Source organism: Podarcis pityusensis (assembly GCF_964106645.2).
Source record: "Podarcis pityusensis genome assembly, chromosome: 10".
NCBI lineage: Eukaryota > Metazoa > Chordata > Lepidosauria > Squamata > Lacertidae > Podarcis > Podarcis pityusensis.
This window is the reverse complement of record NC_138035.1, coordinates 50,934,086-51,078,264: the sequence shown is the minus strand read 5'-3', so window position 1 is coordinate 51,078,264 and position 144,179 is coordinate 50,934,086. Positions and strand designations below refer to the sequence as shown.

Sequence of the window (144,179 nt, the reverse complement as noted above, 5' to 3'; positions counted from 1 at the left end):
TACCTCGGGTTAAGTACTTAATTCATTCCCGAGGTCCATTCTTAACCTGGAACTGTTCTTAACCTGAAGCACCACTTTAGCTAATGTGGCCTCCTGCTGCTGCCGCGCCGCCGGAGCACGATTTCTGTTCTCATCCTGAAGCAAAGTTCTTAACCCGAGGTAATATTTCTGGGTTAGCAGAGTACCTGAAGCGTATACCTGAAGCGTATGTAACCTGAGGTACCACTGTATCTATTTTGGGGTATCTATTTCAAGTAGCATGTCTCCAAAAACCTCTCTCAGCACCCAAGTGCATGTTCAGAGAGTCTGTTCCCAGTAAGACTGCATACACACCATACATGTAAAGCATGTTTAAAGCACATGACTTCCCCAAAGAATCACGGGAACTGCAGTTTGCCACTCACAGAACTAGGATTCCCAGCACTCTTAACAGGTTGCAGTTCCCAAGATTCTTTGGGAGGAAGCCACATGCTTTAAATGTGTTATAAATGTATGATATGTGCACAGCCAAAAGCAAATTTAAGTCATGCCACTACAGTAAAAAGGTAAAGAGTCCCTGACAGTTAAGTCCAGTCACAGACGACTCTGGGGCTGCGGCACTCATCTCGCTTTACAGGCCGAGGGAGCTGGATTTGTCCACAGACAGTTTTTCTGGGTCATGTGGCTAGCATGACTTAGCCGCTTCTGGTGCAACGGAACACCGAAACCAGAGCAGCACACAGAAATGCCGTTTACCTTCCCGCTGGAGTGGTACCTATTTATCTACTTGCACTTTTTGGCGTGCTTTCAAACTGCTAGGTTGGCAGGAGCTGGGACCGAGCAACAGGAGCTCACCCTGTTGTGGGGATTTGAACTCCCGACCTTCTGATCAGTAAGCCTAAGAGGCTCAGTGGTTTAGACCACAGCGCCACCCATGTCCCATTACAGTAGCCACTACAGTAGTGATGTGCTACTTCAGGAATATTGCCAGAACCAGGAGCTTTGAAGATGCCCAGGCTAACTTTGATCCTAGATATTGTTGTTGTTGTTTAGTCGTTTAGTCGTGGCCGACTCTTCGTGACCCCCTGGCCCAGAGCACGCCAGGCACTCCTGTCTTCCACTGCCTCCCGCAGTTTGGTCAAACTCATGCTGGTAGCTTTGAGAACACTATCCAACCATCTCGTCCTCTGTCGTCCTCTTCTCCTTGTGCCCTCCATCTTTCCCAACATCAGGGTCTTTTCCAGGGAGTCTTCTCTTCTCATGAGGTGGCCAAAGTATTGGCGCCTCAGCTTCAGGATCTGTCCTTCCAGTGAGCACTCAGGGCTGATTTCCTTCAGAATGGAGAGGTTTGATCTTCTTGCAGTCCATGGGACTCTCAAGAGTCTCCTCCAGCACCATAATTCAAAAGCATCAATTCTTCGGCAATCAGCCTTCTTTATGGTCCAGCTCTCACTTCCATGCATCACTACTGGGAAAACCATAGCTTTTACTATACGGACCATTGTTGGCAACGTGATGTCTCTACTTTTTAAGATGCTGTCTAGGTTTGTCGTTGCTTTTCTCCCAAGAAGCAGGCGTCTTTTAATTTTGTGGCTGCTGTCACCATCTGCAGTGATCATGGAGCCCAAGAAAGTAAAATCTCTCACTGCCTCCATTTTTTCCCCTTCTATTTGCCAGGAGGTGATGGGACCAGTGGCCATGATCTTCGTTTTTTTGATGTTGAGCTTCAGACCATACTTTGCGCTCTCCTCTTTCACCCTCATTAAAAGGTTCTTTAATTCCTCCTCACTTTCTGCCATCAGGGTTGTGTCATCCTAGATATTAGTGTCATGCTTAAGTCTCTCTTCCAAAACCTGTGAAGAAACCTCACCCATTTTTGCCCTCCGAAAGCATCGCTGTTACTTCTGCCAACTCATCCTTAATTCCACTATTTTATATTTTTTTTAAAGCTCCCTAACTTTCAGATCCAGTTTCTTTTTACACAGACTTTCCATCTTAAAGCGACCAGCCAATTTGTCTCTTTTAGATTTTCAAAGAGATGTTGTTTTATTTATTTATCTTTCCTGGATAAGGAAGATATCAGATGCATGCCTGGAGAAAATGGGTTGCAAGCTGTGAAATCCCTATTTCACACGCTTGATAGGCAAATGTGACAAAGTTTCATGAGAGTCAGTAAAACAGTTACAGATAAGCTAATTTCCTCCTCCTCTTCTCCTCATCTGGAGAGCTGTTAAAGTCATCATACTGAAACACTGCACTCTGAGGTCTTTTTCAATAAATAGTTTTATATTAATGCTCCAGACAGAATTTAGCATGCCATTTTAAAACCGTCTGTCCAAAACTCTCTTTCTTGTGTTAAGGGCTTTTATTTGGTAGTTTGTCTGCAGCAGACCCAGTAGGGCTGTATAAATCAAAGACGAATAATAATAGACAGCCGATGCAAACTCTCGTAGCCTGATTGTCCACCTTCTTCCTGTGCTAGTCTTGTAAAGGGAGTATGGAGATTCTCTGACTCTGCTGGGCTCTCTTGCTACTTTGGCCTTGAAGCAACTGCAAACGGTTTAAGGGAAATAATTGAAACTCAGGCTATGTACACATTGGTGGCTTAAAACACAGCATTTCACATCCACCCTGCTGCACTTCAAGTCACATTTTCACCTGTTTGGTCTCCCTACCCACAAAATGACACACGTTTGTTGTTGTTGTTTAGTCACTTAGTCGTGTCCGACTCTTTGTGACCCCATGGACCAGAGCACGCCAGGCACTCCTGTCTTCCACTGCCTCCCGCAGTTTGGTCAAACTCATGCTGGTAGCTTCGAGAACACTGTCCAACCATCTCGTCCTCTGTCGTCTCCTTCTCCTTGCGTCTTTCCCAACATCTGGGTCTTTTCCAGGGAGTCTTCTCTTCTCATGAGGTGGCCAAAGTACTGGAGCCTCAGCTTCAGGATCTGTCCTTCCAGTGAGCACTTGGGGCTGATTTCCTTAAGAATGGATAGGTTTGACTCTCAAGAGTCTCCTCCAGCACCATAATTCAAAAGCATCAATTCTTCGGCGATCAGCCTTCTTTATGGTCCAGCTCTCACTTCCATACATCACTACTGGGAAAACCATAGCTTTAACTATACGGACCTTTGTTGGCAAGGTGATATCTCCTTTTTAAGATGCTTAGCTTGCCTCAATTTGAATGTGGCTTAAGTTTTCCTTTTGGATTGAAGCAGGTTTGAGGGAAGATGCATGAAACAGCAGCAGTTCTCAAGAAACTACAGAATCCCTCTGCATTGTGGGTAATGTCAAGTGTACATGGATTCAAAAGCCAGCATTGGGAGCACACTAGAGCCAGAATAATGTGTTTACAAGCTTAGAAAGCATGCAGATTTCTTGGCACAATGTCACCTCTTCCTTTTCCCCAACCCTTTGAACCTGCCCCCACCGCCATACACACCCTGACAAACACACAAATCAGCTCTTTTCAAACACATTGTGGTGATCAGTTGTTAGAAGCATTCCTTCTTTGAACTTTTGGGAATACGTCAGCATGTCAGCAACCTGTTTTACATAACAAAACCAGTCAGGACTTGTAGGTCTCTCAAGGTGTATTTAGATGGAGATTTTCTCAAAAGGAAACAATAGGTTGGCTAAATCAAAGCAGTGTGTGTTCCACATTTGTAATCCCCTGACCCCATACATTGTGTGGGTAGTTTTTGCTCAAGTAATGGTTTAATGTCATCATAGTTTTGTGTGGTCTGCCTATTTCAGAAGTGTTACCTTGCAGATTTGGGGCAGTCAGTGCATATTGGTGCCACTGGTTTCTAGCACTGCTAAGAACCCACTGGGTGCTTGGCACTTGATCTGAAGTATGGGTGATCAAAGGCAACTGAAGAATTATGGTCTTGCCAAAGCTGAAGGCAAGTAACATATGAGAAATCCCAAGGGCATAGCAAGAGTTGCTCCTTTTTAAGGATTTGCACTCTGCCAAACTGTGTATTATGTTTCCATAATTTCCTTGCATTGTGCCTTTTGCTTTCTCCAGTGAGAATCTTGAGAGTTGCTCTTTGGGTTGTTGGTAAGTTAACGATTAAGCCAGGGATAGCCACTGTGGTGGTCTCCAAAAGTCGTTGGGACTACAGCTCCCATCAGCCTAAGTCAGCATGGCAAGTGGACAGGGGTGTTGGGAATTGTAGTCCAACATCTGGAAGCTCCCACTTTGGCTCTTCCTGATTTAGATCATCCTCAGCGATATTTACAGGGTATGAGTGTGGCATGCGCTTCAGGTTATTTTGGCAGCAGATTTAGAAGAAATGACTAGTCTGTCTTGAGTCCAGAGGAGTCACCACAAACATATGTGTTTGGGTGAATAACAACACTGCCTTATGTATGCACAGAACTCTGGACTTAAAGGGCTGAAAGATTCAAACCATTTATGAAGGGATATTTGCCTCATGGGGCTGAATTGCTACTTGTTTTAAAAGTTATTAATTTCACTATGTGCAAAGTGGCTTAGCTGGTGTAATCCCAATGTTAAAAAGTGTTTCTGCTGTTTCAGTAAATTAATGTTTAAAATACTTGACCATGATTTGATAATTGTCTAAGTGAAACTATTCATCTAGAGAAATACTATCTACAGAAAATACTTATCTAGACCAGTGGTTCTCAAAGGGTGTGGGGTGCCACACTGGTGTGGCAGGAAAGGATAAGTGTGATGGGAAGTTCCAAGAACAATCAAAGAAACAGTTAAATATTTCTGTGTAGTATAATATAGTATGGCATAAAAATATTTTTTTTATTATTTGCAGAATATGGATGGATATCCTTTCAGAATGAGAGCAAGAGCACCAAGTGATATGGAGACAATTCTAGTTGTGATCTAGAATTGTTGTTCAAACAGAGTGCTGGAGAAGGTTCATTTATAATTATATTTTGGGAATGATCCGTATTTTTATGTAAATGCATTGTTTTATACTGTTCTGTGATCGTATTATAAAGTTGTTGGTGTCCTGTGTTATAAATCAAGCCCTCCTAAGGGCTTTTTCCAATGTAGCTCTTATCAATTAAAAAAAAAAAAAAGGTATGTCATGAGTAATTTTTTATTCTGTGTAGCCCAGAGGAAAAAGTTTGAGAACCATTGATCTATTCTGCACAGTTGGCAGAGAGTTTTTTGTTTTTTTTTAAGGCTAACTCTATCTCAAATCAAGTGTAGGTCAACAAATGACATGTCTGTGCTGCAGCTTTTTGAAGACACCTGAAGGCAACCCTATATCAGGAAGTTTTTTATGTTTGATGTCTCACTGAGTTTTAAAATTATGTTGGAAGCTGCCCAGAGAGGCTGGGCAACCCAGTCAGATAGCCGAGGTATTATTATTTTTATCCCTCAAATATATTTTTCATTCTAGTTATCAGTCATAATGTCAAGCATCTTAATGCTGTCCCTCATGTATTAAGTAACTGGAAGGCCTCTTTCCTTAAGAAGTAGAAAGTAAATATGGCAGGTCATTTTGTTTCCAGCTTGAATCCAAAAGAAGAGAGATAATTGACCATAATATTTAAGTGGCTATTTAGACATATTATCATTTTGTGCCTCAAGACTGAATTTACAAGGGGATGGTCATTCAATAGATTTCCAGTCATATTAACAACGCTTCAACTAGAAATTTATTATCATTACCCACAAGGGTCTTTCGCAAAGGACTGGGAGCTCATGTCTATGAAAGATGCAGCTGCATTAAATAACATTTTTCTTCTCCATTAACTTAACAACCATAATGTGGTTTCCTGCCATATGAAATTATCTGGCTAAGCATAAACAGCAGCAAAAGGAGTGTTGGGGGATTTACTCTTCGTCTTGTTACAGCGCTGGCCATTTTTATAATTCATCTGATAAAAAGTAATGAGTTTGTAAAGGTGCTGACATGGATAATCCAGATCACCATTGCTCCCTAAAATGGAGACGCTGGTTTTCGTGCTTGCGATGGAATAGGTACCATGCACTTATACTTTAATTTTGAATCATTGATCAGAGCTCTTCTGGATAATTACTCAGAGCGCGACTGCAAGACAAAACATCATGTCCTTCTGCATAATTCTGAGGGTGATTTATCCCCAATTTTTGAATCTTCTTGCAGACTTTTATCCAATAGTATTGAATAATAATTTGTAAATTCTCTCTCTCTCTCTCTCTCTCTCTCACACACACACACACACACACATTTAGGGAAAGTCTGAAGAGCTCAAATTGCTTACTGGTTCCCATTTTCTTATTCAACCCAGAGGTTCAGATGCAGCTGAAATAAAGAACTTCGTACATTCTCTGCTCCCCCAAAATACCCCGTTTCACCTTGCAAAGGTCTGAGCCAGTTGCAATGCCAAAGGAGGAATATCCCAGAAACAGGGATGTATGACCCGGGCTAACACAAAGTTAAATTAGTAGCAAAGCCTCAGAGTCCTTATTTGTGGATATAGTGGCAAGAGTGAGGATGTTGTTCTTTTAAGCATCTGGCCCATAAGTAATGCTTTGGACCTGATATTATGTTAGGACATCACAAAAGAAACTATTTCCCAGTGGCAGGAGTTTAATGTTTTGGGGTGGCCGAATCCTGAGTTTCCTATTGATAGGTATATGCTTGCCATCAGGGCATTATGCTTCCTGCTTCCTGTATGAAAATGACATTTTGGACCAGACACAATGCTGGATCATCTCACAGGAGAGAGTTTCCCTATAGCAGTGTTGTGACTATGGAGTCCCTCAAAGGTTATTTTGGGAAACAAAGGGATGTATCAGAATGTTCTTTATTCAAATTGCTGGTGTGTAGAATAAAGGAACTGGAAATGAGGAGCAACCTTTGCCTTTGAAGTCTTTGAATGTTTAAACCTCCCTTCAAATTATTACCTGTAGAATGAATGAACACAGGGGGCAGTCTTTCTAGCTTGCCCAGAAATTATTAGAATTAATTATATCAGCATATTCTCCTTCTCTGTATAGCATATAATTTTATTTTCACTTTCCAGTCCATGGCGGAATTATTTTTCATGCAACTCATGTGCTTAGTTTCTTCAAGTTTGGGTCAATTTAGGAAACAGTTTGACATAGCATTTTTTTTAGTAATTTACTTGGAGTGGATGGATGGGAAGCCTACTCTCTGTGTTGCTGTCATAGTGCCTCCATCATCATAATGTTAAGTATCATACAGTGGAGTGGAACAAACAATTAGAGCACACTCCACAAAGTGCCGACTCATCACGAGCTGTTTTGAAATGGGAGTTGCACGCAGTTATACTCTGAAGCGAGAGCCTACACAAATGAAAACCCGATAAGATAACTGTTATGATGAAAAGTGCACACAGAACAAAGGCACATAAAGGATGAGAGCATCGGTCTTCCCACTAGGGCAAGAATGACTCAGCTAAGATGATAGGCCTTGCGTGACTTGCTCAAGATAAAACAGAGGAAGATTTGGGTTCATATTTGCATGTTATCAGTGCTATCAAGATAATGGCCGAGTGATGCTGATCTCGGGTGCAATGGAAAGTTAAGCCATTTTAGCAAGATCAGCAACACTGGGCTATCTAGCCTTACAGGCTGGTTTTGCTTATGGTAGAACAACCAACCATTTGCCCTAAATCAGGTAAAGCAGGTCTCCTTTACTTGCAATAATTTCTGCTTTCTTTCTTTCTTTACTTTTAAAAAAATAAATAATAATAATTAAGTATTTGCGTGTCGAGGTCCCCAGGGCCACCCCAATAACTCACACATCACACAGAATTTTTGTTTAAGATTTTTGGCATAATTTTGGCCACAACTTTATTAAAATACAAATTTGTGAGTGGTTGCTTAGGCATTGGTTGCAACTATCTGCCCCCACCATGGGGGACAGACTGACATTCCGCACGATGCGAAAGTCAGAATAGGGGAATACACTTGGGGGTTACGCGGAGCAGGGAACCTGCCCTCACCCCAAATGCAACAAGGAGCTCATTGCTATGGCCCGAGCCCCCTTGACAGAGTGGACAAGCAATAGTTAGCCCCCAATTCCTTTAACGGAATCCCTTGCAGCAGCAGCATTAGAGGGGCAGGCACAGCCAATCCATGCCCCTCAACCAACCAAACCATAAACCAATGCCTAACCGCGAACCTTACAAGTTGTGACGATTTGCTACGCAGTAGGCAAAAACCAAATGGCCCCAGCCAATCAGCCGGATGGATAAAATTCCTACCAGGCCCCTGCTCCAAAGCAGACGACCCCATGACAGGCATAGCAAGGTCAAAGCGAACAACCCTATTCTAGGGAGGGAGGGACGGGCAATCCGATCCACGGGCGAAAAGAGGAAGCCCTAGCCTCGTGCAAGGAGTTTTAGCATTTCTGGCTGTCAATCAACAAATGGCAACATTAACTTCTTCCCAACAACAAGGGAAGCCCCAATCGCATCAGTGGCCAACGACCAATTAGCCCGCCCCCAACTTTGGAGTGTCCTGGCGGCTCCCACCGCAACACATGCTCTCCATGAAGGAGAACACGCTTTACCTGGAAGGTCCAGGCCCTTAGCTAATCAAACCCTTATAAAATATACCATAATTCCCTTCCCTGATATAATTGGGTTGCTCAGAGTTAGAAGAGGATTTATCAGCACAGCAGTATCTGCGGCAATGGAGTTGTCAGCTGCCGTAGATCTTAAATGTCCAGGGTGGAATCTACATCTATATTAAAAAAACACACTGTGAAAATGCTTTTAAAATAAATGCTTTTAAAAATATATTGAATTTGCCATTAGCTCACCATTGCCATCTAGTGTCACATTTTTATAATGCACTTAAAACATTATATCTGCAGCTGTACAATCCCAGGGCTGGCCCAATACATTTTGCTGCCTGAGGCAAAGGACAAGACTGTTCCCAATGGTGTGGCAGCACACCTGATGGTAGTAGGCTCACACAGGGAGTAGGGGTGTGCTGTGTGTACCCCGCATTGTGAGGCAAAGCTGGGTAATTTAGGCAAGGTTGTCATATTTCCAAGTATGAAAGGTGACGTTCTGCTTATTCCAGAAAAAAAGGCAACAACACAAAACCAACCACGAGGAGCCATAAAGCACAACCCAAGCAATTTCTGGTCCTATTGAATTCAATGGCATTTACTGCCAAGTAAGTGTGGCTAGGATTTCAGGCTGAAATATTGTAGCAGCTTCCACATTGATTTTGAGGGGTCCTAAGTGTAACTTCGGGACGCGGGTGGTGCTGTGGGTTAAACCACTGAGCCTAGGGCTTGCCTGTCAGAAGGTCGGTGGTTCGAATCCCCGCCACAGGGTGAGCTCCCGTTGCTCGGTCCCTGCTCCTGCCAACCTAGCAGTTCAAAAGCACGAAGTGCAAGTAGATAAACAGGTACCGCTCCGGCGGGAAGGTAAACGGCGTTTCCGTGCGCTGCTCTGGTTCGCCAGAAGCGGCTTAGTCATGCTGGCCACATGACCCGGAAGCTGTATGCCGGCTCCCTCGGCCAGTAAAGTAAGATGAGCGCCACAACCCCAGAGTCGTCTGCAACTTGACCTAATGGTCAGGGGTCACTTTACCTTTACCTTAAGTGTAACTTCATGGGTGTCAGGGACCCAACTGTCACCAATATTTCACGGCATGGATTTCTGAAGGATTCATGAGATAGAGAAAATGAAGAAGTTAAGAGTAGGGAATGATGGTGTGATAAAGTACTTCAAAAAGAACTCCAGTAGTAAAAAAATACTTCCAAAGGGCATCCAAGAGTGGGAAGTACTTCAAACAGGGATAGAAAGAGGGGAGGGGGAACCACCCTCCCTCAAGAGATTATTGAAAATTACCCTGTAGCACAACTTCTCTCAGTTCGTTATAATTAGTATTACTTTTATAGTTCTGCTTTTAGAACACCCGGCAGTGTAATAGGGTGCAGAAGTCCTCATGTCATACTGAGGAAATACATACTCCAGAAGGGAGCTGTGTTGGCTGCAGCAGCAGCAACAACAACAAAGAGTCTTGTTGAGTAAGGGCAGATGTTTTGTGAACTCTAATGCATCTATACCAGGGGTAGGCAACCTAAGGCTTTTGGGCTGGATGTGGCCCAATCGCCTTTGAAATCCAGCCTGCGGACGGTCCGGGAATCAGCGTGTTTTTACATGAGTAGAATGCGTGCTTTTATTTAAAATGCATCTCTGGGTTATTTGTAGGGCATAGGAATTTGTTCATTTCCCCCAGAAAAATATAGTCCGCCCACCACAGGTCTGAGGGACGGTGGACTGGCCCACGGCTGAAAAAGGTTGCTGACCCCTGATCTATACTGTAGAGCAAGTCTCACCAAGTTCAATGGGGCTTATTCCTAGGCAACCATGTGATCCCTGCGTATCCTTCCTGGGCCAAAAAATGGCATTCTCAGAAGCTCCTGTGTGTTCTCTCTTGCTACAGATACTCTACTTTGCGGCATGTTAAGACATTCAGTGACATGGCTCATGTGGGGCAAACTACACATTATATTTAATGCATGATGCTTAATTTATTTTTTTTAATTGCAGGTACAGAGGTAATTGCTATCATTGTCACAATGTGTAGGGAGGAGATGTGTAAAGGTAACAATAAAAGACCCCTGGACGGTTAAGTCCAGTCAAATTTGACTATGGAGTTGCAGCATTCATCTTGCTTCAGGCCGAGGGAGCTAGCGTTTGTTTGCAGACAGCTTTCTGGGTCATGTGGCCAGCATGACTAAACCGCTTCTGGCACATGGAGCACCATGACAAATGCCAGAGAGCATGGAAATGGCGTTTACCTTCCTGCCACAGTGTTACCTATTTATCTACTCACACTGGTATGCTTTCGAACTCCTAGTAGCTGGGCAGGAGCAATGGGAGCTCGCTCTACCATGGGGATTCGAACCGCCAACCTTCCGATTCGCAAGCCCAAGAGGCTCAGTGGTTTAGACCACAGCGCCACTCACTCCTAGGTGATGTGCACCCCTCCCTATTCCTCATAGTTAAATGGGTTATGCCAATGGGAGTCTTTTTCTAATCCTCATATCCACAATTTTGACCCGGATGGCAAGGGAGGAGGGAAGGGATATATTCCTCTTCCAGTCCCAGTCCTAATAACATTTCTAATAAAATTTGCCTATTATTAAATAAAGGAGGGGAACTAGAAATGTACCTGTGTAGTACCCGTTAAACGTGACATGCAATTTGATCCTAACATTTCTTGACTGTGGAAAGATGCAGAATGGGAGCGAATCTAGGTGACTTTGGGCAGATCCACACCATACATTTGAAGCATGTCCAATGCACATTTAAAGCACATGACTTCTCCCAAAGAATCCTGGGAACTGTAATTTGCTAAGGGCACTGGGAATTGTAGTTCTGGGGGGGGGGGAGTCACAATACCCATTATTCTTTGGGAGAAGCCATCTGTTTTAACAAACCTAGACAACATCTTAAAAAGTAGAGACATCACCTTGCCAACAAAGGTCCGTATAGTAAAAGCTATGGTTTTCCCAGTAGTGATCTATGGAAGTGAAAGCTGGACCATAAAGAAGGCTGATCGCCGAAGAATTGACGCTTTTGAATGATCTTGAGAGTCCCATGGACTGCAAGAAGATCAAACCTATTCATTCTTAAGGAAATCAGCCCTGAGTGCTCACTGGAAGGACAGATCCTGAAGCTGAGTCTCCAATACTTTAGCCACCTCATGAGAAGAGAAGACTCCCTGGAAAAGACCCTGATGTTGGGAATGATGGAGGGCACAAGGAGAAGGGGACAACAGAGGATGAGATGGTTGGAGAGTGTTCTCAAAGCTACCAGCATGAGTTTGACCAAACTGCGGGAGGCAGTGGAAGACAGAAGTGCCTGGCGTGCTCTGGTCCATGGGGTCACGAAGAGTCGGACACGACTAAATGACTAAACAACAACAACAGATGTGTTTTAAAAGTGCATTGAATATGCTTCAAATGTATGATGTGGATGCATACTGCGTCTGCTTCAAAAACAGGCTCAGACACTGTTTCTCTTCTAAGCAATGGTCCTCTGAGCCTGCTGTCCAGAACACAACTTGTCTTTCCCCATGGAAGAAGACACTTCTGGAGAAGCTTTGTGCCAGGGAGTGTCAGGGGGTGGGCTTTAGCAATTAAGGCATTTCCACATTTCTCCATTATCTTAGAGTTGAATATGTCTTGTCTCGGCCTAAAGAAGCAGCCACACCCACCCACAACACAACCATCCATTTTCATGCAGCATAAATTCTGTCCAGACCCAAAGCCAGATATCGCAGCTTAATCCAGCCAAAGCCTTTCGAGAAGCACCACTTCACTCTTCTACCAATGAACTATGTCACTTGCAAAAGATCAAACAGAGCATCAGGAAAGCTATGCACATGTCTAGACTTGTCTCACCAAACTTCAGTCAGTGTGCTTTAATGCCATCTTTTCCTCTTGAAGCTTTCTGTCGCCTGCATTTCTTGATAATCTAACAGCATAAGATATTTGCCAAGTATATAACGTCTACAAGGGTTTGTAATATGATGGGGGTTGGGGTGGGGAGAGATAGCATTTTAATTGCCAATCATTGCACATGGATTGTTTGTGGCTCATGGGCACCTGGCGTCATGTGGGGGGGAAGTGCTGTATGACCCAGAAATGCTCAAAGGTGTACCTACTCCTGCAATAGCAAGGAGCTCCCAAAAAGTCTGTTATGAGTTGTGGGGGGGAGAGAAGCAGGCTGTATGAGAGACTGTTCTAATCCCTGGATTCAGGAAATGTTAAAATAGAAGCCAGGGTAGCTTCCTGATGAGGTGATCGCCTGGCCATTAAGAGAACAAAGGAAATGGGTTCTGTGTGAGATGACAAATGGGTATCCCCCACTGTTTCTGGTTGGTAAGAAGGATGAATCCAGAATTTAGAGCTGTTGCTATGGGCTGTGTGAATAAACATTTTATTTGTCTGTCCTTTAGGGACGCGGGTGGCGCTGTGGGTTAAACCACAGAGCCTAGGACTTGCCGATCAGAAGGTTGGTGGTTCGAATCTCCGAGACGGGGTGAGCTCCCGTTGCTCGGTCCCTGCTCCTGCAAACCTAGCAGTCTGAAAGCACGTCAAAGTGCAAGTAGATAAATAGGTACCACTCCGGCGGGAAGGTAAACGGTGTTTCCGTGCACTGCTCTGGTTCACCAGAAGCGGCTTAGTCATGCTGGCCACATGACCCGGAAGCTGTACGTTGGCTCCCTCGGCCAATAAAGCGAGATGAGCGCCGCAACCCCAGAGTCGGTCACGACTGGACCTAATGGTCAGGGGTCCCTTTACCTTTTGTCTGTCCTTTATCTTCCAACACTCAGTTTCATTGAATGTACCCAGGTTCTAGTATTATGTGGGGGAGGAGAAAGCTTTTTGGTGTCCACTTTCTATATACATAATTTTGTGCACTTCTACTATGATGCCTTTTCTCTGAACTAAAAATAATCAAATGCTGTAGCCTCCATTCCCCTTGATGACTTTGGTTGCCTTTCCCTGAACCTTTTCCTGCTGCAGTACAATATTCTTTTTGGAGCGAGAGACAGCCAGAATGGTGCACAGTATTTCTAGAGAGGTTGAAAGATTTGTAAGTCTCTTGAAGGAATTGCATTTGAAACTGTATATTGTAATGTGTATAACATGAAATGGGTTGTGCTTAAATTGAGCTAGTGAAACGGAATGCTGGAAAAGGGACATGTCTTTTTCCCTGACCTTGCAGTTGGCTACAATAATCTTTCAGCCCAATAATACTGATTCAGTTCAGGACAGCCTGAAAATTATTGCCGCACTCTTCAGGAGTGTGGAGAAACACAATAATACAGTCCGAATAACCCTGGTTCTGAAGTATCAATGCTTACTTTATTTCACAAAATTTATGTACCACTTAATAAAACAAAAACAAAAAAAATCTCTAAGTGGTTTACATAAAACAATGTAAAATATTTCAAAATAGTTGACAACAAAAACAGTAAAAAGACTAAAATTATAAAAATATAGATAAAATCGGCAGTTTTAAAAGCAAATATACCCAAAAACATTGTGTTTTAATTGTAATAATGATGATGATGATGTCTGGTGAACTTGCTCAAACAAGAAAGCTTTTAGCTGGCACCTGAAATAATTCAACACTAAAAGACTGGTTTCTTGCAAGTGCAAAACAAACGTCATGTGGAAGTTGTAAAAATGCCAGTTTTTGTAGTTCAAAGTGGTTGAGAGAGTGGGTAGGCAAATAAGGGAGTAAGAGACACAAGTTTCAGAGTGGTCTAACAGTCAATTACACTTCCCAGGGAACTCTGGGAACTGTAGTTCTGAGAGAAGAATAGTGCCGTAACACCTTTCAGCACCCTTAACAAACTGCAGCTTCCTGAATTCTCTGAGGGAAGCATTGGCTGTTTAAAGTAGTATCATAATGCCTTAAATGTATGGTGTGGATGTGGCTTAAACAACAATGGCTCTTAGAACAAATAGCCCTACATTCTAGGTGAAAAAACCTAGTTGCACACCCTGGATAGAACTGTACAATATTGTTACAGGCCACTCCAATCTCCAAGTGGTGTGAGATTCCAGGAATTCCAGGATCCATGTTTCCTTTTGGAAAATGAGGCACAGCGGAGACTGTGGTGTCTTTATGATATATGGTTTGTTTACACATATGTACAACCTGAGCATATGTGTAAGGGGTTCCTAGCGTCACACTCCAGGAGGGTCTTTCTTACTCCATAAGCACAGCCTTGTATTCCAGCCAGCCATTGCTCTGCCTCCTGCTTTTCACTTCTCACGGAACACAACTCCTCTCAGCTTCTAACCCATGTTGCTTTATCTGTGGAGTAAAAGGGGCCCTATCCCTTTGCCGTTTCACACAGAGTTCCCTTTGAAGTTTTGTTGTCCTAATGGGTCCTTACCCCCAGGCTGACACCTCACGCAAGAAGCTAGTCCTGGCTGAATTAGCTTTTGACACATGTTGATTACAGGATTTAGAAGTGTCCAATACACAGCTTACATACACACAGGTTTGGCCTAATACACACGAGTCTAGCTATGTTTTAACACTCCTAGCCTTAATTAACTTCTATCACCCACTGGACCCGGGAATTTAAAGGTGTTCTGCAGCTGCAAGTCATAACAATATTGTATTACATCGATACATGCTGAAAGTAAAGACCGGCAGGCTATGATTTAATATTGGACCCAATGGTCTTGCTATTTGTCTATGTAAGCTCTAATGTCCTTCCTGAAGACAGAGCAATGGTAATTCATTTATTAATGGCAGAAAGAATGGTCATAGGGAATAAGTGTAAAAAAAATAAATGAATTCACTTTTTATCTGTGATGGGTGGTTAAGAGCCTGAAATATGTTACAAATATGCTTAGAACCGAGACACTAGTGCAATTGACTTCAGCAGGATAAAGATGATTTAAATGCATTGACTTAAATTTAAGCATTTTGGTCAGGCTACATGGTTATGCTGATTAACCCGGGAACCCATTCAAATGATGCTTTACACAAAGGCAGCAATTTCCAGATCTAAATCCTGCACATATCTATGCAGAAGGAAGTGTACTTGAGCTGCAATCCATGCCCTCTTACCTAGGAGTAAACCCCACTGAGGTCAGTGGGACTTACCTCTGAGTAGATGTGTATAGTAGGATTGCATTTTATAGTTTCTCTCTTTTCAATAGATCTTCTTTTCCTGGCATCAAAGGAAGGGATTTAAAAACGCCAAATTGCACTATCCAGACTTTGAAGAGTAGCTTTCTGGTCAAATATGCTTGTAAGATTTATGTCACCGAATACATAAAGACAGAGCTTGAGGCAAGAAGCTGATGAGCTTTAGGAAAGGGCTTGTTGCAAGAAAGTGTTAACACATTTATTGTCACTCTAGGGGAAGGTGTATTTTACAGTCTTATTAGAGCAGCTGCTAAACTATAAAGACACCGAGCTTTGCATCTGGTTTTGAACATCAGACGTGGACACATGATTGACATCCAGCGCCGAGCTGATCAGATCTATTTATTAACTCTTGTTACATTAGACCTTAAAGCGAGAAACCTGACCAGTGTGGCCTACATGCAGCAGTGGAAGTTTCTGTCTGTATTAATTTTGTTGTCAAAGATACAGCTGTTATAGGAAATATTTTGAATTTTTAGTACCATCTGGCATGTCGAAAGCGGCGGCAGCGGTACGTCAAATGTTGGCAGATTTCCATTTTTTAAGTGGGTAATATTGGTGCTTTGAAAAGGGGGCTGTCGGAACACGGGCTGAGAGGAGTCATTAATCTGGGCTGTTTTCATCTTTCAGTCGTGCTACAAATCCTACCATGCCTCAATTACAGCAAACATGTTTATGACTGTATAGGAGTCAACAGGCAATGGTTCATTTCTAAAGCTATTTGCATTATCAGACACTGCTCCCCTGCAACTGCCCAAAGTTCAACAGTAAGGAAGAATGGTTGACTCACAAAGAATTGGGCAAACATCAGGAAAATGCTCACCTTGTGGCCAGGTAATGAAAGTACATCATTAGGTGGGTGAATATACTTTCTTAATGACTATCATAGCATTTCATCTGCCTCAATAATCTTCTTTGCTTGTTCTCATCTCTTGCTATTCACATCATTTTTCCTTTCCTTTTTATTTTACAGATGGCTTATTTTAATGTTAAATATGTTTAGTTGGAAAAAAATTTAAAAAGAAAACTATTGGGTTGTATCCAACGTTAACCCTATCCAGATTAGAGTAGTCTCAAGTGGTTCAGCCCATTCTGAAGTGTGAATAATTGTGAAGGTCTGAATAGATTACTTTGAAGAAATCTTGGAAAAGGCAAAAAGAACACCTGCAATTTGTATATAGGGTTTTGAGATCCCCCACATCCTCTCCCCACTGAAATTTATAGCCGCTTTCCATGGTTTCCCTACCCAGCCTCCCATGTTACCGAGAGTCTTGTTGCATTCAATAAGCAGAGCCTGTTGTGAGCCATTGTGTGCCTTCAAGAAAGCTAGATTGTGAAAACAACTGCAACCTCAATCCATAAACTAGTGGTAAAGAATACAGCACCGTTCCCAGCTTTCCATGGAGAATGAAAATAATGGCTCCTAGCCACAGTGCAGAGGTGGGCTGCACTGAGGAAGAATAGTGGGAGCTGCCACCCCCCTCCTGATCCTGAATCTTGCCAGGAGCAGGAGGACATTATAGATTTGGAACAGTGGTTTGCAGAGGGGCATAGTTCAGAAGGCAGAAGCTGGGAAATACTGGATGGGGAACAGCTAGCAGAAGAAACACTAGAAGAGAGAGACTTAACAGATCCACAGTCTCTGGAGAGTATCCACCCCACTTCCCCAAAGTCCCAGAGAGCTCAGAAAGCTCTGAACTGGATGGGCCCTGGTCTAATCCTGCAGGACTCATGTTTTTATGTTATGAACTGCTATAGAAGGGAGTGAACCTTCAAGGATAAGTGAGAAGGAGCGCTTAGAGTGTGAGCCCCAGAATTCCTTCATAAATCTCTCTTACCCTTTCAAGGATTCTATCCAGATTATTTTCAGGTCAAACTTCAAATTGCCCTCTATTGACTGTCGTTTGCTCAGCTCTGCCTGCTTTTATTAGGATTAAGGGATTTCTTGTTGGCAAAAACAACAGCCTTTGCTTTGGAATTTTAAATACTGCCAGATACATTTGTTACTACTCTGTGACTTTCTTGAAGTGGGAAGAAAAATCACACTATAGAGAGATATGTTAAACTACAGATTCACAGTGAATCGCAGAAATATAGCCAGGAGTAGAAAGGTGGCGGGAGAGCAATCTGCATGTGCATCTATCAGCGGGCAGAGCATTTATATTTAGTTCAGAGAGTTTCTATCTTCAATTTTGTAGCAAGAGCATCCTAGGCAGGGCCAAGGTTTCCATAAGCAGCAGCTGAATCAAGCTCTAAACTAATCAGGTCCCTTATAATGTTAAATAAGAAGAGGCTTGATGAGGCGCAGCTGCACCCAATCCTCATAAAACCTTCCGAAAAAGAAAAGAAAAAAAGAAATTAAGGGAAAGAAGGAACATCATAATCATGGGATGGTCTCCTGCTGTCACAAAACCCCACAGCCCTGTGCGTGACACTTCTTTTCAATGGGAGAGGGATAATTACCTCATCAATGTCTCCCACTCTCCGTTATTGTGCTTGATTTCTGCTATTCTAAGGGCTGGTTCACATTTTGTTTGTTATCTTCCCTGCAATGGCTCCACATCAATTCCAGCTTCTGGATCCCATTGAGTGGTTTCAGGTATTTTTCCAACCCTAAATCAGCTTTCCACATTTCCGCAGCACATTTTGGCAGATCCTCGTGAAAATTCATCAACACCTTAGCGCAAATTTCTCACAGTAAAACACATTTTTGTATCCTGTTTTGACCAGTGCACATTCCCCCTACTATAATGGATGTGAGGGTGATACTGGCTGCAACATCTGCCACTCCATTGATCACTAGGATTGATTCAGCTGATCGGGCTAGCTTGTCGGGTGTCCCTCACCGCTCCATGTCCATCCTTCCCTACTATAATACATTTTTTTAATGTTATGTTCACTAATACATTGATTTTTCATGCATGCTTTTTCTAACATATGCGCTTTTATAAGCACTGTTCAGTTGGAGAACTGCATCACAAAATTCAGATAAGAGCGAATTTTGAAAGATGACTACATTTCTGTTCTTGTATTGCTTTGGAAAGGACAAATTGGATAGACTCTGCTTGGAATGTGAACTGAATTGTCTCTCTCCCCATCCCCAGTAGTAGTCAAGCAGCACCTCAGGAACAGACAGGTAAAAGAAGGATCTCTTCTTTGGTGTGACTCATCTTACCTCTACGACAAAAATGTAGCCCATTTCTCACCTTGTGAAGTGGCAAACTTAGGTCTCCCATTATATGCGCACTCAACTGAAAATACTGGATAGCTACTGTGCAGACAGTACTGAGCTAGATTGATAAATAGTCTGAGTGGCATAAGACAGCTTCCAATGGTCCCCTTAGCCACACACCAAAACAATAAACTGGATAAAATGAGACTGTGTTCGTTTCTACTCATTCAAAGTATCTTGGCAGTGACAAACAAGTTTCCATCAAAGCATTGCTGGCTTGCACAGAGTTGTAATGCCCACCCAGTGAATTGTTCAACACTGGATTGTAACACATTGGAACAATAGAAATGGAGGCAGAACTGTCCTTCCTTCTAACAGAAAACACAAGTGTTTGAGCACCAACGGCAAACCAAAGGGTGACATCAACAAAGTATGCAAGAATCATAGAATCATAGAATTCTATGATTCTTAGAATCATAGAATCATAGAATCATAGAATTGGAAGAGACCACAAGGGCCATTGAGTCCAACCCCCTGCCAAGCAGGAAGCACCATCAGAGCACTCCTGACATATGGTTGTCAAGTCTCTGCTTAAAGACCTCCAAAGAAGGAGACTCCACCACACTCCTTGGCAGCAAATTCCACTGTCGAACAGCTCTTACTGTCAGGAAGTTCTTCCTAATGTTTAGGTGGAATCTTCTTTCTTGTAGTTTGGATCCATTGCTCCGTGTCCGCTTCTCTGGAGCAGCAGAAAACAACCTTTCTCCCTCCTCTATGTGGCATCCTTTTATATAAGACTACATTTTTCTATCTAAAGAGGGCAACCGCTAAACTGGAAAAGAAAATTGGAAGAAGCTGGATTGCCATCTGGAATCCTATAATACCCTAGAAATGGGCATGGGTCACTGGTACCCTGAAGAAGAGCTCTCCTGGTAGGGGATGAAGATATACTGCACTATTTTGTTGTAGGTCCTGGTTGTGACTGCACCAATGGAAAATCCTCCAGCATATCACAATAGGTGTATGCATTTTTTTCATTCCCTCACCCCCAAGTCACACTCTACTCATCACCCTCGGGGCCAGACCCACACCTCCCAAAACTACTTAAAACATTTATGGCTCTCCCCAACTCAACCACTAGCCCTGGGGAACACACAGGTGTCTGAATTTCCCATTTCTTAAGTGCATCCAGCTGGACCTTTTGACAAGGGGGGGGGCGAACTGGTGGAGCTGAACAAATCATCTGAGAAATTCCACAGAACTAACCGAATGCCTCCAATATAGCATCTTCTGCCATAGCATATTTACTGTTGCTTCTTTCAACACCTTTATCATCAATCTCTATGCATAGGAATGCAGAGCAAGTTAGAATTAAACCTTGAAAAACCACAACAATAGGATGGGTTAGAAGACCAACAAAGCAAGTTTGTGTTCCTCCCTCTCTCTCTCTTTTACAACAGGGTCTATAAATTCTTCTTGGGAAAACTAACACAGATTTGCACCTGGTCTCGACTGCAGCACTTTTCTCTCTTGAAATCTTTAGAAACTGCATTCTTTGAGCCCGTTGGACAGCAATCTTGTGCACACTAAATTGGGGAGAAAAGCCCACGGAACTCAGATTTATTTGTGGGTAAACTTGCACATGAGGGTCATGAACTGATTTGAGGGTGAAGCATACCCACCAACAAAGAATACAGACTCTTCTCCTGTGACCAGGTCCTGCTCCCAACTTAATAATAATAATAATAATAATAATAATAATAATAATGGAGGGAAGCCTAGTAGTGTGATTATTTATGATGCACATGTTTGTAGCACTGGGATACAGTTTCAATGGTGATTTCCACACAGCTGTGAAACTACCTTAAAATGGAGCGATTCAAGGTTGCTGGAGAAAAAAGCAAGAACAGCCAGAAGTCTTTTGCGATTCTGCTTAATGAAAGTGGAATTTTTGCACCGTGTTCCAAACGTCTTGGCAGATCCCTTTGGCAAATATGGCATGCTGTATACGCAAAATGGCCTTTTTCAATTAAAAAAATTAACCCATTCTAAATGCATAGCAGATGAAAGCAGTGAGGTGGGTTGTTGTTTTTACAACTGACAATAGCTATGGGGCATAGGAGGCATCATGACAATTTTGAAAATAGTAACATGCCAGGCCTGTTGTTGTTGCTTGATAGATATCAATTAATCTCTGAGATACCACATCTGGGACAGAGGACAGACTCTGCCAATTAACAGTCCACATTCCTTCTATTCTATGAGCTTTCACCTGAGAGCTTCCCCTTCTTTCACCAGCCTCCTGGGAGATCCTCTCTAGCCTGCTCCTCTCGCAAGGTCCTCCTTCTTCCATCCATTCCAGTGAGCATTTTCATTAATCCAACATAGGGAACTTCAAAATGCACTCATGCCACTCATGCAACAGGTTATCACAGGCTTCCTCAACCTCAGCCCTCCAGATGTTTTGAGACTACCATTCCCATCATCCCTGACCGCTGGTCCTGCTAGCTAGAGATCATGGGAGTTGTAGGCCAAAAACATCTGGGGGGCCAAGGTTGAGGAAGCCTGGGTTATCAGCTCATCCTGTCAGCTCTATATTCTGGTTTTAATTCTGCCCACTCTAAAATATTCTAGATTAAATTTGGCTTCATGGGTCTCTCCCCCCCCCCCAACCTGCAACTTTTATCTGCAGGTGGTTGAAGAAGAACTATGTAAGGAAATACATGAGTGCCCCCACGAGTCCGAAACATGATAAAACAAATTAGTGATTTTACCAAAGATGGAAAATAATCCAAACTGGTTTTCTTATATCCCTTTAAAAATAATCATCCCAACTTGCTTCCAGGCTGAAATCAATCAAGTTTGCCCAAATTAAGTAGCATGTGATTACAGATGAAAAACATAGATGCACATAGTATGGTAAGAATCCCATCATTTCTTCATATCTCTGTAAAAGAACAAGAAAAAAAATGCGAATTCTTTGATCAAAAAGACATGCCTAATCAGTAATTCATTTTTTTTTAGATTAAATAAAAGCCCCACACCCCTCAGCATGATGATAAACGAGATCCAATATTTCCCTGAAAGGGGATTATGAAAATGATTCTGCTGTGTTATTAAGAGCTCTGATTTCTTAGATAACCACTCATAAATATTAATAGACGTTTCAGCCCCTCTGGAATATTGAGAGACTATCAGCTGCTCTTACAAAGCTATTGAGATGAAGACCTCTAGATGCAAATAGTTGCTGGATGCTTCACAAAGGAAGGACACTAGCAGTAAACTGTTGGATGCAAGTGGATCACCATAATAACTGTGGCAGTACTGTCATCTTCAGGATGCTTGCAAAATAGGCAGGAATGTTTTGCAGCTTATTGTAGACCTTATAGGTAGGAGGAGGAGTCTCATTTGAATTTTTCATGCTTTCTTTACAATTTACTTTTGCATAATTTTCTAGGTGAACTGTCAGAACAACAACAACACTGCCAAGGTGACCTAAGTAAAAACATGCATAAAACCACAATGGATAGTTTCCATAAAATACAATGAACAGCAGCTAAAAAGATCCCAAAGTCCCACTCAGAAGCAAACAAAACGAATTAAGCCACTAGGAAAACTTAAAGCCATTGGTGAAATTGGCCAGAAATCAGCCCCAGTGAGCAACTAGATAACTATTTGGCTATGAATAAAATAAAAAATAAAAATCAGAGGTGGGGGAATAGAACATCTTTTGTGCTACCTGGAGCTCCTGAAGGAAAGGTGGGATATAAATGTAATTATAAATAAGTGTGAGGGCGCCCTAAATTAGAGGATTGATTGGGTCTTTCTTGAGATGCCCACATTAATGGTATGAGAATCACAGCCTCTTAAAGACTTGTCTCTTTCCAAAATGGACTCATCTTCAAAACTTTAGTTTAGAGCAGTTATGGGGAACTGTGGCTCTTCAGATGTTGTTGGACTCCATCAGCCTCAGTCAACGAGGTCCCTCGTCAGGGATTATGGGAGTTGGAGTCTAGAGGGCCACCGGATTTCTCAACCCTGTTTTAGAGAATCCAACTTTGGTTTCTTTTTATAATATATTTCCCTTTTCTTTGCCCTTCTTTCCTCTATTAAAAAGGGGTTTAAATGGATATTTGATTTGAACGTTATCTGATAAGAGGCACTATATAATTGATAAAAGCAACAGCAACTATTAATATAATTCCATGGGTTTATCCTGAATCTGCTGGAAGCTTTGCTTAGTTTTCTCGGCAAAGGAATTGAGTAATTCTCTTTAATCCCTTAAAATGATATTAAACAGAAAATGAGCTCACTGGGCTTTCATGTGGGAGAAACATATCATTCCACGTGGGCTTTATTTCAATTTGGCACCTACTTAAATCTGCTTTTTTGACATTTCGGCTGGAAAATGAACATATCCCAGTGGTTCTCACAAGAGTCTCATTTAGTAATCTTACATCTTCAGTATATTTCCAAACACACGTGCACACAAAAGTCAGTGGAATGAAAAAACAAGTAAAACTGAACACAGACACTAATGTTTTATGTATGTGAGGGCTCTTTGCTGAGTGCAGCAATGTTGTTCTTACCACTATAGAACAGATTGTCTGCCTCTAGTTCATTTCCCATCCATAGCAGGCAGGCCTGCTTCAGTAAAGTCACGCATCCTCTTTTGCGGTTCCTTCTAACAAATAGCTCTCGAAGTAGAAAGTGGAAGCTCCTCCCTGATCTTTCCCCCCATTTCTTTATCCATTCTTGAGCCAGAATTACAAATTTAACTTTTGGTGAATTACAAAAGCACATGATATGTGCTTCTCTTTCAAGAATTCTCCTTCTCCTCCAAGGTATTAAGAAGCCTACCACTGTGACATGCTCAGTGATAGCAAAGGAGGGTCTCTTCCTCCTTTGATTGCCTGGCCTGTTCCTCCAGCCATCTTTTTTTACCTTCCAGCTGATACAGTGGCGTTGCATGGGGGACCCCACCAGGGTGGTCACCCCGGGCGCAAAATTGTTAGGGGTGCAAAATTTCAACACCTGGTGCTGCCTCAATACAGTTGCATGTTTCTGTCGCTGGGCTCTATTAAAAACAGCTTCTCCATGTGTTATGTACTGAGTTGAATAGGATCCAAAATGCAGCAGTCTGATTGCTCCTAGAACAAATGCAGCAGTATGATTGGTCTGCAGGAGCCACCCAATCCAGCTCCAGATGGAAGTGAATCCACAACCTGATTGGCCTACAGGAGAATTCCGGAATTAGCCAATCACGTGCAGCCCATTGTGTAAATAATGTATACAAAGCAGATACTTTGGGGAAACTTTCATTCCTCCTCACCACGATGAGCTGAATAAAGAGCATGAAATCCACTCTCAACTCCGAGTATATTTCACCATGAGAACCAGGAAGTGACCTCTCCAGACAATGGAACAATTCTTCTTTTCTGATCTCTGTGGCTGTGATCTCCTGGGTGATGCGGATGCCATTATGCATGCATACTTCATCTGTTTCCCACCCTCCCACCCACCCTTCTCATGGCCCTGGGCGCTGGCAACTCACGCTACACCACTGCTGCATGGGCCATGACCAGTCTTCCCCTTCAAAGGCAAAATAGAGTCACAATAGTCCTCTGGGGGCTGAAACTAGAAACTCTGTCTTTCTCTGAGCCCAGCTGGTGGTAGCCTTGAACGGTTGCTTCCCCCTTCCTTTTGTTTGCTTCAATAGTTTTCTGGCACTCCAAGAAGTTCCTTCTCCCCTCAGTTAGTCTTCTGGTAGACACTTTATCAACTGCTTCCTATGTAGCCCATCTCTGGATTGTTCCTAAACTATGACAGGAGAGTTCAAAATGGTGCTCAAGAAAATAAGGATGGGCTTACACACCCGATCCTGTTATTTGCTCCTCTCCGTGACTACTGAATCTCCTAGCTTGCTGCCTTGCCCTCCTCTGACAATAGAATATGGTGATATGAAGTCTCTGTTAAAAGAGGGATCACATCTCACTGAAATTATAAGGCTGAGAGCTTGAGTGGAGCAGCTGGGGTAAGCGCAATTTTAACTTCAGAATCCTTTAATTTCCCATAGACATAAGGTATACTACTGATAGTACATCAGGGTGGATTGTTTTCAGCTTAAATTGTTAAGAAAAAAAATACTAATTCAAAGCCGTATGTTTCAAATTTTGAAATTTAAATATTTCCTGAACAAGCAAGCTTCGTACCCGGTTGCTATATCAACTGAAACATATTGGTTTGCAACTGAATAAAGCCTTTATGCAACTCAGGAGCAAACTTTTGGCCACACAGCCCCGAAGGGGAGAGCTGGCATGGCAGAAAGAGGTGTAATAAATGGGGATTGTTCCTTGTTTTAGGGGTACAGAAATTCTGTGGTCAAATCTTGGGATATTTTAAATAAGGACAAAGCAGAATGGTCAACTATATTGATTGTTAAGAATATGAAATGGTAAGTTTCTGTACAGTTGGGATAAACTCTTGGGATAAACTTTGAAACCCACAATGTCTGCTAACTAGCTTCTCAATGATATAATTATGTCTCTTGATGAGAAAGGCGTCAAATAGATCTTGCTAAGTGGAACAAATTGAAGTACTTTTGCTTTGCATGGAGTTCTGCAATTAAGATGTCAGTTTGGGCTATAGTTAGAGATAATATAGATAAACCTGTGGAATCCAATTATTAAAAATTATATGGAGAAATTAAGAAATTTGGTCAAGGGTACAAGCTGTTTGGATTTCAAATGTAACTTTTTAATTTTTTGCCCAATCTTTCATTCTTACTGCACAAAAATCCATTGTCAATTTTTTTCAAATTCTAAAAACAGAAAAATAGCCCAATTTGATGTGATGTTAAATATGTCATTAGAAACATTTAGCTTTTTTAAATAATAAAAAAGTAGCAGGAATAAAGCAAGGAGGGGCCAATTAAGATCACAGCACACGGGAAAGAATATTTCATCATTTTTCTTCTCAGGCATGGTCTCACTAAACAGCACCGAGGTAAATGGAAGGTTCTCTTTTTTAAAAAAGCTCATAACTTTGTGTGTTGGTTGGCATCCATTTGTCTCAGGAGACAATGTGCCTTCAGTGGGGAGTCAAACCATTGGAAATTGATACAGGAGAGACATGTGTTGTTGCAACTGGGGCAGATGAAGGTGTCTAGGCTGCTAACTAGGGCAAGACTGTTTGAGCATATTACACCAATCCTAGCCCAAGTGCACTGGCTGCCAATTAGTTTCTGGGCCCAATTCAAAGTGTTGGTATTGACCTATAAAGCCTTAAACTGCTCAGGACTGCAATACCTCAAGGACTGCCTCTCCCCAGATGAACTGCCTTGAACTCTGCCATTGTCATCTGAGGACCTTTCTGGTGGTGGCTCCCCGCTTGTGGAATGCTCTCCCCAGGAAGGCTCACCTGGCACCATCATTATATATCTTTAGGTGCCAGGCAAATCTTTCTTCTATATCTATACCTTTGGCCTTTAACTATATGTGGCCTTTTAGAAGTGAATGGGATGTTTTCAATGAATTCCACCCCACCCCACCCCCGGTTTAAATGTATCTGTGTGGTGGTTTTGTTTGTTTGTTTGATGTTTGATTGTTGCTTTGGGTTGCCTTGGGCAAGAAAAAGCAACCAATAAATTTAATTAATCATCATCATCATCATCATTATCATCAACATTAGACATTGTTATTACTTTCAATAGGTTTACTCTGAGTAAACATTAGCTGACTACAGGATCCTGCCTCAATAACTTGGCAGATCAAGCCTTTTTTCCCGAGTGCTAAAATTGTAAAAACAATTGTAAAAAAACAATAATTAATACCATCTCTGGTAAAGCTTCAACTCATTAAAAGTCTTGTTACACGGATGGCTTGACAGGAAGCGATATGTTCCTCTTCCTCAGCTGACTGTAAGCAGTGACACTTGTTCTAAGAAGGTATAAAATGATTTGTGCCACTTTGTCGGGCAAAGTTTGGTTTTGTCTATGGTGTTGGGCTATTTTCATTCACACTTCAGTTCTTTGGAGTGATAGAGCTGCTCGGCTGCTCAGCTATTCACTTGCTGTTTGGTGGACAATGTCTCCGGCTCTTCCCAAATCATCGCCTTGGCAAAGAAGCCCTTATTAACAGCCAGGATGGTGGGCTTCTTGATAAATGCAGTGATTTAGAACAAAGCCATCATTCTTCTGAGCAGTTTAATGTACCATAATGAACTAAAATAAAGCAGAATGGAAGGGGAGGGAGATACAAGCACTCTGCTGGAAAGCAAAGTCATTAAAAATAATGAGCAGCCTTTCACTTCCTTCTTTTTATTAACTTTCTGCAAAAGACAGCCCAACACTTTATTTTTAACGCAGTCGCCATGTTTCTAATATCCGTCAGACTGACGGCTAAAAAAAGTTTCCACAGTACAGTTCATGATATTCACAAACAACAACAACAACTCACAAGAATTGCTCTGCTTTTTTCTCTCCCCCACCCCCCATTTTATTTCTGGGCTGTTATGCCTTCCTCATTATTTTAAATGAATCTTTTATTTTATTGTTCTCATAAACAGGGAGAACAAACAACCAGTATGAAATTGCAAAGCTTGGAGTTTTAAGTTCTCCGTGATTCTGGGGTAGACTTCTAGAAATAGACTATTACCGAGATATAAAAGGAAACAGTGAAATAAAGCCCATTGCCAAACTCCAGCTAGTATTTCAAAAGTTGGCATCCTCAAGAATGTAAGAAAAGCCCTGCTAGATCAGGCGAGAAGCCCATCTGGTCCATTTTCCTGTTCTTACCAGGGCCAACCAGATTCAACAGCACTCTCCTCACTTGTGACTCCTGACGGCTGGTGCCTTTTCCGAATACCTTCTCCTCCAGAAGATTTGCAAATTTTGCTAGAAGTGTTGGATGAATCCCTACACCAATACAGCTTCACGACACAGCCTTGTATAATAAATATTGTAATGGGGAAACAAAGTTTGGGCTGCAAATACAGTGGTACCTCAGGTTAAGTACTTAATTTGTTCTGGAGGTCCGTACTTAACCTGAAACCGTTCTTAACCTGAAGCACCACTTTAGCTAATGGGGCCTCCTGCTGCTGCCGTGCCGTTGGAGCCCGATTTCTGTTCTCATCCTGAAGCAAAGTTCTTAACCTGAAGCACTATTTCTGGGTTAGCAGAGTCTTTAACCTGAAGCGTATGTAACCTGAAGTGTATGTAACCTGAGGTACCACTGTAGTGCAATAGTGAAACCAGGCCTAAAAGGATTTAGTTCCATAGCCGATTTCGGGAGACAGTTCTCTGCATGAGGCAGAACAGCAAGTGAGCTTCCCTGCCCACTGCAAACTGGACGAGGTGTAGAACCATTTTGACACCTGAGGCAGGAAACCCCACAAAATAGCTCTTCCCCTTCATGGCAGTGGGGGGAAAAATACAACAGCAGGAGACTGAATAATTAACAAGTCACTGCCTTTCGTGACTCTTAAAATCAGCTGCCTGAGATAGCTGGCTCATTTTGCCTAATGCAGAGGTGGAGACCCTCAGGTCTAAAAGCCAAATGTGTCCCCCTCAGACTCCTTCAGCCGCTCCTTGGGACTCTTCCCAGGCTACATCCCCTTCCCAGTGTGGTGTAGTTGTTAAGAGTGGTAGACTCGTAATCTGGTGAACCGGGTTCGCGTCTCTGCTCCTCCACGTGCAGCTGCTGGGTGACCTTGGGCTAGTCACACTTCTCTGAAGTCTCTGAAGTCTCTCAGCCCAACTCACCTCACAGAGTGTTTGTTGTGGGGGAAGAAGGGAAAGGAGAATGTTAGCCGCTTTGAGACTCCTTCGGGTAGTGATAAAGCGGGATATCAAATCCAAACTCTTCCTCTTCTTCTTCCCAACCACACCCCTTTTCTGCAGGCTGCACCTCTCAGCGATCTCCCTCCTTGAATGTTCTTGCTTGGCTGACATGTATCCTTGGACCCAGATAATAACTCTCGCTTGCCTGGTTTGAGGACAGAGAGGTGTATATGTAGAAACGGTAAAATTTATATTCATTGTCCACTTTTGCCTCTGGTCCCTCCCATTCTTAGCATCCCCTCAAGAAGGTTGCCATAATGGAATGTGGCCATCAGACTGAAAAGGGTTCTTCAGCCCTGAGTGAGCCCTGTATACAGTTACTCAGGCAAACTCTTCCAGTCCTGCTGTTCTTCTCCCTCACTTTGCCAGTAATGAGCCAGCAGTGAATCACACCGAGCAAGTAGAGTTAACTCTTTATTAGTAAAACACAGGATCAGCACAGGAGTGTGAGGCCTAATGAGCATAGCAACTGATCTCCGGTAGGTCTTGCCCTCATGAAGCAGTTGCCAAGACTGAAGGTCCCTGTTTTCCCACAGCTGCCTCTTCAGGGTTTCCCCCAAGCAATCTGAGACTGCATCTGCACACCTGTCTTTGCTCTTCCTGCTTCATGCCTCTTCTGATTCTGGTGAACCAGTGGGGAGGGGAGCTTGTTGCAGCAGGAGTGAGAGATACCTATGACTCTTCACTAGCCTGACTTAGTGTTGGTGCTGACCTTTAAAGCCCTATTTGGCCTCAGCTCAGTATACCTGAAGGAGCATCTACACCCCCATTCAGCCCGGACACTGACGTCCAGCTCCGAGGGCCTTCTGGCAGTTCCCTCCCTGCAAGAAGTGAAGTTACAGGGGACCAGGCAGAGGGCCTTCTTGGTGGTGACGCCCGCCCTGTGGAATGCCCTCCCATCGGATGTCAAAGAAATAAACAACTATCTGACTTTTAGAAGACATCTGAAGGCAGTCCTGTTTAGGGAAGTTTTTAATGTTTGATGTTTTATTGTGTTTTTAATATTCTGTTGGAAATGATTCTGTTGGCTGGGGAAATTGTTGTTGTTGTTCTTACAGTGGTACCTCGGGTTAAGTACTTAATTCGTTCCGGAGGTCCATACTTAACCTGAAACTGTTCTTAACCTGAAGCACCACTTTAGCTAATGGAGCCTCCCGCTGCCGCCGCGCCGCCAGAGCACGATTTCTGTTCTCATCCTGAAGCAAAGTTCTTAACCTGAAGCACTATTTCTGGGTTAGCGGAGTCTGTAACCTGAAGCGTATGTAACCTGAGGTACCACTGTACCTCGGGTTAAGCACTTTGCTTCAGGATAAGAACAGAAATTGCGCCACAGCGGGGCAGCGGCAGCAGGAGGCCCCATTAGCTAAAGTGGTACCTCAGGTTAAGAACAGTTTCAGGTTAAGAACGGACCTCCAGAACAAATTAAGTTCTTCACCCAAGGTACCACTGTATTGCCTGCCTCATCTCTGCCTCTTGGCCTCCTTCCTCTCCTGCTTCAGCTTCTGCCTCTGCTTCTGGACTTCTCTCTGCCACAGACTCTCCCCACTCATTTAGCCCTGTTACCCCTTCTGCTTCTGATACCTCCTCTTCCCAGTCTTCTCCCTCTGACCACTTGTCATTGTCCCACCATTCATATGCGCCCAACCAGTCCCTGACAAGCAAGCTAAGAAACTAGTTGCTTTCAACTGAACGCTTTTAGGTAACCAAAAGGTCATAGAGTGAGATGAGACATAAAACGAGTTTGGTGGGTGCTTCATTTCTATCACTTCTGACACAAAGATCCAAATATGTAGTCTAGCATAACAAAATAGCTTTTGTGTCGTGACTGAGCAATGGGCCACTTTGATAGAAGATTCTTATTCATTATTTATTTCATTGATTACCGCTACTTATTATTGATCAACGCTTGGCATTAAATGTAAGCAATAGAGCTTTCTGATGAAGTGCTGTGCTTTGGTTAGACACTCCATAGCTCTTCACTGTTCCAGTTGGAATACACACACACACACATACACAGTGGGTTCTTTTATTTAAAAAATGTTAGGGGTACTCTCATTTTCCTACTCATATTGAAATACTGCCCCTCAATGAGGCCAAACTTAGACTGACAAAATGTTTACGCATATGCGTCCCCCTTTGTCCCCCCAGAAAAATGCAATATATAATCACAATCCAGTGATGGATATATGTTCATCCATCACTGGATTGTGAAACCAATGGATTCCCGAAGAGCATTGTCATTCTATATAAAGAGCACTGGAGCCCATCCAAGTGCTTGCGTTAGTGATTCAGCTATTATTGTCTACTAAATTCAGACTGAAAGGTTTGCAGTTTTAATGGAAGACTGCTAATCACTTTACTGACACAAGAGTAATAAAGAAATCGAAGGCAGACTTATGAGAGAACGTCTCAGGAGAATCACAGTGCATATGTGTGTGTGTGTGTGTGTGTGTGTGTGTGTGTACACATATATATATATACATATATATATTGTTGATCTTGACAACTTCTCAACACATTTCCCGACTGAGCCGACTACTGGGTTTAGTCATGCAACAATAAACAGTTTTTCCTGTCTTGCGATTTTTGCGCAAACACCTTTTGAAAGTGGGAGGGCCGCCATTTTGTGAAAATGTGGAAGGACTGTTGGGTGACTAATGCGAATTCTAGAGTGTATGGATGGAGCAGAAATTTGACCCAGTTTGCATTTAAAAGCAAGCCTACTAAATTTGCACCTTCTGAAACAATACGCGAACCAAATCACAGCCATCCATTGAAATTCACATTTTTTTGAATTTTGCGATCCAGTTGATCTGCCAAATAATGTGTACAAAAATGAATATATTTGGGTAAAGTGTGCCTATAAATGCATATAATTACTGAGAATAGCATATAAAAATGCATTGTATTAGAGGAAATTGCTCACAAAATGTGTAGATCAGTCAAAACTGCATAAAAATGTGTTTATTGGGAGAAACACACTAAAATTGCTGATGAATTTGCATAAGGATTTGTATTTTGAGGGAGCGGGATGCAAATAGCTGCAAAAATGTGAAGAACTGAATTGGGAAAATGAGAAACTGAGAGGAGAAAATTAGAAACCAGAGTGTGAACACTGGAGAAGGACTCACAGGACATATAGCGTCCATTGCTACCACAAGACACGATACTGACCAATGGGCCACTGACCTGATGCAGCAGGCTCTCCTTATGTTCTTATTTTAAAAACTACATTGAGATTGAAAGACTACTTAGCATTTGAAGACTTAGGGAGTTTAGGGCAAGGGGGAGAATCTCAGGCCTAGGGTGGGGTGTTGGCAAATGCAGACCTCCAGGCCTCTTTCCTCAAGCTATGCACCTCAAAAGCCCTGCTCCACGCCCTCCTCATATGTTTTTGCCTGGCTGGAATGTGTCTTTGAACTGCAATAATGTCTTTTGCTGGCCTGGATGGAGAATGGAGAGATAGATGTGGGGTACATAGAAACCACTGGCTTTGTAAGAGCTATGCATGCTGCTCCAGCCCCCTGTTGCCACTGGCCTCTGGCCTTGGAAGGTTCCTGTGAGGTAATGCTTCCCTCACAGTCTGAAAGGGTCTCGCCATCCCTGGGCAAAGAGGTGAGTACAAGCCAAATGCATGTATGAAAATGATTGTGGCTATAATTCTTTGTTTGTGGCTAGAGACATCACTGAATTGTATCGCTATTTGAACATCTCATTGCTAATTGCAGGACCTAATGCTCCGAAGGGAGAGTATGTGGCTTTTTTTCCTGAGGGTACGCAGGGGTATGCATACCCCTAAACATTTTGTGACTCTAATGGGAGAAGAAACTAAAAAAATACATTAAATTTTTAGTTTCTTCTCTAGCACGGTGAATCATCAGTTCTATTGCTTCCCACGATGGAAGCCTCATTTTCTGTCACAGGGTTTCCTTATTCTCATACGGAAGCGAGCGTTTAATGCATGAAGCAATGTGGATGTGTGGTGTTTAAATGATGAAAGTTTGGCCTCGTTGAGGAGCAGTATTTCAATATGAGTAGGAAAATTATTAACCTCATGCCAATGTGGAAGTTACTGTGAGCTGCCAGCTATGTAATATGAGGCAGTGCATGCTCTTCGTACTTTTGTCCATTTACTGTATTTATTTTCCCCGATTTGAACTATAAAATGGTGATTTTCTTGAGTCAAAATGAGAGTACCCCTAAACAGGGCCAGATTTAGATTTGACGAGGCCCTAAGCTACTGAAGTAATGGGGCCCTTTATATGTCCAGCTGTCCTTTGCCAACAACAAATTGACACTTTTTTGTGTTAATATATGCTATATGGTAATTTATGGACCTAATAGGTATCTAAAGCCATTTGCACACTGTTGCTGTATGTAGGTTTTATTTTATTTGTTTTTTATCTTATATTTTGGAAATGTACATCCAGTTCCCCCCCCCTTTATTTTTTGGGGGGAGCCCCAAGAGAGTGGGGCCCTAAGCTATAGCATGTTTAGCTTATACATGAATCCAGCACTGCCCCTAAACATTTGTTTTAGGGGGGAAAGCAGTTTCTACATATTCCAGTTGACTTCATTAGTGATTTCATCTTGTTTTTTAATTGGAGATTAGGGACTAAAAGAAAAGGATTGTAAATCCATTGTCACCATCGTAAAATGAAAAGGGGAAAAAACAGCAGACGATTTTCGATATCCTCAAGTTTATAAGGACTGATCTAATCAGATCGGATGTTCTCACCTAGCACATAAGGCTGTGTGCCTTGGAATATGAGTTGCTGAGAAATGCAGGTGTGCAGAGTGCTGATGCCCTAGTGCGCTGCTTTCAGGCTTCCCACAGGCATCTGGTTGGCCAGGATGCTGGCCTGGGTGGGTCATTGACCCAATCAAGCAGACTGTTCTTGTGTCCTTGTGGTGTAGTGGTTAAAAGCAGTTGACTGGTAATCTGGTGAACCGGGTTCGCTTCCCCGCTCCTCCACATGCAGCTGCTGACCTTGGGCTAGTCACACTTCTTTGAAGTCTCTCAGCCCCATTCACCTCACAGAGTGTTTGTTGTGGGGGAGAAAGGGAAAATGAGATTGTTAGCCGCTTTGAAACTCCTTAGAGTAGTGATAAAGTGGGATATCAAATCCAAACTCCCCTTCTTCTTCTTCTTCTTCTTCTTCTTCTTCTTCTTCTTCTTGGCTTTCCTCCTAATTTCACAGCTACAGATTCAGCATTTTTCTCTCAGAGAAAAAAAGGTTACTGTCTATAATACCGTGAAAAGAATGAAATGAACAAAGCAAACCTGGAAGTCCAATCCCCCTGCCACAAATAAGGTAAGATCAACCCACAGAGACCAGATTCTGAACTCTTTGGTGTGTTGTGGAGGGCGCTGGAGAGCAAGGAGCTATAGGTGACTCGAAACATGTGGGAAACGATTTCCTAGCCAATATTGCACCTTTGTTCAACCCAAGGCCAAGAAAGCATGTTAAAAACTAAAGTAAATCTGCAGAAACGGTACAACGGAGGTTTACTCACTGGCCATGTGGTGCATTTGAGCAGCCTTGGCAAGGAGCCCGTGTGTCTAGGAATGGGATACATTTTCCTCGCTTCCTTTAGAATAGCTGCTAGGCAGCAGCTGTCCGATGCACAGCTTGTCAGTATCATAGGCATGTGCTGTGTTTATAAGAGGCTGTGTTTAGTGTAAAAATGACAACTGAGTTCTACCAGCGATGAAAGGTTTCCTTGCAGGTACTTTGGGGACTAAACTCTAAGGCCAATAGCTAGCTTGTCTTTCCATTGTTATCAATAAACTTTGAAGCGCACACACACTCACCCCAGACAAATCGAATGGCATTCCCACTGCAACTTACATTTCCTGGAGAGATGCTTGATTCCAGGATGAAATAAGAGCAGCGTTCATAGTCGTCTCCTGAATTTATTTCACTGGGAACATGCGCATGGGTTCACCCCCATGATAATATTCTTGCTTTAATGAGAATTGGTCAGCCTCTGAGTCAGCGGAAGGGACCCTCTGGTCTGCGGTCTCCTAGTTTGGCCTGGGAAGTGGTTTTCCACAAGCCATGCCCACCACTAAGCAAAGAGGTGAGTCCTTGAGACAGCTCATTGGTGCTTGCAGAAGCTCAGGACTTTGCAACCCCTGCTGGTTGCCAGCACTTGCAAAGACCTGTTTCTTTGCCCATGTAGCTTCATTTCAGGCAAAGGATAGTGCTTGTCAGGTGACTGACAAGTGGCTAGCCATGCCCACCTGTCAAAATGATCCACAAGGGGGAAGGAGGTCAGGATCCAGATTGCAAGCTTCACCTTCCCCTGGCTTGTTTTAATTGGCACTACCTTTCAAACTATTTTTATTTGACTTTCTTTCTTTCTTTTTCCCCTGCGGAATTAGAGATATTATCCCTGAGGCCACTTCCTCGTTCTGATCCAGCAAGTATGTTTGAATTAGCACCAATCAAATTGGATACAGGGTTAGCCGACATGATACCACCCCGAAGGAAAATAATAATGCTGCGGACTACAGATCCCATGAGCATCAGTCAACACAGACAATGGACATGGATGATGGGAGTTTCAGTCCACAACATCTGGAGGGTTTCTGATTGGTTCAGGGTGAAGGTTATTGGCCTTCAAGTGAAATCTAGGTCCCATCTGCACTGTACATCTAGCAGGCATGTCCAAAGCCTAACCCAGCCCCCTGGTTGATTTAATCTGGTTCCTGTGGCCAGTCAGTCCTAAAAAAAGCTCATCAACTTTTGGGGAAAATCCTAAAAAAAGCAAAGCTCAACAACTTTGGTTGGCCCTCACTCATGTTCACTTCATCAAATCTGGCCCTCTTTGAAAAAAGTTTGGGCACCCCTGAAGCATTATGAGATCACTTTAAACTTTTATGGTTTTCCCCCAAAATATTGGGAGCTGCAGTTTGTTAAGGGTGCTGAGAGTTGTTAGGAGACCCCTACCCCCCATTCCCCTCACATGCTGCAACACAAAAAGTCTGGCTTCTTGCAAGTACAGAACAAACATTATGTGGAACTTGTAAAAGTGCTTGTTTCCGTAGATCAAAGTGGCCGGATAGGGACACAGGGGGCAAGCGCTATAATTCTCAGAGTGGTTTAACAGTCAATTCCTTTTCCCAAGTAACTCTGGGAACTGTAGATCTGTGAGGGGAACAGAGGTCTCCTAGCAACTCTCTGTACCCTTAACAAACGAAATCTCTCAGAATTTAAAGTGGCTGAATACTATTTAAAGTGGTATAGTAGTGCTTTAAATGTACAGTGGTACCTTGGGTTAAGTACTTAATTCGTTCCGGAGGTCCATTCTTAACCTGAAACTGTTCTTAACCTGAAGCACCACTTTAGCTAATGGGGCCTCCTGCTGCTGCCGCGCTGCCAGAGCACGATTTCTGTTCTTATCCTGAAGCAAAGTTCTTAACCTCAAGCACGATTTCTGGGTTAGCAGAGTCTGTAACCTGAAGCGTATGTAAACTGAAGCGTATGTAACCCGAGGTACCACTGTATAGTAAAGATGGTTGTGGGTGCCCAACACTGGCACCTGGGCACTGCTTCAAGCAACCACTGTGGTTCTGCACATACTGCTCCCCTACAAAAAAAAGCCACTGTGCTTGCTTCAAGCAGCCTGGAACTGGAAATTCTGGCCACGTAGAGTCATGTAGATTAGACCAAAGGATATGGCCTTTCCTAGGCCCCTGTAATCTTTTCTAAACACAAACAAACCATTGCCAGCCAAAAATAGCCAAGCAGCAAAAAGAACTCTGGGTTTTCTCTTCAGGATCTAGGGTGGCTTGGAGTCCAGTGGCTAAATTCCCATTAAATTAAAAGAAACCAGATTTGCAACTTAATCTATTAGGCCATTAGGGATAATTCAGTCTCTCCTCACACTCTTTTTAAGTTCTAAGTGTTCATTTATTTGCACTCATTTACAATTCTTATTACATTGGCATTTCAGGAACCTCAGCTATATGCTTGAGTTTTCTCAGCTGTGTGTTTTAACGTCTTGGAAGCCACCCTGAATGGTTAAAGAAGCAAGGATATGTATGTGTGTGCTGCATCAAAATATCCGAAAGTGGCCACAGACTCCCAGAACCTTAAATGTGTCATTTAAAAGGCGTCCTAGGATCCTTGGGGCAGTCAGACTGATTGGGGGTGAAGGAAGCCCTCTTCCGTGTGCTTTCTGCCAAATCTCCACAGCCTTCGACATCTGCACGAGGGTCTCTGTTCATCATTTCTGTTTATGAATGCTTGGCAGAAACATCTTGCCTTGGATCCAGACAAGAAAGTTGTGGGCTGTACACATTTGGACTGCGAGGCGAGTTTCTGTCTCTGTTAATAAAACATCTCTTGGAATTAACGCAGAAAAGAGTGGGCGCCACTTGAAGTCATGCAAAGCCACAAGTTTCCTCTGCTTTAAAATTCTGCCAGAGATACTACATCCTTCGGGAAACTGCAACTAGAAGGAGTACATCTGGCAGAAACACGGCATCTTCAAAACTCAAAACAAACTAAATCGAACATGGATGTTCCCGAGTTTTTTTATATCCACCAAAGTGCATATTCTTTGCTGGGAGTTGGTACTGAACCATATGTTATTTACATGTATGGGGAAAGGCCTTCAGATGCAAGACTGGTATCCATAGATGGACAAGTTTTTCCTAGACCTGGTTCTCCTCTTCACTGTCTCAACCTATATTTCCGTCTGCCTCTCCCTCTGATCATAAGTGGCTCACCCAGGGGCATAGCATGGGGAGGCAGTAACCCTGAGAACACAATTTGGGGGGACTGAACCAGGTGCCCCCATGCAGAGATCCTTGTCCTGCCCTGCCTGCTGCCAGGGGTCTCTGGGCCCTGGAGCCCGGCCTTGCCTTGCTGCTGCACCCATGGTCCCCTCACTGAATGGCTGCCCAGCCAGCATTTGTGGCATATGCCTGCCAAGAACTGTGTCGGTCAGCCAGGCTCTCCCCTGCGTTGGTGGGCAGGCTGGTGGTACAACACAGCCCCCTGAAACCTCTTTGTCCCGTGCCCATCCAGCAGCAGCAGTGAGGGCCAGACTGCGGGGGGGGGGGTATTTATTCTCTGCACCCAGCCCCCAGTCTTGCCTGGTGTAATTGAACTACAGTGGTACCTCGGGTTACATACGCTTCAAGTTACAGACTCCGCTAACCCAGAAATAGTACCTAGGGTTAAGAACTTTGTTTCGGGATGAGAACAGAAATTGTGCAGCAGCAGCGCGGTGGCAGCAGAGGGAGGCCCCATTAGCTAAAGTGCTGCTTCAGGTTAAAAACAGTTTCAGGTTAAGAACGGACATCTAGAACTAATTAAGTTCTTAACCCGACCACTGTATATCCTTTATAACCAGTTTGGATATGATGCAGTAAGTCTCACTGATTCAGTAGGACTGCCTTCTGAATGAGCATGATCAGGACTGTTGTTTGGTATTTAGTTGAGGTCAATTTGGTTTTCTTCCCTAGAACGGCTAGTAGGTCTGTTAGTGGCATTGCTGCCAATTTGCCGGTGACTTTCTTTGCTGTATTATGTTTTCTTAAAAAGAGAAAAGTCCTTTGCCTAACTGAATAATTATTCATGTTGATTTTAGATTTATAGATGTGTGGGATTTATAGAGTATCCCAAACCTATTAGGAACTACAGCAGAGATATAAGTAAGAAAGACCCCTGACCTAAAAAGTTTGTAATCTTTTTTTTTTAAAAAAAAGATGCTTACAATCTAAAATGTAAGCTCTCAGTTTATTATTTGCAGAATTTCCTATTGTGTTGCTCCCTTCATATTCAGATATATTCCATTCACCGATGTGCAACTGCTGTCATCCACGTGAAATGTCTGGATTGATGTGTGCAAGAGAGTGATTTATTCTAGTCTCCTGATGAAAGGCAGCAGCATTATTCTTCCTTGGCGGGCCTTCAAACCTCTTTGGCCATTTTGGCAATGGCCTTTCAGATGTAGGAATACTGACCCGGAGTGGCTAGACTAAGGTATTGCATGCAACAGTATTACTTAGTACCACCACAGTACCACCATAAACTACTTCATGTTGTAAACCCCTAATTGCATTTATTTGGAAATTACTCCTACTGATGTTATTGGATGCTACAGCCAATAAAGTATGCACATGATCACTTCCACACTGGCTTATCTACTTACACTCTTCTCGGAGAACTGAAATACAAATTTGCCTACTGAGAGAAATTGAAATGGATAGCTATGCCATCCCTAATGTGCAGAAGCTGACTTCCATAAGCAATCCCAAGATAAATCCACATTGGGTCTGGAAGCGAACATAGACTCATAGAGCTGTAGACTTGTAAGGGACCACGAGGGTCATCTAGGACAAACCCCTGCCCGCAATGCAGAAATCTCAACATGAGGTCGCCCATCCCATTTGAAACCATACCAGACTCCGCTTAGCTTTACAAATGTGGCACTATGAGGCCAACACTCATCAATATCTATCATCTATCTATCATCTATCTATCTATCTATCTATCTATCTATCTATCTATCTATCTACCTATCTCATCTCCTGCTCATCTCTAAAGTCCTATTTGGGAGTGGGAGCAGAGGCTATGCAGTGTTTCTCAAACTTGGGTCTCCAGCTGTTGTCGGACTACAACTCCCATCATCCTTAGCTAGCAGGACCAGTGGTCAGGGAGGATGGGAGTTGTAGTCCAACAACAGTTGGAGACCCATGTTTGAGAAATACTGATTAGAGTAAGACAGCCTAAGGCAGGGTGCAGAACCTGTGACCCTGCAGGTGGTGTTCAGCTCCAACTTCCATCAGCCCCAATGAGCAAGGCTGACAGAAAATGGATGATGGGAGATATAGTCCAGAAGTGTCCGGGCTGGAAAACCACAGGATCAAACTCAATGGAGCTTATTTTTGGATAGACGTGTATATGATTGCATTGCTAATTTATTATTTTCTTTGCAAGTCATGGCCTTCAAGTTTCAGATAAGCTGCAGAGATACCTAGCTGATGGGCCAAGTTAAAACCATTTGCTTTTTTGTGTTTTTCTCCCAAACTCCTTTTAACTATTTTTAAAGCTCTTAGCCCTATCATCAAATCCCTATCCTTTCCTGTTCCAAGTTTTCAAGATCCTAAAGAGAGAGATTTTTTATAAATGCACATGCCAATTGTATGTTGTATAATTACAGCTTGAATTATTTAACTGTACAAAAAGCATTATATCCCTCTTGGCAAATGGAATGTCCCGTGAATTAAACTTGTTTTGCTCCTGTATCAAAATTGATGTTCCTTTTCAGATTGGAATGACTTCAGATTAGCATTTCTCCTGCTGCACAAGGCCATCTGCATTAAATTGCAAGAGGGAAGACCTATATGAGGACCTTGTAAAGGGATTTATAATGTGATAAACTGTGCAGGAACTGTTCTTTTGGCTATTTGCTTGCTTAAAGAATGGTTGTCATGAAGGTCATTGTGGAGCAGACATTTTCAGACAACCTCCTTTCATTGAGGATTCTACTTGAGGTGGCCATAAAAGTTACCATAGGTAAAGGAACCCCTGACTATTAGGTCCAGTCGCGAACGACTCTGGAGTTGCGGCACTCATCTCGCTTTATTGGCCGAGGGAGCCGGCGTACAGCTTCCGGGTCATATGGCCAGCATGACTAAGCTGCTTCTGGCGAACCAGAGCAGCGCACAGAAATGCCGTTTACCTTCCCGCTGGAGCAGTACCTATTTATCTACTTGCACTTTGATGTGCTTTCGAACTGCTAGGCTGGCAGGAGCAGGGACCGAGCAACGGGAGCTCACCCCGTCACGGGGATTCGAACCGCTGACCTTCTGATCAGCAAGCACTAGGCTCTGTGGTTTAACCCACAGCGCCACCCGCGTCCCCAAAAGTTACCATACAATGAGGATAACTGGCCTCTAATTTCTGCATAGTCCTCTTCAGGAGCTCATTTTGAACACTCAAAGGGTAAATGAGAGTGTACAGGATACAGCCCACCTCCTAAATGAACCTGTGTACGTCAAGGTCTAATTCCTCTGTTGCAAAACCTATGTGTAAGTGTGACACAACAGACAAAGGAATGGAAAACCAGCTGCAAGATGGGGAAAACCTTCCCACCTCTCCCTATCCAGAGAGGAAGCACATTTAAAAACAAAAAGCCAGAAATATCTGCTCCCAAACTATCAGCAAATACCACAGCTACAAATGTATAACAATTGTCTCCTATTACAGCCTTTGGGTTTTACCAGGTTTTACTCAGAGTTGACCCATTGAAATGAATGAACCTAAGTTAGACATCCCCCTTAATTTCAAAGAGTATGGTTAACATTGGATACAACCTGGTATCTTGTTCCATCTTTACAAAATAAATAAAAATACAGATAATATTGGAAAAATATGTGTAGGCTAGGAAATCATATTGCAATAATGTAGACATAATCCCCAATAAACTTTTTCGAAAAGGGTTTCTTGGATGTAGTGGAGAATCGGCCGTGCGCCAGATCAATGTGTGCACAGCTGTTGATGTTTAAGGACAGACTACAGACATAAATATAATATAGCCAGAGATGCCTGTCTTGTGCTATGGTATTTTTCTTCAGCAAAGCATATTCAAAGGGAGATCTGTCATAACTGAACTCGAGGGGAAACTTATCAGAAAACAGAGCACAGAATCTTTTCCTACAGCCAGAATAAACACACCCAGTACCTATGAAGCTGAGGCCTTGTAAAAAGAACCGCCACAAACCGTAAAAGAAAACCTTTATGTGTTAAAAAGGGATCTGAAGCCAAACAAGCCATTCCTCTATGGGCTTAAGTATAAAAAAGGCCCAAGGATGCGGAGATTATGTACTTGATATTCTCAAAATTATTGCCATCTTTCCCCACCGAAAAGAAAATCCTAATATTTGTGTTAAACTGTAAGCTATGTAAGAACAAGGGAGACTTTACAAAGCAGTCAGAAAGCTCAATTCTTCTTGCTTAGGATAGCACACTCGCTTAGGATGGTACACACAGTGGAAGCTAGTTCATTAGGGCATGTGAGGCAATGGGCCACAAAATCCACGCCATGCTCAGTCAGTCCCACCTGCCATAGGGGGACACCAGCTGTCCGCCTGCTTACCCTTAGTCTCAGTGTTGCCCTTATAAAAATGCAGCAGTTGTCTCCACCTACCACTGGCTCTAGCACTATCGGCCATTTGCTCTAGCGACCCCTACTGTTGTCCTCCCTAACTTCTACCTAGCAGTATCCATTAATATCAGCCTCAAATGGTGGCACATCCTATCACATTCGATTTTGTGAAAACCACATCTAGTGTCGAACACATTGATCTCCAGCCAACCAGGAACGATTGCATTGCTTAATCTGAATAACGTAGAAGAACTAACTCTTCTTCTAAGGGGAAAAGGACAAAAGAGCGCACAGATCTGTGTTAAAACGTTCCTACTTGCAAATGACTTTAATGTAAACAGGAACACAATGTATCTCGCTATAGGAGGAAAGACTGCAGCAAGGTAATCTGTGCGCCTCGTCATTAATTTGATGGAAGTCGCCCAGAGTGGCTGAGGTAACCAACTGCGGCTAGCAAAATTCTTGCAAGGATCTGAGCAAACCACCTCCTAACTATATCTGAGGCTACCCTTCCTGAATCCCAAAATAGTTTTCGACCTTCTAGGCGGACAGTGGACATGGTTTTCTCTGCTCGACAGCCTCAATAAAAATGCAGAGAGCAAAACCAACACCTGTATACAGCATTTATTGACCTGACTAAGGCTTTCGGCGCTGTAAATTGTAATGCCTGTGGACTGTCCTTCTGAAAACTGGCTGCCCAGATAAATTTGTGGACATCCTTTGGCTCCTCCATGATAACATGACAGCAACAATCACAGATAACAATGACTCTCAAAATGAACCTTTCACAGTGGGATCAGGTGTTAAACAGGGTTGTCTTACCGCCCCAACTCTATTTCTTATTTTCACTGCCATGATTCTACACATTGTCAAAGGGAAACTCCCCTCCGGAGCAGAAATCATATTTTGAACAGATGGAAAGCTCTTTAACTTGAGTAGGCTGAAAGCAAAGAGTAAGGTTACCATAACTTCCACCATAGAGCTTCAGTATGCTGATGACAACATAGCGTGTGCACACTCAGAGGATGACCTCCAAACCATCCTAAATATCTTCGCAGAAGCTTATGAAAAGCTTCAACATGATACAGAAGGCCAGCAACATTAACCCCACCACATGGGAATCCCTTGGAGACGATCGCAGTGCCTGGAAACAATCAGGTTGTGTATCCACAGCAGTGACCAGAGGAGAGCAGAGAGAAGAATCACCATGGTACACCTGTAGCAGCAAAAATGGAGGCCTTCATCTGCCTCACCTGCAATGAAACATGTCTCTTCTGTTTTGGTCTCTATAGCCACAGCAGGCTTTGTAACTTTCCTTGACTTTACCCCCAAAAGGCACACTCTTCCATCATCTCCCGAGACAGACAAATGCCAACAACTGCCTCAAAACTGCACTTTTCCAGCAAAGCATTTTATGCTTGTTTATAGGTCGCTGGGCTTAACATCTGTGCATTAAATTGTAAGGATGGTTATTTTGAATCAGTGTAGTTTATAACAATGTTAAGCATAGCCACTAGATGGGGCTGTGCACATTATTCTACACACACACATACCAAAAAAAGAAATAAGAATAAAATAAAGAGTGCTCTGTAAGTTTTCTGTCATTTCACTTAAGTAATGGAATGGAAATTCAACATGAACATGATATCACTGAAGCTTTCGTTTCAATATTCCACATTTCAACCCAGCAGCAAGTATGTTCAATCATATCAGATTGTCAGATTTGATATAGATGTTATAGACATATGGTCTTGCCAGACTTCAGAAGCTGACCACTCCTGATTTTTTTTTAATCAAATATAAAAAGTGATGACTTTCTCCTTCCCATTCTGAATCCTAAAGCTTAGGATGTCCTGATGTAGGTCACAACAGTGAAATAGACTCCCTTGAAAGTACTGAAAATTAAAGATCTAGGCGAAAAACTTGGCATTCATTTCTTGCTTTGTTCAAGCTCCATCTTTCCTTCTGTAGTTGTGAACTCAGAAATTCATCTAAAAACTTCTGACTTTTTTCTCAGGGCATGGCCTGCAAGCTGAACAATGCCTCCCTTTGTATAAGCACCCTGTGAACTAATGCTGATTACCTTAACATCTCAGTCTGAAGAAGAAATTGTCTAGCGGAATATTATATATGCACTAAAATATGAATCCCCCGAGCCTGAGCCCCTACCAAGGTTGGATAAGCATGTTTGCATTTTCACTGGTTTTCCTTGGCAAAGGAGCTGGCCTCCACATCCCTCCCCACACTTTCCCATCTTCCATGCAGATGTCATTGCGACTTTCAAGTACAAAGAAAGTCATTTGCCAACGCCTCAGATCTTTTCTGTGGTGAACAACAAAACTGAGGCGCAATCCCAGCTGAGGCCACACTAATAATAATAATAATAATAATAATAATAATAATAATAATACAGTGGTACCTCGGATTACATACGCTTCAGGTTACATATGCTTCAGGTTACATATGCTTCAGGTTACAGACTCCACTAACCCAGAAATATTACCTCGGGTTAAGAACTTTGCTTCAGGATAAGAACTGAAATTGTGCAGCAGCGGCGCAGCGGCAGCAGAAGGCCCCATTAGCTAAAGTGGTGCTTCAGGTTAAGGACGGGCCTCCAGAACAAATTAAGTTCTTAACCTGAGGTACCACTGTAATTTATTTCTACCCCGCCCATCTGGCTGGGTTTCCCCAGCCACTCTGGGCAGCTTCCAACAAAAGATTAAAAATACATTAAAACACCAGTCATTAAAAACTTCCCTAAACAGGGATGACTTCAGATGTCTTCTAAAAGTCAGATAGTTGTTTATTTCCTTGACATCTGATGGGAGGGCATTCCACAGGGCGGGCGCCACTACTGAGAAGGCCCTCTGCCTGGTTCCCTGTAACCTCACATCTTGCAGTGAGGGAACCGCCAGAAGGCCCTTGGCGCTGGACCTCAGTGTCTGGGTTGAACAATGGGGGTGGAGACGCTCCTTCAGGTATACTGGGCCGAGGCCGTTTAGGGCTTTAAAGGTGAGCACCAACACTTTGAATTAGGGCTTTAAAGGTGAGCACCAACACTTTGAACTGTGCTCAGAAACGTACTGGGAGCCAATGTAGATCCCAGACTGTAAACATTTCTTCACAATATAGACTTAACTGGATTCCACCAGCAATTTTTTAAACATAGCAATGCGCCAGCAAGACAGAATGAAAGCTGTGAATTTGGATGTGGTTTCCAATAACTTTCAAGGAAATCTCGAAGGAACACGATGACATGGATACGATGTCTGGCTGTGATAATTAGCTAGAGGAGAGCTCAGAGCCAGACAAGACTGGAAAAGAAAGCCCTGGTCTTAGGGCATTACAGTGATACCTCAGGTTACCACTGTAATGCCCTAAGACCAGGGCTTTCTTTTCCAGTTGTGCGTCATTTGCAGACCGACAGTAACAAAAACAGTGAATGCTGATCATATTCCCTTGATGGATTTCTATTTCAGATCAGATGCGGGAGGAATAAGTGAACTCCAGCAATTTCTGCTCCCATTTCTGTGTTCATCGGAATTATCTGATATCGCTACTCTCAGGTAGGTATACAGTGGTACCTCGGTCTACGAACAGCCCTGTTCATGAACGATTCGGACAACAAACTCTGCAAAACCGGAAGTAGGTGTTCTGGTTAGTTAGCGAACTTTGCCCCAGAAGCCAAACGGAAGCCAAACAGTGGAAGGGTACCGGTGGCGAGAGGCCTCAGTAGGGAAAGTGTGCCTCAGTTTAAGAACGGTTTCGATTTAAGAACGGACTTCCAGAATGGATTAAGTTCGTAAACCGAGGTGCCACTGTACAGAGGACTGCAGTCTTAATAAATTAAGTTGCACAGGCTCTTTCTTCCTGATGTAGAGAAAAATGTCAAAGGTTGAAGAGACGCTGAATGATTTGCACAAACCATCCCATAAGTGATTTGCTGACACATCAGCACTGTATTTAAGCAGTGTATTTAAGCAGTGATCACATGGCATATTTATTACATAAAGGTTTTTTTTATAATTTATAACATAGGTATTGTAAATGTAAACATTTCTAGGAAAATAATGTTACAGTTTTCATGTTTACAAGTAGAATAAGGCACATAGTGCAAAAAAATACTTTTCTGATACAGAGGTCACAAAATAGTTATCTATATGTGTTAGCTGAAAGGCAGTTAACTGCTCAAAATCCCGTGGTATGACTTAGTCCTTATTTTAAATATCTTTGTGGGTGATATTAGTATAGCTGCCATTTTTTCCTCTACCAATGCTTTACTGGAGTTGACAGTATTTGGTTTAATTGTTAGGTTGCAATAATGCTGATCCATTAAGATGAATGGGGCATTTGTCACAGACTTGAATGGAATGAGGATTGTACCTTTAGCTGGTATTTGGCTTCAACAGTAGGCATCACAAAGAAAATAGAATTGTACTATATGCTATACATTCCAAATACCTGAGAACTTGTTATGAAATAGTGTCTAAATTCAATGTAATATTAATATTTGGGGTTTCTGGCAAGTCCAACAACCAGAACACTTCTGAAAGACAAAACTCTCTACCTATGTGGAGACAAAGTGGCACAGAGCAATGACTTCCTGATGTGGAAAAAGCAGGACACTTGAACAAGGACCACTAGGAGCACTAGAAATCTAAACTAGATCCCCCTAAAGTTAATGAGCTCTACTTCCTAGATAGCTTCTTGCATGAGAGTTTCAATGATGCAACAGAGGTTTCCTTTAACATATAGTATGGGCATTCATTTTGAAGTATTTGGGCAATCGTCGTATACTTCCGTGTGTGTATGTGTGTATATGCACAACTGAATAAAAAAACCCCTATAATATACAAAATTAATTTGTTTTCATAGTACATAGATGAGAGGTAGGATCGCTAACATTAGGTTCAGAACAATGGTGGTTTTCCTTATGTGATTACTTGCTTTTAGCCACAATAGACGTTAACTTTGCTAAGCATGTGCCAGGGAGATTTCTGGAGCTGAGCTGCTGCGTCTGTGTAAGTACCAAAAATGTGATGTGAAAAGAGGACAGGAGCACAATGAAGAAAGCTACAGGAACTGTATCAGCAGAAAGTATATTGATATGCACCTATCTGAGATAGATCTGGGGACAAATATAATGCCTGGCAGGGTTTTGCAAAGTTGATCAGTTGCCATCCTAAACCAACTTACTAGAGAGTAAGTCCCAGTGAACCTAGAGGGATTTAAAGATGATTAAATATATTTAGGATTATGCTGGACATTGTATATTTCAACACCTTCCGTGCTTTCTAACGTAACTGATCGAGCCAGCTTAGCAAATGTGAACTCTTTGTTTTGTACAGTAATAAGGATCTTAAGGGACCACAGAGCCTAGGACTTGCCAATCAGAAGGTCGGCGGTTCAAATCCCTGCAACGGGGTGAGCTCCTGTTGCTCGGTCCCTGCTCCTGCCAACCTAGCAGTTCGAAAGCACGTCAAAGTGCAAGTAGATAAATAGGTACCACTCCAGCGGGAAGGTAAAACGGCGTTTCTGTGCGCTGCTCTGGTTCGCCAGAAGCGGCTTAGTCATGCTGGCCACATGACCCGGAAGCTGTACACCGGCTCCCTCGGCCAATAAAGCGAGATGAGTGCCACAACCCCAGAGTCGGCCACGACTGGACCTAATGGACAGGAGTCAGTCCAAGGAACTTAACTTATTCATTTAATAAACAACTTTACAAAAAGCCAGTTCAAGTTCTCTTCTTCTTTTTGCCAGGGGGTTGGGTGAGAATGCTCTAGTGCAAGTGAAATGTGCACAAGGGGAGCGCCTTCACAGGGCGATCACATGTATAGTAGCTCAGTTGGTGAGAGTGCGGTGCCTATAACACCAAGGTTGCAAGTTAAATCCCCATATGGGACAGCTGCATATTCTTGCAATGCGGGGGGTTGGACTAGATGATCCTCAGGGTCTCTTCGAACTCTACAATTCTATGATTCTAATGGAATCATAGTAGCAAGCCCTACCCCCTTGGCCTCCATGCAGCCATGTGCCTATCTGTTTGGTTTCTATGTGCATACAGACTGTGCAGAGAGAGCCCGAACCTGCAGTTTGGGACTTTTTTGCAGGGTTGGTTTGCATATAGGGCCTTGTTTCAGAGTCTCAGTGTTGCCCCAAGGAGGACCCTGATTCAGATGATACTCCAGTGTCACACTTAAGGGAAGTCCTCTGTACATTTGGCCTGAGGTTGTGGCTCTTCCATCAGTGCCAAGTAGTGGGGGCTGCCCCCCCCAAATTTGCAATCAAAGGGCCAATCCCCCCCCAAAAAAGTTCCACAGTGGCCTTGCTGATTCTCTGCTATTTTCTCTGCAGGTCCCAATCCCCAGCAGAACAGGATACAGACTGTTAAAGAAACATGCCCAGGCTGGAGCAGGCTACATCCCCAGGTACATTCACTATACATTCAGCCAGTGTGATCAGAGTGCTAGGAAGCTGCAAGAAACCCCGGATCTCAGAGAAATGTATTTATATGCTATGTGCATTTGTAATCACGTTTGCCATGTTCATGTCACTCGTTGCAGTTTTATGTGTGCGCATAAAACACCAAGGGGTCCGTTTTCCTTTTAAATGGGCGAAATGGCCTTAAGAATGTGCCCAGCAATCTGTGGCAGCTTTGCAGGAGGTTGTGGGTGTGGCAAGAAGCAGAGTTGCCGATTAACATAGAAGGAGGAGTAGGAATTCAGAGTAGACAAACACTGCAGAGTTGAAAGGATTGAGGAAATAACAGCACCTTCAATATAATTCTTAAGGATTTCTTCTTCTTCTTCTTCTTCTTCTTCTTCTTCTTCTTCTTCTTCTTCTTCTTCTTCTTCGTCTTCTTCTTCTTCTTCTTCTCTCTTTTTCTCTCTAGTTCATTTGAAGTTGAAGACCAGTGTTTCCATTAGGAATGCATTTCCCACAGAATCCTCCACATCTTCCATATATCTTAGTATCATCCTGGAAAGAACAGAAAATCACTTCATGAGAAGCATGGACTCATAGCTGCCTTGGAAGCAACAGCACCCCCTCGCTGCAGCGATGCACAAGTTGTCTGAGAACCAGGAATCATGGGAAGGAGATGAATCAAGGACCTGCACGTCCTCTCCTTCTGTGCCATGTGGCAGGCAGCTACAAATCACTCCCCCCGCCCCAGCCGCCCTGCCTTAAAACAGGACTGCTTCTTCCAGATGTCTGCTGCCACTTTCCTTGTTCTCTTCATTAAGAGGTTTTCTGAGATTAAGTCTTTACAGCCTCTTCTTCTTCTTCTTTTAAATGCCTGACGCTTTCCAACTCCTTAGTACAGTGGTACCTCGGGTTACATACGCTTCAGGTTACATATGCTTCAGGTTACAGACTCCGGTAACCCAGAAATAGTGCTTCAGGTTAAGAACTTTACTTCAGGATGAGAATCATGCTCCGGCGGCGCAGCAGCAGCAGGAGGCCCCATTAGCTAAAGTGGTGCTTCAGGTTAAGAACAGTTTCAGGTTAAGAACGGACCTCCGGAACGAATTAAGTACTTAACCCGAGGTACCACTGTACCTGACTCAAGGTTCCTTTGCTGCTAATTGAAGCAACTGGAGCAAACACCCCATCCCTGCAAATAATCATTGGTGCAAACAGACTTACTTGAGATTTGTGTATCTGAACTGTAACGTAATTTCCCTGAGCGATCCACTTTGCCGTAGGGGATAACCTCAGCCCAGTGCCTGCCAAATTGATGCCAAACTGCCCCTTTTCAAGTGGAGAGAGGAAAACAGATAGATCGGCTTTAGAGCATGGCTAGAAATATTGCAAATATTTGTGCAGGTGTGCCAAGAAATGAACAGCAGAAGCGTCAATAAAAGAAAGATGAGACAAGGAGGGCTGAGGTGGGGTGGAGAGAGTATGGGGCAGCATCACAAAAGAGGAGTTAAGAGGGATGGGGGGCGTGATATAGCAAACAGCACAGTGACACGTAATCGATTTAGAAAATCTTTCTGCTCTAACTACCAGTTGGTTGAAAAGCAGATTTTAGCTCCAGAAACGCTGTTGTATCACCTAGTGAGGAGAAATGTCACACGGTTCCTACCCAAAAATGAAGAAACAAGCAACTTAGAAGGCAAATTTCGAGACCATGTATATAAGGCCCTTAGTAGTTCCTCCTTCCTTCCTTTAATTTCTTTCTCTCTCTTTGTGTGTGTGTGTGTGTGTGTGAGTGAGTGAGTGAGAGAGAGAGAGAGAGTCAGCTGTATGTGCGAGTGTCAGATGGGCAGAGACATTGTCAGGTATGTGTGTGTGCTTTTGTTAAGTGTGTCAAGGGGTGTGTGTGCATGCATGGTCATCTGTCCAGCATTGCACATTTTTGCAATATGCAATGCCCCCAGCCCATCTTCAACAGGCACCAGTCGCTACCACGTTAGATATTTGAAATAATAATAATATGTACCCCACCCATCTGAGTGGGTTATCCTAGGCACTCTGTGTAGCTTCCAGCATATATAAAAACATAATAAAACATTACATATTAAAAAGCTTCCCTATACAGGGCTGCCTTCTAAAAGTTGCATCCTAAATAAAACCCTAAAGTTGGGGAACCTGCCATGGATTAAGGCAGTGTTTTTCAACCAGTGTGCCATGGCACCCTGGGGTCCCTTGAATGATGGCCAGGAGTGCTGTGGGCAACACTGGCCTCTGTCCCTCCTTCCTTCCCTCCCTCCTCTGATGCCTTCTCACGTCTCTGCCTCCCGAAGGCCTGCACAGCTGTTTGTTGCAGCAGCCCTGGCTACAAGCTCAGCAGGCAAATGGTGCCTCTGGGGCTGGTCAGGGGAGAGGAGAGGAGAGGAGGCTGAGAGAACACTCTGCAAGGGAGGATGTTCGAAAAGGGGCTGCCAGCTCTGCAGGCAAGGGACTTCTGAGGTCTGGAGCACATATCCCTACAGGGGAGCCACAGAAAGAATGTAGTTGGTCAAGGGAGCCATGGACTCAAAAAGGTTGAAAACTTCTGGATTAGGTCAATGCCTCTGTCGTACCACTCTGAAAAAGACTGCCTTGACTCCAACCTAAAGCACAATTGCTGAAGAGAAGTTGTGAGATCACAAGAGGGCAGTGTTGCATTGCAGACTCCAGATGCAACGGGTCGGAAGGGAGGGGGGGGGGTCTACAAGAAGTGTCGAGACAAAGGAAGAGTGAAAGAGCAGGTGAACAGAAAGAGGGGGTTTCAAGAAAAGAGGGGAAAGGGTAAAAAAAGAGAAAGAAACAGGAACAAAACACCTCATGGGATTTGGGTACTGATTTCTGCCAGACACTAGGAAAATTCTCACATCTCTACAGTGCTTGCCAATGGCTGAAAATCCCTCACACTTGCTTGGGAATGTGCCCCATCAAATGCAATGAATGGCAAGCCAAATTCTACAGTCCTTCTGATCATTGGAGTCACTGAACATTTGAAAACAGATAAAATGTGAGAAACCAGCTGAAGATGAGGCCGAAATGAAATAAAAAGGGAGCAAGCAAGAAAAGAGGGATATTTGGGTATTTAAAGATTTCAACAAAATCAACTATATATCTTGGAAAGTTGTTTGTTCACCCCTAGTTTGGACACTTCTGGACATATTGGAATCACATTTGGTTCTGAGATCAAAGAGTTTGTTTGTTGTCCAGTTGGACACAATTTTCAAACAAGTTGGCAAACTTGACTTTCAAATCTTCCGTGATATTAACCAAATACGGCATAATGGCTCCTAAGATCAAGGGGGAAGGTTTTCGTCTATGTTTGGATACAGTTGGACGCCATTTTGACTCAAGATGGCAGACCGAGCCTTTCAAAACTACACTGATTTCAAAACTGCACTATTCTTTCGATTTCTTAGAGTTCCTGAGCAACACTGGGTATGAGGCTGCTAATACTTAATGGACTGGAAAAAAATGCATGACAAAGGAAAACTGAGTCCCATCTCTATCCCTGACACGTACCTGTGGGCATCTAGCAGCGCTGTAACAGTCTCCAGCTGTGGCAAAAGGAACGGGTTTCCCAAGTATGGTATGAGCAAAACGGAAGTCGGTGGCTAGCAAGCAAAAGTGAAAGCTTGTTATGGCCAGCAAAACTAGTTTAATTCTTGATTCGTGCCCGCCCCATGGAAGGTAAGGTAAAGAACCCCTGGACAGTTAAGTCCAGTCAAAAATGACTGTGGGGTTGCGGCACTCATCTCACTTTCAGGCCGAGGGAGCCAGCGTTTATCCACAAACAGCTTTCCGGGTCATGTGGCCAGCATGACTAAACAGCTTCTGGCTCAACGGGACACCGTGATGAGTGCCAGAGAGCATGGAAACACTGCTTATCTTCCAGCCGCAGTGGTACCTATTTATCTACTTGCACTGGTGTGCTGCTAGGTTGGCAGGAGATGGGACAAAGCAACGGGAGCTCACTCTGTTGTGGGGATTTGAACCGCCAACCTTCTGATTAGCAAGCCCAAGAGGCTCAGTGGTTTAGACCACAGCGCCACCCGCATCCCCGTGGAAGAAAGGGTGGATGAAGATCTACATTGGGAACAAGGAGGGGAATAAAGGTCTACAATGGGAGCAAGGGTGGGAGTGGAAGACCAGCAGCACCTCTTATACACCAAGACGCTGCTGTAGAGGCAGCATGGGGAGGCTGCCAGGGAGGAGGCAGAGCTGGTCTCTAAGGAAAGTGCCAAAGTTGTTGCTCCTACCTCAGCAGCAGCAGTAGCAGCAACATCAGGCAGTGCATTCCCTGGAGGCCAGATCGCTGCCCCTGTGGATCCTGCCGTCTGAGGCAGTTGCCTCAGCTTGCCTCATGGGTGGACCAGCCCTGCCCTGCGCCTTCAGAACTCTGAGTTGGTGGAGGCCTAAGTGCATGGCAAACATGGAACTACACCACTCTGTTTCTCTCCCCCCCCCCCAGTTCCCTTAAAGCATCTAGTTTAAGGGCTGCAACAGACATGGCCACGAAAGTGCTTGATTAGGTCTCAGGTCTCTTTAAACTTTTGCAAATAGCAACCACCGTGGGGCGCTCTCTCTCTCTCTCTCTCTCTCTGTGTGTGTGTGTGTGTGTGTGTGTGTGTGTGTCAGGACATCTCAGGACAACAGGGGAGGGAAAAAATATAACCCTTTCAAAGAGCTATTTCCCCACTGAAAATGGCCTTTCTGAAGTTGCTATCACCCTATCAGGGCAGGGATAGCCTTGGCTGCAGTAATCTATGGCCTGGGAAGCTCAGTACTGTACTGAATTGCTACAAGGAGCTTTATGTGGGTCTGCCTTTGCAGACTGTTTGGGAAAGCTGCACTGGTTGCCTCTGCATATCCAATACAAAGGACTGGTTTTGACCTATAAAGCTCTGTCCATCCCAATAGATATTTGGAGCACCTCTCCTGACATGAACCTACTTGGATCCTGCCGTCTTCATGTGATGCCCACTGCCCCCTCTGAGGGAGGTTGGGAGGGTAGCAAAAAGGGAGAGCTCTTTCCACTGTCATTCCCCTTGTGATGTTGACATTAGTGCCATTAGGAAAACCATAAAAGCCTCATTTCTGCCTTAATCTGGATTGTGGTTGCTATTTGCAAAAGTTGAGAGAGAGCAGAGATCGGATGACAAATCTCTAGCATCCCACTGAGTTTGGCCTTTGCACAGAATGAGAAGAGAGAACAATATGCTTTGGAGAGAGGCCACACATACAAGCTCACCTCTTGATAGGAGCATCACACCATAATGATGTGCGCATGCGAAAACCTATCACAAATCAAACCCCACCAAGAAGATATTTCATAAAATCTCACATCACCTCCAATATATCATTATGTAATGAAAGACGGGGGGGGGGGGGATAGACTTTTTCTTTCAAAAGGGCACTACTGGGAATACAATTTGTGTTTCCAACAGTCACTCAGTCATTGCAAAACACAGTATTATTACATAAAGACTCACTTTTAATCTCCAAAGAACTGAGGTCAATTCTTATTTTCCTAAAAATGGTGTAGCCAGCTGCAGGGTAGTCATCCCTGCACATGCAGTCTTGCCGTCTGCTTCCATTAAAAGGACACTCATATGGATTTTGCAGCCTACAAATAAGCGTTCTTTAGTTTTTGCTTTCATCACAGCAAAGTGCTATTCCATATTAAAAGCCTGAAGAGAGTGAAAACTAATGAGGTTAAATTATGCAACACGGAGGCTTGTGTAAACGCCTACAGATTTGCAGCTGAAAGCTGTGAAAACATTCCAGGAACGCTAAACATCTTTTAAGTCCTGTTGATATTATGGAGAGAGGTGTAAGCATGTCCTTAACTCTCACATTAAAAATAAATAGGATTTAGAAATTAACTTTGGCTGGATCATGCCCAGCATACGGAGCCACTGCAGATGCAATGCTTAGAAATAAGCCATGCTCAGGTTGTGAGTTTTGGTAGAGCTCTGGCCAAATAATAGCATGAATTATGGGGGTTGGAGTTTGCTCCAGATGAATTCTGAAACTATTGCACATGCTCAGTTTGGAGCATGCAGGGTGCCACCATTTTAGATGGCTGTCCAACATGTCCAGGTAGCCTGCATCTCGAATGTGCACAAGTGCAGAGTTGCCTTTTTATGTTCTGAATTAATGTTGAAGAACCTAGGAATAGCATTTCCTAGGTTCCTCAACATTAATTCAGAACATAAAAAGAAACAGACATATCATTCTGCAACTTACATATGAATACAGTATATCTACAAATAAAGAAAGGTTAAAAAATTAAAAATCACAGTACCTATATCCATATACTTCTGAAAAGTTATCTGCTTCTCCTTTAGCCAGTGTTAAATATTCTTTGGGATCCTCTAGCCACATGTCTGAACAAAAAATCTACAACAGAAACATAGAATTCCTTTAGAAAAAGATGCATTTCCTCCACATATCTCCCCTCTCAGATAAAAGGAGTAACAATACCTTTATCTTTCTTCCTTTAATGTTTAGCAAATATTCCCCATCCTTTCTAATCTTTTTTCTGATCTGGATTTCTTTGCAGCTGGTTATCATCTCACCTAAAAATAGACGTGTCAGGTAATTTTGTGTGTGTGTGTGAATGAAGCATTCCATTGTATCCATTGCACATATCTGAATTACTTACAGTCTTTCGCATGGCAAATCCTTCTAGCTGCAGGTTTCAAATGTGACAGACACAAGTCACTGGGTGAGCCACTTTGGGTCATGCATTCTACTCTTCTTCCTGCCGTTCCCTTTCCACAAGGTGCTGAACACTTAAACAGAGATCATAGAAATAATTTAGACAACAACAAACAAGTCAAAGTGGAGGCCACAATTCCTTCCTGGGCTGAAGCATCTTAACCCTGCTGAGTCAATACTCACCTGACTCCACTTCCCCACATTCCATGATGCGGCAAGTGGACATGCCACAACATTACATTTATTCATCAGTGGTGACTGAGCCAGTGGGCAATTTCTGTATGCTATTTTTCGAAGGCTGTTGGTATGGCTGTTCCAGGCATTGTGGGCTTCTACACAGTATGAGGTCTTCTGCTGGTTCTCAAGATAACAACCAGCTGGACACTAAAATAATATAATTACTGTCACAAAGGGCACATGAAGTTAATTGTTATTATACTTGTGAGTCGAGGACCTGCCACCCGCTTGAGGATAAGAAAGACACAAGAACAAAGTATATAAAAATTCCTATCAGGCCCCTTGGACAACCAAGGCAACCAACCACAGGTCCATAGCAAGGTCAAAAACATGGAAATGAACTAAAGGGAGGATGGGTGGGTGATCCGACGAAACCCAGCAGTGCAATGAGAGGGCAATGCTGCCGCTGCCACTGCTGCATTTGAGCAGCTAAACCCCACCCCCTCAGCTTCTGCCTGATTGGTTGGTTGCCAGGGGGTGCGGCACGGCAGCTGGGACAGCAGACGCAGGGGCCAGAACACCCCCTGCCGAGACGGGAAATGGCTCTCGCTCACAACTCCTCCCTGGAGTTGTGGAAGGAGGAGAGGCTTTATTGCAACCTTGTTCTATGCATGTTTCCTAGAAGGAGGTCCCCATTTCAATGAGCTTACTCCCAAGAAAGTAGGCATAGGATTTTATCTCTTGGTAGCTCCACCTCCCTCAGAAATTCAGAGAGGCAGCTGCTTTGCAGAAGACAGTTTTTGTGTGGCTGTCCCTAAAATCTTTAGGCCACAAAATACAAAACTTTTTCAACAGAAAGAGATGTTCATGTTGGGAAAAGCAGCTCCAAGGCCTGTACCCCATAATAAAAGCAAACTGAATTGGTGGAAGCTGAGAGAATTCAATGAATGTTTTTGAACTGTTGGTAAGAGAGACTGTTTGTACTCCCATGCTTTTTTTAAAATGCACCTGCTGTTTTCAGGTATAAAATCAGACACCTGGTCACAAATGCACATATACATACCTGTGAGGAGTCAACTGTAATGACAATATATTTACAGGAAGCCAGTTTGCATTTCTTGCTGGATGGAGGTTTCGCGCCAGGATCACAGAGTCTTTCATTTACTTGGATCCCGTTTTCATCCACACACCTCACCTTGCGGTATGTTTCCCTTTTTTGACACGACAAGGAACACTGAAGATGACAAGAACAAATCCTGTAAGATAGACTACATTTCTGAAGCTGAGTTTTTTTTCCAGAGAAGCTCGTCCCAAATGTGGCCACTCTGAAAGCAAGTGGAATTCTGTAGCTACTTGTTTATATTAAAGCTTTATATATGATATTAAGTGGTAGGTGCTAAGAGTAACATTTCAGGGTGGGCATCTCATGGAAGCTACATGTTTCATGTCTGCCCTAGTGGAGAGCTGTTCAAGTTGTTCCTCAATCAGGCATTTGGATTTTCCACACTGGGTGATATATAATATGGCTATTTCACAGAAGACCAAGAGTCAACGGAATAAGGAAGTTCACATCAAAATCACTTCTTGTTCCCTGTGTGTCATCATGCCATTCAAAGCCACTCAGAGTTGTAAAGGAAAATGTATCACTGTTTTGATTTCCCCATTTACACTATTGGGGCACCCTATTAATGCAGCCATAGAGTCATACATCATAAAGCAACCTTCAGATCTTTCTTCAACAGATCGCCTTTGATCCTTAAAACGTGTGTGTCAGTAGCGTTACCACCCACCTCACTTTACGGGCATCTTCATTGGCAGGGACTGAAGTAGACAAACTGGAAATACGTGGGCAAACAGCAGAATGCACAAATAATACACATATGGGAACGGTGTTGCATGTCACCGTTGAAAACTATGACAGTCTTCCCACTGCAAATATTTTTTAACAAGTAGGGTAACTGCAGCCAAACCTGCAGACATCTGTAACTGGTTTAAATAAGCTCAAGCAAGAAGCTTATTTCTTGGCCATACTTACATCTTGCCATTCGTCAGTCAGCCAGTGATACTGTACACAGGCAGGCAACCAACAAGGCCTCTTACTAGGTGGTTGCATCAGATAATTACACAGCACTTCATCAACTCTACCGCTGCCTCTCAGCCTACAGTAAACATCCCGGTGTTGAACTCCTTCTCCACAGGTCACGGAACACTGAAATAAATAAATGTGCACACACAGGCACAGAAAAACCAGGAAAATGAGTGAATGAGACATAACAGGGCAATCCAAACAATATCTGCACAGAGAAAAGCCCTGATGAGCTCAAGGGTGCTTAACCCAAGTATGTATTGTTAGGAATACGACATTCATACTTTTTAATAGTCACTAACTCTGCTAGGGTATACGTACTCTAAAATAAATCAGTGGGGTTTACACCCAGGTAAGTTGGAGACAGGACTGCAGCCTACCTACTTACCTTGGAGTAAGTCCTGTTAAACTCAGAATGACACTTATGAGTAGGCAAGTATAGGTCTTTGCTACTGCAGCACAGGAAATCTTGCTCTATTAGTGGAAGGCAATTGTCAGTTGTGAGCCATTGCACCCACAAGCCATATATGGGGAAATATATCAATGTCATTTTCTCTCAGTTTCCCATTTTTCCGATTTTAAGTTTAGATTTCCACATCAGTTCATGGTGTCTCCTAGAATCCACTTTTTGTGTGCAATTTTGCCCAATATCTACATTTTTTTGCAAAGCAGCTTTCCCTAGTATAATGCATTTTATGTTATTTTCAGTAAAATATATGCACCTATATGCACATTGTACCCTGGCTTGTGCATCTTTGTACACAATACTTGGCCAAAGAACTGCATTGCAAAATTCAGGGAAGTGTGAATTGTGAAGGATGGCTGAACCTCAGTTTGCAGATCATTTTGGGAAAGGTGGATTAAGTTCACCTTTAAATGCAGGCTGAATCAAATTTATCTCCCATCCCTTGTTGTGTAGGCAAAAGTGGAGAGTTCCGGCACTGGAAAACCACAACAGATGGTTGTTAGCATGTATTGTCGGTCACGAGCTGTGCAGGCTTATATGGAGGGCTGAAAAGCAACTGAGCAAATGTACTCTTTATTTCCTACCCCTCGTACATGGCATTCATGTAACTGGTAAAGAGGGAATTTATTCACATGCTGATGTCACTTGTCTTCTCTCTCACACAGAAATCAAAGGCCACATGCTTTCAAGCAGCTTCATCTTACCATTGCCAATGTTTTCCAGACTTCAAAAATGACTGAATCATATTTAGCCATTATTGCCTCCACCCTTTCATTGCATATTTGTTTCATATTTTTTTAAAGTCATACTCTCCTCTGCAGCCTTTTAATGTTAATTCTCCATGGCACATTTCCTAAAATGTGTGCCTCTTGAAAAGGCAGAATATATAGCCTTCTTGTACGTGAGTGAAAAAAGCACATACCACAACTTGTTTCCATTAACTTTATTTGAAAATCGCAGATGGGGAGCTGGAGTTTCTATTCTCCAGACTCATTTGTACCGTAACTATTAACTTTATGGTGATCTGTATGTAAGCATGAAAGGAGAGCAGATCCTCTATACGTGTTTTGCTTTGTAGTCATCTCCATCAATTGCATTCGCTGACGCAAGGCACATCCCTCCACAGAATATTAATTAACTTCAGAACTGCATTGACACAATGCGGCACAATGAAAAATGATGTGTAATAATTTAGGACACATATATGACCGCATATATGGCCACTGGTCCCATCACCTCCTGGCAAATAGAAGGGGAAGAAATGGAGGCAGTGAGAGATTTTACTTTCTTGGGCTCCATGATCACTGCAGATGGTGACAGCAGCCACAAAATTAAAAGAAGGCTGATCGCCAAAGAATTGATGCTTTTGAATTACGGTGCTGGAGGAGACTCTTGAGAGTCCCATGGACTGCAAGAAGATCAAACCTATCCATTCTTAGGAAATCAGCCCTGAGTGCTCACTGGAAGGACAGATCCTGAAGCTGAGGCTCCAATACTTTGGCCACCTCATGAGAAGAGAAGACTCCCTGGAAAAGACCCTGATGCTGGGAAAGATGGAGGGCACAAGGAGAAGAGGACGACAGAGGACGAGATGGCTGGACAGTGTTCTCAAAGCTACCAGCATGAGTTTGATCAAACTGCAGGAGGCAGTGGAAGACAGAAGTGCCTGGCGTGCTCTGGTCCATGGGGTCACGAAGAGTCGGACACGACTAAACGACTAAACAACAACAAATGACCGCATTGTCCTAATCATAAAGGAAGGGCTGTAGATCAATAGTAGAACATCTTCTTCCCATGCAGAAGGCCCCAGTTTGTATCTCTGGCATCTCCAAGGTAGGACTGAGAGAGACCTGAGACTATCCTGGTGATGATTCAGTATAATGTAGCTTCCTAAGGTCCTATTATGCTTTCACCACATGTTAAGAGAGACTAAAATGAGATGGATGGAAGGGGATGATTGTAGCAGGCTTGCACAGCTTATGGCGTCTCAAACTGGCGACAGCTCTTGAGCCAAATATTGTGGCCTGCTTGGTGTCTGACAACCCATGCCAGCCCAGGCAGAACCCCAAATTCAAGAGGCCTTATTGAGCGGCTGGTAAGTTACTGTCTATTGTTGGCTCACTGTGTTCAGCCCAGTGGTGTGCAAATTGTGCATTTCTGAATTATAGCAACGGTGGTCCAATGTGTTCAGAATCAACCTGTGGCTAGCCTAGTATCACAGATTTGCCACTTTTGTGAAATATTTCTGAATAACCGGAACCACACAATACAAGAGAATACTGCCTAGTGAAGGCTAAGCACTTAAAAACCTCATTGATTTCAATGGGAGAGTTAAAATCCAGTCAAATCCTGTGTTTACTCAGGATTCTTCAATGGGGCTTATTTCCATGTGACTATTGTGTCCAGATAATGGCCTAAGAAAATTAAATGCTGTAGCAAAACTGGATTGGTACCCCAACTTGGAAGTGTCTTAAATTCTTATTAAGAATGTATTTGTCCCCCGCCCCCAACATTTCCCAAGTGTTATTTTTTAGATTGCACTGCTTGGTGGTTTTTTGTATTTTGTTCCTTGAGTTTCATTGAAAGTTTGTATTTTCAGTTAATTTGTATTCCATTTTATGTTCCTGTTGTTTTACCTTGTAAAACTCTAAGAGCTTTTTAATATATTAATTGGTCTATAAACTGATTAAACAAACAAACAAACAAACAAACAAACAAATAAATAAATAACAACTGTCATTAGACAGTAGATTGGACCATACGAGCCAAACTCTACTGGGTGCACCACAGTACAAAAAAGTTAGGTACTATATTTCATTGCAGAAGGTATGACCTTCTCTCTGCTGCAGAACTGTATCGTGACTTGCCTGCAAGACTAAAAAATACCTCATTCCACCTGTTGGCCTTCCATCCAGGACATCGGGCAGCTCTGCAAACTTTGTGGGTTCGAGGCTTCTTTAAATGCTGGCACATATTATCACCTAGTTTAATTTGGAAGTTGTTAACGCAATATATGTCGCGATCCTTTACACCCTTCCCACAGGATACAGAGCACTGTAAAAGAAAGAAGAATCAAACGTTCTCAGCTGTTTGACTTTAGGATGACATTTTCATAGCAGAAGCATGGCCAATTATTGGTGCAAATATTGCATGGCAAATAAATGCTACTATGCTGAATCAGGTCCATTTGGGCCACAATCATAACCCTCTTAAGGGAGAGGGCCCTATTGAAGATATTGGCACTTACTCGTGAACAAACATTCATAGGGTTCTACTGTGTGGTCAGCCATGTGAGTCTTGAAGTTCTCAAACAGGACATGTTGGCCAGTGATGCAGTTACACAATTTTGGAGTCCAGACTTAACAGTCTTACAGAGAATCTCTCTGTGTTGCTTTGCTTACTTTGAAGTCAGCCCTGCAGTGTTTGGTGGTCCCCCTGCTCACTCTGCTAAGTGGGTCCTCCTCCGATTCTACCATCAAGTCCTGCCCTGGCACCACCACTGATGTTGACAGTGACCACGTCCTGCTCTTTGTTCCCATGGCCTGGCACCCAAACATTCCATTTTGCTTACATGCTTAATAGCATGTTGATGTATCTATCCTCTGTGTGACCATCCATCCCTGTATGATTCTTTACTCTGATTCTCACCAGTCTTATAGCGGTGGGAGGAAATCTTACTGGAAAGTCAGGTGGAGTTAATACCAGAGCTGGTCAGTACCAGAGCACCCTACGAGGCCCTATCACTAACAATTATCTTTCTGTTTTCTGTTGCCCTGATCTGCCCTGGGCTTGGCAGACATTTAAATTTACCACATTGGCAGTGACACTACTACATGGTGGGCCATAATGGGAACTTAAAATAGCAGTTAGACCCAAATGCTCAGGGCAGCTAAAATAAGTCGGCAGTTGCCTGCTCATTTGTAGTTGTGTTTAAGATTTACCTACTTCAGCAGCCTTACTTTCCCCAAAGCAAAAATTAATACAGTACTTATTTTCAGCAAATGGAAACATTTCTAAGGCTACTGACTGAGACTTGCATTTTACATCGCTGTATCTAGCAGGATGTCTCATATTTCTATGGAACTTACATATAGATTGTATGGTGGAACTTGCCTATAGTTTTACTGAAAAGTAGGATTTACTTCATTGTATATACAGTTAGGACTAGGGATGTCAGTGTATTTGTTTTCTTATGCTAAATTTTCAAACACTACAGGCTTTGTATTCTGTTACACTTTGAGGGTATTCTAATGAGGGGGAAAGACCCATGCGAAGGATATTTGATATTTCCTGCAAGGTATTCTTTTCTCTTATCCGAGCCCTTGAGCATGAGGCGACAGAGAACCTGCCACTTTTGCAAACCTTATCATTATAAAGGCATTTCAAAGAGCCAGTTCTGGAAGGATTAAGTATCAAAGGACCCCAGTGATAAGCTCCACATTAAAGTCTTTACACTGTAAACAGAACTTGATAAATGGTGGCACTTAAGTAAGGCAGGTGTTTGAAAAAGACACAACGTATTTCCTATTGTCTCAAAAGGCTCATCTTTTTTCTTTTTTAAAAAAAGTTCACTTATACTGTAAGGCAGATCTAATCATTTAATTTCTTTATCTGAAGTACCAACATGAAAACAGATCCAGTGTCAGTGTATTAGGCTGTCCCCTCCTTCCTCAGCGGTTTCCATTTCCGCAGTATGAGCTATTCCTCACCAGACCCTTTACTTCCATTTTTCCTCTGTTTCCGAGGTCTGCGGTTTCCAAACAATATTCACCGAAGGCAACAGTGTTAAGGTAAGAATGTTGTTCTTTTCTTTACTTTCATAGCAAGGAAACATGCCTGGTCTACTCAGTGATTAATAATAAAAAATTAAGGGTGCAATCCAGCCACAGCTAAGCAAGTCCTTTTTTCAGCAGGAATTCACCAGAGTTCAGTTCCTGCGCCTCTCTGGTGGGCACCATTGACATTATAAGAGAGCAAAGGAGGCGTTCATCGTGAGTTCCGGCACCTCTTTTTCCAGAAAAACAGCACTGCTTTAAAAGCACCATCAGTTTCAATGGAATAATTAAGCCAGTGCTGAACTCTCCCCATTTGAAATCTACAGGATTTGCATTAGAAGGATAATGCTTAGAGTGCCAATATAAAAAAGCAGACGGCTGCTCATTAGTAATTCATACAGCGGCTTGTTATAAATGTATTGTTTGAAATGTAAAGATATAAATGCTTTAATTGTGACCTGCTGAATCCCTCAAATGTATAACGACAGCATGCAAATGCTCTGAAATAAAACCAATGCTGTCTTTGATCAAATGGGCACCAGTTTTGCTTGCAAGGAATATGGGGAATATTTTGCTGTTTACAAAATGCTCATTTTAAGTTGTGCTTGTATAGAATAACACAGAACAGGACGCAGACAATATATACTATAGAAGATGGTGTTTGTGCAAGTGTGTTTTATGAAGTCACTGTAGTAGGTTTAGCTTCTTAAGAGGATTTCTTGATAATGGTCAATGAAGTGTCAATTAATGTACAATAAAATAATGACAAAACAGACGAGAGTATAGAGTGGAAGTTAGTAATTCAGAAAGGATAAAGGAAAAAACATTAGCTGTACACTAGTAATGGAAGGAAAGCAACAAGAAGTGCAGCAGCTGTGGAAAAAATATTAGGAGTGGGGAAAGTACCAAATGTATGATTTTAAAAAAAGTATTCCTTGGCCTAGTTTGATAATGTGACACTGCTTATAAAAAGTTTCAAAACATACATGCACTCTACTGAATGGGCAAGCAGATTCATCTGCCTTAGATAAAGCAACTGGTCTATTGCGACAGGCTGATGCCTGAAACATATTGGGAATTAAAATTATCTCTTTGTCTACTCCACAGATGGTGCCAGAGGGCAGGATCCATCAAAGTTGTTCTGTCAGCACAAGAACTCTAGAGCAGATTTGGGAGAGGCATGGGGTGTGAGGAGAGGAGAGGGAGGAAAGTTCTGTTGTGAAGACGGAAATCTTTGTGCCAGCGGAATGACTTCACTGGATACTGCTCATGGTTTTTACATATATAAAGAGCCCTTAAGTGTTAAGACACTTATTTGCTCTAGATGAAAAAGCTGAAGGCCAAAGACTCATACTCCAGTGTTGTTCTCTACTGAATTTTACTAAAATCTATGGGATTTGTTCCTTACACATAACTGTGCCCGACTGTGTCTCGCCATTATTAACTTTGCACTAGTGATGGGTGAGCCTCCTCTGCCTCGGTTCACTTCAGGTTGGCTTGGAAAGAAATTGAGTTATCTCCTCCCAAATAGGGTCCACTCCCAACCTCGTAGTCACTCAAACTTATCTTCCGCCGGTACCTCAAAATCCCCCCCCCCACTTATCAGGTGGCAGTTCAAATAATAATAATAATAATAATAATAATAATAATAATAATAATTTATTATTTATACCTCACCCATTTGGCTGGGTTTCCCAGCCACTCTGGGCGGCTTCCAACAAAATATTAAAATACAATAGTCTATTAAACATTAAAAGTTTCCCTAAACAGGGCTGCCTTCAGATGTCTTCTAAAAGTCTGGTCATTGTTTTTCTCTTTGACATCTGGTGGGAGGGCGTTCCACAGGGAGGGCGCCACTACCGAGAAGGTCCTCTGCCTGGTTCCCTGTAACTTGGCTTCTCGCAGCAAGGGAACTGCCAGAATGTACATTAAGCCATAGGGAGACTGATGGAAGGGATGCCTTTCCTTCCTATTGCTCTTCTCTTGATACTTTTGTGTGATATGTAGCAGGGCACCAGACCAACCAAAAGGAGCCTTTGGGGATGTAGTCTGCATCTATTTGTAGCCATGGCCTAGGGGCAGCACATTTTCCAGGGCCCACTTTGCCTGGGTTGGCATATTGCTACACCCCATGGAGAGGGAGGCCTCTCTCTGTCACCGTTCCTTGTAGCCTGGACACAGTGCAACTTGCTGCTACAGCCATACTGCGGTTCTTCACTGTAGTCCAGTTAGTGGTGTGGGAGAGCAGGGTAGGGTAGAGGGGCCTAAGGGAATCAGCTGAATGGAGAGGGCTTGGGACACAATGAGTACAAGGAATTCTTCTCTAGCTCAGATCAAAATCTGAACTGAAGAAAAATTCAGGGATCATGTTTCGTGGTTGAGCTACTACTACCCCTTGAAACATGGATGCGTTCCTTCCAACATTTCTCCAATGAAAATAGGAGTGTCCTACCTATTCCATCATCATCACCATCATAATTTTATATATGCCTTGCCCACCTAGCTGGGTTGCCACAGCCACTCTGGGCAGCTTCCAATACATAAAAACACAGCAAAACATTAAACATTTAGAAACTTCCCTAAACAGGGCTGCCTTCAGATATCTTCTAAAGGTTGTATAGTTACATATCTCCTTGGCTCAGGGGTGGCATAACTCCATACCTTCCAATGTTTCTCTGACAAAAATAGGGTCATCCTACCATACCTTCCAACATTTCTCTGATGAAAATAGGGACGTCCTAAGGAAAAGTGGGACATTCCAGGATCAAATCAGAAACCGGGAAGGCTTCTGTAAATCTGGAACTCTTCCTGGAAAACAGGGACACTTGGAAGGGTCTGTGGTGTGTCTCAGCTTGTGGGCACATAAATTTCATGAAGGAAGTCCCAAACTCTGAGATTTGCATCACTTTCTTCCTGAGTAGAAGCAGTAAGAGCACCCACTAGCATGTAGTATACTAAGAAAACTATCAGCTGAAAATTCATGTGATCAACAAGGTGTATTTTGCATTCAGCTATCCATATCTAAGTGGAGAAAAAAGCACTAGGACCAGCATTTAAAGGTTCAGTAAATAATCCCTTGTTACAAAGGTAGTTTCCTGTTAATTGCCCTAGGCATTAATCTCTATAATAAATGCATTTTCCCCCTAGCCAAAGCACTTTAAACTCCCACAGGTTTCAACAGGAGAGATTTATGCATGTGCTTAAATCTCCCACTGAAATTAATAGGACTTAAAAGTGCTTAACTTTGGCTGGATCGTGTGAATTTTATTGCAAAGTTAAAAGTTTTTTCACTGCTGCCACTTAATTCCATCTGTAAAACTAAACTGAGAAGTCTGTTCAGGTTTGTGTTCAAAAGCTTCTTTGCTTGCGCTTTAAAGGGTCGCTTTTCAGGAAACCGTACAGACAGGAACTCTTCATATAGCTTTTATATCTTTCCTTTCAAGAAACACCCCACATATGTGCCACCAAGGGGCCTCCATCATTTGGACTGCAATTTAGATCAATCCTGCCTCTTCAGTAGTGGAAAACATTACCTTTTACAAAAAAATACTGTGCGGCTATTTGGAAACAAATAAAAGCAGACTATTTTATAGCTACAAGAAAGGAGTAAGATTGCTTGAGATATCTGTTTCTAACTATGCATTTCTGCTTGTTTCAGGGCTTACAACAGCTGTGCAAGAAACAGCTGGCCACATCTCTCTAGAAACAGTATATAGAGTGCATAATATCATATGTGTAGAAACATGGAGATACACCAAGTCAATTCTGCAGGTTCCAATCCATTGGATTGTGTCTAAGATCACAGGCCTAGGTTATCCAAATGGGTGGGTTGTGCAGACAGGCCTGGTTAACCATGGCTTTAGGGTTTTTCACCTCTCTGCTTTTCCCTAAGTTATTGGTTGCCAAGGGGTGGTGGGTGGAAGGAGAGTGATGCAGTTTGGGGACAATTTAGGGCAAAACCGACCTTTCTCTGTAATAATGGGATCGCATAGGCTATGCCAAAAGTCACTGCATACTTGTTTCCCCTTCCCTCGGGAGTCCTTGCAATATACGAACTCTTTCTCCACAAGCAAACTGTCCATCAAAATGATGGGTATTTAGCGAGCAATTATATAGCTGCCAGTTAGTGTCAATGGAGTAGAACTCTGTCCTTCCAACTTAATAAACACAATAGAGTTATCACTGCTGACACTTGGAGGATTTAACAAGTTTCGTTTTATGCTAGTTCAGCGCCTTTTCCAGGGAAGGTACCTGCTGTCTGACTCCTTTAAAAAATGATCGTATGTCAGGGACCGTGCTGAGGAGTGCTGCACTGAGGAGGAATGGAGGGAGCCTCCCCCTCCCCCTGCTCCTGATCAGAATCCTGAATCTTCCCAGGACAGTATAGATTTGGAACAATGGTTTGCAGAGGGGCATAGTTCAGAAGGCAGAAGCTGGGAAGTACTAGATGGGGAACAGCTAGGAGGAGAAGAACCGGGAGAGAGTTAACAGACTCACTGTCACTTGAAAGTGTTCATATGCTCAGTCCAAGGTCAAGAAGAGCAGATAAGGTGGCAGCAGACAAAGCACAGTGGTTGCAAGATCAGGTTACAAGATGCGGTAGTGACGGGGTGACTAGGGAGGAAGTGGGTGGAACCCTTAATTGGGAGCACCTTCATTCCTAGGAATGGATTCTTTGCTCTCTTGCTGTGATCATTAAAGTTTCTAACTGGTAAGAGACTCTTTTATCTTTGTTCTGCTTATCTACTGCCAAAGGGGGAGGAAGGAAGCCAGTTCCCTGAAGCCTGACATCCTATCACACCCATTGGCACTTTATTGCATAAGTAGTTTTTGGCAAAGTAATCAATTGCTTGCTGCATCTCACACAGACAAAAGAAATAATTGGCTCTAGCCTTAAGGAAAGGCCCATTGAAACCAATGGGGCTAACTAAAATTCCATTGATTCCAGTGGGTTTACTCTAAAAAGGATAAGCCTAGCTAAAGCTCAGAAAAATAGAATAGTCCCTTATGGGCAGATGCACACACTTTCTACAAAAGTGCCCCCCACCGCTCTGTTTTTTCTAACCATTTTATTTCTCTTTGAACATTTTTGCAATTATACAGTTAGAAGATATGCAGCACAATCATCACAATCATCTCTACATCACCACTCCAACATAAGTCTTATCATTGTCAATGGGACTTACTGCCAGGTAAGGGTGTACAAGATTTCAGTCTTAAATCTTATTCATTTGATGATTTATACAAAATACTTGCATTGGACGTAGCATGCAGAAACCATTCGCCATAATTTGAAGAATCAAATATACCGACTAAATTGAAGCTGAATGATCTCTTATTTATGCTAAGATTCTATTACTTATCTCAACTGGACTAAACTAACATCTGTTGTATGGCAGATTCTTTTAAAAATATTAACACATCAAAGGGCAAAAGCTGGATTTGATTAGTATTGTTCAAAGTCTGTATGCTTCTCTGGTAACTGGGCTTTGTCTGCTAAATCCCCTTTTCCTTTAAATAATAACATTCAAGGGAGATCAATCAAATGCAGCCGCTGGAATACAAATGAATTCATATGATACAGGTGTAATATTCACATTCAGACACCTCAAGACACAGTTGATTGCAGAATCCTGAATAGTTGGGATGTTCTGCAATAAACTGTACTGGAAGAGATTGAGGTGACAAGGCCTGTGAAATTTCATGAAGCCATTCACCATTTGTATCCCCACCCTCCTTCCCCAGCTATAGTTCCTCTTCTTCCTTTTTGCACCATCTTTCTCATCTCTTTCCTTTGCCTTAGTGAGGAATTTTTACACTCAAGCTTGAGCTTTCAAGAGGCAAGAAAAACCTTCGGAAAAACCCCACACCCATCACAGTAGCCTTTCAGGTTTTCCTAGCCCCAATAATATTGTTGCTTCAGATCCATCTGCAGTGATTCTTCTTCACTGAATGATCCCAACCAGTTAGGGATTACACAGAGAACCTCTTAGGGTCCCTTCCAACTCAACAATTCTATGATTCCATGACTGCAGTCTGACACAGCCAATGAGATTAGGCCACATCACAAACGGATAGTGAAACCACCCCTTCGAACAGTGGAGATGCGCTTCTAATATTCTCGCCTTGCTGTGCTGTGCAGGAGGTGACATTGCCTATTTAGCCCTGCACAACCAGGCTTTGTCCCCAGTCCAACTCTAGTGGCACGTTGCTGTGTGTGGTGGAATGTGGATGAAGTTAAATATTTGGATGGGGAAAAAAGCAACGTGTTGTGAATTAGTGACATCAGCGTTTGGTTGTGCATCCAAAGACCCATCTTCAGCCTCATTCGGCTGCAACTGTGTCGGATTGGATCAAGATGAGAAGTATCAGCCCAGTTTCTCTGGCAACAACAGCACATTCCCTCTCTCCTCTTTTTTAAAAAAAATATTTTTATTGATTTTCCAGTAAAAAACATCCAATCAACATATCCAATCATAATCCAATTAAACAAAAAACAAAAACAAAAAAAGACCAAATTATAATCCAAATTGTAATTACTGATTTTTCGGGGCTCCCCATAGTCTGGACCTCTGAAGCATATCTCCAAATCTCAGTCCTGCCTCTTCTTGTTGTTTTCATATTTTCCACATCCCAATTTAACCCTCTCTCCTTGAAACACCACCCTCTTGCAACCCTCCACAAAGAAGTGCTTAAATATTATATCAATCCATCAATCGTCTTCAGGCACAACGAAGCACTTCCATCTAATTATCAGGACAGTTATTGGCATATTAGGTGGAGGGGAGTCAATACCTCAAAGCTGAATCTTTGAAAAGACAAAGATGTCATGTGCCGCAAGTTCTCATGCCTGGGAAGTGGGGAAACAGCTCATTCTGGATGGGGTTGCACTCCCCTGCAAGGCGCAGGTCCAGGGGTGACTCCTGAATTCAGCACTGTCACCAGAGGCTCAGGTGGCCTCAGTGGCTAGGAGTGCTTTCCCCCCAGTCTCACTGGTTTGCCAAGCTCTGGCCCCTTTTGGACAGAAATGACTTGGACACTGTACTCCATGCTCTGGACACTACCAGATTGGACAACTGCAATGCGCTCTACATGCGACTGGCTTTGAAGATGACTCAGAAATGTCAACTGCTCAAAAGTGCAGTAGCCAAATAATGGGTTCCATTTAGATTTCTTGTTTTAAAACAGAGACACATCTGGAAATGTCACTTAATGGCTTTCAGCAAATGCTAAAGTCTCACCTCTTTACCGTGACCTTTGATACCTGAGATACATATTCTTAAGACCTTATTTTGAGATTGTAACTTTTTAAAAAACTGTTTTTAATGTTGTATTTGAAATTGTTGCAGCCCACCCTGGGACTTTCAAGTGAAGGGTGGGTAAGATATAACAGCAGCAGCAACAACAATTTCAGAATCATGATTCTGACTAGGTGTGCTAAATTCAAATGGATTGCAGGACCAATAATTTGCCACCAAGCAAGGAACACACCCATATTTTAAACCTGAAAATAACTCATCTGTCTGCATCACACAGCAGCGATCATTGATAGATTTGCACCTTTGTGCTTAAAAAAATAGCTTTGTAAAGAATAGAATAGAATGTGAATTCAATTCAATTCAATAGAATGTGTTCTCAACTATTTATGAAATATAGGTTTTTTGGTAATTGCTGAATATTATAACAATTTGATTATTGTGGAATATTAAGAGAAAATCTTTATTGTATTGCTAATTGTTTATACCAGGAATAACAATGACATTAGTATAGATTGCCTGCAGCTCTTAAATTACCTGATTGTTTATATAGATATTTTTGTATGTATAGGATGCTTATAAATAAATACATTGATTTTAAAATGAACATCAGATTTCAAACTATAAAGATAATTCAATAGTATATTGTGCAGGAGCATTTCAGGAGGTCACTAAGCCATTATGTTTGACACCTCTATTGCAACTGAAATCGCCATAATAAAATCGTGTTGGTCTACTCTTCTCAGCTATGTCCCCCCCTCCCAGGATTAAACTACATATTGGAAAAATTATAATGCTTCTAAGATTCAATTATTATTGAACAATATGTAAGCGTGTCACTATATAAACTGATTTTCACACTGCATAAAAGTTTAAAATTACTTATTCAATATTTACTATCAATACATGCTTTCCCCCAACTGCACAGATATATCAACATTTCATGCAGTTTAATATGCTTTTTTAAAATAATAAAAAAGACATACACACAAACCCGTTACAACAGAAGGAATTATTATTTTTGCTTTTGTCTTAATGGGGTCTTTGCTGTGACATCTGATTACCATCCAAGAATCAGAAAATCTCTCTCTCTCTCTCTCTCTCTCTCTCTCTCACACACACACACACACACACACACACACACTTAATATTATTACCAGCTGGTAAAATGGCAAAGTTTTAAAACAGCTTGATATATCAATCACATGGTTACTGCATGCATAATCACAAATGTCTTCCCATATACACTATACACAAGTGTGCATTATAAGAAAGTTAAAAAGGTAAAGGACCCCTGGATGGTTAAGTCCGGTCAAAGGCGCCTATGGGGTTGCAGCGCTCATCTCGCTTTCAGGCCGAGGGAGCCGGCATTTGTCCACAGACAGCTTTCCGGGTCATGTGGCTAGCATGATTGAACCACTTCTGGCGCAACAGAATACCGTGATGGAAACCAGAGTGCATGGAAATGCCACCACAGCGGTACCTATTTATCTGCTTGCACTGACCTGCTTTTGAACTGCTAGGTTGGAAAGAGCAATGGGAGCTCACCCCATCACGGGGATTTGAACCGCCAACCTTCTGATCGGCAAGCCCAAGAGGCTCAGTGGTTTAGACCACAGCGCCACCCGCATCCCATCTATGCATTATATTGCTGTTCAGATATAATCCTTTACTGGATATACCCTTTGCCAGTATACTGAAGTGCACCTTATGAAGTAATGATTATAATAATTGGGTATCTATTGAGGCTAAACCAAAACAATGACTTTGCAGCCCTACAAAAATGAGGACCCCTTTCCAACATCCTTCTGGAAGGCTCAAAAAGGGGCAAAGTGTTTTTAGCATGGCTGCATAGGTGTACTCCTATTTCCCTTTGGGTTTCATTCTGCATTACCTGTCAGTTGGATGGTGTAGAGTTGGATGGTCTGGTGTATCTTTGGAGATCTGTTCATCTATTTCTGCAGCACTATTTCTCTTTAAACTAGTTATTTTCCCATAGAAACAAGTGAGTTCCCGCATAACCAGATTTAGTCACATGAGATTATCACTGAGAACCAACAAGCTAATTCGGAGTAATGTTCAGGAAGCATTGCCTTCACTCTGAACTGATTTCATTTGGCTTCAGTGGTGTTGCTATGTTGCAACACCTGACTGACATGTGATGATGCCATTATTACTAACAAGATACCTAAGCTACTTCTCTTTTAGAAAGAAAAAAGTTCAACAGCTGATCAGGCTATGTAGGCACACTAAACTGGCATGAGAGAATGAGATTTTCAGGGAACATCTTGAACCAGCCTAAAACACCATCCAAATGTTGAGCTGTAACTATCAATCCCTCCACCCACCTGCTTCAGAAATGAGGAATGCATGCATTTATCACAAGATGAAAGTCACATTAGGGAAAGAACACTGACAAAGATGATGGCTGGAATGATTCTGTCAACAGCAACAAAAGAATTCACACACAAAAATGAAAGTACGAATAATTTGCTAAAAGATCACAGAAGAACCAAAGAATATTTCAGCATGTTCCTCTTCAAATGTAAGAAAACTATTATGCCAACAATATTGAGACAGATGTACTTTTACAATGTACCTGCAACTGTTGGGCATGCAAAGCAGTGAACACAGGAACCCATTTGCTGGGTGCTGGGTCTAAGTTAAGCATGGTGAGTGGCAGAGGGATCTGCTTTGTAAATCAAGAACATTTCAGCATGGATTGACAATATGGACAGACTAGTTACATACGAACGAATTGAATATCGACGCAAATTAAGAATGGATAAATATGAAGAAATCTGGAAGACTACTTAAGCGATAAGGCGGAAAGTGGCGGGAAGTGGGGGGGGAGGTGGGAAAATATTGTTAAAAGGGTGTAGTTATAGGTATATCAGTACTCAAATCTGAATTGTTAAATTGTATTATTAGTGTTATTGTGGTTTTTGTTGTATGTGTTTTTTGTGGTTGGTGTCTGTATTGAAAAAACGATTAAATATTTTTTTTTAAAAAAAGAACATTTCAGCAGGGACAGCATTAGGTAGAATCATGAATAGGACTGATGACATTAGTAAATTACATCATATTATTTAATATATCTTTAGGAGCTTATTAAGAGAATTAGTGATATTCTCTAACCACATTATATTACTTAATGTAATTACATATATTTGATGATAACAATGAAATGTTAATACTGAAGCAAAAAGTATCAATAAAATGGTCGAAGAGGATACGTTTGAATCACCTCTTGCTTGACAAGAGTCCTGCTAGAGAACAAATAGCTGTGTGTGGCAGAAAAAAGTGGATTTCAATGAGTTTCCATGTGGAACTGATGCAACTTTTACAAGAGCGGATTGGAACACGTACAGTTTGATTTGACTGATTCATGTGCTTCAGGAACAACAACAACAAAATAGATTGAGACATTCTGTTTTCACTGAGGAATACCCAATTAAGGCAGATGAAAATTAGGATTTAAGAACATAAAAATAGCCCTGCCTGATCTTAGGAAAGGCACATTTTTGCAAAACCACAAGCGAGACAAGAGGGGAAAAGCCCACCCCTGCTGCTTCCTCCCAGAAATTGGTATTCAAAAGCATTCTTCCTCTGAACATGTAGGTAGCCACTGATAGACATATTCCCCATGAATCCATTCAACTCCTTTGGTTTCATGTCATTTATGTACATAAGAGTACCATACACACAGTTTGGGGGTCACAAATGCCTACTGTGGGAAGTATAGTGATTGTTCTGCATGAACAGAAGTACTTTCAAAACTAAGGCAGCTCATATTTGCAGCCGCTGAATGATCTAGCAAATTGTATTTCAAAAATTGTTGTAGGGAAAACGGCTTAACAACTCATTATAGCTAAGCAACTTAAAAGCAGCTCATTTTGTACATACCTCTTCAGGTTAGCTCTTCGTTCTTCCCCAAACAGGGTAAAATATGGTTTGGGATGCTGCAAAAGAATGAGCTACAACTCAAACCACGTCGTTTCACAGATCCCCCAACGCCTGTATTATGAACTTGGTGGAAACCACCTCAGGATCCAGGAAGATCTGCAGGCACCAAACAAAACTGAAGAAGCAGAGCTCACTCCACCAGCTCTGCTGCGACAGGCCAGCTCCATCAGGCCTCCTCTCCCTTCAGCTGTCATCTGGGCGAAGCCATTTCATCAGGCTGCCTCAGTGGGAAAGCAGGGTTCATTGCATCCGCTTTTCTGGAGTCCCAGCTCCACCAGGGACCTCCTGCCTCTCAACTGTGCCTGCCTGAACAATTGTCTACAAACTGGTGCCTGAGTTTCGAGTTTCATTTTCCTCTTTCCTCCTTGTCCCTTTTCCTTTGTGTGTTGTATTTTAAGTTATTTATTTGAATGTAAGCCTGCAGGTAGGGAGCATCTTGCTTTGATTTCATGTAACCTGCTCTGGAAGCCTTTTTTGGCTGAAGAGCAGGGTACAAGTGCTCTAAATAAATAAATAGATGCACATACACACACCCATCTCTACAAAACAGAGTTCACGTGTAACAATAAGCCAGGACTGCTGGCTTATGGTGGACTGTTGAGAATAAGCAGCTTCCTAGTTTATCATTCCTGCTTCATTCCTTCCCAGGAATGAGTAGAGAAACAAAGTAAGACATGGTTGTGCTCAACCTCCCATTACATCCAAACCTAAGATCAAGGCACGTTGCACTCTAACAAGCCAGGATTTGTAAGTCAGGAGCAAACCATGGTTTAAGGCTGACAAGCAATCATGGCTTGCACAACCCTGGGTTTGGTTATAACAAGAAGCCAAGCTTGATTGTGGCTTCCTAGTTTGGTTCTCCCGATTGTGTCAGAGGAGGAACGAAGCTGGAGTAAGCAAATAGTGTGTCTGCACACAATAAACCATGGTACACCAGCAACCCTGGTTACTTGTGACATAAGAATGTGGCCAAAGGACACCACAATTAGTGTGCATATTTAATCCGTATTAGCTGTTAATATAGTTACTTCAGTGCCAAAGGCAGAAAAATCTCACCTTTCCCCTTCCCTTGTGGTCAATGTCATTAATTACACATTAAATAGCTAACAATTTGTATTTTTTGTCTTTCATGACACCCAAAATCTACTACTTGAGATGTCTAAACAGTAAAGGACCCCTGGACGTTTAAGTCCAGTCAAAGGCGACTATGGGGTTGTGACGCTCATCTTGCTTTCAGGCTGAGGGAGCTGGCATTTGTCCACAGACAGCTTTCCGGGTCATGTGGCCAGCATGACTAAACCGCTTCTGGCGCAACAGAACACCGTGATGGAAACCAGAGCGCACAGAAATGCCGTTTACCTTCCCGCCACCTTACCTGTTTATCTACTTGTGCTGGTATGTTTTTGAACTACTAGTTTGGCATGAGCTGGGACAGTCATATTGTCACAGTCATATTGAAATAGTATTTGTTTTAGATCACATTGGTTAAAGAATTCAAACTTTAGTAGTTATGGAATGATTTCCTCCTACCTGAGGCATTTTTCTTTCTGACACAGAAAGGAATATACTTAGATTCCACCAAGCACTAAGTGTCTTCCTGGTTCAGAGTATATTTTTGATGATAGATAATATAAGTCCACACATAAAGGCCATGACAAACTCTGCAGTATTTCAATCTTTAATTATTTAAGGGTGTTGTAACAATTATTCCCCTATGAAAGCACTGGCACTGAAGAATAGCACATTTATTGTCATATAAAACACTTCCACACCAATGGTTAATTCCAAACAGCAATCCAAAAACAAAGGATGAATTAATAAAAGCACATTTAATTATTAACAATTATGAAGCCACGAAAGACAGGTGACACAACAATTAAATCAAAAAGCAATTATTTTGCATAGACACCAAGTAGTATCCATATAATTAAATTAAGTTATCAGCCATAAATTATTATTATTATTTTATTCTGTTAACTTCAAGGTAATAGAACATTAACATGGACATTTTTAAACAACAATAACAACAACAACAATACAATCAACACATTAAACTTGTTTGAGAATTTTAGTAATGTCTATTTTGTTCTCCTTTTTCAACACAATTATGCGCTGGATGGAGTGTCAAGTGTTTTTAGAGTCTTTTGATTTCATTGTATGAATTATGTCAGACATTGGCAGATCATTCTTTTCTCCCAAAGCATTAAAAAAAAACAAAACAGCAATCAGCATATAGTAAGACTGAAGTTAGTAAACAAACCATTGGACAAATATCAGCAATGAGGTATTCTGACGCTTGACAATATTCAGCAGCAGAGGAAGAAGTATGTAGTTGGTTTTGAAAGCAAGATCCTGACTTCCCTTTTAATATAAAAGACTATTAAAAATATAAATACTTTCAGGCACTATAATAAGTGAGTGGAGGCACTTTTATGACAGAAAATTCCACCTTTACATTAACACGGGTCAAATAAATATTCTTTTACTTATATATACTTCATCTGACTCCAAGGACTACTGAAGCCAAGAACAGATGGTGGCCAATGACTTAATGGTGAAAGGGGTTGAAATATATAAACACAGAAGAGGATTGATAATATCTACTGCATCTTGATCTACAAAATAAAAGGAAGCTAAAAACTGCACAATAAATCTTATTTGTACATAATTTCAATAAACAGAATTAGTTGCATCCTGAGCAAGTTAGTTGCACTTGGACCCTACTGACAACAATGAGAAATATCAGGAGGAGGAGGAGTTTGGATTTGATATCCCGCTTTATCACTACCCGAGGGAGTCTCAAAGCGGCTAACATTCTCTTTTCCCTTCCTCCCCCACAACAAACACTCTGTGAGGTGAGTGGGGCTGAGAGACTTCAGAGAAGTGTGACTAGCCCAAGGTCACCCAGCAGCTGCATGTGGAGGAACGGGGAAGCGAACCCAGTTCACCAGATTAAGAGACTACCGCTCTTAACCACTACACCACACTGGCTCTCAGCAATCATGACTAACTTCCCACTGATTTCAATGGAGCCCAAGTGCAATGAACTTGCTCTGGATCCAGCCCAATGTACTGCTGAATTAATGCATTTAGGATAAAGATGTCAGTTCACTTATAAAGCTTTATGAGAGAGAACAGAAACCCATCTAGGAGTAAATATAGAAGTTCACAGCTGCACCAAGTTGGTTGGTTACTTCCATTCACATGAGAGGGTATTGGAGCTACAAATGAAGACAAAAGTAGCTTCACATATTCTAATAAACTTAGAGCCTAAATAATTTTCTATTGCATTTACTTTTAACTGAGTAAAACTATTATTCTTTCCAGTACTGGCAGCTTTGCCATGTCTTGATCTTATTTTCATTTATGTTCTAGAATCCATGCCTTGCTAATTGGGTTACTGGCATATTCATGCATTAGTTCCAACATCATTAGTGTTTACCATTTCAGAGTCATTAAGGAAAATAAATATTACGAGGTATGATCCAGACACATCTTTAGCACCACTGAATTCAAATGGAGAGAATTCAGCCAGAGTTTAATTTTACAATTTTACAATTGTAATGAGTGCAATTTAAGCATGGAAATGCTTCGCAAAATATTCTGGTGCTGAATGTTCAGTATGCTCTAGATTGAAAGTTCTATTTGCAGCATGAAAAGGTTTTAACAATTACTTAAATATTTTTTGGCATATAAAATGTTTGTTTATAAAATTGACTTCAAAACAGTGGAAGAAAAATCACTGCAAATGAATATTATAGTATTAACCTAATAGATATTGACATAGTCAAAGAGAACGCTGAACAATTTTGCTTGCAAAATCGTTCTTAATAAAACCAGAGGCTTCTAATAAATGCAGTGAGTTTTCCAGCACAATCTGCTTAGCTAGACTAATCAGTGTTATTCTGTTATCCAGTAACTCCCACTATCCAATTCTACTCCCAAAATAATAATACTGTGATTATACTAAGAACATGACTCAAGCATCTTTAACTACAACACACTTAGGGCTCATCCATGCTTACCTTAGCTCCGCACAGGTCTGAACTTTCCAAGTCTGTGTCTGAGCGCTTTTGTTTCTTGCCTTAGCGCTTTCTCTGTGAAAACCTGCTCTTTACCGTTGAATCGGAGCAAATGGCAATCTGCAGAAAACCTGAATTGCTGTTTGCTCCAATTCAGTGGTAAAGACTGGGTTTTCTTGAGGGAAAATAGCACTTGGGCACAGACTGGGAAAGTGCAAACCTGTGTGGTAAGCATGAATAAGCCCATAAACTGCTTAACTTTGGCTGGATAATTCACATTTTTTTTTGGAGGGGGGGAATGGCACTTGTGAAAGCATCAATGGCAATAGCTATGTATGTTTTTGGTATAACCAAGGTGTGATCTTGTTCAAACACAACAATAAAACATGCCTTGTTGCTCTCCCCTTTGTGTGTGAAGAGAGGAGACTTAAATCTCATTGGTTTGTTCTAAACCTCCCCCCCCCCCCATTTCATCTGAACTCAGGCAACTGCAGTCTGTACAAACCAGGAATAGATAATTTAAATATCCTTACTCACACACAAATGAGACGGGGGAACACACAATCCCTAGACATGTGCAGGCTAGTGCTTATAACTTCAAATCAAAATCTATCTGAACCATAAAATGAAAGCTGTTGTATTTTATACACAATGCAGTATTATACATATTTCTGTAGCCTGCAAATATGAGTCTTTATCACACACTGTATGGATGGCATGGTATACATTACTGAATATAAGGCAAGCCAGCTATATACACAACAAAGAGACATTAGAGTGTTCATTATTTTCTATGTACAAAAATAAATATGTAGAAAACATTATAGACTTTTACGCTGACTTTTAAACAAGTCCCCCTTTTCGTTGCCTTCAAAACCAGTTAGTAACAAAAAGCTTAGTCACTTTTGATGATCAGAAACCTGCATGTTTGTTCCCACACCCTAGAGTGTACAAAGCATCAATTTGACTTCTATTAGAGTCACTGAAATTGCCACCATTGACTAGCCATTTTCAAGGCTTGAAGCAATGCAGCAGTTACAGGGGTTAAGATACAACACCAAGTAGCAAACTACATATACAAAATGCATACTGAATGCACTGTTCTTCTTGTATTTAAACAAAACTTCTACTTAATAAACAAAAAGGCAAAGGGGAAAGGAAGAAAGTAAAATAAATATGATAGTGAATACTACCGTACCGATTTCCATGGTCCACGATGCCATGAAACTTCAACAGGACATGCATGTATATCACACTGTGCTCTTTCAGGTGGTTTCTCTAACAGTTCACAGTTTTGATCATTCAGCGCTTGGCCATTTGCAAGCTGACAGATCACCAGTCGTGTCTTTATTCCATCGCCACATGTCTGAGTACACTGCAAGTTAAATACAGATCAGCATTTTCATGAATGGTACTGTTATCAAGAAGAGCCCGTCGTTTATTGCTCATAATTTTAATTATCAAAGACATCTGTATTCCTTATTCCAACCAGCTGTGTGTGGCATTCATTGGGCTTATCCTTTCCATATGAGGAAAACAAAACTGGTGTAGCCACTTCTTTTACATAAATGTGTATACTGCCTGGTTATCTAGAACTGGTGTTTTTTTGTAAGGAAAATAGCTATATTAGTGTTGTTCTTACGTGTTTACGTTGGTTAGGCTGATACAAGGTGATTGATCCAAGTTCACTTCATAGATGAGTGGAAATGTAAACCCTGGTTCCCCAGGTCCTAGCCCAACAGTCTAAAAACAACTACTACTACTATTATTACCATAAAATGCTTCTTTAAAAAAGAACTAGCTAAAAGAGGAAGCCTATATGGGTCTAATGGGTTTACTCCCAGCAAGCGTAGTGAGTTGCAGCCTGTTTTATATACCTGTAGAAAAGGGTTACAATATAGAAGACATAGATATTTGAGAAGCAGGACACAAAATGATAGGTGAAAACAGAAGAAGATAAGGGGGGGTGGATACTTAAAAATGAGGTGGAATATCCACTGTTAAAAATACAACAGACAGCAGTGAAATTAACGTTTCTTTACTATGCTAAAACATCTGCAAGTCAGCCTCATTCTCTACTTGTGAACCAGGGCTGGGTTTGTCTAGAAAATGGACTAAATTGGTAACAAATGTTATATTGCTGGGTTCATAATGCTGCGTGGAATTTGTCTAACATCAAATAGTAAGTTAGAAAGCATTAATAGAAATAAATACTCTTTTTTAACCAAATGGAGTCTAATCATCTTACTTCTCCCCAGTCCCCATAGTTCCATCTTGGACAGGGACCAGAATCGCAATGGCTGGAGTCAGGTGGTTTCAGTGCTTCATCACAGAAGCTAGCACTTCTTCCTTCCTCATCTTGGCACACCACGACCCGGCGGTGAAATCCACCAGCACAAGTACTTGAGCACTAGGAGGCAATAAACACAATATGCTGCCCTAGTTGTATGAATACCAAAGGAATACAGTGATCCAGTTCACACTTAGCACAAAACTCAGTGCATACACACAGGTGTGTTGGGTCGAGGAGAGGAGATCACAGTCCCTTTGCTCCCATCATTGGTCCTGCATCTGCTGTGGTGGCTGTGAGCCGCTCTAAGCCCAGCTCCGGTAGGGGAGGGCGGGATACAAATAAAAACTTATTATTATTGGCTAAGTGTGCCACCTGAATTCAGGCATTTGAGGTTTGTGGTGCTTCAGACAAACCAGGAGCTGCAACAAAGGCTTGCTCTTGGCTAACAGTTTGTGGTTTGTATGGAGGAGACAAAGTACAATTTTGCGTTCAGACAGCACACAAAGTACAACCATGGCTTAGCTCACAGCTGCACCGCAGCAGCAGGTCTAGAGGAGGAGCAAAGTGGCTGCAATCTCCTCTCTGGAAGACTGTATTTTCACACTACGCCATCCTTCAGTTTAGAGCAAGGAAGGAGAACCTTGTTTGCACCTAAAATATAACATCAGGGTTAAATATAGTTGTGGTGTTCAGTGAGGGAAGAGAAACATGTAAGGAAGATTACAGTGTATGTGTTGACAGTTTGCATGTGGACACCTCTGGATCAGGGACCTACAATATGGAAAAAGTGAACAGCAGCAAGATCTGTTCACCTTTAAAGCCCTAAATGGCCTCGGCCCAGTATAGCTGAAGGAGCATCTCCACCCCCATTGTTCAGCCTGGACACTGAGGTCCAGCCGAGAGCCTTCTTGGGGTTACAGGGAACCAGGCAGAGGGCCTTCTCGGTAGTGGTGCCCGCCCTGTGGAATGCCCTCCCATCAGATGTCAAGGAAATAAACAACATTCTGAATTTTAGAAGACATCTGAAGGCAGGCCTGTTCAGGGAAGTTTCTAATGTTTGATATTTAATCACTTTTTTATTCTGTTGGGAGCCGCCCAGAGTGGCTGGGGAAATCCAGCCAGATGGGTGGGGTAATCATCAACATCATCATCATCATAAAATGTTTGCAGAAAGATGTACACAGACAATGATTTACTTACTGCTCCCCATGGTCCTGTTCTCCACTGGTTTCCTTGAGGAGAGTGGTGATTCCTTGAGTTTACATTGTCATGTGAATGATGGACCTTGTGTATTGGAGGATAATCCTGGTGGTTTGGATGTTCACGTGTATCCGGATTGTGGTGATAAACTGGCTGGCAGGGTGGCATGTTACATTCTTGTTCTTTTGCAGGATGGCCTTCGGGATCACAGTAATTCTCATCAATTTGTTGATGGTGGTTGACACAGACAACTTGCCTTGTTACTATTCCATTACCACATGTAACTGTGCACTGACCAAAAATTAACCCAACATTTATGTGACACAACGTAACAGGAAAAAGTGATAACCAATGATTAACAATTATTTTAAAAAATTGCAATTAACAATTATCTACATTTGTTGAACAAGGGCCAAAGCAACTCTACGCATGCCTCATCAGAAATTAAACATAGGAAGTCTTTCTACCTAGGTGTACACTGGCGTTCTAATATAAAATAGGAAAATAAAAAACAAAATGGGAAAAAGAGTAATATTTACAGGTGACCAGCTTCCAGACTGCCAAACACCACAGGGACTAAAGCAGCTTGAAAGTTCTTCGGGTCGTGGCAAATGTGCACAAAATGATTCTTCTGCTACTCTGCCGTGACCATCCCGGCAGCTTACGTAACGAGCACGGTTCCCCTTCCCACAAGATGCGGAACACTGCAAAGACAGACCAAAACCAGAATTGTACTATTCTAACCAAAGAGGCACATACTCAGGACCCAGAGTCAAGAAACTTCTCTTTCCCTAAGATATTAAGTGTAGCTAGGATATGTGCCTTAGGGTTGGAATGCTAGTCAACTAGGGCGCCAAATATTCAATGAAGTCAAGAATGCCACTGTGTAGTTGGCAGTTTACCTAGATTCTTTTCATTATGGTGCCATTTGATAGCACTTGACTCCCTAGCCCTGCAGCTGTCAAGGTAAGCCATCCTGCACAACAAGACTTCTTATACTGGCCTTGCTTGAACCCCAGCAGGAACAAAGGACCCTGACCAGGACAACCCATCTCAGACAGCAGGTGGGCTGTTCTATTACTGATCCTTGCCCCATGCCATGTCAACCCCATGTTCTTGCTGTAAATTGCGGCCTGTTATTTTTTTTTAACCCACAACTGGTCTGCCTACCCATTATTCTGCTCCTGGGGACAAGGCATCCTATGCATGGTGCACAATTTGAAAAAGAGATAAGAGCAGCGAACAAATGCATAATGTTGTACTATAAACACTGCAAAACAAATGGGCTAAATTAATTTGCTGAAAAGGGATGCAGGAGTTTTTCATCCCTTTTTCTTATCAAGAGAAGACAATTCTTAAGATCTTATCCTTATCCCAGTTTATTTATAGAATAATATTTTGAAATGGTGAAGTTTAAGTAATTGTGAAATAAAGAAGGAAAATGCACGTTTGATTGCACCATTGCAATATCACTCACTGGAGTCCATGATCCGTATCTCCACTGAGCAGCTTTATCAGTCTGGATCACAGGAAGTGATGTTGGCCACAGCTTGATGGTCTCTGGACAAGAAGCCATTTCACATTCCTAAAGGTGAAAAAGTACATTTTGGAAACATGAGATGGCTGGAAGGGTAGAATAAAACTCACTTAATTGTTATTTTTTCACAGCACTTTCTCTAAATACTTGTTTTGCTTACTTGGCTGTCCCTTGGACGAGTTGCAGCGCTGCACTCTCTGTTATCGTCCAAAATCGTTCCATAAATGCCAGCAACACATTTGACTGCACGCACTTGATATCCATGCCCACATGTAACAGAGCACTAAACACAAACAATTCCGTAAAGATAGAACAGATTAGACTTAGGATCCACAGAGACAAATGGAAAATTCTTCAGTTCCAACTGTTGCTAACCATGTATTCCTCTTCTTAAATTTCTACAGTGGATTCCTACCCTGCTTTGAATGAATTTGAAGGTGCTAGTTTTTGCCTTTAGAGCTCTCTGTCTCCTGGCTATACAGTGGTACCTCGGGTTACATACGCTTCAGGTTACATACGCTTCAGGTTACAGACTCCGCTAACCCAGAAATAGTACCTTGGGTTAAGAACTTTGCTTCAGGATGAGAACAGAAATTGTGCAGCAGCGGCACAGCAGCAGCAGGAGGCCCCATTAGCTAAAGTGGTGCTTCAGGTTAAGAACAGTTTCAGGTTAAGAATGGACCTCCAGAATGAATTAAGTACTTAACCCGAGGTACCACTGTATATATATTTTCTCTTTTCCCACTACAGTTTCTCCACTGCCCATTTGTCAAGTTCGCCACCTGATCCTCAAAGTCTTTCATCAAGCATTCTGAGGCCTTGTACAAAGACTTCTTAGGCGATAACAAATATATTTTTGGAGCATCTTTAACCTACCTGTCCCCCTGTCTTCACAGGAATGGTTTAAGAAGAGGCTTTTTACTGGTGAAATGCTTGAAAATAATATTATGTAAGGACTTCTATGTACTCACTGCTCCCCAGGGTCCCACTTGCCAAGCTGCACATTCATTAAGTTCACATGCTGTCATTGAATTTGGCATAGAGTTTGGATTGCAGAAAACGTTTTCCAGTTGTTCGTCATTCAGTTGACACCATACTTGTCGATGCCTCATTCCCTTCCCACAAGTCACAGGACACTACGCAGAGTATCAGAGATGATAAAAGGATTTGAGTGTTATTTGTTGATTGATTCATGCAGCTTTTACATTACAGCTCCTCCTCCAACAAGGCTCTTGGAAGTACACAAAGTAAGTAATAAAATCTGCATAAGTAAAAAGAAAAATCCTAACTTTTATTATCACCCGCTATCAAGTTTCTCACATTAACAGCATGCTAAACCTATGTTAATAGCACAAAAATCAGCAAATCTGTGGTCTCAAAGTGACACCTGTGTGATACCATTCCCTGCCAGGTGTACGACAGTTGTTTTAGAGGTGGGTGCCTGCCACTACTACTTTTAAATGGGAATCAAGCTTTGCTCCCATCCATGGCAGCCCAAAATGTACTGTCCAGCCCACAGAATTATGAAATATATTGATTTTAAGTGAGGAGTGGGAGCAGGGCTAAGTAATGAGTTTGGGCATAAGGAATTTAAGAAGGGATAATAAGAACTCCAAACTCAATCTAAACACACAGTTCACCAGGAATCTCTGGCGATTCTGGTGGAAAGGGCTTAATGGCTTCACAACAGTGAAATCAATCTGCACACATTACCTCACTCCAATCACTAGTGGTCCAGCTGGGGCACAAGAACTCATTGCAGCTCTCCGTAATAATCTTTGGAAGTTCATGGCACTCTCTATCTGCCAGCCGGCGGCCAAAGTTGTTCATACAAAAAGCTTCTCTCGTTCTTGCACCTCGTCCACAACTCCTCGAACACTGGTTTAATCGAGAAAAGACAAGAAACGTATTATTATAAAATAAACAAGTGTGTGTTAAGGAATAGAAGCACAGATGTACATCAATGCATGCTTCGGGCTGGAAAAGATTTAGCATCTTGTTCTGTGGTTGTTATAAACTGTTGAATGCTTTGTTTACACATGAATGGAGCGTTCTGTTGCTTATCAGAAAATACAGTAAGGCTACAGCGCACTTGTTAATGCAAAAACGAATCATAGGAAGGTTCTAGATCAGTACCTCTGACCATCCTGTGTAATGCCAGCTTGTTAGAAGACAGTCTCCATGACAGGGTTCTCGGATTGGTGGTTTCTGTTGATCAGCACAGTATTTATCATCCACTGGAACACTCAGTCCCTTTGAAACAGAGTACTTCATACAGTGGATGTCTAAAGATCGAAACCCCGGGCCACACCGAGTTGAACACTCACTTTTGCCAGTGTTATGCCACCTATAAGTATAAACTATTATATAAAACTAAATATGTTTTAGTGTGTAAAGGTAACCTAAATTATGAAGGTCTTCAAATAGAATGGGGAGCAAACAAACAAACATTAAGCTTACTTTTTTATTATTTGTAATCGTTCAATGCAAGAAACACCAACTCAAGGAATTTTTATACCACTTAAAGAAATCATATAAAAAAATCCAAACACAGTGAATTAAATGAGTTTGTGGAACACACACTTCGAAGTTACAAAAGTAAATCCAGAATATGTAACAGTTTGAGTTAACGTTAATCTAGTCATACAATTTGATAAATGTTTATACCTTAATTCACATTCTGTATTACACTGTTCTGTTACGGCTGTGGGACGGGTTATATGCTCACATCTTTGGTCAGAGACCACCAAATGATCACTCCTTCGTATGCATGTAACCTCCCTCCTGTGAAGACCTTAAATAAAAGGTTTAGAAAAAGTTAAAGATGAGATTTATACAGGATGAAAGTAGATTTTATTTCAGGCTTTAATCTCATCAAAGCTTAATCTCATCAAAATTTGCAATAAACGTTTTAGTTCCCCTCCCCATCTACCTTCCTTGTTCACTTCAGAGAGCTGACAGTCTCCAACATCAGGGAGGAGACTCAGGACTGATAAAACTGAGGTAGCCATGAGGAGTTCGATTTAGAACTCCTCCATTTGAATTAAACACAGCCTGTCATATTATTTGAGCCCAATATGTGGTTAATCTTACCTATGGTTTGTTTGAAACAGACACCAACCTATGAGTTATGAAGCTGTTGTGTTTAAACAAATATTGGTTAACATCAACCACATTTTAGGACTGAATTACTTACTAAACTTCAGTTAATTAAAACCAGTGAAAGCTGCCCATCTCTTTGCAGTCTTGCCTTGAAGAGGAAGGGAGAAGTGTGAAAGTGAGAGGCTCAACTCAGGTCTATTCCTGCCACACTAGTAGTTTAGCACAACATCAAAACACAGGGATCGTACATATAATTTGCAACTTAGTTATGAAGAGAACAGCATTCACAAAATGCAAATTTTCTTGCATGGACATTTCATAAAGATGGGAGCTTTTCCCTAAGCTTCTTGGTATACTGAACTAGAAATGTCATTTATTTATTTTTATTTTTTAAAATTTGTTTTTATTGAAAGATTCTCATGGATAACAAGGGTACATACAACATCTCTGTTTTCAATTCATAAGATCTTTTCTACAGGCCAGTTACATTTGGGGTGAGACATTGCTGTGTTAAGCATTGTGAGGTTGGGAGGAAAGAATTGGTGAGTGAGAGGGGGAGAAAGAAGGGGGGGATAATGTTATTTCAATCTTTTGTGTCTGGAGGTTCTTTATTTGTCTGTCTGTCTGTTTGTTTGTTTGTTTGTTTGTTTGTTTGTTTGTTTTGGTTGGTGGTGGAGACGCTGGGAAACCCAGAGCACAGTTGGTTGCATTCAGTGAATCACAAAGTGTTTTGTTTGTGTATGAGAGGGGGTGGGGGTGTTGGGTCAATTTAGCCATATCAGTCTACATACTGTCAGGGGAATTGTGTTGCTGTCTTGTATATTTAATAAAAGGAAGGCACACAAGGGTGAAGGCATCCTCTTTTACTTGTCCCCATTCTAGTAGGAGCATCATTTCCGATCATGTTTTCATTGTTCCAAAGTTTTTAAAGTCAGAATTTCCTTGCTTTTAAAGAGTGAATCTTATGAAAATTATGACGACGGTCTACCAAGTTGCAACCTACACAAAACTATGTTTCGCACACATTTCCATAATCAAACCACAGCAAGGTGAAAGAGAAATAAATATAATTTACAGCAGGTTACGACAAGAAATTTTGAAATATCTTTAAAATCACATCAACCAAGAAAATGACAATACCTTGACACATTTTGCTGCAGTCCTGCCAAAGCCCATAGGGGTCCCATATAAACAGATCCTGGCCTTCTTCTACAGGAACATTGAATGAATAGCGAATGTCTGGGTTGTATAAATTCCCTACGCACAACACCTAAACAAAGATGTTTTAAAAACTGTTTTTCAATGAATTTTTCCTCACTCCTGGTGCATAAAAAAACGCAAATGCATACTATTAATTAACATATTGAAGATTCACCTGCAAAAGAATCTCCTCTTCCAGCTGGCCAGTGCTGTTTATTCGCTCCACTGTGTTGTTTGACCCACTGTACTCAAAATTAGTTCCGTACATACTGATTTCTTTTTTAGACAAGCTCACAACAAAATTTCCATTCAGGAAAAAATGCCCCTGAGTGTTGGATAATGCTATAACAACATTGACAGAAACAATCACCATTAGTGCATCTTTACTTCATACTTACATGCATCTTGCACATTTGTAATGATTTAATTATTGCTAGGGAATTACGATATGGAACATTAAAATAAATTCCAAGGTTCAAATAATTGTAAGAATTAATTTGAACCCCGCAGTGGTAAAATACCACTGAATATGGTAAAATACCACTGAGTCAGAGTGATATTATGCAAAGGTGTTCAAGAGAGTCTTTGGGCTGTTGGATTTCTCATAGGGAATGAAGCCAGTAACGGATTATCTGAAACACTTACCAAGATAATTGTCGTCTTCTGGCTTCCCTGAATAGCTGTGCTGATGTATGTCAAGGTTTGTTGCTCCTATGGGAATTTTTACTACAATGTTATAGCCTAGAATATAATTAAACTTAAATTAATCCTATGAAAGATTATGCTTGTAAACAATAAACTTCCCAAGAGAAGTGATAAACCTGAAGAGAAATTAAAGCAGCTTTTTGGTTTGTTTGTTTTTGTCCCCTGCCAGAATAACAAGTTACCGCTAGATAATCACTTCCAAGGAGCAACGAAAACAATTTATTCCCTATATAATATTGCTTTGTTTATTAATTATCTTAATCACAGGCCATAATAACCAAGACAAAAAAAGAAAAAGAAAATTATATATCTCACAAGTAAAAACACAGCATTGGTAATGCATGTTTGGGTTAAAGGTGGGCCCCCGGTCTGAAAAAGTTTAGAACTACTGATTTAAACCATTCAAATATGTGGCACTATACTAAACTTGCTCATAACACTCCAACAGCTTTCCTTTCTGTAGCTGGGTTTGGGAATGAAACGAAAGTAATTTTAGAAATTAATAAGATTATAATATAGGGGTTTGAAAATACAGCCTTTTTTGAAAGGAAAATATGTCTGGCATACTGAACAGCATTGTGGAATGTAGAAAAAATGATTTAATGCCAATATTTATTATTTTAATTTTGAATTGTTTGAATTCGCTAGTAGAAAAACACAGCTGACTGCACACACACAAAATCAAACTTGAGAATCTGTTTGGCATATGAAAGCCAGTGCCATATGCAATTAAATATGTAAATAGATAGATGGATATCAAGAAACATACCATAATGAGCGCTATTGAAAGTTCCTGCAAGAGTTCTACATGAAGAATCATCACCACCACAGATTCCACATTTATCTCGCCTTGCCTTAGAGTTTAACACATGATCACAGCCTGCTTGCTATGGAAACATGTCAAAATGTTTTTAAGTACATGCAACAGCATTCAATTTACAGGTAATTCAAATTGCTCATTTTAACCTCTCATTCCTCACACCTTGCAAGTAATAATTCATTAAACAATTCTCATAATCAATAATGCTTTTGGTGCTGTGTTGAAACAATGATTAGCTTTACTAGTCTATAAAAGAAGATTTCCAAACAAACGAGCACACCAAAACCATACTTCTAATTCAAGTGTGTTACGACAACAAAATATCAAAAGCATAGGTGTGCTGGATTGTGTCTAGGAGCATGTTCGAAACAAATGGAGAGGTTGTGCTCAGGGGAGGAACAAACAGAAACGGGGGTGTGGCAATAAAAAACACCCACCAACGTGTCATCACACACATCATCTGTCTGCAAATGGTTTTTTGTTTATTAATTAGATTTTCCATGCTCAGGGAAAATTCAGGTTTAATATAAAAAGTGTATGGACTGGCATTTTTATGATGACAACATCATAAGGACATTGCTGTACATGTATGCTTGTGTGTGTGATCTGGAAGCTCCCTATGAACTTGATTTGGTGGGCAACAGTTCACTTAATACCAATTCCAGGATGTCAGTTTTATCAACTCCAACTAGGTTGGGTGTTTGTTTTCTAACGACCACTGTTTTTAGCACTACCGGTATTTGTACTTCTCTATCTTTTATGTCCCTCTGACCTCTCGCTGTTTACAATTCCACCTCCCAACAATGCATGCATATGACATCTGCTGTAGTTCATGAAAGCTTATGCCATAATAAATAAGTTAGGACTTTAAGGCACCACAAAACTCTTTGCTGCTCTCAAACAGTTTCCAAAAATATTTGTGTTGTTTTAGTGAACTCAATTACCCTGCATAAGCCTTGCACACATATATCATGAGTGTCCGTTCCACATGGAGTACCATCAATGACCCTGTCTTTCAGCTGATAGTAGGACGTTGTGCCAGAAACACGGCAAAAAAGCTTACAGCGATCCTTCGTAGAAACTGTTGGGACAAAAAAAGTCAAGTATGTTTTTTGTCACTTGTGAAATTTTATGCAAATTAATGTTTAGTTTAAAGAGGAAGTTTCTCATTACTTACTGCCACTGTATTTTGGAAGCCAGCGCACGGTAGATGTTAGCCCGTTGATGTTGAAATGTTTACCATCAAACTCGGAGCACTGCTGCTCCCGAAAATCTTTTCTGCCTTTGGGACATGAATCAGTATTACAGGATCGAAATTTCATCCTGCGGCCAACGCAGTATTGTCCTCCATGTTTTGGCCTAATGAAAATTGCATTGCAAGCATGTTAAGCAGACACATTCATATTTAAAACAAACTTTCCAAAGAGATCTTACTGATTTAATCTAAATAACATGGATGGCTTTAAAAGACGATTGGACAAATTCATGAAGGAGAAGGCTATCAATGGCTAGGCTTTGCCTGCAGAGGGAGTGATGCTTCTGTATACCAGTTGCTTGAAATGACAGGGAGGAAGGCTGCTCTTGTGCTCAGGTCCTCCTTGTGGGTTTCCCACAGGCATATGGTTGGCCACTGTGAGAACAGGATACTGAACTAGATGGGCCGTTGGCCAGACTCAGCAGGATCTTCTTAAGTTCTTAAGGTGATGGCCACCATTGCATAGCTTTAACAGACTTCTATCACAACACTATAAACAATATTTTCAGAACTATTTTTTTAAAAAAAATAATATTTATTGGTAATTTCAGGATTACAAGAAAAATAAAAAATAAAAAACAGCACTACAATACAAAAAAAAGAAAAAAGTAAAAAAAAAGAGAAAAGCACAAAATATAAAAACCAATACAACAATACAGCAAAAGAAAGAAAAAAAGAAGAAAAAGAGGGGGGGAAAACCACAAATCCCAAATTGCATATCCATAATTTCCATTTGCTTGTTTCATTGACCTCCTCACACCTCCCTTTTTGTATTCTAGTTTAGTAATTATTTCAGCAAATTCTTTCCATCTTTCTCAATTTTTGTTATGAAATTTATTTTAACAGTTTAACCTAATAATTAACTCAACAAGTCCTTTCCATCTTTCCCCATATTCTGTTATTCAAATTACCTTAATTTATTTAACCTTATCTTACCCCTAAGTACCTTAAGACTTAAATCTTAGTTTTCAAATATACATAGCTCCTGATATCATTTCTGCTAGAGTCGTATAGTTTCATTCCCACATTTTCCCTAATATTCATTAAGCTGATTCTAAAATAAAAAAAATCCCATTATAAATTCACTTCCAATCATCATCCAGCATCTCTTCTTCCTGGTCTTGGGTCGTGTCAGTCCTTACTGTCCATTCCATCTAGTCCATCAAGCTGGAAGCCTTATGTCCGAGGCCCTTAAGTCTCTTCCATGTCCCTTCTGCAATTCTTCTTCATCTTGTTTGTGCTTTCCCTTTTCCTTGTCTTTTGTTGGTCTCTGTCTTAGTTTCTTTCCTTTCTCATTGAGGAGTAGGTCTCTGGGGGATTCCAACCCAAAATTGTCTCCATCACCCTTCATCCAGCTCACCCATTCCCCACAGTCCCACTCCCCACAGTCCTCGATATAATCCAAAATGTATTTAAAATCAAATTTCAAGATCTCTCCAGAGCTAGGAACCTCCTCATCTCCAGACTCCCCTTGGCGCACTCCAACTTCAATCTTCAATAACAGTGGCTTATGCTCCTGTAGGGCCTCGGGTCTCTCCATTTGTACTATTTGAGGTGCAGCCGCATCCTCCTCCATTGTCATCTGTACTTGCCCAGTCAGTACAGATTCATAGGTTGGTTCCTGAATAATTTCTGTATCAATGTTCCCTGTTTGTCCACAGTTATTAACCACAACAGTCAAATCCATTTTCTCATTCATCAAGTCCATCTTCTCATGCATCTGTTCCAGCAAAGCATTTGTCTTGTATAAAGCAAGCACCCAGTCTTCCTCCCAGCTCATCTTTGTTCAAGGTCAGAAAAGACTGTTCCCACGGTCTTAGTCTCACAGATGTTGGGTCTCAAATATACTACAGCAACAATTTAGCAAGCTCCCTATAGAGGAGACAATCTATTTGTATACATTTTTTTTTTTAAGACAAAGGAAAGTTACTTTCATTTTTCAGATATTTCAGATGTTTTTCAGGTATTTTGTTTCTTTAAAATGCAAAAGGCAACATTAGAATCAACTTGTTTCTCTTCATTAGCTATCTGTCAAAGTATTACGTTCACAGTCAATGAACCTCTCCAACAGTTTCTGTCTCTGACACCCCGTTCCCAGGTTAGAGACGGTGGAAACTTATCCTTCTTCACTTCCTCTCCTCCTAGGGTTAAACAGAGTCCCCCCCCCTTTTCTCCTGCTTCCAAGGGGGGTTTCAGTGATTCTGAATGAAGGAAATTTAGTCTTTTTTGACAGCTTCCCAGCTTTAGCTTGCAAAATTTTTGCTTTAGTCTATATACAAAAAGCGGAAGGTGGACTTCCTGTTTGCACCTTCCCGCTTCGATACCAAATTAAACAATTTCTTGATCCAATTTTCCGTTTCTACTCACGGGTACTTGTTTTAAGTCCAGTTGTCCACAGGAAAAAGTCAGCGCTCTCTGGCAATGGCTGTGCGGCTTCACTCCGTGAAAGTAGCAGTCAGTTCGTAGCACCGCGCTTCTCACCCCACTTCGCTCCAGAGCCCCTAGATGGGATTCCCCGCGAGTAGGGGGGAGCCTCTGGTGCCCTGCCGAACCCCACGTTCCCAGGCTTCCTCCGCCTGGGATTTCTAGCGGGTCCCCACCTTCGCCGCGGCGGGAAGACCCAGTTTCCATGGAGCCCGTTCCTCCGGTCGGAGGAACTCTGCCATTCACCAATGGCGCTGACCCGGAAGTCTCAACACTATTTTCAGAACTAAACTACGCTGCTGTGGTTTTCATTTATTTGAAAATATATACACAGTATATACAGCCTTTCAATTTAAAATTTCCAGAGCAGCTTTCAATAGGTAATAAAACACATTGCAAGCAAGAATATTAAACACAACTTAACAGCTGTAATGTGCATCATGGTGGGAAGCGATTTATACAATTGCAAAGTGAATGGGAATTAAATATAAAATGTCATCATTGCACAAGCATGCATTTTTACAAACCCAACCACATTATTCTAAGGCTTCACTATCCACTGCCAAAATGCCAGGATTATACAAACCAACTATTACAATATATACAATAAAGATAGCTTATGTTTCATTTGGCTTTGAGTAATGCACTATTCATAATTTCTGCCTTTAAATTTCAAAAGACACATTGAAGTTATGATCCAAGTATGGTAATGTGTCTTTAAGAGCTCGAACAGGCATGCTACTCTTGATAGATGATTCAAAGTATAGCAGTTCGAAAGCATACCAGTGAGAGTAGATAAACAGGTACTGCTGTGGTGGGAAGGTAAACAGCATTTTCGTACGCTCTGGCACTCGTCACGGTGTCCTGTTGTGCCAGAAGTGGCTTAGTCATGCTGGCCACATGACCTGAAAAGCTGTCTACGAACAAATGCTGGCTCCCTCGGCCTAAAGTGAGATGAGTGCCTCATCCCATAGTCACCTTTACCTTTTACCAAAGTATAAAGGTAAAGGTAAAGGGACCCCTGACCATTAGGTCCAGTCGTGACCAACTCTGGGGTTGCGGCACTCATCTCGCTTTATTGGCCGAGGGAGCCGGTGTACAGCTTCCAGGTCATGTGGCCAGCATGACTAAGCCACTTCTGGCAAACCAGAGCAGCGCACGGAAATGCCATTTACCTTCCCGCTGGAGCGGTACCTATTTATCTACTTGCACTTTGACGTGCTATCGAACTGCTAGGTTGGCAGGAGCAGGGACCAAGCAACGGGAGCTCACCCAGTGGCAGGGATTCAAACCGCCAACCTTCTGATCAGAAAGCCCTAGACTCTGTGGTTTGACCCACAGCGCCACCCGCGTCCTTACCAAAGTATAGTCATGTGTTTTTAAGAACTCAGAGGCGAACAGCCATGCCTGCCTGCATCTGACAAAACAGAACAATAAAATTGGGTTCCAGATTAATAGCATCTGTTGTGTGGCCTATGGGGTTGAAAACAAGCTTTGTGGTCCACCACTCACCTGTTCACATGGGGCAAGTAGCAATTCCTTCCAGGTAAAGTAGGTGGTTTTAAGTAAGTGATAATGGAAAGGCTAAACAGTATGTCACTATCTGATCCGCTATGGAAACCTGCTATTAATTTATTATTGCTTTCAGAGGACTAGGCAGAGTAAACATAGTCTCAATGGACATATATTTAAAATGAAGAACAAAACACATACTCTGGCCGATTACACAGTCTGGTTGCGCTTTTGATGCCACCTCCACATGTTCTGGTACATGAGCTGTAGGGTCCCCAGGATCCCCATTCTCCATCTACAGGGAGCTTTTCCTTTTCTTTGCTTACACAAATCCCATGCCGGCAATGCTGCTCAATTAACAAACATAACAAAAGCATCAAAATTAGAAAAAAACTAATTCAGTGTGCACAGACTCTGATAATCAAATAGGAGAACAGGAACTGATATCAAAGAAAATTAAATCGGTGTTAAAAGATTACTGTGTCATTTAAACACTATTTAACAAACTTTACTTTCAAAATACTATTAACAATTCAGGAATCTGGAAAGTTCAGTATCTAAGCTTTCATTTACGCATTTAAATTAGATGTCTAGCAATTCAAAAGCAATCTGCTCCTAGTATTTTTCTTTCAGAACACCAGAAAATCTGGCTGCTGGTATTTTTACACATACATTGTGCAATGAAATAAGCATGAACCCCAATTTAGGCTGATCAGAATAGAAAGCAAACCTAAAACATGTGCAATAAGATACAACAGACTAAAGGAGTTTATGTGTGTAAAACTAGTGTTTATGCACAATGGATTTGTTCCTATGAAACATGGGACAATAAGAAACACCAGCTGTTTTCACAGCACTTGTAGAAACATTTTCATTTTCCACTCAGACAGGATAGATTTCCTGCTTTCATTCCAAATTAAGGGGTTTATTTTTAGTATGGTGTGCAGCCACACAATCTACCCATAGCATGTGAGTAGACGATGGAGGCCTTATGCAACCATGCCAGTCCAGGCAGAGGGCAAATAAGGTACCTTTAATCAGGGGTGCCAACATGGTGACCTCCAGCTGTAGCTGGACTACAGCTAGTATGGCCCCAACTAATAGTCTAGCTGCAGCCACTGAGAATATTCCCCCCTTACCCCAACTTGTTTCAACTCTTGGTTGTTGGCATCAAGTTGTCTTGAGAGATAATGCAAGAGTGTGCCATTGGGGGTAAAGTCAAACCATTAGAAAGTTAGAGCACCTGCTGTTGCTGTAGAAACCAATAGGACACAGAGAGGGGCCTCACCTTCTGATCTTAAGAGAGTGGACAGGATAATATGGCATGATACCTGAGAGCGAACTGTGTAGCACATGAAATAAAAGTGGAGTTAGTTTTATATTTGCCTGGAAAGACGATTCTGGAATGTTTGAAGTTATACCTAGAAATATTGTACTACTATGGCCACTTCCATAGAACTGGAATAAGCCCATGTTAACATCTGGGATTTAATAGCTTATTCGATAAAGATGTATCAGTTTTTTATGCTGTGCAGCATCTCTACAGAAGAAACAAGATGAAGTCACAGTAGAAGAATTACACACCAGACCTATCCCAGATGTTCGTGTCATGCAGTTTTTCTTCAGCCTAGCAGTGCTTGTGCTTCAGATGTACTTATTTTATTATTTATATATCAAGCAATGCACGCAAGACTTGTAATCCATGAGCACAAATGCAAAGATAGGAGTCCAAATTAAAGGGTAAGAAGAGCCATCTCCACTGATAATTAAAGCTGTGATAATAATGCCTTTTGCTACAGGGCATTACTGAAGCAAGTACCCCGATTTTAGGTTTGTTTAGTGTATTTCACAGGAAAATACTTTATGAAATGTTAACTACTGTGAGAACAACTATGTACTTCCCACAGTAAATTCCAGTCATAAATCAGCCACTGTCTGTTCTGGATACAAGGAAAGGGCAATGGGATTTCCCCCCCTTGGCGATTAGGTCAGTGGCTTTAACACAGCAATTGCTTTCCCACTCTGCTAACTGCCGCAACTCCTTAGAGAAACCATCCCTCTCTTCTAGCTATGCACCTCAGAACACAGCAAGCTATAGAGACAGCCTGAGCTTAGAGAAAATATTTCCACAGCCACTCCAACCATTTTTGTTGCTGAGGAGATCAGCTGGAGATTAGCCCCTGTACTTGTCCCTGGAATATAATGCTGCTAATGACTGGCACTTGTGAGGGCTGTAGACTACCTTCAGGATGCTATAGAAATAGGATGTCTCTGAAATCTAGTTGATGCCTCCAAATACCAAAGTTCACTGGTGTTCAGAGACAAGGCATTCATTCACTGGGACAACAAAAGAATGAGAGGGCTATTGTGGGCTTCCCATTGGCACCTGGTTGGCCACTGTGAGAAAGAAGATGGTGGACGAAATAGGTCTTTGGTCTGATGACCCAGTGTAAGGACACTTATGTCTCATGTCTCTGCCATTGTCTGGACTGGGTACAGGGAAACACTAGGCCAGATTGCTTTGCGCTAGATCTAAACCACTGATGGGTTTAATGGCTGCCTTCCAGTGGAAAAATGGATTACAGCAGGAAATAAGATACTGTTTCCCTCCAGTGGAAGCATAGATACGTTCTGAATTGTTAATTCAGAATTGCCTTCTACATCACAGTTTTCATTCAGGAGACCTCCAGCAATGCACTTCGCTAATGAAAAATCAAGATTGATTTCTTTCAGTATTATTGGTATATATATATATATATATGGATGTAACAGCAGAGAGATAAGGGAGGGCATGAAGACATTTGAAGATAAGGATAGATCTTGATGTGGACAGAAAGCCAGTGATTTAAGGAAAGGGAAATGGTAGATGTGGAAAAGAAATCTTACCATTCCATGGCCACATTCTGTTCCATCAGCCAAAGGCATGTGCTGCGTACGGCAACCCTTATGAATGCCTTCTGCACTTGTGCACCACAAACGTTTGCATTGTTTCTACCAAACAAACAGGATTTACTTTGTTACATGAGTAACACTTATTTCTCATCAATCTATAGATGCAATACCCCCAACTTAAACTATGTTTTGGTTTTAAGCTACAGGGCAGGCCTAGTTGTCAACTGGGAACAACTCCAGGGGTGTCAGGAAGAATGCAACCTAAGGAGAAGGATGTTTTACAGGATATTTAGTGGTATGCAACAAAGTAGATCCCTTAGCACACGGTGCTGTACCCAAAATTTGCTCTGGAGGGTTGTGAGAACTCTCAGAACAGTTGTGGGAGAGAAGGGACTGGAGAGGGAGGGAAAGTCCATTCCAGAGCCAAAAGTCCTTGCACTAGCAAAACTATATCATTAGATACCACCCACGTGTCCTGAGTTCAAACCCCAATATTCTAATATATTGAATTAAAAATGAAGCATGCATGCATTCTTAAATGTGTCTTCAAATACTTTCAAGGAGCAACCAGGAAAAGATTGTGGTCCTGTTTACATTTTAAAGTGGAAAGCCCTGTTTGAAACATGGACCATTCATCTTGAACATGATCCACATGTATTTTGTACTTAGATATCTGCATGCCAAATACAATCTTGTGGTGAGTGAGGCTAAGAAATCTCTAAATGGTCATGTTAGAAGATACTCATCCCACCAAAGGTACAATCCTATGGCTATCCTAAAGTGCACAGGAGTTTGGGGGAATCTTCCTCTCCGTGGCCAAAGCAGGTCTTTCAGCTGCAGAGGCCTGTTTGTTGCAGCTGCAGAAACCACAACAGCTGTCTCTGCTCCAATGGTGGTTGGAGGGAGAATGGGCATATCAGGGATGTGCTGAAAGTAAAAGGATTTAATCCAAAGCCCTCCCATTTCTAACACGCCTTCAAATAATGAAGTACTCCACTGTGGGATTGGGATACTTATTTCCCCTCCCCAGTGGGACCAACAGGAGTTTCAACAGAAGAAGCAGGGGATGAAATATGCTCCTTCTACATTCTGTCAGGCAAAGTGAGTCCATTAAAAAAAAAAAATTGGAAAATTTTGACAGTAACCATTCAGTCCCCCAATCTGGTAGGATTGGTCTGTCATTAATTAAGTTTACATTATAAACTTTTGGTCTTGAGCTAAGATCCAAAGAACTACACTAGGCAAACTTTAAATTCCATTTTGGAATGAAAGAAGAGGGAAGAGGAAGGACGGGATAAATTTATGCCTCTGATAATACATCACTTTCTTAGCTCAGTGTGATTAAGAAGTATTTATGAAATACATTTTGGTTACTTTTAGATTAGCTTTTGTGGCTTTGTTGTCCCTTTACTATCAAACTCTATTTCGATACTGCATTTCAAGCAATATTTTACTTCTTCTGAATATTGCCCATTGAAGAGGAATGAAACCTCTACCTTGGCAATATTTTTTAAAGATGCTACTTTATCATTTTATTTATTTTATCATTCTTTTATCTTCCTGCTAACCTTCCTTTATTACTGATTACTGAGTTAACAGAGTTGATGTATTTTGTTTCCATTAAAAGTATTCATTAAATGTTGTTAAATATTTATTTCTAGCTCCTCCATTACTTGGGTCACTAACAAAAGAAACAATTAAAAGGTAATAGAAATCCTGTGGTATGGCACTAAAATGCAGGATACATGTGTTTTCAAGGATAGCAAAGGCAACAAGGAATTACAAATTAAAGGGGGGTGCCAAAAACATTTTCAACCATCTTCTCAGGATTGTTATGCAAGTATTATAAATTGTGTTTTGCATTACGTAACTTACCATGTAAGGACATACTTGTGACCCAGGTCCAAACATAAGCTCACACTGCTTGTTCACATCATACAGGGAACCAGGCAACTGAGATTGAAAGTCATAGATTCTTCCATTTGGTTTGTCAAGAAGGCATTCCCCATAACCAGTGCTATAATAAACAAACAGAACTTCTCTTAAACGACACATTGCTTTTGACTCAAACATACTTTGCAAATAAATTTTAGGACTGAGGTTGATTTGCTATGGTGCACTGCTATTAAAGAATTCAACATAATGCAGTGCTATTACAAGAAATCAACTCTGGGTTTGTGAATCTGACACAAAAAGAAGCACATGTTCAAATGTAATATAGTTGTGTTCTAAACTATGATTACCGTATTTTTCGCCCCATAGGACGCACCGCCCTATAGGACGCACCTAGTTTTTTGGGGGGGGAAATAAAGGGGGGAATTATTTCCCCCCCCCCCCAGGCACGGGGCTGGCGCGGGGGAAGCCCGAGCTTCCCCCGACCCCAGCCCCCAGAACAGCCTGCTATCCGCAAGCCTAGGGAGCCGCGCCGGTCTCCCCAGGCTTGCGGAGAGCTGCGTGAAGCCCGGGTGCTCTCTTCAGCGCGCCTGAGACTTCGGAATGCAGGCACCTCTGCGCAACCTTTGGGAGCCCGACGCGGCTTCCCGCCAGGCTCCCGAGGGTTGCGCAGAGCTGCATAGAGCCCGGGAGGGCAGGCAGCTCTGCGCAACCCTCCGGAGCCTGGCGCGGCTTGGCGCCGGGCTCCCGAGGGTTGCACAGAGCTTCCTGAAGCCTGGAGAGCGAGAGGGGTCGGTGCGCACCGACCCCTCTCGCTTTCCAGGCTTCAGCGAAAGCCTGTATCCGCCCCATAGGACGCACACACATTTCCCCTTCATTTTTGGAGGGGAAAAAGTGCGTCCTATAGGGCGAAAAATACGGTAATTGTTTTTACCTTTTATAAGGAAACCCCAAAATGTTAATTTATTTGAAGCTTTTCTCTTTCTCCCCCTGCCCCTCACACCTATTTTAATAAAGTTAAAGGTTGAAATTCTGCATAACAGAGAAATCACACAAATGCCCACCACTACAGCGTCCATGTGCTAAACATATGCAGGAGGTGGATGGACTGGAACCATACTTACTCAAGAAATTCAGTAATGTACTTCTCACTGCATTTTGACCAAGTCCATGGATTTGAATGGTAGTTTAAAGTTGGGGCCATTACGTGATATTGATGTTTAATCCCAACTTCTTTACATTTAAAGCTATCATCATGGGGAACATTAAACCTAATACAAATACAAAACAAATTCAGAAAGGGCCTTTTACTTTTCAATAACGATATGAGCAAACATTAAACCGATGCATAGCCTCATTGATTATGACAGCACTTGAATAATTTAATGGTGTTTTAGGGGTTATTTGTCTTTCTAACAACTCACCTATGGAAATATATAATTTGAATCTCAGCAATGTTTTTAGAAACTGGGAGTTAAGATATTGAAGAGTAAGAGCTGTGCATATTTGGGGGCAGAAAGTGAAAAGACACAGGTGAGTCTCAGCACAATAATATTCTGGCAGATTCCTACACAACAGCATGGTGGGGCAGCAGCGCTCACCTGACCTCTGGCCAGTCACGTTGATGCTGCTTATCAGGAGGTAAAAGTGGGGAGGAGGCAATAGTAAGATTGGCATAATACAAACACACGGGCGGAGCTACTCTACTACTCCCACCAGTGCATTTACATCTCACTAGCCTTGCCCCTCCCACTCTACTTCCTGGTAAGCAGCAGCAATACAACCAATGGTCAGATGCGCACTGCTGCCCTACTGCCGTCTACTACTTAAATTCATCTCAAAATATGCCAGGTTTCGATGATAACCTGGAGTAGCACAGTGGCCAAGATATGATACTGAGTTACATCAGAAGGCCAAGATTCAAGCTATTCTCAGCAACATCACTTGTAATGACACTGAGATATCTTACAATGTTCTTGCTGGGAATCAGTAAGATAACGTACTGTACATGAACCACTATGAACACTCCCAACTTTAGAGTCTAAACTGCTATATGAATGCTAAGTATTAGTATGTAAATACAGTACTTCCTTGCAAGCTCATGCTTTTTCAGCCAATCATGCAGAGGCTTCCCTGCAAAATAAAAATACTGTGTCCCCTATGTAAGGCAAATGCAAGATTTACTTGGTAGAAAAGACAGACTTACACGTGTCCAAGTTCATGAGCTATTGTGAATGCAGCACTTAATCCATTTTCCTCACTGATGGAACAGCTACGCAGTGGGTCACACATTGTACCCAGTTCAGCTAAACCTATAAAATGGAATTTGTTACCTGAATGCAGGCCTAGGACTATGATCCAGATATTTATCATCATGTAACCATATGCTTAAAGAGGTTCAAAATATGTTCAAAAAGTTTACAAAACAAGATAAATTACATTAAATACTCATTTACCATTTAAAACAACAATTTTTCTTATTTGCAGGAAAATTGCATGATCATCTTTTTGCTTTAACTTACCTAAGGTGTCACATTTTTCTCTAGCTCTGCAGATATCTTCCCTTAAAGAAACAAAGGTTTTCTATGAAAATTTCGGTCTTAAAAACAACAGGGAAAACATATTCCAGATACCTATACATACTTTTCTGAATCCCCCTCCCAAATGGAATTCTTTCATTAAAATTTCAATGGTTTTAATGGGCAGGTGCCCCATTTGACTGGTTCTGAAAGATGTACTTGCAGTAAAGCAGCACCTTGGGATCAAGGTGCCTCGTAGTGACCCTATGCATACATCTTTTTTATTAAGATCAATGGCACTAAATTCCAAGAGAACATGCCCCACATGGTTACAGGTGTAATATCAGCCACTCCTCAACTAGACAAAAACTGGAAGTAGATCAAGGGTTTATGCATTCCTTCTCAATATCCCTTCCCTCTTATTTGCAAATTCCTCCTCCTCTTCTTAATCCTGATTGTTCACACAAAGCTTAAGAGGGCCCAATGGTACTTCTATGCAGTAATTTTATGGAACAGGGATAGTAATGAAAAATGAGTTTTCTCAGATACTGTACCTAGTGATAAGAACTGCAGTATCGTGGTGGGAAGGATGAGCATCATCCATAATGTTTTGTGTTTGCTGCCATAAACAGAAGTTGCGAAGAGTGGTAGCTGCGTTAAAACTGATAGCTGGTCCTTCCTGTACATAAGTTGCCAAGACAAAACAAGGATGGCAAGTTTAAATCCATTGCAGTTATATTATAACGTAAGACCAGCTCTGGAAAAGATATCTCAATGGTACATATCTGTATGAATTTTGAGCAAGTTGATGACCAGAAAGACTAGTTGGCAGGGTCAAGGCTGAACCTGGTCAGCATTAAAATATTATCTATTATTATTATTATTAATAATAATAATAATAATATACCACCCTATACCCGGAGGTCTCAGGGCGGCTCACAGAATAAAATCAAAATATAAACCACAAAAAATATAATCAAAATAAAATCAACAACCCAATAGCCCCCCCCCCCCGATAAATAATAAACCTGGCCATGTTAATCAGTATTAATAGCTAGATCCCAATTCTAAACATTTACACCAGCCTGTCTGCCTGCAATGTATGTACAAAATACTTGGCAGAGCAGCTAGCAAATCTCATTTGAAGCATTTCACTTCAATACTTTTAAAAGCATTAACTTCTGAAAGTACACGTTAAAACTGAAAATTGCAGCAAGTTATTCTGAATCGCGAAATGAATGCGTTTTCTTACCTGTTCATTGTGAACTACAATTAATTTTACAATCATAATATTTATTTGATTTCCTATACTTGAATCTTTGTAGATTGTAGCAACCTAGATAAATAGAAGCCAGAGTGTTAAAATTCTATGGTACTGTACATTCAGTGGAATCCAACGTTGCATTGAGCATTCATTCAACTCCTCTGCCCTATTTGATTTAGCATGCAATCCTATCCATATTGTCCAGGCAGCAAACCCCACTGAATAGAGTTGCACTGTCTGAACCAATTTTTATGTCATATTTTCTCTAACTGCAATATACACACAAGCAGGGAAACTAACAAATGCCACTTGAATGCCAATTCCCAGTCAGAATCAGCGAGACAGTTATTTAGGGCAAATGTAATATGAAAATTAGCTAATTGTCCTGTTGTCATCAATGGGACAAACCCATCAAACTTGAGAAACTATTGGTACATTCTTGCCATACCAGGAAAAGGTCATGTATTATGGCAAACCTCTGGCATAGTATTCAAATCTCTCCCCTTCCAAAAAATCTAGTTATTTTCTAGGTGCAGCAAGTATTTTAATAAGCCTGTACACTGGGTTAAGTTCCTATTTTTCTATTGAATAAAGGCAAAAATAATTCTTATGAGATCATACCTATGCTTATACACACACACACACACAGACAGACACACACACACACAGAAACGTAAGTTCCTTAACTGTCTTAGATGTAGACCTCATCCACAACTCAGTTAAGCCAAAGTTCTTTAATTTAAATGAAATAGGTTTATTTTAATCCATATTGGTCTGAACTGTACATGACAGATTAGTAGAAGCAAATCTGACATTATATGTATTCACAGCATTTGTGGATATCTGGGGCTCAACATTCCCCTGACATCATTTTTAGAACCAAATTTACTGTCAAAAAGAATTTGTCACTGGATACAGCCAACCAAGTATTATGGGCCTGGATCCAAAGAGCTGCCTGGGCTTGTGCCAGGTTACTATGCTAGCCCAAATGAATGTTTTTTTTCCCCTTGAATAGCCATATCATTCCTTCTAAAAGCAAAATGTGTGAGCCTATGCCAATCAGCTTGGAAGCAAAACTGGACATTCACAAACAAGGTTTTTTCTGCATACACAGGGGAACCCTGAGGTATACAGAAGCCTACTTCTTTCCTCTCTATAACCCCTTCCTGCAAAAGAGAGTCAATTTTTCTCCAAATTAAAAATGTTTGCATTATGGAATCCTGGCAGCAAGAGGCTGGAGTGCAGGTGCAAATCTTCTGCTCTGTAACTGTGAAATCCCCTATCTCACAAGGCTGTTCAAGCTGGGGGGCATGTTCGGCTAATTCTCCAACTCTCCTTCTGGCCTGGAGGAAGACCAGGCAAATTGCTCTCATAGGCTCATGGATACACCGCAACATGTCATCAGGTAGGGAAAGGTTGCCATTGGGGGGGCACAAAAAGCCTTTGATCACAATTCTGGAGGTTGCAGTCTAAATGGTATGTTGCTTAAAACAATGACGGGGAAGCCCGGAACAGTTGTCTGGGCTCTACGTTGGTCCCTGCAGGCTGACAGGGATACAACATTAATTCTCCTCAAGTACCTGTTGGAATACATCTGTAATAATATAGGCTTACTTACTATTGACATTAGCGTTAATACATAATGCTGCAAGTTCCGTCCATGGTGCTGAACCATTCTGGCATCAGCCGTAACCATCACCTCTACGTATCTTGGATAGGAAAGGAAACGTTTCCTCCGGGAATGTGGGTTGTTTCTATCACTCTCGACAGAAAGGTTTTTAGAAGCATATTCTACAACTGTGTGCTCCTGAAGTACATTTATGTCTTTCATTAAGCTGCTCTCATATGGAAATAGTAAAGTGCTTTTCTTTGGCTCTTCTGCAAAATAAAAACGAACAATTACTATTGCACATACAATTTGAAAGGCTAACACCCTAATGCTAAACATATTTCTTGCAGTCCCCTTGCAGCTTAAAGGATCACACAGAAAGTGGGGGAATTGGCTTGAAGAATGAACGTAAGTTTTTGTCTGTTTGGATTTCAATTCCACCCTCTGCCCTTTATGTGCTAGGCTGAAGAAACAAGTAACCTGCTTTGTTTAGGTGTTAACTCTGAATTCTGGCATGTGCGGGCTCACACCTGAGTTCTCTGTTGCTTCACATGCACACTTCTCAGTCCCTATGACCTCTTTCAGGTCATTTTGGGGGATAGTATATATATATATATATATATATATATATATATATATATACACATATATACATATATATACCAGCAATGGGATTTGCTTGCATACTTAATAGGACCCTTTGCACGCACAGGAACTCAGTTCTGCCCTTTTTGCTTTTCTTGCTTTGGGCACCATTGTACAAACAAGGGAACAGATAGAAAAGAAGATTGGAATGTTACCAATCTGTCCAAAAGAGAACAGAAACTAATCTATGCTCACTTGTCTATGTATGCCAATAAGCAGAGTCAGGCTAGCATAGAAATTCGTTTACATTCAATGTCATTACTACATTCAATAGCTAAAATTTCTGCTTGGGCTATTTGGGCAACACTAGCTCTTTCTCTGCCAGTCAATAATTGCCTACAGGCACCTTATAAAGATCCAGGATGCATGGGAACAAGGCCAACAATCCCCAGCACTGAAAAAGAAGCCTGAATCAGTCTTGCTCATATTCTTCATCCCATTCCAAACAAAGATGGGGATGCTGAATACCAAAAGAAAAGATGTCCTAAACTTGCAAGTTTGCCTGAAGGCTTTCCTATAACGCTCTACTTCTGTTGTTCTCGGTGGATAAAGCAACTCTGAAACTTGGCATTTGCTACATAACACATGCACAATAAGAACAAAAGTGTTATTCCAAAACCCATTGGTTAGAAATCCAGACACCATATGGCAACACCTGTGTGTGGAGACAGCAACCCTTAAACAGGCCTCTTCACTGCTGGCTGTTATCCAGTACATAGTGTGCCTCTTCAAGTGTGTAATGCTTATGGAATATTGTCTACCACCTTTCTTTTTTCCAAGTTTCAATTTCCCTCAAAACAAACTTTAACAAGAGTAGCTCTCTTGGTGCTATTGTACCCGCTACCAATGTTTTATGTACTGTGAATCTTTTTCTGCTTAGTTCAATGGCTTAGCAAAAAGGTTTCTTTTCACAGAACAAGAGGTTGAGAAGATACAATCCATTTATACACAATGTGGAGTTATCAATCACAGCATTAGAGAACAAAAAAAAAAAATGGTTGAGATGCAGTGATATAAAAACAACGGGCCAGTGAAATTAAAGATACGCAAAATTCAAAATAAAAAATGAGACACAAAAATGGCAGACTGATAAACTGTGAATTATAAAGTCATAAGCTACAAGTATTGCATCCTTATAAAACTGCCTTCCTACCTAGCTATATGGGGGGGGGGGAGACTTTCCTAAAGAAATGGCAGTAATGCACAGTGATGAACATGGCTTGGAAATTAAGATGTTGAAAAAACTCCACAAGAAGAAATAATTACTCTTATAAGAAGAAACAATTGCTCTCATATGAAACAGTGAAGAACTAACAACACTGCCTAATCTACACAAAAATACTTCAAAAAATACACATGGGATTGCACCACACAGACCTTCCTAAGGTGACACAATCTTCTTGCTAAACATACACTTCCCTACCTAGTTTTCCATGAATGAATACATTAAATCTGAAGACTCATTTTGCAAAACTGGTATTATATGTCTTGACCACCTATGATACTATTATATACGCAATAAAAATTCCGATAGAGGTCTACTCGCACTGTCTAAATCCCACAAAGTTCAATGGAACAGATTTCCAGTTACCGTAAATGTGTATCGGATTGCAGCCATAATTTTTTAAACAGCTATACTGCAGGGTGGACACCAGGGGGTGACAAATGTAAAGGATAGAGAAGCAGATGTTGCTCTGATGCAGGTGGAGAAGAGTGACACCACAAACAGAAGGGGGTGCCATAGATTTAATTTAATGCAATCTGAGTTTGATTAGTCACAAATACGACATAACAACCAAAAATCTCAGTAGGCTACATAATGCACAGCCCTTGTAAACCCTAGTAAGCCCTTGTACGACTCCTGCTTTGTCTGGAGAGAGATAAGCCAAGATCCTGAATTAAGATGCAACATTAAGCCAAATCTTAGGCTTAGGTCTGCATAAACACCCAGAATTTATTATGCTTTATTTTGAACTCAATAGTTGTGATTTTGTGGGATTTGGATTTTTCCATTTTCTAGCAGCAGGGTGAGTAAAAAATGGAGAAGTAATTTGAGGAGGCAATGGAAAAGTCTGATTGGCAGGTGATGTTGGGAGGTAGCATTGGCATATAGTTATGTTGGACACAGAAACTCCACTCCCTGTACAATGCTGCCTCTTTCCCTAACCATAAGAAGAATCGCGGTATACAAGAAATGCCTTTTTAAACAAAATGCACTCAACAGCAAGATCCTCACAATTATGTCCTATGTATCAAATTAAGAAACAATTCTGCACATGATGAATTGCAGAAAATTGCCAATCTTGCTTCATCAAAGCAGAATTGAAAGGCCAAAGTATATCCTAAAGCATGCTGCCTTCATTTCTCTCTACCGCCCTACTTCACAAAATACTGTTTAAGAAGCATTCTGCATTATTCACAATTGTCAGAATATTCTTAATCTGTATGCAAGCCCTAGGCTGAGCGCTTGGCAATGGTGCCAACTCTCAAAAGCACATGTGATCTAGTTAAGAGAGATGCTGCTCAGAGACCATATGTTAAAACAACAGCACGTATCTACCATTTTTGCTGTTTCCAAACTTATAAACATACGCCTTTTCCTTCAAAAAGCAAACAAACGCTTATCCATTTTTAATAACAGTCCCAGGTTATCTAATTGAAAATCATACAAATTTCCACTACATAGGAATTACTGGAAATGCTAGGTCCAATTCCTGGAAAAGGAATGGACACTGTTCAGTAGCCAACCAAACATGGCGGGGGTAGGGGGGAGGGAGAGAGTATTTTGGCATTATCTGATGCCTGATCAGCCAAGTGTCACGACACACCTCCAGACTGCAAAGCCTTTTAATGAAAGGAAGCCATGTAAGACTAAATGAAGGAAGAAAATGGCCTGTTCACATCTTCCAATTAAATTTCTAAAGCTAAACAAGAACTTTATCCAACCTGATTCTGCAATTAAACCCTGCTTGGTATTCTCCATGCAAGCGCTACTCTCCTCTGGAACTAAAATACACAATACAATTTTTAAAAACAGCTCTAGTCCAATCATACCAAAGGACACTGCAGCCTTTAAGATGGAGCATCTAATAAAGAACCTGGAAGAAAATACTGGTCAGGTCTCTTGAGTACAGATCAGAGCAGCCGTATTTTACTAACCAGCCAACCTTTCTTAGATGCCAGCAGTAGCAGATCATGTCACTTCAGCACAGATCCTGAGGGGACAGCTACATTGCAGACTTCAACTAGTTTAACAGTCTTTCCCTGCTCCACAGGAAATGGGAAATGCAGTTTTGTGAAAAAAGGTCAGGCTCTCTAACATAATTCTCTGTCTGATACCAATTCCTAGAATTCTATGTGGTAACAAGTCTGTTAAATGTGAATTCATTACTTAGATACACCCTTCATCTTCAACAATTATGTACAGCAGGTATAGGGAACCTTTGACCCTCCAGTTGTTGCAGAACTACAACTCCCATCAGCCCCTGTAATCATGACCAATGACCAGCATCTGCAGGGATAAAGGTTCCCCACACCTGACTTACAGCATCTTACCCAACACCACCAACATGATAGAGAAACACAAGCATATCTTGATGAAGACTAATATCACCATGGGATAATATCAACAAACCACTTGTGATTCTAACAAGATAATAAATATATTGTCCATCACTGTTTAAAATTTAGTTGTACCTGAAGTTTCACAAGGTTTATAGGAATTCTGATAAGAATCTTTCTTAAATTCTTCATGTTTATATATTAGATGTGGTTTATTATGGTCATCTTCTTGTTCATCTTCAGCTGTTGTCATCAAAGGTTCCAAAAAGTATTCACCGTCATGGGACTTAAATGTGCCCATCTGAAAACGAAAGAGAAGGTGTCACTGGAGAAGCTGCAGCAACCCAAATGTGAGTAGGTTAATGCCTTTTAAAAAGTAATCACAGTTGCATTATTTATTATATGAATTAATGGTCCTTAAACCTTACAGGAGGGACGCGGGTGGCGCTGTGGGTTAAACCACAGAGCCTAGGACTTGCAGATCAGAAGGCTGGAGGTTTGAATCCCCACAACAGGATGAGCTCCTGTTGCTCGGTCCCTTCTCCTGCCAACCTAGCAGTTCAAAAGCACGTCAAAGTGAAAGAAGATAAATAGGTACCGCTCCGGCGGGAAGGTAAACAGCGTTTCCGTGCGCTGCTCTGGTTTGCCAGAAATGGCTTAGTCATGCTGGCCACATGACCTGGAAGGTGTACGCCGGCTCCCTCGGCCAATAAAGCAAGATGAGTGCCGCAACCCCAGAGTCGTCCGCGACTGGACCTAACAGTCAGGGGTCCCTTTACCTTTACCTTTAAACCTTACAGGCAAAACTGGGATTTCAAGCTTTTTGATGATGCTGAAACACTGGTGTTGCAATCCTATATGCACTTACCTGGGAGTATGTTGGAATGAACAATATAGGGTTGCCGTATTTCAAAAAGTGAAAAACTGGACACAAAAGGTGGGGGGAGGCAAAATCCAAATAAAAAAAGGAGATGTTTTTGAGTTATTTTGGGGGAAATTCATGCTGAGCTCCAGGGATATGTGCATTTATCAGACCAAAATCAACCCAGGCTTGCCCAACTGCTTTTATGATTCTAGATAACATCAGGTCAATCACACACACACACACACACCCCTGTGGCGGCAGCGGCGGCAACACATTCAAATGTCTGCCCTATCAACTTTTGATGGTACTTTCTGTGCCTACCATGGTGACCACAGGTAATCAATTATGGTTCCTTTGTTCACTCCCACCGTTCCTTGGATAACTGTAGTAATTCTAGAGCTAATACATGCCAACAAACTTATTATAGGATTGTCGTATTTCAAAAAGTGAAAATCCAGACACAAAAGTTGTCAAACGCTTTTTCTTTTCTTTTTGCTTGCAAAGTTGTTGAGCTTTTTCTTTTTTGGGGGGGGGGGTGGAAGGAAATCTCTTCGATGGACAAATCCCATCTATGTCCAGGAACTTCCGAACACATGGAAGCCAGAAGACATGCCCAGGATTTCATTATTATACTTGTAGGTCGTTTCAAGAAAGCAAAGATAAATGTAGATTAGAAACCAAAGCTTACAATTCTAATGAAATTATTTCTAGAAAAAGTATTGCATATTTAGTGGAATCTGGGTTAAACACATCAATTAACAAATTAAATTATCATCAGAATAAGTGAGTTGCAAATTCTGCTAATTTACAAGTGACTGTACTGCAGATAGTTACACCAGTCATCTACAAGAGCCTTTATCTGAGTGTCATATCTAACTTTTAAAATTAATTATTGTATACTAAGAATGTAAATTAAATTAATCGCTCTCATTTATAGCATTTTTTGGAACTGAACAAAATGCTTCTGATGTACCAGGCACGAAATTCTAGAAACAGTTGCACTATTTATTCCTGCCTGGAAATCTGTAGTAGTACAATTACAGATCTACATTCTTATTTTATAACAGCACTGAAATGTGTATTAAGGTATTATAGTTTTGCTTTATGAACCTTTTCATTTTCTCTAGAAACTGTGGTCAGTGAGAATTCATGTCACCTGAGGACAAGAGTGTCTGATTTATTATTATGCTGAATGCATACCATGCTGAGCTCTGGATGGTTGGCAAAACAGCATCCACTATAGCCTGCTTTTGCAGCCTAAATTGCAGCAGCTGAAACACAATGTGGTGTGGGCCTTCTACCCAATAATATTTTACTTTGATGTTGAACCAGCAGGGGTAGTACATACAAACCACGTATTCCACTATCAGTCTTAAGTTGTTGAGGGTTTTGCCTTTAAGGCCATGTTTTGAAACTCATATGCAGGAAAGCTTGTTTGCTGTTGTTAACCACCTTGAATGGCTCGTTCAACCAATTTCAAGAAGGGCCAGATCTGTGGGAAGTTTTCCTATCCTTATTGCATGTGTGATCTGATACCTGTATGCTTGATCAGTAGACAGATCCTTTACAACATTGTCAATCAGTGAAGTAAGAGGCTCTCCAATTGAGAGTTTGGTGAATGAAAGCTCAATTTCAAGTTATGTAGCAGTGTCTAGTATCTTGCCAATGTTACCTGTCCACTTGTTGTTAGATAAGGTCTTCCCATCAAGTGTTGTGATCAAGTATCTTAAGGGTAAGTCATTGGTGTGGAGAGCACAAACCAACCAGATCAAGCTTACGACCAATCTTGACCTGTATCCACTGCATGGTAACATGGTCCCAGCCATGTTAGCATTTGTAGAATCACTTTCAATGGCCTGCAGGCTCTTACCAATGCCCTTCGTCTTTATAATATCTACAAGATCATTAGCAATAACTTCAGCTGGTTTTTCTCTCTTTGAGCCTTTTTCCAGAGCGAAAAGTAGAGATATCTTTCACCTGGTTCACTGCACACAGAATAATGCTGTTCTGATGCCGGGGAAATGGGGAACTGCTGATTTGAATTGTCTGCTTTCAGCATAACTTTAGCAGTATCTTTGTGACCATCAGAGGAGATGCAGTCATTTTCACCCTTCTGACAAAGATGATCCAATTCCTGATCCAGAGACTACATAACTTTTTATTGGGGTCTCTTGACTTTATTGTGATAAACTCAAATCTCTTGTCCTCTCAGTGATCAAGCCAGCATCCATAAAGGTGGTTGTGGTGATAGCAGCTGTGGCACGAAGGCTAACACCCTATCCGATGATCCGCATAGCAACATTATGTATTTCTAATGATGTTGTACTCTGCCTTTTTATTAGAAGTGGAAGGTTTACTTGGTTTTCCTAAAGTCAATTCATAAGTTCCATCATTTCCATCTTGGACATCAGGTACAGTGGTACCTCGGGTTAAGTATTTAATTCATTCCGGAGGTCCGTACTTAACCTGAAACTGTTCTTAACCTGAAGCACCACTTTAGCTAATGAGGCCTCCTGCTGCCGCCACGCCCCCAAAGCACGATTTCTCTTCTCATCCTGAAGCAAAGTTCTTAACCTGAAGCACTATTTCTGGGTTAGCGGAGTCTGTAACCTGAAGCGTATGTAACCTGAGGTACCACTGTATTTGTTCTTTTATTTTCATCAGCAAAGAAAATTATTTCATTTGATGGTATGGAAGCATCCTGTTTACTTCTTTGCTTATATCCAGCAAGGCTTCTTCTCTTGCCTTCTTGCTGCTTCCACTTTTTGACTTGTCTGTTATTTTCCCAAGCAAGAGGATATCCCACTGAGTCCAATTCTTCAGCCTTAATTCTTCCAAGAACTTGGAAAACTGCAGTTTATGTAACAGCAATTGCTGGCTGCTCATTTTGTAATACTGTGAGATTTATGTGAAACAAAACTCAGAAAAGTAGCTATGGCAGGCTGCCATGGGTTTTGGTAGACTTGGGCCTCCAAGGACAGCTGTAAGTAACTGAAAGATGGCTCTTGGGGAATTGTCAGTCACTGTATAATGAGCCCCAGGTGAGAGGAAGATGGGGCTGATTAACAATAACAAATCTTCAGCCAGAGCAAGCTTGAAGAGGATGTTAGAGAGTCTGGTGGTCTCTGATCAGGATTATTGAACAAAAATATAAAGCTGAATAAAGGGTTGTCCAGTAAATGAAATATTATTCTGGAACCAAGAACTGGAAAATTAATGCATTCAGAGAATCAGGAAGCATTTTTGAAGGTTATAAATCCAAGAGTATGAACTTATGGGTAAAGTTTTTCCTTTGAAAATATGTACTTCAATGAGGGATGGATCTACACACAGGGGCAGAAACCACTATAAATAAGCTATAATTTAAATCGTTATAACAAAAGAAAAAAACACACTATGTAAAATTACATAGAAAAGTTTTGTGCTCACAGCATCAACTGGTGTTGCATGCTTATAACACATTTGAAATACTGTTTTTCGACTAATGTAGCTGAGTCCAAGATGATGGTTCGGTGCTGATAGAATGAGGTCATCCCTCTGAGGTGCATCATGCTCTTACTTCTGCTGACAGGTGAAAATACACCTACTCATTCAAGCCTTCCAGGAGGGATAAAGTGCATTAGCACCTTCTATCGCACTGTCCTGATTTCTGATTTTGTTGCTGCGGTTTTATCGCAGATGTTTACTATCAATTGTTTATTGATGATGTTGATTTTTGTTTATCTTGTTGTTGTCTTATTGTATTTGTATTTTCCGCCCTGGAAACATTGGATGAAGAACAGACTATAAATGCTTGCAATAAATAATACGTTAGTTTTGGCCATCCAGTATCTTCAGCATGGCATTTCTACAATTAAAACATTATAACCAGTGAACATAAACAAGTTCCAAGGCCATGTAACTCTAAACATGATGAAGACATGAACAGCTATTTCAGGTAAGTGTTTTGTCATCATCTACACAGGCAAAGAGTGTTTGCTCAAGATGGCACACACACACACAACTGGCAAGTCTGCAGCAGGGGAACTATGACATCCCAATTCAGTCATAATGACCAAAAAAACCTGACCCTGATTTTGAAATGGCTTTACAGTATTATGGATTATATGAAGACAGGAAAAACATATTCGAATGGCTAAAGACCATTTGTAGAAAGGTGGTTACACACTTCTGCACTAGCACACGCACAAATAAACATACACTTGCACAAACTATCTTGCTATTTTCAAAATAAATATCCCAGGTATGCACAAAGGTAAGGTGGAGATGCCTACTTTATTGACTGATCTATCTGTAAGTCATAATTTTAAGAATGGAACAAAATAGACAAGTTGCCTCTTTTTCTTCCCAGAATGAGGCAAAACAAAGACTCCTGCATTCCTCTTCCCCATACAAACAAGAGATATCTTTTTTCTATCTGTTTTCAGCAGTAACTCTTTTAAATAGGTTTTGGATTTTGGTGAATTATGACTCAATACACTCTGGCCCACACAGCTGCTTAGGCAGCCAGGTTCTCTCATCAGAAAACATTAATAAACCAAGTTTTGTTCATGTCCCCCAGAAACTCCCATTCCTGACTGACACAGCCTACTAGGACATGCATGGGAATCAGCGGAGAGAGAAAAGGCAGGATCAGATTAATAAAGGCTATGGTGACCTCGCAAGAACCCACATGGCAAGTGAGCGAAGGTCTCAATTTGCCTATTGAGAGAGGACCAAGGGTTTCTTACCCCTGCTGTTTATAAAGAATTATACATGATGGGGCAGGGAGGCTGCATTTCTAAATGCATTCACTTCAAATAGAATTTTAATATCACTGCACTATGTGATAAAACGGCGAATGCAATGTGCTGTAAACAAAAGCACATAACAAATAAGCTTAGCACTCCAGGATAAATCATCAGTTGAATCAAGTCAAATACTCCTTTGTAGAGCAACAGACCACAACTCTATCAAAGGCTGCTTTAAAGCCCACTACATAGCCATGAGGTCAAATTCTGCCTTTCCATCTACAAGTTTAAACCTCTTTTACTTCAATAGGAATTGTACATGCATGAAGAGGACAAAAGCCCTTTCATTTGTGCATACTAAATGATAGAATGCATGCTGGAAGGATCTTCTCAGTCTCCAAGTTAAAGAGGTAGAAAAATGATGTGTTGAAAACATTTTACAGTTTGGCAAGAAGGTGTGCTGACTCTGAAAACAATAACCTGTGCTCATGCTTAACAAAAACAATATTAAACTCGCACACAAAAGGAAACATGGAGGCAATCCACTGAAACCTGCCAGGCACAAAAAGAACAATGTATAGATTTTACCCTGGATCATGTTCTGAACCTAGCCACTAGCCTAAAATTTGGGTTAAGAAACATTTAGCATTGGACAGCAAAGTCAGTTTTACTAACCAGGTCACATAATAGGATTAACGCATATATACAGGAGTGCAGGGCTTTCTGGTGCCAAGCCATTACGCTTTTGCAAAATGAGTGTGAAATTTTGTGCATGTACTCATGTATACAATAATACCGTTACCCTTCTAACTTTACTATCTGTTAATATAATCAGTTCAAAATTCTATGAATGAAAAAACTGAATAGATCCTTTGGAATGAATGTGAGATCTTTAAATATTACCAAAAGAGGAACAATTGCTGAAGGCTATATTAAATAAACAAGACTTAAAACAGGAGAATACAAAATGGCAGAACAACACTCCGTGGAAGAAGAATGTCACATTTCAGGACGGTTTTACTTGTTTGCCTAAGGAAGGGGTGGCAAACTTCTTGTCTATTGGAGGAGTTGGAGGATGGATGGCGGCTAACAGATTGAGGTTGAATCCTGACAAGACAGAAGTACTGTTTGGGGGGGACAGGAGGCGGGTGGGTGTGGGGGACTTCCTGGTCCTGAATGGGGTAACTGTGCCCCTGAAGGACCAGGTGCACAGCCTGGGAGTCATTCTGGACTCACAGCTGTCCATGGAGGTACAGGTCAATTCTGTGTCCAGGGCAGCTGTTTATCAGCTCCATCTGGTACACAGGCTGAGACCCTACCTGCCCGCAGATTGTCTCACCAGACTGGTGCATGCTCTGGTTATCTCTCGCTTGGACTACTGAAATGCGCTCTACGTGGGGCTACCTTTGAAGGTGACCCGGAAACTACAACTAATCCAGAATGCGGCAGCTAGACTGGTGACTGGGAGCAGCCGCCAAGGTGATATAACACCGGTCTTGAAAGACCTACACTGGCTCCCAGTACGCTTCCGAGCACAATTCAAAGTGTTGGTGCTGACCTTTAAAGCCCTAAACGGCCTCGGTCCAGTATACCTGAAGGAACGTCTCCACCTTCATCGTTCTGCCCAGACACTGAGGTCCAGCGCCGAGGGCCTTCTGGCGGTTCCCTCGCTGCGAGAAGCCAAGTTACAGGGAACCAGGCAGAGGGCCTTCTAGGTAGTGGCACCTGCCCTCTGGAACGCCCTCCCACCAGATATCAAAGAGAAAAATAACTACCAAACTTTTAGAAGACATCTGAAGGCAGCCCTGTTTAGGGAAGCTTTTGATGTTTAATAGGTTATTGTATTTTAGTGTTCTGTTGGAAGCCGCCCAGATTGGCTGGGGAAACCCAGCCAGATGGGTGGGGTACAAATTAATTAATTTATTATTATTATTATTATTATTATTATTATTATTATTTGTTGTTGTTGTTGTTGTTGTTGTTGTTGTTGTTGTTTAGTCATTTAGTCATGTCCGACTCTTCGTGACCCCATGGACCAGAGCACGCCAGGCACTCCTGTCTTCCACTGCCTCCCGCAGTTTGGTCAGACTCATGTTTGTAGCTTCGAGAACACTGTCCAACCATCTCGACCTCTGTCGTCCCCTTCTCCTTGTGCCCTCAATCTTTCCCAACACCAGGGTCTTTTCCAGGGAGTCTTCTCTTCTCATGAGGTGGCCAAAGTATTGGAGCCTCAGCTTCACGATCTGTCCTTCCAGTGAGCACTCAGGGCTAATTTCCTTAAGAATGGATGCGTTTGATCTTCTTGCAGTCCATGGGACTCTCAAGAGTCTCCTCCAGCACCATAATTCAAAAGCATCAATTCTTCGGCGATCAGCCTTCTTCTTCTTCTTCTTCTTCTTAGCCAAATGTAACTGGGCATGGGACCCTAATAGACCCATGAGGTCACTTCCCCAAAGCCACTTTCATCTACACCCAAAAGGTGATGATGGAGCAGCTTCAGCTTGGACGGTAATGATTTTCAATCTGGTTTCAAGTCTGGTTTGGGGTACTCAAACTGCTTGGTGCCCTGTGCTGGGAGAGGAACAGGCAATAAAAATGTTGATCCTCTTTGACATCTTGGTGACTTTTGACACCATTTACCACACTGGAGCTACTGCCAAAGGGTGGTACACAAAACTCTTAAATAAATAAATTTATTTGATAAGTCTTTCTTCCACTTCTTGCTTTTTTGATGACTCATATAATCACATCAGTCAAACTGCACATATCTTGTCATGCATATATTTCCAGGTCACACAGAGAAGCCCCATCCCCAGACACTTCACAACTTATTGCCAAGAGCTTCACTGGTTAAACTAGTTCCCAGTATGCCCAGTAATACTGGTATTCTTACTGCCTTGCAATGCATGTCATGGAAGGCTTAGACCAGTCAATAAGCTACATATGAAATGTATCATCTCTCCTCAACAATATCAAAACAGCAACAGGAAATTCCTGAGTCCGCTCAGATACCGCAAAGTTCAGTGCCACCTAGGGACATATAATTACACTATTTACTGAGTATATCCCTAAACTATTACTATATAATTGGTTCTATATGTAAGTTAGGCGCAATCACTAACTCAAATACTAAATGACAAGCAAGTTGTTACCCACATATATTCATGTAAAATTCTTACATCAACTAGTTTGTTACAACAGCTTTCTGTCTACAACTACTACTACTTTAATGAAGTCTCACATAACTCCAACACTAATTCTACTGTATAAAGTGAAAATATATAGTTTGTTACGTTATAGTGTGCATTATCTAATACTGTTGTGGCTAACAGCTTCAACAACAAAAGTTGTGAAATTGAAAGCAACTTCACAAATAGTCTTTAAAGCAATTCCTAATACTTTGAGGGTTTTTACAATCAAGCGGTTATAAAATTCTGATGCACAGCCCACCAATTCAAAACTGAAACAAAATAAACAAAAGGATTCAAGCAAAACATACCATGCAGTAAAGATTAGTGTGAAAATGTTTGTAAAATTCTTAATTCTAGAGCAATAATTGTGTTCTAGCAAAAACAGCAAAGAGTTTTATGGTGTCTTAAAGACTAACAGCTTTATTGGGGTATAAGCTTTCATGGGCAAAAACCCACTTCATCATAATGTGTTATCCTTATCTACAGAAAAAAGTCAGTCACAGGTATTCTTTTTCTCAGTTAATACAAATATGGAGTTCATCACTGGAGTAATTCCCACCAGTGCCTTTATTTTTATTATTTGATAAAATAGCTGCTAATACTTGGGGGGGAAAGAACAACACTCAGTTGCAGCCAGTCATGTGTAGCAGAAAATTTCCCAATGCTTTATTTTTCCAAGGTAAATTCTCCATTTTTGAAGTTCCTCAGTAACAATGAATGGGTACGAATTGCAAATAAATATTATGCAATACGGTTAGTTACAAAGTAGTTAGCTTTGTTTACGAAATACAGTACAAATAAAACAAACATGCTGAAGTAAATAACCTTCTAGGGTCTCAGAACTTTTTCCAATGAAAACTGAAAATCTACAATACAAATTACTATATGCAAATTTACTTAGGAAAATTTTCTAATTCAAAATTATGGACTCAACTAAAAATTGCAATGATTACTAACAATGCGATCCTGACCTATGGTATCACAAACACCATTTAGACATAAATCTTGAGCCCTAACATTTTCTGTAATGGAGAACTACAAAGACACCACAGAACAAAACCTCCTACCAGACCTCGCAAACAATAAATATTGCATCTTTTACTAAAGTGGCACCTCCTAGATTTTAAATTATGAAGCCACAACACTGGAAATGTGTTTCCTTGTAGAGAAGTAACTCAGTCATCAGACTCTCATCAATGCTGAAGATTGTATGCTCACTGCTTTTCATGAAGGTTGTTTAATAAAGAAATAAAGAAATAATTCATACTGTTTTGTCAAAACTGGACAGAATAACAGCTCCTGCAGGAGAAATATCCAGCTTTCGACTCGGACATGCCACAAATACTATGCCACCTGATTCTAATACCACATTTTCCACCTACTAGATTGTCTGAAGGCATTTTCAGTAGGGCTGTGTCATTTCTATGTTTAGAACATGATCTTACAGACCACAGGCATCTAGCAGACTATGAGTATCAAATAATTATTTACCAGCAGCAGCAGTGGTAATAGCAGCACTATAGTCATTTTGACCCTGTATAACAAAATGGATCATTCGCCGTGCAGTAACCTTTCCTTAAGGTTCGCTGAGTATATCATGACGACACAAATGAGACCCAGACCTATATAGATCAAGTAAGGGTGGACCCATAATGCACAAGGCCCATGTATTTTTCTGAGTCAACCAAATGTTTCTGGGTGGATAATGAATTTTGGAGGATATAAATTAGGGGGAATAAATTTAAGATGGCTTTTCCTAGATGATTTGGGAGTGATGGAGAAGTGTTAGTCAAATGGAATTAAGAGTTATTTGGAGCAGGACCTGTGAGGAAATTAGTTTTGGGTAAATGAATTAAAAGATGAACGGATTTCAGGTGAACTAGAGTGGGATGCAAATGAACTTACTCTGAATTAACTGAATATATAGAGGTTATCCTGATCGAAAATTAGTGAGCTTGCCTTTTGTAACATTTAAATTATACATTTGCATAAACAGATATAACTTGGCATATGCAGATATTACGCAGATTTGTGTCTACGGGTCTGTGCCCTGTATCTTTCAAGCAACTAGCAATATCCTGGGACCATTTAGATATCTTAACCACATATAGCAGAATTAGATCCACAACATCTGGAACTATGGAAAAGTGAGGTAATATGTGACCATAAAACTGGTTTAATTACAGGTAGATGATTCACCAGATTTATTGTGTCTGCCAAGAGTAACACCAGATTCTCCAAGAAGCAAGGCCTTTTACATTAGGAAAGGACTCTTTCCCCCCATTTAAATAGTGACTGTCCTATTGAAGAAAGACTGTATTGTGGTCAATTGTATACTTCACCCTGCATTTCTTAACAGACTTTGGTGACAACTAAGTTTAATAAGAATTAATATATTTTACCTCTTTGTTTCCTCTCTGGACTATGTTTAAGAGGCCATTTTGATCCACCTGCAGCCACTGAAATCCTCAGCAGATCTGGTTGCCCATTTCTGTAGGAAGCTAAAACTGACCAATGAAGTGAAAGTAAAAGAAAAATATAGAACTTAGAAAAATGTAGTTAGCTTGTGGCGTCTAGAATGAATTCAAAATTATGTCTGCCTGCCCGCAAATGATCAGACACGTGTCATTGCAAATAACTCCTGTGTCCTTTGGTTACAGCACTGATACATATTTCCATTTTTTTCCCTTAGCTCCCTTCTCAGTCATTCCCTTCTAACATCTGCATGCCAGAACGTATGCACATTGCATGACTGAATCACATCTTTAAGAAATGTTTCTAGTTAGCCCACAGCATTTATTCAAGAAGTACTTATCATATGCTTAGGACCCCTTCAGTGTGTTTGTGTGCATGCACACACAGCAAAAACACTGCCATGTAAGCTGTTTGACAGTGGAATGGTCTCCTTCAGGAGGTTGTGGACTCTCCTTCCTTAGAGGTTTTTAAGCAGAGGTAGGATGGCCATCTGTCATGGATGCTGTAGCTGAGATTCCTGCAATACAGGGGGTTGGACTTGATGACCCTTGAGGTCCCTTCCAAATCTACAATTCTATGATTCTATGAAGAAAATGTTAAGTACTATGGTATGTTTACACCTGGCAACCCACACATAGATTTTCATTAGATGTGCTTTCCACAGAGGAATTTTGTCATATCTGAAGCAGTGCTTGTAGAAGTGCCCTCTTAACAGTACACCCCTAAACATGACTACTCAGAAGTAAATGACTTTTTGTTAAAAGGGGCTCACTCCCAGATAAGTACATGTAATATGGCACACTGGAACCCACAGTGAACAGTAATGAATGTATCTCATTTATTTCAGTGTTGAGTACATATATTTGAGTGAAGGACTGCAGTCACGGTGCCTAGACCTTCAGTCCTGCCACTGCTATAAACTCTGTTTATATAAACAGGCTTGGACAAATGCAGAATTATGATAATATACTCTACTCAAGTAACTATATATCTGATTATTTTCAGGCAAATTGCATGCACATTCAGAATATGTTTGAAATCTTAGCTTGTAAACTTCTTGTAGGCTTTTTTTAAGTCCTATTTTTTTTCTTCCTCTGACATTTACAGCAATGATCCATTGCAGTTCCTCACAAATATGTGAAACTGTGTGACATAATTGTCATCAAATCAATCAAAGGAGCTTCTCATACTTCAATTGCAATAATGAAAGGAACTGTTCTCTAATGTATCAGGGTTTGGCACAAAACGAGGAAAGATTTTTTCATCTGGAATCATTTTCACACTGCTTATTATATAATTATTGATATTAATATAACTAGCCTTCTACAAAATAAGATTGCATCCCCATAACTCCAAAAAAATGATGCCACTTGATAATGACACAACTTGGTTATTGATATTTTGAAGGATTTACAAATCCTGAAGACATGGATTGGTTTGGATTTAATATCAAACTATGGTTTGGTGCTCTTGCAATCCTGGTTTGTCTGGTTTGGAAATACTTCCTCATATGGTGTAGAATGAAAACAGAATGCAGAACATTCATTAGGTAACAAAGGCATAAACGTGGGTACTCACGAGGAACTCATGGGAAGAGAAATAGGGTAGAAAAAGATACGTATCCCCCGCCCCAAATCAGTTAGACGATCCTTCAAAAGCTTGGACGATTTCTGCTAAACATTAGGTGTTAAGTGCTGAGCCAATTCAAGACTACCTTTGCCTGGAGGGTACCAGTAGACTGAGAGGCCTTTAGAGCAAATATGGGAAATGTGTGGCTAGACTACAACTCACATCACCTCTAACCCTGGGGTGGGAATAGGCAATAAAGATACAGTTTGATTCCTCATAGCCAGAGTTAGAGTCCTGGCTGCCAAGGACCACACCTGTGTCCTAGGTTTTTTCTGCTGCCTTGTGAAAGAAGAACAAGGGTGAGGGAGGGTGTCTGTCATAGGTAGAGGCCATTACCAACCCTTTAGCATTTCGCCCAACCCCAATTTCTCAACTTCTGTATTAAGAAGCATGGAAGGGAGGTTACAGGTAGGTTGATAATTACAGATTTTCTGTGTAGCAGACTCAGATTTGTCAAATAAAAAGGGTTTCTTTGGCTACGTTCAAAGCAAGAGGAAGAACAAGCAAGCAATAGGTCCCTTGAGTGAAGAAGATGGAGAAATGCTATTGGGTGACAGAGAGAGGAGCTGCCTCTCTCTTCACCCAAAATGAAATGATAATGGTAATGATTATGTTATTTATATGCCACCCATCTGGCTGAGTTGTCCCAGCCACTCTGGGAGGCTAACAACAAATTATAAAACTACAGAAAACATCAAACATTAAAAACCTCCCTATACAGGGCTGCTTTCAGATGTTTTCTAGAAGTCAGATAGTTGTTTATTTCCTTGACATCTGACGGGAGGGTGTTCAACAGAGTGGGCAAAACTACCGAGAAGGTCCTCTGCCTGGTTCCCTGTAACCTCACTTTTCACAATGAGGGAACTGCCAGAAAGCCCCCGGAGCTGGATCTCAGTGTCCAGGCTAAAAGATGAGGGGTGGGGATGCTCCTTCAGGTATACAGGGCCGAAGCCCTTTGGGGCTTTAAAGGTCAGCAGCAACACTTTGGATTGTGCTCAGAAATGTGCTGGGAGTAATGGATTCTTTAGCTGAGGTTCCTGCACTGCAGAGGATTGGACTAAATGACTCTCCAGGTCCCCTCCAACTATTAATTCTATGATTCTATTAAATCTGATTTTGTTTACTGATAAGAGGCAATAGTAAAGCTAGAAGATACAACATTGTTAAACTATAACGAATAAGACAAACTGAAACCACAACAGCAATATCCTATTTTGAAGTTACTGTATGCTCATAATGTATCTCTTAGTATGGAAATTGAGAAATGGGGGCTGCAATAGTTCTCAGGAAACAAGCCAAAGTGGCAAGCCACAAACTTTCACGTCTTAAATATGCATAACTCTAGATCATGAATCTCAACACACTTTGAGCCATAAATGCACTTCAGCAAAGGGCAGGAAGAGATACTAGAACAACTACTGAAACATGTGTATAGATTAAGCACCAATTGCACCATCAATTCTACTTCCTAGGAAATAATAGTAAATAACATGAAATCCTAATGTGATTAATACCAATAATAAATAAAGGGGTTTTGTGTAAATAATATAAATAAAGGTAAAGGTAAAGGTACCCCTGACCGTTAGGTCCAGTCGTGGATGACTCTGGGGCTACGTGCTCATCTCGCTCTATAGGCCAAGGGAGCCGGCGTTTGTCTGCAGACAGCTTCCGGGTCATGTGGCCAGCATGACTAAGCCACTTCTGGCAAACCAGAGCAGCGCACGGAAATGCCGTTTACCTTCCCACCAGAGCAGTACCTATTTATCTACTTGCACTTGATGTCCTTATGAACTGCTAGGTGGGCAGGAGCTGGGGCCGAACAACGGAAGCTCACCCCGTAGCGGGGATTCGAACTGCTGACCTTCTGATCGGCAAGCCCTAGGCTCTGTGGTTTAGACCACAGCGCCACCTGCATCCCTGAAATAATATAAATAGCTTTCAATAAAAGAGCCAAATGGTTCTTAGGAAACAGTTAAAACACTAGAAGGCGAATCATTTCAACAGAAATTACACAGGATACAATCCATTCACCCTTTGCATTTACCCCATCACTTTTCATGCATGGGGATTTCTTGCCACTGACCCATCCCCTCTCAGCAGCCCTCCTGTGGCCAAAAACTGCACTCACAGGACATTTACACATGCTCAATGGACCTCAATGGACACATGCTCAATGGACCTTTCCATAACCCTCTGTTCGCCTTAAGTACCATCGCAGCAAAACACAGCTGGAACTCACAGTGGAAATGCCTTTGTAGGTTTAAATGGCTTGCAAAATATAGTCTATTTAACTCCATTCATCCATGTACCAGTACAGCCTTATGTCAAAAAGTGTACAATAGTGCAATAGCTGGATTCCCCCACTCTTTTCAAGATTCCAGCACTCAAAGAGTTTCAGTCTTCCATAGCTCAGATCTCAAATAAACTTCCTTAAAAAGAACTTAAAATTGTAGTTAATCTGTTGACATTGCTAAAAGTAGATCTGGACATAAATTAAGTCATAGCTGGAAATATGAAACACGGGCTGAAATTCAAAAGACCTGAGTTATTCAGCAGCAGATGCTGAATCCACTTTTTGGAGATGAATCGAGGCTCAGAAGGGCTAGCTGGCTGTAGAAAGTGCTCATATATCACACCCATAGGCAACACAGTAACTTTTTAGATAGCAGATAGCACATGGGACCTGAGAGTTCTGCTTCCAAGCCCTAGCACAGGCTGTTGCATGGTCTTGGATACATCACTTCTCAGCCTTAATTTCCAATCTGTTTTTAAAAAATGTGAATAAAGCCTTGCAATTTGCTAGTGGTGGGGAGCACTTTCCCTAGTGAGTAGGACGGACGAAACGTGAATTGAAGTGACACACCATGTATGCTGCAACGGTTCTTTATAATCCCTTCTGAGTTTGCAAAATCTCAGAAAACAAAACACAAGTTTTTCAGCTATTTTTAATGAAATTAACCAAAATCTACACTTCCGACATTTATGCGATTTCCAACATTTAAGCGATTTCCGCCCAGACTCTGTTTAAAAAGGCCATATGGCAACCCTATATAGTGCCATTGGAAAAGGTATACTCTACTGAATTCCAGCATCATACTTTGGACAGAGAAAAGAAGACTGCCAGAATCCCAAACCGCAACACAGTTTTGTTGCATTTTACAAAGTTCATGATATCAGACAGAATGCCATTAAGGTAAATGTAGATATTATATATAAACGCCATATATGTATCCCAAAGAATATCATCTCTATTTGAAGCCAACAGCGCTTCAGAATCTCTTTCCTTTATGGTCAGCAACCCATAAAACCTCCACTTCAGCAGCCAGCTGTCCAACAAGTCAACTCTCCCATTCAGACAGAACAAACCTGAATGAAAGAAACACAGTACTTACCAAGCCACCACAAATGCTGAAGATTGCTGTGTGCATTTCCTGTGCATTAACATGCCCACGGTAGAAGCAGTGGCGCAAATCTGAGGGGGGCTGCCTTTCAGTGGCCCCCACATGTACTTCAATATAGTGAGGAGCGATGAAGCTGGTGTCAGCACTCAGATTCAGCTGGAATACCTGTCCATAGGCACTGAGGCGGTAGTGAGTCCTGAAAGGGATGGGTTCCACACCTGTCTCCATGCTCCTTTTCCTCCTTTTGAAGTGGTGAGTATGAGGAAAAGTTTCTCCAAATTCATTCACCCGCGTAGGTGTCACTATTTCATAGGACGGCAGATGTTTCACCAAAGTCTCTGCAACAAAACAGCAAAGGTACACACTTTGAATATGGTGCAGATTCCTGATACAGGCATGGGCCCACATCACAGTCTGCTGCCTACCAAAGGAGACAAGGCTAGACTTTCTGTTCTTTGGGAAAACCAGTGCAATACAATCTGCCCTTTTGAAAGCAGAGAGGTTGAGCAAATAATCTGCACATGCACCAACTCCAGATAGGATTGGGGCAAAAGCCCTGGTCAAGCACTTTGGCGATCCATTGCCGGTCAGTGTAGACCAGGCATGGCCAAACTTGGCCCTCCAGCTGTTTTGGTACTACAATTCCCATCATCCCTGACCACTGGTCCTGTTAGCTAGGGATGATGGGAGTTGTAGTCCCAAAACAGCTGGAGGGCCAAGTTTGGCCATGCCTGGTATAGACAGTAATAAGCTAAGTCGGCCCAATTCTCTGACTCAATCTTTCGGTCGTCATGGTTTGAAAAAGATGTACAAACTAACAATGGTGCAATACATGCATCATCAATATACAAAGGGCAAAAACAATGGCTTTTGCTTCACTCATACCTGACCTTCCTAACAATACAATACAGGCTATTTTCTGGCTACGCTCCTACGCACCATTTTAAAACTTGAATAATGATGATGTTAAGTCACCAGATGAATAAAACCAGTCCAAAATCTCAGGGCTCTTTCTAGCATTAATTGGGTGCTAACTGATTAAATTTTGCTCAGAGAACACATACTAAAAATTAACGAGCCTAAGTTAATCATGCTAATTCAGTGGGCTGACCCGGAGTAAAACTTAGCTGAGTTAACACTGAAGGTCTAGCATATTCCAAAACCCATCCTATGATATAAAAGTGAGAAAATGTTATTTCCTCAGGGGCTTATGAATTAATTCTGACGTCCATGCAAGAATAAAAGAAGGCCAGCAGGAACAGGCACTGCTCCTCTTTTCCCACTGAATAACTAACTCCAAACACAACCCAGGACAAATGTCTTTCTTTCTTTTTCTTTTTCTTTTTAATAAATGAATTTTATTAGTATTTTCCACACAACAATGTCTTTCTTATGGGTGCCTGAAATGTTTTTTGCTCTGGCCTGTCTGCCATAGTGTAACCATGTACGAGGACGGGGAGAAAAAGGCCTTCCAGGCGGGAATGCACCTGAAAGAGACAAGCGCCCAGCCCCAGCCGGGCTCTGCCTTCGCCTCAGCGCGCGCCGCGCGCTTTTCCCGCACGTGCGAGGCGCCTTCCCCACGCGCACGCGCGCTCGCCTCACGCCGCTGTCCCTCCTCCTCCGCCGCCAGCGCAGCGCCAAAGCCTCGGGTTCCTAGAAAGCGGCTGCTGGCGGAGAGGGGCGTGAGGCGAGTGGCCGGGGACCTGCGGGGCTTTTCGCGCGGGTGCCCGAGCCCGGGCGGGCGCGCTCTTCGAACCGGCCGGCTCTTTTACCTTGCTTGGGGTGCAGGCGGGCTTCCCACGTCCTGGCGACGAGCAGGGCGGCGAGGTACAGCAGCCTCGCCAACCCCTCCGGACCCCGCATGGTTCCGCCTGCCTCAAACGCCTCCGGCGCCGCTCCTTGCTGCCTCAGCGGCGGCCGCGGCAGCTACCGCAGCCGCTCGCCGGCTGGGCCGACCTCGGACGGCGCGGCTCCCTCATGTTCCCGCGGCGCCCGCGCTGCGCCCGCCGCCGCCGCGTCTCCTCTTCCTCCTCCGCCGCCGCCGCCTCTTCCTCTCCGCCCTGGCGTCCCCGCTCGCCTGGGACTTCTTCGCGAAAGGCGACGCTGCCGGTTCGGCGCGCCCTGCTGCTGCTGCCGCTGCCTCTTGCTGCCGCCGCTGCCGCCGCCTCCCCTCCACGTTCGCTCCCTCCAGAGCTGCTGCTGCTGCTGCCGCCGCCGCCTCGCTCTTTCCTGCCGCGCAAGGAGGGAAGGGTGCCAGCTTCGCGGACTCTCCGGCCACCCCGGGACCCCCGACATCAAAGACTCTGCCCGCCCCCTTGGGGCAGGGACCTGACCAGCGATTGGAGGAGTCGCGGCGGCGGCGGCGCTACCGACTCGCTCGCGCTCGGCTCGCTCTCGCGCACGGAGCAGGCTCGAGGTTGCGCGGCTGGCTTGCCAGAGGCGGGTCGCGGAAAGCAACCGGCCCTGGAAGCAAGGCGTGCGGTTCTTTATTCCTGCTTATAGGTAGCCTCGGGAGAATAGAAAGGGGACCCGTTGCAAAAATCCACCTTAAAAGTTCTGGGAAAGAAAGCACGAGAAATCGAATCCCAGTTGGGTTCTAGGGTTGCCAGATTTCGAAAAGTAAAAAACCAGGGCACCCCGAAAGTTCTTAGGAAGACCCCAAGTTGCTGAACGCTTTTTTTAAAGGAAACCACCTAAATCATTGAGCTTTTTAAAAGGGAAAGACGTGGGGAAAAAAACATGATTTTTCGATTGACTTTCCTGAACTCCAGGACAAAGCACCACTTTTGGGAAATTCCCTCCAATGTCAATTCCGCCATTGAAATCCCAGTAGTGTCCAGACGTATGGCAGTCCTAAACCCATAGAAGGCAGCCAGAACAAACCCCCAAAGTAAAGCAGTAAGTCTCACTGGACTGGGCAAAGATGCTTGGGGAGGAGAGGGGTGTGCAATCTAGGTTGATGCTTGTCTGCTACTGGATTTTTTATTTTTAAAGAAAACACTAGGTGCTGGGGCCTGGATTCAGTGGTGTCCTGATATCTGTAAGTTGTGTGGCATTGGCTCAGAAGCCACAGCCATCCTTCCAAGAGTCTGCGAGGCAGAGTTGTGGGAAGCAGTTTTGTAGCCCACACAAAGAGGATGCAGTGCCATCTTCTGCCTTTTATCTAATGGGCTCTTGTTTCTTTTTAATGCCTCAAACTGATAGTCCTCAAAATACTGCACACCTCCAAGAGGAAGTATGGCGTCGGATATCTTGGGATGGGATAGGATACTTTGGGCTGAATCCAGGTTTTCCCTCCCCCCCCCCAACAAATTATCATCACTGTGATGATGCCACCAAAGCTTGTATACAGTGGTACCTTGGGTTACTTTTCACTTCAGGTTACAAACTCCATTAACCCAGAAATAGTACCTCGGGTTAAGAACTTTGCTTCAGGATGAGAACAGAAATCGTGCTCCGGTGGCACGGCGGCAGCAGGAGGCCCCATTAGCTAAAGTGGTGCTTCAGGTTAAGAACAGTTTCAGGTTAAGAACAGACATCTGAAACGAATTAAGTACTTAACCCGAGGTACTACTGTACCTTTGGGGGGGCGGGAATAAACAACTGCAATAACTTCTTCATTTAAAAGCAGTGTCAGTTAAGGCTGACAATACACAGTGCTTCCTGCAGTACTGTAATTAAGAATAAATAATCATAAAATTGTAGAGTTGGGGACTCTGAGAGTCATCTAGTCCAACCCCCTGCAGTGTAGGAATCTCAACTAAAGCATCCATGAAGATGGTCATCCAACCTCTGCTTAAAAACCTCCTAGGAAGGGGAGTCCACCACCTCCCACAGGAGTCCATTCCACTCTTGAACAGCTGTCACTGTCAGAAAGTTCTTCCTGGTGTTTGGTCGGAATCTCCTTTCTTGTATCTTGAATCCATTGGACTGAGTCCTACCCTCCAGAGCAGGAGAAAACAGCTTGCTCCATCTTCCATGTTTCAGCCCTTTCAATATTTGAAGATGGCTATCATATATTGCAAATTAGTGATGCTTGTTCAGTGGAGTTTTATGGAAGAATGTTCTGAAATGAGGGCTTTCAACTATAACCTATTGCTGCCAGGTAGAAGGGACCAGTTTTTAACTGATACCCTAAAATAAATGATATTTGATGAAAGTGTTATCTTCAGTGATACACAGCTGTTAGAATATAATCTTTGGGTTGCCCATGATTTTCATATCCCACCTTTTACCAATTAAGAATTAACCTAAGGCAAGTAACTATGCACACAATGTGGATTAATATTCTCAAACCTTTAACATTAAACCATTGACACTTTTTTCTTATAGTGCTCCAAAAAAGTTTTTGTCAGATGGTTCAGACTATTGGACTAGGTCAGGGATGGAGGACCCTTTGGTCTGTGGGCCTAGTTTGGTTGCTAGGTCTCTCAATCTGTTTCCCAGCATTTGCCATGGACTGGGATAAGGATGAAATCTGTGCCTACCCAGTTCAACAGTGTTGATCTGCTGAAGGGCAGGGATGGTCTGACTTTCATCTCCATCGTGGTATGCTGGATGGAGAAGTTTTAACCTCCATGCCTCACACACAACAATTGGGAAGACACCCCCCCCCCATATTTACGTAAATCATCTGATGAGTGATGAATGATGGTTCATCCCCATTGTGGCACACTGAACAGGAAGGGTAAAACCTCCCCCGTGTACCACAATAGGGATCAAAACTGGACCTTCAAGGGATCCACGCCAGTCAGCTGAGGAGCAGGGAGCTTCACTTTTCATTCCTATCCCAGCGCATGGCCTCCCTGCCCACCTTGTGTTAGGGATTAATACCAGGTCTTTCCCACTAGATGATCCTTCCAGGGAGGAGAAATTACAGATGTGGTGCAGCTACCAAGGAGGCTCTGCTCCATAAGAGTGCCAGCCTGTCTTCCAGCTTTATTCTTCAACAGTAGGGATGAGAATATGCAACACAGTTAAGGGAAGGAGAATTTAGACTTATTACAGTACTATCTTTCTCCATAGATCAATAAATACTTTTTTTCTTTCTTTTTTTACAAAATCCATTCCCCATTTGTTCATTGTAGGAGGGAATGAGAAATCCATTGCTCTGTAATTATTCTAGCGAGAAGTAAAATACAAAAACATTCATAGCTTTGACTATGTAGAAATTGATTGTTACTATAAACAAAGTTAGTCTGATGAAATCCATAGAAATATGCCAAGTTACACATCCTGGAACCATAACTTCTGGTGTGGAAACGTTTTCCATTTCTTCAAATCTGCGTGCATATTGTTGTTGCTAACAAAGAATTGCCTTTGAGAAAATAGTTCCAACTGCAGTGAAATGAATCCATCCACTTACATTGTCTAGTAGAAATGTATGGAATGATGTGCCTATGCCAGTTCCTTCAAAAGCCTGTGTATCAAAAAACAAAATCTGTGCTTATTCATACTTTCTCCTTTCAGTTAAAATTGCAGTGATTTTTAGACCTTTTCAGTGGTGATGTATGCTGAAATGAATGTCCTGGAGATTCCCACTTAAAATTCCCCTGCATCTTACAAAGACACCATTGTATCCTAGTACTCAGTCCATTAGCCCTAGTAGCTTTGGGGGGAAAGTTCTCTGAAGGGGGAAAAATATTCCCAGCCTGATACATTGTAGGTACATCTACCCATACTCACCATTTTACCAGGAGAAAACTGTTGGACTGATAAAAAGCAGTACCTACTTTTCTTTGGCTCCATCAACATTTCTCTGGCCTTTTGGTGTATATCACCATAGTTTCTTCCAGATTTATATCCCCCCTTTTGAAAACACTGGTTCATAGTTATCCCACAATGTGTTGCTATGATTAGAGACGAAAGTAGGGAAGAACTCACTCTGTGCAAGCAGAGAAGTAATAAAACTGCTTCCTGCTTCTGTCCACGCTGCAGGTTAAATTACAGTCAGAATAACCAGTGCTTGATGTTTGGTAATTAAGTCAAACTGTAACTGAATTTGAAGGAGTTGCTACTGGGGAAATATAGGACATAGGAGCAATTCAAGTAGAGGTTGCACTTCTAAAACAGGTAAAGAAAAAGTGTGCATAAACCTCACCTTTAAAAAAAAGTATTAAAATCTATGACTTCACATTCCATGTGAATGAAGGGGCAGGTTATAAATTCTAAAGATAGACAGGTGTTGGGTCTGGCATTCCAGTATGATAGTTGCAAAACTGTTGCCAACCCATGCTACAAAAACTCAAGAAATCTTTTAACATTCTAATTTTTTTTATCACCCTTTTAGTTTATTAGGGATGTTAACCTTTTAAGCCAGCCTCCTTTTATTAAAATTTAAAAAACAAATATAGGCAGTTTGTTATAGTGATATTAGGACTATTAAAATGCACTGTCCTTTTTTAGGTTCACAAATGACACACACAAAAAAATCGGTTTAACGAACAGGTGCATGTTCCTCATTAAAAAAAAATTAATACAGAAAAGTATGAAAAAAGTATTTACTCCGTGAAATGTAGATTCTTAGTATTTTGAGTGCACATTAGACACTAATACCTGCAATTATACCTGCAGCAGTGTAACAACATCTTAAGATCTTACATAAGGGTTTCTCAATACTCAAGATTCCTGCTTGAGTGTGAGATGTGCAATGCCCTGCAATCGTCATGTACTGTAAGCAGATACCAAGAGCAGAGAATCAGAAGCTGGCAAATGGTTACTTCGTTTATGCTGTCGGGCTGGAAACAGCAACCAGAGAATGGCACTTCAGCCTTTTTTGGATCTCCTTCAGCACTGTACAGCTGTTATGTCAGCCGGCGGGAATTTTCAGCTACACAGGGGAGGGGATGGAAATACAGGTCAGTGCAGAATCCATATATATATATACGCGTGCATGTGTGGAAAGCAAAGAACTTGCACGAGAATTGAGACTTGCTTCACACAAAACACAATCATGAAAAAATACCGCTTACTCCATTACTACGGAGCTAGAAAGTTTGGACTGCCATTCTGTCCTGGAGAGTCTTTTACTTCTAATCCTTAAAAAAAAGAAGAAGAAAAAGATTACAGTTGTCATGAGCATTCTGCAGCTGTTATCTTGGTGAATGAGAAATAGCTCTCACAAGGAATAGATCAAAATCATCCTAGTATAACTCCACTCACATCAGCAGTATTCCTACAGAGTTCAGTCTGGCTCATAAAGGTTTTTTCTAATGACGGATCCCATTTTCTTCATGATGTTCTAGGAACAGCCATGATAGTTCCACAGTGGTTTCATAACACTAATATTATATAATCTTACTTTCCACAATCCCCCCCCCCCCCGAATCTATAGGCCATGAATTATTTTATTTTATTGACATAATAAAATCAGAGAGTTGCAATAAGCACAACAAAACTGGCTAAACCACAGATTCAACATAAAGTTCTCCAGTAAAACAAGTTGCCTCTTGAGTCCTTTGTTTAAAGGTTAGGCAAAGTTTAGTCAGTGTATAGAATGTCCTGCCTCAAAAAGAGCTTGGTGATCAACTATGTCTCTGCCAATTCTATTGTTCTGTGCAACCCAGTCTCAAGAGACCCCAGGGATTCCCATACTTATCCAGGATTCAGATTCCTTGCTATGAAGGTCAGTGGAGACTGTGATATGTTTATTATATATGTTTCTATATATGCAGATATGCCACCTGATCACAGGATAGAGGGGCTCAAGGCATTAGCACCCCAATGGATCTTGCTTCCCCATTAGGGTTCCAGGAGAGCCCCCAAAAACAGATGCTGGTCTTACATGGGGCAGAGATGTCTGTTTCTCCAGCTTCCATCATCACCCAAAACTCACAGACTCTTGGCTTATTGTTCCCCATCCTAGCTAAGTGAGGTGGGAAAAGGCCCATCCAGTTGTCTCTATGGCATGCATCTGAAACTGGTTCTCACTCTGTGGCCCTTAGCTTTATTCTGAACAAATTGGTTTATGTGTGTTTCTTCAGGAATTCCATGTGCTTTTGGTACATCTCTGACTCTTCAAATTCTCCCTGTGAATGTGGCTTAAGTAACAGTCAGAAAGTTAACTTTCTCTTGAGCCTGGCATGCTGCCGACATGAATTATGTGCACTCTCTTTATAAGACACACGAGTGTAGCATACTACCATTGTGGAAGCATTTCCACGTGCATACATTTTATACAGTTTCCACAGAGCTGTAGAACTGGACGCTCTTAATTCTGGACCCAATGCTGTGATGAAAAAGATGACAGTTTCTCCAACAACACTCACTGTACTTCTGGAATTTTCAGCTGAAGCACATAGGATGCATTGTTGACCGTATGGAACAATCTGCCTTTGTGTCGTTCAGTGGTGGGTTGCAGGGATATTCCAACCACAGAAAAAAAGATACTATCAGAAATATGGTAATGCTATGCTATGCCTTTCATCTCAAAATAGAATCTCATACATCTCATGCATATCACACAAAAGAAAATAAAAGTGACATTTCATGTCAATCTAGGGGAGGGGGGAGAAATTCAAAGCACACCTTCATAAACTTATTTGAATAATGGGCAGCTAATTTTTAAATAAAGGGCAGCTGAATTCGCACCCCAGTTAAGTCAAAATAGTACAGCCAGTTAACCAGATGCACCACTGGCAGAAAAGGAGAAAGGGTGAACGAGGCAGAAGCAGCGGCGGTGCTGATTGTCGGGTGGATTCAAGGCTAAATAAGAGAAACAGCCATACACATGAAAATATGCAATATATCCACTATAGAGACCATTATTTTACCCAAAGCATTTGTTTTAGCAAAATCACACAAAGTAATCTGTACTAGGGGTGGGGAACCTGCAGCCAGGGATTTGTTTCGACACCTGAGGCCCTTCCCCTCAAACCATGCTGTCCTGCCCCAGAAGTGATGCCATTTGTGACTATGGGTGTGGGGCAAGTAGAGATGCACAATTACTTCTGAGAAACCATGCATAGGATTGTGCTACGTGTAGCTTTAACAGTGACCAGCGGCCTGCTGATCCCAGGTTCTCCCTTCCAGCAACCAGGCCCTTAAAAGACAACAGTTGGATCCCCGCACCCATTGCTTCCATCTTGCTGATTCTACTACACTTCAAATGAATCAACAAAAAATGCTGGGGAGGTGAGCACGGCTATCAATGGGTCTTCAGAAATGTAGTAATGTATGGTTGCCATACATCCAGATTTTCCCGGACGTATTCGGAATACAGTACTGAAGTCGGCAGCAGTGTCCGGGTGGAAATTGGATGTATGGCGGAACTAAAAATAGCTCAACAACTTTGCCCCTGCCCCCCAAAAAAGCTTCAGCCTTAAAGTTACGTCTAGACACTTGGTGTTCCAGTATTCGTTTTTACTGCAGGGCATTGTAATAATTTAGCTGCCACACTCCCTAAATTTAGATCCTTAAATCTTACTGCTCTGGGACTCAGACCAAAAAGCCCCACAGTACATTGTGCAAGAGATAAGAAGAGAACTTTGTTGCTTCCCTTGGCCTGTTCTATCTGTGTGGTGCAGTGAATTGGGTACAACCAGTTATTCCACGCAGGGAGTTGAGGAGCAACTGGCAGAGTTAGAGGTCTGGAACAGAGGTTCATAAGAGCGTGGCATTACATCATGCTCTGGTTCCCAATTGGTGGTCCACAGGCCCCCAGGGGGGTCTACATAACCCACCCTTGTGGTCCATGGCACCATTCACATAACAATAAACTACCACAGAGATATCAAAATTGTGGGGGGCCATGGTTTGGCTTTTGAAAAACGGAGTCTGCAGTTCTTGGCTAATTGGGAATCGCTGCTCTAGAGGTTGCCAGGGTGGACATTTGCCAGTAGGGTAAAAAAGGAGGAGGAAATGCATCATAATGCCAATTTATGTGTATACATGAAAATTTAGAAATATGTTTTACTAATTGTTTAGGTTCATTTATTACAGCGCTCTTAATTTAGAAAGCCCCAGAGTAGTCAATTACTATGGTATAGTGGAGCAAGCTGTTCTGAGGTAACTGCTGTTCGGGTGCTAATTGCTGATGAGTCGCTGTAAGGGTCCTGCCCTCCTTCCTTATGGTTCTTCACCTTTAAACTGGGCTTTGAAAATGCATCTCTTCAAGAAGGAGGCAACTCCAAACAGAGCAGATGCAGGGAACCTTAGGCCCAGTGGTTGAATGAAGCCCTCCAGACTTTTCTAGCTGGCCCTCAAAACTCTCCTCAGGCCACACACCTCATCTCCTCTGAGCAACCCCTCACTTGCCCTGCTTTGAGCCCCAAGTGTCTTGGTCTGACTGGAATGTGCCCCTGGACTCTGAAAACACCTTTTGCTTATCTGATGGAAGGACATAGAGGTTTGTGTGTAGAAACTAGCCTACAGTAGAAAAGAAAAATGTACCTTTGCCTCTGGCCCCAACCAACACTGGCACATGTAACTCTCAGAAGGTTTCCCAAAAGGGAACATGGCACTTGGGATACAAAAGGTGTCCCATCCCTGAAACAAGAGGACCGTCCTGCGTAAAGGAGGACACATGGCCACCCTATTTATCAATGCCCCATCATTCGAGAAGTGATATTATTTTGCAAAGCATAACAAAGGAGATCAGATGCAGCCTCAGGGAATTATCAGTTCACATGGCTTTATTTTTCCAGGTTAGGGGGCTCGACTGAGGCTGCCACAACATGAGAGCCCTCAAATCCTAGAGCCAGTGTTGCCTGCCATACACACCAATAAATGATCTACAATTACAAGAAAGCTAAACAGTGTGCTGTTACGAGTTACAGTCCACTTTCCAAGTACGGCATGCTAATTCCAGACAGAGTTAGTAACTATCTTATACAGAGAGAGAGGGTGTTTCTTTCTTTCTTTTTCTTTTTCCAAATGCAAAGGGCACCACATGGCTCCTCTCCTAAAAGTCCATGCCAGGAAAGTCATCCATCAGGATATTCTGAATTCAACAACTTCTGTTACACTTTACCCCATTGACCTGATAACTGTGCCAAATAAGGTGAAAGGGCAGCAGGCCAGGGGTGAGGAAGAGGCAAGGAACTTTTGGTAGTTCGTGCTGATGGCAACAATCCAAGCACATGCTACTATCTGCTATGCTACTATCTACTGTGCTTGTGAAAGCTGCAAGAGTACAGCAAAAAGATTTTTGCAAAGAGTTTTGCAGAATGCTCACATTACAGGGAGGACAGAAGGAATCAACCACCTCACCTTTTGTTGCAGACTGGCTCAGCCTCCCGTTAGCTGTTAGAAGACAACACAAGGAGGGGGGCACAATTTGACTAAAACCAGAGGGAGCCATAACCCCGACACTTCCTCTAGAACCCAAGCCCAATTTTTGGCATTTACTTCACTAAATTCAGTGTGCATTTTATCTCATCTCTGGAAATCTGAAGCAATATTAGAAGGAAACTTAGCTACCACCAGGCAGGAGAAAGTGAAAGATCATAAGCTATTTCAAAATAGTTTGCAACCTCTGTGAGTTCCTTGCCTTAGACAGGGGCCCACGTCTCCAGTCTCCCACTTCCTCCTTTTCAGTCAAATGCCCTTCGCCTTTCTTTCCCTTCATTATGACCCTTCCCATCATAAAATTAGTCAGTTGCAAAGTCAGACTTGCAGCATAATGCTACAGTGTGGAGTGTTCCTGATCAGGATGCTGCCTTCCATACTCCTTCCCGCCCAGTTTTCTGCCCATCTTCTCCTATCCCCCGCCCCGCAATAATCAGTCAGCATCCCATGGCCGCTGTGCGTACTCAGATTTCATCATGGCATTTTGGGGTACCCCAGTTTAGGAATTTCAACCTAAAGATTATACTTCGGCAATTTTTTGGGTTCTCCTAGCTTGCTGATATCTATTGCATGAACGCTGCTACATACCGTAAGTACCAATACTTGGAGAAGTGAGATCACTGTTAATATATATGATTACTGAATTGTTATCCTGCTCTTCAAATAAATTCCCAGGGCAGATTATGAAGATATCATAGAAACATAAAAAGACTCCAGAAGTGGTAAAAGACTGTTTTCCATCCAACTGTTGCTGAGCAACAGCATGTGCTCCCTTTCTTGTAGAATTAGCAAAACGGCAGATGAAGGAATACAGACACAACTGAAGCCGGACTGGAGGGGTGGAAGACAGCGAACTCCATGCAAAATGCCCTGAATTGGCAGGCTGTGGAATATTTGTGTAAAATGAACATTTTCCCTCCATGGGCACTTCCAGACTGTCACTATTTTTGAGTCAGATCCAATCGCATACCAGAAAATTCAGGTTGCACAATTAATGCTGATTTGCAGCTCTTGCGCAACAAATCCCAAAAGATCAGGCTTTTTTGCCACAAGGAAAGTGATGAGGAAATCAGAAGTGTGGAAGAACCTTTGCTTTGATACATCATGGAGCCAACACCATCTAATCTCCATGCAAACAAATTAGGATAAATGCTCAATAAGCAGGTCATCTGGAAGTGTCCTATATTGCCACAAAGACCTTTATGGGGTGGCTTTTTAATTTTAATATGCAGATTCTAATTTTTATCGGCAGCAATAAGAAGCAGCATCAAAAGCAAGCAGCAATATAGATCTATGGAGACCGGAGCTGGACGATAATTTTTTTGGAAGTTGAAAGTGGTCTGAGAGAACGGTCACTTTCCATAGAGTGCATGCACATCATGAAGAAGAAGAAGAAGAGTTTGGATTTGATATCCCACTTTATCACTACCCTAAAGAGTCTCAAAGCGGCTAACAATCTCCTTTGCCTTCCTCCCCCACAACAAACACTCTGTGAGGTGAGTGGGGCTGAGAGACTTCAAAGAAGTGTGACTGGCCTAAGGTCACCCAGCAGCTGCATGTGGAGGAGCGGAGACACGAACCCGGTTCACCAGATTACGAGTCTACCGCTCTTGACCACTATACCACATAGGTGTACACTACACTGAGGATGGGCTATAGCTCAGTGGTTGAGTGCATGGTTTTCATGCAGAAGCTCCCAGGTTCAGTCCTTGGCATCTCCATCAGATGATAGGAAGGATCTCTGTCTGAGACCCCAGAGAGTCACCACCACTTAGAGTGGACAATAATGGGCTAGATGGACAAATCATAGAATCGTAAAGTTGGAAGGGTCCGGAGGATCATCTAGTCCAGGCATGGCCAAACTTGGCCCTCCAGATGTTTTGGGAATACAACTCCCATCATCCCTAGCTAACAGGACCAGTGGTCAGGGATGATGGGAATTGTAGTACCAAAACATCTGGAGGGCCAAGTTTGACCATGCCTGATCCTAGTCCAACCCCCTGCAATGCAGGAATCTCAGCCATCCGATCTCTGCTTACAAACCTCCAAGGAAGGAGAGCCCACAACCTCCCGATGGAGACTGTTCCAACAGCTCTTATCAAAAATCAACAATATGAGGCAGCTTCATGTGTTGTTTTGGCCCACGTTGGGAGGTTTTTGGAAAAATAAGAAGCATGCGACATCTGTTTGCTAGAGGCACAAGTGGGCAAAATGTTTGCATCCTTCCTCCTTCAAGTTCCCTTCTATCTGGAAAACTATCACTTATGTCCCACTGCTCTGTTTGAATCAGTGGCTCACCAGAATAGAGATATATTACTAGAACTAGAATTTGCCTAGTCATTTGCCAAAGGATCAAGTAACACCAGCATAACTGTCATCATACATATATATATATTCACAGCAGCATCACTCAACGCTGAACTTTAATGGTCCAGGTTGCTAGCAAAACAAAACTAGTAACTCAATCTGGCATCCCATGGAGTCAAGGGAGTGTTTGGCACTGATTGTGGCATGGCAAGTTGAAATCTTCAGTTATGGGAGAGGGCTGTGTGTGGCTCAGTGGTAGAGCATCTGCTTTGGAGGCCAAAGTCTAAGTTTCAATCTTTGGCATGTTCAGGTGGGGCTGGGAGAGATCCCTGCCTGAAATCCTGCAGTCAGTGAAACAATACTGAGCTAGATCTACCAATGGACTGACTCAGTTTAAGGCAGCTTCTATGAAATTCTGCTGAAATAATGCAAAGTAGAAGCTTGATCTTAACACTGGGTAGTTTGAAGCAATGGATGCCTTCCAGATCCTTAGACACACCTTCAAAGAGCCATACAGTGGAGCCAGCTCAATCGCAAAACACTTGACACTGTTTTTATAACTGTTGAAATTAATGGAAGAGCATAGCCCACTTTTCACATCTAATTAAACTATTCTGGGAGAGACTGCAAGTTTCCATGATATCTGTTTGCTAAAATTACATGCAGATGGTGCCGTGCACTTGTATAAACTTGTGCCTAGGGACAATTTGTAAGCCTTTAAGATCACAGAGTCAGTTTTTGATATAAAACCATCATTAGAAACACAATAAGCTATCGTTTCTTTTACACTTCAGTGGAATAAACTGTTGGCAAAAGGAAGTAAACATGCCCTGGAAAAGCTGTCAGTGTATATAACTAGAAAGATTCTCTACTTTCCCCTCTCTGGCCCCTGCCCCACCTCTCTCCAAAGATGTTATTAGAAACATCACCAAGTTTTATTTATTACTGAGGTTTATATATAATATTGATGCCTAACAAGGGAGGCTTATAAAGTGTGGTGTAATTCATAAAACTATTTACAAGCTGTTTGTTTTCATATGACCTTCGATAAATATAGTTATGTTTAAAGGTGTTTTTTAAAAAACACACACACCGAATTACTGCAGAGTGTTTGATATGAAAACACAAGCTTGAAATATGCTTTTGCTCTGCCATGAATGGATGTTTGAATGAAACAGTGTAGAGCTTATTACTATAGCGAACATCTCTAAATATGTCTCTTTATGGCAGCCTAAGTATGGCACTTTGGAAAGCAAATGCTACTCCCAAGAATTTAGGCCTGTTGGTGTCCAAATGTTCCTAGACTCCAACTCCCATCATTCCAGGCCATTGGCCATGCTGACTGGGGCCAAGGGAAATTTGAGTCCAACAACATCTGGAAGTCCACAAATTCTCCAACTCTGATTTAGGCACATATCTCTTGAAGTTGGCATGGTGGCTAAATGGTTCTCCTATGAGTTCCAGTCCACTTTAAACCCATTATTAGCACTTCATTGTTGTGACACTTATTATATGTCTCAGAAATGATGTGAAAAGTTAGATTTCCTTAGAGTTTATGTTGGTTGTAGACTACTGGTCTGAGAGTAAATTCTTCTACCCATCTTCAAATGCATCAACAACTCTGCCAGGCTTACAACATGGACAAGAATATGCCTTGGCAACATTTGAGACAGTGATTTGGATGGCTGTAATTCTCTATGTGGTGATACTTCCGCTAAAATGATAGCAGTGAGTCATTTCCTTCATTTCCCTCCCCTACTGTGTTTTTAAAACAGGCAGCATAAGCCTGAAATATTTTTATGACACTTGACATGGCACTCAAGCATCCTCCCTGCTCTCTGGCATCCCAGGTCCTAAATACTTGATTTTAGTGGAGATACCTTCCAAGCCAATGTGCTGAAGATTGTAGCTACACCCTGAGGTAAATTTTATTGAATTCTCTTATAATGGCAATAGGATTAGGAACATGGATCAGGAGATTTGTCAGATTTGTTTTCTCTTAATTTCTCATTTCCCAATCTTATCTTCAGTTTATTACATTTCCATATCAATTTGCTTAAAAAAAAGAAGTCTGCATCAAAATTCATCAGCAAATTTATCATAATACACACATATTTGCATGAAAAATTTGCCTAATATACACATTTTTGCAAAGTGATTTTGCCTAATACAAAATCCAGAGAAACGTGAATTTTGAAAGATGACTATGTTTCATTTTGCATACTGTTTCAAGAAGTGTGAACTAGGTAGGGAAACTGAGTTCCTCCTCATCTCTAACTAGGGTGGGTAGCGGGAGCCAACATTCCTGCAAGATCAGGGGCTTCTGTCTCACTTCTTTCATTTCAGAATGAGCTGTAGGTAAATAATTGCTGGGTTATGCCTGCTGAACAGAGTTCATGGCTTCATATGAATGCAATGACAGCTGCATAACCCAATTTAGCCAGCAAGGGTGCATGACTGAAAGACATTAAAAGCATTTACTTGCTTAAACAGAGGATGTTGCCACAGGATTATAACCTGGAAATGGCAGTCTCCGAATCTTGTTTGTGCAAGGAGGTCTTTGGAACAAAAAAACACAGAGTTAACTAAATGAGTCTGTGGTGGCCTCATGAACCCAAGTTTCCTATATTCTGTATTCTGTTCACTGGCTTTGGTTTAGAAACAACCACCATCTCATAATCCAGTCCTGTCTCAGATTTCACTAGCTGAGGTGTTTGTTTTGTTTTAACTTACTGATTCAGAACTAATTTGGTGGGACTGTATCATTCAGCTTCTAGTGCGAAAGGTCACGGTGGTAAATATATCTGAGATCAAGCATATATACCGAGAAGAGACACTGAACATATTTCCCTACATGTAAAAAGAGAGCAAGCCCAAGAGGGAAACATGTTTTGCAGAATGAGTTGATCAATTATAAACAAGATTTAAACGTTAATATCTGGGTCAGAAGCATGGTAAAGGTGTGAATCAGGAACAGCCCAGTTCAGAAGACAGTTTTACCAAGTTACTTGAATTTAGTTCCACTGAAGTCAGTCGCATTAAGCTGGGGCCTACCTTGACACACCACAGATTGAACCCTCAGAGGGTGACCCTGGCTCGATGCCGTGTCCTCGCCTCTGCTGCCCTTGAAGGGCGCTATAGAAAAATCTCATATTTGGAGAGATGCTGTCCCTGTGGCTCTGGCCAAATTGAAACTGTAGAACACATGCTCCCCACCCCCACCCCCACTGTTTGTTTTATAGAGATTTAAGTTCTGCCCTTATTCGACCAATACTCCAGAAATATACTGGAAGTTCTGAACAGTTCCTTGCCACTCTGTTGCTCCTAGATAATAATCCTGGTATAACATACAAGGTGGTCAATTTTTGTTCAGCAGCAATTAAAATATGACATACAGTGGTACCTTGGGTCCGTTCTTAACCTGAAACTGTTCTCAACCTGAAGCACCACTTTAGCTAATGGGGCCTCCTGCTGCCGCTGCACCACTGGAGCACGATTTCTGTTCTCATCCTGAAGCAAAGTTCTTGAACTGAGGTACTATTTCTGAGTTAGCGGAGTCTGTAACCTGAAGCGTATGTAACCCGCGTTACCACTGTACAGTGACTGGCACTCAGGATTAGTATAACATGGACATTCCTATTTCAGAACGGTTTTCTTTCTGACAGATAAATGACCACCTAGAACTGCTTTTCTATGGACATGTGATTTTACATGATTTTATTTTGCTCTGAGCTTTTAAATTTTGTGATTGGTGTTTTCGTCTTGATATTGGCCATTGACCGTAATAAAACAACTTGACTTGACCTGCAGGGATTGAAGCTTTGGCACGAAAGCAAATGCTTGACCACTGAGCTAGAGCCCTTGCCCATTGTATCACTGCCTCTGGGAAGTCTACAAGTAGGGCATTAAAGCAATAACCCTCTTCTATTATCAGAACCGTTTCAACCTCTTATCGAATAAATGTATGTTATATTGACCACATTTTTAATTTAAAAGAAATAGGGTTCCGATAAAAAGGATCAGCAGGAAGCCCATTTGAAATGGCACCTGTGCTTTCCACAGCAAGCTGTTTGTGTGAATGGGTCACCAAGCATATTGGTACCCAATGAATTTTTCTCTATGCTGTGAAATAGAGACTCCTTGTTTGTGACACTGAAGTAGATCTAGAATTTGAAACAGGAAAACAGATCCAAGAGCAAGGAGGCACAACCCATAAAATGTATGTCCCTTTTGGAATTTAGTTAGATGTCTTGTACCAAATCAGACCATTGGTCCACCGAGTTCAACACAGTTCTGGCAGCAGCTCTCCAGGATTCCAGAGAGGTATCTTCTCCAACCTTATGGAGGTGACCAAGATTTAAACTGTGTCTGTGTCTATCCACTGGGCTATGGCCCTTGCCGGTGGCTTTGGCTATTTCCCATGTCAAGGCGGGAGTTGGGAGCAAGTCAGCAATAACTCACAAGGTGTCTGTGAAGTTAACTCTTTGTTCAAAGAAACAAAACAACTCAGAAACAAAACAACTAGTGAGCCCCTCAATGCTTCCCAGTAGGTCTTTGCCCCAATGAGGCAGTTGTGAAGACTGAAGGTCCCCGCCTTCCACTTCTCTCTAAGGCTCCTTATCCTGAAGGTCCTTCCCCAGCAACCAGAGGCTCCTTCACCTTGTCTCTCTTTGTTCCACCCTCTTCATTCCTATTGTTCTGGGAGACCCTGGGGAGAGCTGGTTTCCAGAGGAGGGAGAGACTCCCTGCTTCTACAGCAGCCTGCCTCAACTCTGCATCTTAGCCCCCCTCCTCACAAGCCTCCTCTTCTGTCTCTGATTCTGGACTGCTCTCTGCCATAGCCTCTTCCTGCTCACTAAACACTGTTACCTTTTCAACTTCCAGTGACTCCTTCTCCCATTCTTCTTCTTCCTCTGACCACTCAGCATCATCCCACCACCAGTTCCCTGGCTCTGAACCTTGTTCCCTAGCTGGTGCCTCCTGCCACTCCTCTGCATTCAGCCAGTTCATGACACCCTTCCATCTTATCACACTTGGACCCATTTTGAGCAATAGCATTGTTTGTCACAAATCTGCTCTGCCGTCTCTCCTTAATGGATGCTTCCACAGTGGCCTCCTTTGTAATCCAGGCCATGCCAGTGCCCAAACTATAGGCCTGAGCTCACAACATTTTTCAAGAAGCTGTGAACGGAATTCCAGTACTTCCAGATCATCGTTCTTTCAGTCCCAATTTATGTAATGGAATTACATAGCCCTTGCTAATTCAGATGAAGTTCATTCAGCAGGCCATATTATGTATGGCATAATGTAACTGTGATTATGCCCAGAAACACACTGCAATTTTGTAATGGGCAGTTATTGGCAGAACAAATCTATTAGCAGTCTTTTCCACAGCTGCAAACAGGCCTTTGTGTGTTCTTTTTTTTTTTTTTTTTGCTAGTAATCAAAATGCAGAATTCATTTTTATTTTGATTTTTATATCTCTCTCTCTTTCTCAAAGGCTGAAATACTCAGCCTTCTAGGAATTAAGATTAGGAGAAAGCTACCTTCTCAGTTCTTTAACTCGTGCTTCTCTATAGATATATAGCCATATGGCATAGATTCATTTGGCTCATAACAGAACAGCTGCCTAAGTGCCAAAAAGATCATGATTTCTTAAGTAAAAATGGCACTCATAAATGTTTGTGGAGGACTGGAATGCTACAGTTGATGCCTGATATTCGCCGCTACACTGTTATCTAAGAACTCTAACATTTGGGAATTCGAAAGGGTCTGACGCAGTATGTGCTACAAAGCTATACACAGATCCCCTTTGTGCTAAGGCTTTGCCATTTGTTTTTCATCTCTGTAATGGTATCCACAGGATCAATAGCAAAAACTAAGAGATGTTCATCTCAGAAATTATCATGTGTCCTTTTGATGCAAAGACGACTGTAAGATGCCATCTTAGCCTATCAAATATTAAGTCTGAGCTAGGACCAGAGTCTTCCATTTTAAGCATTACTTTTTGACCAGTAATGGCTTGGGCTGCCGTTTGGCTGGTTTTAAACCAACTTACCCATATTTATTGCTGGGTTTATCATCTTCCCATTTATTTCTGCCCTGCTCGACTTCAGAACTGATCAGTAAGACAGAACAACTGTGTTAGTACTGACTAGGGCTTAAGCTT

At 41.9% G+C, this 144,179-nt stretch overlaps 1 protein-coding gene across 5 annotated transcripts; it reads right to left on the bottom strand.

Annotated features, from left to right (window-relative positions):
* Positions 1-47,157: 47,157 nt before the first annotated feature.
* On the bottom strand, positions 47,158-129,448 carry ADAMTS20 (ADAM metallopeptidase with thrombospondin type 1 motif 20). 5 transcript variants are annotated; one of them, XM_081022244.1, is made up of 40 exons: positions 127,417-129,428; positions 126,190-127,379; positions 124,409-124,755; positions 108,262-108,427; positions 103,930-104,189; positions 102,300-102,383; positions 101,602-101,726; positions 101,051-101,091; positions 100,735-100,840; positions 99,653-99,799; positions 98,511-98,652; positions 96,630-96,734; positions 93,945-94,090; positions 89,730-89,911; positions 89,497-89,633; positions 88,502-88,619; positions 87,673-87,768; positions 87,203-87,369; positions 86,968-87,097; positions 85,393-85,519; positions 84,862-85,072; positions 84,439-84,603; positions 83,697-83,861; positions 82,886-83,008; positions 82,666-82,773; positions 81,728-81,892; positions 81,189-81,479; positions 79,944-80,105; positions 78,894-79,070; positions 60,563-60,730; positions 57,160-57,333; positions 56,188-56,358; positions 55,131-55,331; positions 54,892-55,021; positions 54,711-54,805; positions 54,532-54,626; positions 53,717-53,850; positions 51,747-51,838; positions 49,422-49,526; positions 47,159-48,752 (listed from the first exon to the last, which is right to left on the bottom strand). In XM_081022244.1, exons 2-40 carry the CDS (start codon positions 126,278-126,280, stop codon positions 48,663-48,665), a joined length of 5,739 nt encoding a protein of 1,912 aa, XP_080878370.1. In that variant the 5' UTR covers positions 126,281-127,379; positions 127,417-129,428; the 3' UTR covers positions 47,159-48,662. The 5 variants fall into 5 exon arrangements, with proteins under 5 accessions (XP_080878371.1, XP_080878370.1, XP_080878369.1 ...); XM_081022243.1 differs by having other exon boundaries at positions 126,190-129,428; XM_081022246.1 differs by lacking the exons at positions 126,190-127,379; positions 127,417-129,428 and adding an exon at positions 119,315-119,419 and having other exon boundaries at positions 124,409-124,525.
* Between the last annotated feature and the right edge of the window lie 14,731 nt (positions 129,449-144,179).

Coding starts and splice junctions, on each gene's coding strand:
- ADAMTS20 (XM_081022243.1), bottom strand. CDS start 126,280: ATGCGGGGTCCGGAGGGGTTGGCGAGGCTGCTGTACCTCGCCGCCCTG. Junction 94,091..96,629: donor CAGAATGTGGCCATGGAATG/GTAAGATTTCTT, acceptor TTAATTGAGCAG/CATTGCCGGCATGGGATTTG. Junction 87,098..87,202: donor AAGAGGAGATTCTTTTGCAG/GTGAATCTTCAA, acceptor ATCTTTGTTTAG/GTGTTGTGCGTAGGGAATTT.